Source organism: Dreissena polymorpha, chromosome 2 (genome assembly GCF_020536995.1).
Source record: "Dreissena polymorpha isolate Duluth1 chromosome 2, UMN_Dpol_1.0, whole genome shotgun sequence".
Lineage (NCBI taxonomy): Eukaryota > Metazoa > Mollusca > Bivalvia > Myida > Dreissenidae > Dreissena > Dreissena polymorpha.
In genome coordinates, this window is record NC_068356.1 from 4302915 (window position 1) to 4424810 (window position 121896).

The 121896-nt window shown below is 34.3% G+C and overlaps 3 protein-coding genes across 12 annotated transcripts; 2 read left to right on the top strand and 1 right to left on the bottom strand.

The window, feature by feature from the left end:
• The first annotated feature begins 14692 nt into the window (after nt 1-14692).
• LOC127865668 (uncharacterized) lies at nt 14693-17929 on the top strand. Of its 2 annotated transcripts, XM_052405588.1 has the most exons (7): nt 14693-14859; nt 15051-15178; nt 15362-15419; nt 15648-15722; nt 16289-16324; nt 17167-17302; nt 17668-17888. In XM_052405588.1, exons 2-7 carry the CDS (start codon nt 15053-15055, stop codon nt 17840-17842), a joined length of 606 nt encoding a protein of 201 aa, XP_052261548.1. In that variant the 5' UTR covers nt 14693-14859; nt 15051-15052; the 3' UTR covers nt 17843-17888. The 2 variants fall into 2 exon arrangements, with proteins under 2 accessions (XP_052261548.1, XP_052261549.1); XM_052405589.1 differs by lacking the exon at nt 15648-15722 and having other exon boundaries at nt 17668-17929.
• A 42253-nt stretch (nt 17930-60182) lies between these two features.
• LOC127865659 (uncharacterized) lies at nt 60183-105092 on the bottom strand. Of its 7 annotated transcripts, none has more exons than XM_052405564.1 (20): nt 104962-105079; nt 104591-104675; nt 93239-93906; nt 92645-92866; nt 90999-91209; nt 89887-90107; nt 89355-89506; nt 87685-88129; nt 87125-87364; nt 86518-86722; nt 84580-84745; nt 80802-81005; nt 80049-80124; nt 79712-79842; nt 76477-76666; nt 75843-75993; nt 75280-75429; nt 74599-74705; nt 73900-73992; nt 60183-64484 (listed from the first exon to the last, which is right to left on the bottom strand). In XM_052405564.1, the coding sequence occupies exons 3-20, from the start codon at nt 93804-93806 to the stop codon at nt 62965-62967; spliced, it is 5052 nt and encodes a 1683-aa protein (XP_052261524.1). In that variant the 5' UTR covers nt 93807-93906; nt 104591-104675; nt 104962-105079; the 3' UTR covers nt 60183-62964. The 7 variants fall into 7 exon arrangements, with proteins under 7 accessions (XP_052261524.1, XP_052261525.1, XP_052261531.1 ...); XM_052405565.1 differs by having other exon boundaries at nt 104591-104706; nt 104962-105071; XM_052405571.1 differs by lacking the exon at nt 104962-105079 and adding an exon at nt 84877-84905 and having other exon boundaries at nt 84580-84716; nt 104591-104902.
• Nucleotides 105093-105258: 166 nt separating this feature from the next.
• Nucleotides 105259-121423, top strand: LOC127865661 (UBX domain-containing protein 7-like). 3 transcript variants are annotated; one of them, XM_052405575.1, is made up of 12 exons: nt 105259-105433; nt 109825-109945; nt 111006-111070; nt 112934-113005; nt 113438-113467; nt 114063-114181; nt 114578-114724; nt 116234-116378; nt 117037-117101; nt 117704-118430; nt 119771-119850; nt 120429-121423. In XM_052405575.1, the coding sequence occupies exons 1-12, from the start codon at nt 105370-105372 to the stop codon at nt 120588-120590; spliced, it is 1797 nt and encodes a 598-aa protein (XP_052261535.1). In that variant the 5' UTR covers nt 105259-105369; the 3' UTR covers nt 120591-121423. The 3 variants fall into 3 exon arrangements, with proteins under 3 accessions (XP_052261535.1, XP_052261536.1, XP_052261534.1); XM_052405574.1 differs by having other exon boundaries at nt 105270-105433; nt 117037-117110; XM_052405576.1 differs by lacking the exon at nt 113438-113467 and having other exon boundaries at nt 105260-105433; nt 117037-117110.
• The last annotated feature ends 473 nt before the right edge of the window (nt 121424-121896 follow it).

Consider the following 121896-nt stretch of genomic DNA (forward strand, 5'->3'; position numbering starts at 1 on the left):
AAAGACCAAATTGAATGAGCAACTGCACCAGTAGAATAAAAAAAAATATCGAAAGTAATACATGTAATTTAATATGTATAACTACATAAGTACAATTAAAAACAAAAAACATTCGAAATGTTATCTTACCTTGAAGTATTCTATTACATCAATAACAAATCCATGTAACAAAAATAACTGACCATGGTGCATGCAGGTCTTCAATAATTTTGTTAAATATTTAAATGCAGACGACCCTTATGACATAATATCACTACTGCAAGAAATTTTCATGTGTCTATGTACTTGATAAACTTCAATTTCGTCACACATGTTGCGTCATGTGCTCTACATTACTGTTGTTGAAATGAACAGGGGCAGTTTATTAAATAATATCCGTTGGTAAAATCGATTAAATTTGTAGATTATAGCACTAAAACGTCAGTTTTAACTTGGTTTTATGCATTGCAAAAGCTTTAATTGTAGAAGAAAATAATTGAATATAAATATGTATCAACAAAGAATGGCAAACATGCCATTACACAACAAATAAATGAGCGGACATTATCCGTTTACAAAATGGGACATTCCAATTTCTAGTGCGGTGCAGGTTTAACCTTCTTTTATGTACGCATCTCAAAATTCGTTATAATTCGTTATAATTATAAAAATTAAAGCGGATGGCGACTAACTATTGCAGATATTTTTTTTTCGAAAATTATGGTTTGTACATCCTAACGCATATGCGCGGAATAAATCAATGCATATTGCACAATAGAAGTGAAAATAGGATAAATCAGGGGGGGGGATGATCACGTGATAAACAAGATGGCGACGTCCATGCCGAGGCAGGTATTTTTCGTCGTTTTATACCCTGTATTACTTGTATTATTTTTCTTATTTCGCTCACTTTCCATCCATATTAGGAAGAAAGTTACTGGCTTTTATTTCATAGCAATATTCTCTCTATATCTCGACTTTACTCGGTGCAAAATTTCTTAGCGGGATGACCAAATAAGGGCTCCACTAAGAAAATTTGCGGTGAGTAAAGTTGATATATAAAGCGAATTTATATACGAAATAAACGCTAATCACCTTTTTATTGATATGGCTGGAAAGTACGCGTCATTTAAAACAATAAACAGAAGTAATAAAGGGTATAAAACGGCGAAAAATAACCATCTCGGTATGGACGTCGCCATTTTGACTATCACGTGATTATCCACTCTGTTAATTATAATTCCACTATCTGTGTCAGCATCGGAAATAAGTCGCTTTAATAATAAATCGTCAAAACACTTTTTCATAACTGAAATTTGCAAAATTGGGCTTTTTGACAGAATGATTTTCGGATGTAATTTAATGTTAAAGTTTATCAAATAATATGTTAATGTGTGAAGGTGTTGAAATCTTAATTTGTCGGGCGTTTACACTTCGTGAATCTTTACTGGCATGTTACCTTCACACGATATCACGTGTGTGTGTTGTCAACTGACAATTCGGTGATTAAACCATCACGGATAACATTTTACGACGACCTTGTATTATAATACATCAGTTCCGAAAGCATTTCGGCGATGAATGTACCAAAAGTTAAAAGAAAATTACTATCACAAGCCTATGGTTCAGTTCTAAAACAAGCCTAGATGCATATTTTATCCTTATCTACGAAAACTAAACATTTTTATACAGACAAGAAATGTCCATTTTCAAAATTACAGCAGGTTATTTACGTATTAACTACTATACAGCCAATGCCTACAATACAGTATATGTTTACCAAACTAGAAAACAGAAATACATAAAACAAAAAAGAAGAAGTTGGGCATTAAAACAGCTACCTTCTCACTGCCGTGTGACATCGACAGCGGAAGTGATTTTCATTTTGAGTGGTGAAAGGTCAAGGTCAAGGTCATCCTTCAGGGTCAAAGGTCAAAAAAACTAAATCAAAGCGGCGCACAAGGGGACATAGAGTTTTTAACAAACACATTTCTTGTTTTTATTTTATAATGGAACTCTTAAGTTCAGATGAATAAATTATCTATTTAAAACATTTAATGACAAACTTCAAAACATGCCTAATTCTGTGATAGGTTCCTTTAACCGGTTGCTATTGTTAAATATACAAAATATGTAGAGACAGGCGTTTATAAATTTTCAAGCAATGGAGATTGTTAATTAATTTCTGACGTATTTATGAATTTGCCTCGAAGAGCTTGAAGTTAACGGTCAATTAAAGTCCCGTATTGTCAAGGTACGGAATTAGTCATGTCTTAAAATTATGACATTTAATGTGAGCATTACTATATTGCGGCAATTGATGTATTTTTGCTCTGCATGCGTGCACAATATATCGCCTTGCAAAGCGCAGCTGATGGCCACTGGTCAAACTGGACCTCATGGACTGTGTGCACGCTAACCTGTGGGGGCGGGCAACAGTATCGAGAGAGGCAGTGTACTTACCCCGACCACATCTTGCATGGACAATACTGCCCGGGGCCCAAAAATCAAACGCAGGATTGCAATTCCCAGAACTGTCCAAGTATGTTTTATCAATTGAATAAAATTCATACCGATGCATGGTTAGTTTCTGGATGAAAATACAAAAATCTTGTTAACATGACTTGTATCTATGAATTGTTAAATTTGGCACTGACTGCGTTGGAAACCTAAATTTTACTAAAGCCCCGTGGCAATCAAGCATGTTCAGGTATCTCGCATATCTATCTTTTTTTTAAATATTATTTTGATGCAACAAATGAACAGATTAGGTATAAACAGTATTGGTATTCCAATTTTCGGTCAGCAAATAAACAAAATGGATTCAACATTTTATTTATGCCGCCAAGTGATATATCACTGAGAGACAAAAGCAAGAAACGGATTACTAACACTCAATTTTGCTGCTACACAAATTTGTTTTATTGGAGCTATTGTATGTTTAACTCGCTCTATGTATGTTTACTTATTAATCCATGTATATTATATTCCTAATAATTAACTTAACCCTCTTCAAATAGCAGCATGTATCGTCAAATTTATAATTATGCTCTTATTGACGATGCTGGAACAGCAGCGTCCAAGGTTTGATAACCAGTAAAAAAATTCTTCACAATGGCGACCTATGATAAAGACCGAGACAGTCCGATTGAGATAACTCGATTTTTCAGTTACTTCCCTTGGCATTCGCCACTGCGTAGGAGATTCTCGTTGATTTTCATTGATAACATTCTCCTAGCAGAGTTGTCGTTCGTGTTGATAAAGGTAAATATTAATAGAACAGCATATCCTGGGGAAACAGATTCAATAAGTGTATCAGAACGTTAATTTCAAATTAGTAATTTTACATCCATTTTATTTTTATGGACCAATGAAACAACTATATATTTTCTCTATTTTGTTTGATATTTGTTCTCGATTTAGTAAATAAATTGCGAATAAAAACATGTAAAATTAACTTTTTACGTGATCACAAAACTAAGGAATGCGAACGATTTCGAACCTGCAAATTGTAAACGCTGCACTGCTATGATATATATAGATAAAACAACATTTCTTTGCGTAATTTTCCGTCTCGCTAGCGCAGTGGTAAGGACGTTCGCTTTTTCACCTTTACGACACCGGTTCGATTCCCGCTCCCGGCGCAATGTTATATTTTGTATGTTTTGTGGTCACTATTCCTGACAGTTGTTTTTTTCCATCCCCCCCGCAGCATTTGACCATATAAAAAATTAAAAAGTATTTCAGTACAAAACAAAAAGCTAGAAATTGCAGCTATCATTCAAAATTCGTCCTAACTGTCGTCAATCTAATCTTATTAGGTAGGAGTGCTGGACACATTCCGGGTCCCAACATTATGCAGCCTCAGCGCGGAGGTAACTCATCACCTTGGAAAAACACAAATACACACACTGGGTGCAGCCTAGGCGCGTGTAGACTCAAACAAGGCAACAAACTCAAGTGCGGGCACAATCATTTAAAATTTACATATTGAATACGATATTCTAACAGAAATTACACAACCACCTAAGTGTACATACCATGTTTGATATTTCGTTCGATTGTTAGATTTCAGCATATACATGTATAAGGTCATTTCGCTATTAGTTAACTTATCCATATGTTCGTGGGCGAACTCGGATAGTCAAGTGCTCATACGATTGAGCTCACATGGTCAGGCTATGTGCTCATACCTACTTTCGAGAATCATCATGAATGTATTGCCATACTTAATGAACAAGAATGTGACCCGCCTCCCAGTTTCGCTCAATGGGTCAAGTTACCCACGGGTAATACTTCCCCGTACACCTAAACTTTTTTTCGTACCAAAAATGTTTCGTACGCAATTTTTTTTCGTACCAAATTTTTTTCGTACCCAAAATTTTCGTACCCAAATTTTTTATCGTACCCAAATGTTCGTATCAACATACACAATTGTGGTGATATAGATACACTTAAATTGATGTTTTATATCCATCCTCTTCAAAAGCATCGTCACACCAGTACTGCCAGTACTTTGATTTTTTATACAGTTATCAATGAGTATTTTTAAAGACATATTATTATTTATATTAAAATATACATAACATAATAAAAGAAGTTCAGGTCCTTTAAGAATACACCAAGTATATTACATTTAAGAATATAGTGTCTGAACAAAATAATATGAAACGAAATATACTATGAACACGTGACTTAGAAATATGTATATAATACAAACGATCAGGAAGAAAACAATAGTTAATATTTAACCTCTAACATTATGAAAACATGGTAGAAAAGTTCAAACGTATTACACATTTCAAATGAGCTAACAAAAAATAATACCGAAAATATATTTAGTAAGTGTATATGTTATTTAATCAATTAAAGTACTTTGAAGCTCATAAATAGTTGTCCATTCTACTCTCAAAAATCCTATCGAAAAAATCATGTCACGGTGAATTATCAGAAACTGAATGAAAAAAATGAACTGTAAATTCACAATATAACAGCAATCCCATTTTAGATCACCAATTCACAGCATTCCTGAGATCTTAGACACATTCAACACACATTTTACTAACATCTCCGATTTGATCACCAAAACTAAATTTGAACCATATAATTATACAAAATTCAAAAGATATCTCAATGATAAACTAAAAACACACTTATTTGAAATTGCATTAATAACAGTATTTGAGGTCCGTAAAATAATCGACTGTTTAAAAAACAATAAAGCACCTGGCCTTGACAATATCGGTTCTGATATACTCAAACATTGTGGTGATACCATTGTCGGCTCAATAACATCAATAATAAATAAGAGCATTCAAAGTGGAATTTTTCCGGACAGGCTTATGAATGCATATATTGCCTGTGCATAAAGAATCAGATAAAAATGACCTAAACAACTATAGACCCATTTCCATACTCCCTACTATTTATAAGATATTTGAAAGACACATTTCAAATCAAATGAAGTCATTTCTTGAAAAACATCAATTGTTGCATACTTTTCAGTCTGTTTTTCGTCAAAATCATTCTTGTCAGTCATCATTGATTCGACTTATAGATTCTTGGCTACAAAACATAGATTCTGGAAAAATTGTATGGACAGTATACCTTGACCTTAGAAAAGCCTTTGATTTAGTAGATCATGATATTTTACTTAAAAAACTTTCTATGTATCATTTCTCTGAGAGTGTGCTTACCTTGATGCAGTCGTACCTATCTAACAGACAACAATGCGTCAAAGTCGGAACACGAAAATCAGCTTTTCAAACTATAAAAGCCGGGGTACCTCAAGGATCTATTCTCGGCCCTCTTCTTTTCCTTATATATATTAATGACATGCCGTTTTTCCTTCAAAAGGGAGCGTTAGATCTTTATGCAGATGACTCTACCTTACATGTAGCTGATGTTGACATTAAAAGCATTCAAAGTACTTTGCAAAATGGCTTAGATATAATATCAAATTGGTGCTCTTTTAACAATATGTTAATACATCCAAACAAAACTAAATGCATGATATTATCCAGTGCTAATAAGTCTGCAAACACCTTATTACTTAAAATCAACAACATTGTTATTGATCAAGTTGAACATCATAATTTACTTGGTATAACTGTTGACAAACATCTCACTTGGAAACTGCATATAAATAACGTCTGTCGAAAGCTCAACTCAAAGCTAGCCTTATTAAAACGCATTAAACCCTATCTAAATTATGAAACAATGAAGTTGTTTTATAATTCATACATCTTACCACATATGGACTATTGTTGTACAATATGGTGCTCAGCCACAAGATCAAATTTAAAGAAGGTAATTTCGATACAGAAACGTGCTGAAAAAATAATAATGAATAAGCCGTTTTCCTCTCCTTCAATTCCGATTTTCAATGAACTGGGCTGGTTGTCATTTGAAAATAGGTGTACATTTCTTGTTGGGACTATAGTGTACAAAGTTTTAGATGGCTCAATGCCTCCTTATTTTGATGACGTTATTTGTGTATCAAATAACAATACCTACGTTCTTAGGTCCACCACCCACAACGATTTATCATATGTTGCATTTAAAACGAATTACGGAAAGCGTACTTTTTCCTTTTGTGCGAGAAATATATGGAACCTTATTCCAAATAATATAAGACAAGCACCTACTATTATTTCCTTTAAACGGAACCTTAAAAATCATTTGCTACAAACGCAAAACTTTTTTTGATATTGTGGGTTGTATGGATTAAAATACCGCCTTTGGGTATTTTATTCTTCTTCTTTTTGCTTTGTGATTGTCTGTTGTTATGAAAGAATGAAATAACCATTATTATTATTATTATTATTATTATTATTACTATTATTATTGTTATTATTATTATTATTATTATTATTATTATTATTACTATTATTTATTATTATTATTATTATTATTATTATTATTATTATTATTGTAATTATATTACTATTATTTTATATTATTAATATTATTTGTATTAGTATTATTATTTTCATTATATGATGCTTTTGTAATTATTTTAAGGCTGATTGCAGTATGCTAGACATTGTTGGGTTATATTTACATATACTGTGGGTTTTTTTTAAGACCACATTGTAAAAAAGATATGCTATTTCTTAATGTGTTATCTTCGTGAAATAAAGTTATTATTATAAAGCACAAAGTGCTAACGATGAGTTATTGAGATATTTCTTTGTCGATCGTCCGGCTGGTTGCGTCGTGAAGAGTGCGGCGTGAGTCGTCAACTTTTAGCTCGTTGCAATACACGTGACCATTATGCCAAGTTAAAAAGGAGTACAACTAGGTCACCATGTTTATATAGAACAACCTTGTTACAACTGTAGATGCCACATTTATGACTCAATAGTGATCCAATTTTGTCGGAAAGTTTAGGTCACGTTTGTATATAAACCATAATAAATGAAAGGTCATCAGTACAAACATAATAACAAGTTCCACAACTCTAGTAGTAACATGTATGCCTCAATAATAATGGCAATAGTTCAGAATATGTTTCTTCACAATTTCGAGGCTTAGTTTAAATCTGGGTTTGGGTTGTCTGAAAACATCAAACAATGAAAAAAATCCGTTAAAATGTTTACTCTCGTCAAGCCACAATTGTTATGAAATAACAACCGAACAAAACTTAATACGTGTTCGCTTTATCCACTAAGTACTAAAGATTTGTCCAGGGAAACGCCTATTCATTATCCGTTGCGTCCTTATAACGACAATTTAAGAGTAAATACTTAAACAGTATCTGCGAAATGTCCGTGTATGGTATTTACTTTTCAACTTGCTTCCCAGTACTTTCTGAAATAAATGAATGCATGGTGTTTTATTCAAGCGGGCCTTAATTGCGATTTTTCTATTAATATAACTTTTCGGGCTAGAAGAAGTCACTACTCGTTTGGTTGGAACAACTGTACCTTTCCTAGATAATATGTATTCATTACTGTGTAACAGATAACCTACTTGATTGCAATACGCTTATACGTGTGTTCAAAACTTTTACCACGGTTAATTTTCTTTAATTGAATAGTGCTTGATAAATGTATCGCTTGGATAAATCATAACAAAGTATATACTAGTACTATTTTTACTAGTTTTCATATGTATAGAGAAAGGTATACCAGAAAAGAAAAAAAAACTTTTCTCCAAACTTCAACCATAGTTAACAAGAAACCGTCGGAGACGAATGATGTTCCCCAAAGGTTGTTTTTTTCACAATATTGCTCTATATATTCAGATAAAAGGAAACGTCTTGAGGGGCATAACTTCGGACAAAATAATACGATGGATGGTTTAGGAACTTAAAAATTTCAAAGGGCCATAACTTCCTAAATAAATCATCTAACCAGAACCCACAAATAACATGCCCATCTCCTCAACAAAGTAGTGAAGCTTCCCATAAAGTTTCATTGAATTCCGGTCATTAGTTGCTGAGAAATAGCCCGGACAAGAATTGCACTATATGTACAGTTAATGGAAAATTTCAAAGGGCCGTAACTCTGTGAAAAATCATCCGACGAGAACCGGCTGATAATATGCACATCTCCTCTTGATAGTGAAGCTTCCCATAAAGATTCATTGAATTCCGGTCATTAATTGCTGAGAAATAGCCCGGACAAGAATCGCACTATATGTACAGTTAATTGAAAATTTCAAAGGGCCATAACTCTGTGAAAAATCTTCCGACCAGAACCGGCTGATAATATGCACATCTCCATTTGGTAGTGAACCTTCACATAAAGTTTCATTGTATTCCAGTCATTAGTTGCTGAGAAATAGGCAGGACAAGAATTGCACTATATGTACAGTTAATGGAACATTTCAAAGGGCCATAACTCTATGAAAAATCATTCGACCAGAACCGGCTGATAATATGCGCATCTCCTTTTGGTAATGAAGCTTCCCATAAAGTTTCATTGAATTCCGGTGTTTAGTTGCTGAGAAATAGCCCGGACAAGAATTGCACTATATGTACAGTTAATGGAAAATTTCAAAGGGCCATAACTCTGTGACTGCATTATTTGTATTTATTTACTCGACGTATCTTAAACAAAATACTTTCGGCGTATAAATAAGGGGCAATTGCTTAACAGGACTTAAGGGGTATGGGGGCTTGAGCTTCTTATTACTGTCTTTTTTTTAACTTGTGAAATGGTTCCGCTTCACTGCACGTGATAGCGTGAAGAGAAGTATTGAACTATTTTACAAGATAAGTATTGATGCAAAGCATCAAAGGGCGTCGGGAATTTCAGTGTAAAAGGCACTCAATGAAGTTACATGGAACGATTTTTTTTCTACTATAAATATTAATATATTGGCCGATTATGTTAAACAAAATAGAAAAGATACTGGTATAACCATTATCTATAATTTTGTGTTATAACTCCCAAATAACCATTATTTATGATGTTGTGGTATAACCCCCAAATAACCATTATCTATGATTTTGTGTTGTAACCCCCAAATATTTCATAGTTCATTTTATTTACATTGGTTTCCTTTTTTACTGGCATTCGTGTGCAGTTTTCTTAATGGAACAGAACTGTGTAGGTTTAAAAAAATCAGCTTCATCTTGTAAGCGTAATTTTATATTTTTCTCAACTTCAAGGGGTGATGAGTCTGAACTTATTTTTACGTTGCTTCTTTACGATAGGGATTGAGTACTCATTGAAATGAAAACACTGTAAAAGTTTGAAAAAAAAAAAAAATGAAAACTGTTAATTATATAAAGAAGCTGCATTTCACAATACTTTGAAATTCAGTAAAAGATCATAATAGATTAATTGCTCCGACTTTCATCATCTTTAATAGTGTTCGAGTAATACTGTTATAAAAACACTTAACAAGTTTGGAAAGATTCAGACGAAAGTTGTGATATCTTTTAAACAAGTGGAAATTGTTTATTTTGTCAAATTTAATAGAAAAAAATTGTGGACTTATTGTCCCGATGTTCCTCATTTTAAATGAGGTCAAAATGCTCATTGATATGAAGACACTGTAAGTTTGTAAAGAATCTGATGAAAAATGTTGACATAATCACCTAACCAAGCAGTTTTTCACTTTTATTTTTAAATTCAAAGAGACATAATTCTGGACTTATGGTCCGATATTGCTCATAGAGAGTTTGGATTGGGTCCTCATTGATAAAAAAAACCTTCGCAAGTTTTGGAACAATCGGATGAAAAGTTTGGACTTCGAACAACGATTTCAAAATTTCTCAAATTCTAAGGAAGATAACTATGGACGTAATGGTCGGATAATTCTAAAGGGCCCATACCACCTGGATAGTAATACGTGTCGCGCTTCGCGCTCTATATGTGGTTCTTAAAACAAAAACTCCGAGGAATGCTTGACTCTAGGGAAACGGGTTGCTGGGACACAGCTCCTTCTTGATAAGCGTCTGCTTCCTTTATCGCAACTCATTGTTACAATCAATAATACGTGTCGCGCTTCGCGCTCTATATGTGGTAGGGAAAGTACTTAGGGCCTATGATAGACAACCATAAAAATACACGGATAATAGATGTGTTGTTTGCATTTATTTGTTAATAGAAACACACGTGTTTTTTAATAAGATTTTTAAGTGATGTAAGAAATTTTAATTAACGTTGTCACCACGCGGCATCCATAAATTTTAAGAAAAATGTCCAATTGAAGTAAAATGGATTTTAAAATGTCAACATAAAATAAAGCTTTATTATATTTATTAACCTGACTGAAAAAAAGTGTCAGCCGCCGAACTGTTCCGTTCGTGCCGGAACCCGGGATTGAACCGGGGGCCTGTAGATGATTGTTGCGTAAACAACTTCAGTCTAACGCTCTCCCAACTGAGCTATTCCGACTGATGTCATTTATGTACTGCTATTTGGTGAAGTTGTGTATAGCGATCGTTATTATATGTCTATTAATAAACTAATACATTGTACGTTTTCGTACCACCTCGCCTTCCAGTAAACTTGCTTGCGAGATAGGTCGTGGAATACCGTACTACATTGATTCTCCACTAAATAAGCAAATTAGAAAAACAAAATAAATATATTTTGATAATTTTTTGTTTTTATACAAAACCAGAAAGTTTCGCGTATTTGCCCAGTCCCTGTGATATTTCCCCTGTGATCAGTTGTGGATCAGTTATTAATTAAAACAATTAGCTTCGCATTATTGGCAATAAATGTTGTAATAAATGTAATAGGCACAAATGCAGTACTTATTTACACTAATTTACAAAAAAAAAATCACCACTATGCAAGATATTCTTAAAACAAAAATATAAACATTGATGCGTAAAATAACTTCTCCTCCCATAAGCGAAAAAAAAATGCATTACATACTAATCGCCGCTCTCCGGAGCGACGCCAATAATTTCATTCTTGATTACCATGGCTAGATTTTTGTAAGATGATTCTCTACACAGAAAAATGTCACGTGTGTCGCGGGTCACCACAGATCTGCGAACAGCATTACATGCTGGAGGAATGTCCAGCAGACAAACAGTTCTGCATTAACGAACTGACAAACAAAGAGGATGCCTCCAGAACTGTGAACAGAAGGTGAATCTTTGGGGATATATTTTTTTATATTAATAAATTTGTTCAAGTTGTTGTGTACAAGGCATATGCACCGTCATTATTCTAACTCCTGTTAATTAAAAATAAATAGTTACTGTTTTGTTCCATGTTATTTGCAAAATTAATTTATAAACGAGTTAATAAACGAGTAGTTAATTATAATGTTACTGTCAACGACCGTTGTGCAAACAATAGACACACATTCATAAACTATTTAATTATATACTATTAAAGTCTTTGTATCTTATTATTTTCTTTTAATTATTCGTAAAACTTGGTTATTTATTATGTGAGTTCAATATTATAGATAATCATCGGGATCGTTTGAGTTGTTTTAATTTATTGTGCAGAATATTGGATATATATTTCTAATTGATGTGGAACCCAACATGAATGTGACAACGGATGGTACCAAACATATTCTGATGACGACAAGTGCATGCTTTTCGACGAGAAGCTGTTGTACACAACGGATTTCTACTGTGAATATTGTTGTAACGAGGACGGTTGCAACAAATTGGTGAATCCGCCAAATACGTGGACGCCTTGATCAGTTATTGTATTACATCTAAAAAAATAAACATTTCTCATGTTAAACATATTTGTATTAGTAGGATAGAACATGAATGAAAACAATAATTAAAACAATAGCTTTAATCGACTTGTTAACAGTTTGGCAACAATTACAGTTTAAAAAAATCATATATTTAAAAATATATACTAAATTTTGAAACAAGCGAAATTCCACTCGAGAAAAAGAAGAGCATTTAAAATGTTCAAGCGTTTAAGGAAATCGAGTATTAAAAAGTGGTAAAATAATAAAGCGTTTATATTGGTTTGTATCGATAACTTGGAAGATACGTTGACAAATAGCATGGATCTTATAATTAACTGTTAAATACAAAATTATGCATCGTGTAGCGGTAAAGCATTAGATTTTTCTTCCAGAGGTCTTAAATTTTGAATCACATTGAAGGCAATTTTTGTATTTAGCTTTTTTGTTGCTTATATAATTATGTTAAAGTATCCAAAACATTAATAATTTGTTAGCAATTACAGAAATACGAAAATCGGTAAACATGTCAATTTAACTGAATGTTGAAGTTTATTTTCAAGGTCAGGGGATTCAGAAGAACTTCGTGAAAACCATTTGCTTCCATATATTAAATTGACATGTTTTTAATTTGTTTAACAGTAGGAATCTACGTATCTATAGTTTTGTCAATAAAATCATCTGTTGAAAATACGTAATATGCAAACATCTAACGCACTAATAGGAATCAAACATCGTAAATAATAAACGCAATATAGAAGAAGCACATACTAAAGAATTTTCAGAAGAATACACAAAAATATACCAAATATCACACCAACCAAATATCACATAAACCAAATATCACATAAACCAAATATCACACCAACCAAATATCACACCAACCAAATATCACACCAACCAAATATCACACCAACCAAACATCACACAAACCAAATATCACACCAACCAAATATCACACCAACCAAATATCACATAAACCAAATATCACACCAATAACTAAGCCTGTCTTAGTAAGTAACATATAAAAGAATGTAGATGTATTTCAATACACAGTTTAGTTCGAAAACAAACCGTCTCGCCCTTTGATATCAACCATTTTTTAAGCGGCGGTCATTTGTTAAAGATATCCAGCTTTGTGAAAATTGTTTAATATTTATTGACTGTGCAATAAATAACGTATATGTTAAAGAATATCCAATGATTCGTTTGTCTCTCACAAAAGAAATGACAATGTCTCTGGCAAAACTGTAAATGTGGCTTTGGGTTAAGTTACTTCCTTTTCTAATAGATCTAGATATTTTAACATACCTTTACGTACTATATTTGCCAGTTTAAATATTTTAAATCCTAGTGACATGAACTGTTAGAATGGAAAGGTAGAAATGTCGGCTTTTTTCAATCATTTATTTATGAAATGAACTTTGATATTTCTATATTTCACACATAACACAGTAGACACAGATACCTCAGATGAATGTGCTTGGGAACATAGAGGAGTGATGTGGGGGATGCCTTGTATGAATAAAACAAAAACAAAAAATGTTTAATCACTACTGTTATTAACACGTAATTATTGACCGATTTGGACTATTTATGACATCAATATTGTGTCCTTGTGCTTGTTTTCAATATTGATAGAAACGCTCAACGGCTAATACTAACCTTTAAACGTCCTTCAGCCTGCTCTGTAACATGATGACAGACCAAAATCATCTTATAGGCGCCGCCATTGAATCTCTCAAAATACAGATATTTCTGGAGGTATGGTAGCAAAGATGAGTTATTACTAAATTTTGAAATGACCCCACTTTTACCATTAAAATCTGTTTTATTACACAAGCTAAATGTCAGGGCTTTGGTGGACAAACATATGTTAGTAAGCATTTGTGCATTGTATACTTATTAATACATTAAAGAAAAGAAACAAGATCATGAATACAAGTTATTTTTACCCACAACATGGTTTAAACTGTGAACGTTTGCTACAAGTGACACGTGCTTACTACCGCAAACCTTCTTTGTCGCATAAGGAAATAGTAACGCTAAGAAAAATGAATGAAAAATAATGATATTTTGTTCGACAGATGCAATCTTGCAAATATTACGAGTCATATTATCACGGAACAGTTTTATCAGGACGTGCATGTAAATAACTTAATAATAAGTATTATCCCATAAGGCAATGTACATAGCAGAACATCAATGCGCATAAGGATTCGGATACATCTATTCGATTTCTACTCCGATGCATTTTATGGTTACATAAAAGTTTACTTCAACGTAAACTTGCATGCCCTCATACCGTTGTTCTATTTGTTGTTGTTGTCCAACCATCGTTTGGACCACATGCGTTGGGCCAAGTCACTACGACCTAACCCAACCACTAAAACCCTCCATTGTGAAATAAATATAACAAGGGACTAGCACAATAATAATATATGGTGGTAAATCAGTGAATACAAATGAAATGCATGCCATTCAAATATTAAACAAAACGACACAACATTTTTCACAAATTGTGACCGAGACTGGCGGATGTGTGTCGTATTCTCAAACACTTAAATCAACACATCATATGGCACCTTTTTAAACCGCAAATTAGATTGAGTAAACTAACTGACCTGATTATTTCTCATTCAATGATATATATAACGGAACTATATTTAAACGAGCGGACAACAAGTCTTTGAGGACCCAAGATAACAGCAGATGAATTTCACAACTTGTCGTTGACCTGGACATAAGGTAACATTCGTATTTATTTATTTGGATTTTTAGTTATAATGCTCTTCAACTTTGTTTTCAGTTTTGAAGCATGTAAAGAAAATTGTTATTGTAATTGATTGTATTGTGTGTTGTTTACTAAACTCGCTTCAAAACATATTACAACTAATGCTATCATTATATCATATTCTACAAACGATATTGTATTTCAGCGATGATTGCCTGTAATGTAATAGGACTTCTGATCCTTCTGATGTACGGATACGACACTGCCGAGTGTCGTTCAAGACCTGGAAATGTCCCTACACCTGAGTACAAAACAAAAGACGAAACATCGGAGGTAATACGTTCCACATGGAGCGACATTTGTATTAACAATGATAACGAATTAATCAGCATAAATACGTACGACACAGTTGGTATCAGAACTTATATTTCTTCGAATAAAATTTTGTTTGGTTTATCACTTGTTTGGACGCACGTATGTACCAAATTTTATTTGTATCAATATTTCACGTTTTAGGAATACAACAACAAACTAAAAGGATCGTCTGGTCCTGAGATCGAAGCGACTTATTCAGGTTTTATAGGACTTTTGTCACTATATGTTCATGGAAAACATTTGACATGTATATCTACCATGTTAAAGCAATGCCGTATAACAAAAAAATAGTATTAAAATATTTGTTTTAAAATGTTGATTACAATAAAATTCATCCGTTATTTAAACATGATCGAATTTGCATGAGAGAACATATAAATAATGTCACTCTTTTGATAAATAAGAATATTGCATATATCGCATAAAGGTCACAAAAAGATAAACGCCCACGATGAATCAAAACTTCTACCAACCATAAATAGGACAGACCGGTTTCTCCTTGGTAAGTAAAGTGAGTTTTTACAATATACAAAATCAACCTATACTATCTATTTCTTTCTGCCTTTTATACAATCCATTTACATTTACTGATAAGTACGTACTCTTATTTAAATATTGTGATTTTATTATATAATTGTTTTACTGACGCATTTAAAACTAAAATAATAAACTCTTTAATTCTATAAATCCTGTGTTAAACACAATATACGGGATATGTTCACGGATAATTTTTTTATAATTTCAAAAATGAAAGTGTACACAGATTATATTCAAACGAGTGAAATGCCATTAATAAATAAGATGAATATTACACGTAAAGCGTACGTCTACTGATCTTCAATCACAACGGATAAAATAATTCATAAGGGCAATGTTGCTTGTCTTTTTAACGAAGCGTTAAAATAGACCATAAAGGCTCTTTAACAGAATGGCCCAGTGGTATTACGTTCAATTTATATATCAATGAACCCGCGTAAGATTCACAATTAATGTTTTTTAGTCATGTTATTGTACTTATTGACATCTAATTGTTATCCACTGCTTTACCACCAACTACTACAACTTCAGCAACTACTACAGCACCAACTCCTGCACAAAAATCACGTAAGTCAGAACGTATTTTTACTATAACAATTACATATGCGGTGGTTAAAATTCCTTAAGCTTCATAACAACCTTATAATAAATCAAACATTTGATAGAGTAATAATACTGTTGGCGACTAATACATGTATACCTAATGAATAATGTATAATTGTTAATATTTTATTGAACATACTTGGGAAGTAAGTCTCTGTAATATTTATATGCAATGTCAAAATCGTAATTATACATCACGTTTTTAAAAATTACTTTGTCTAACCGGCTTGATAAGTTTATCGCTTGGATAAATAATCACAACGTATATACTAGTTTTATTGCTTCTAGTTTTCATCCATATATCGATCGGTATACCAGTAAAGAAAAAGAAAGTTTTCTCCAAACTTCAACCATAGTTAATAAACCAATTGTAAACAAATTGAACATCTGGGTCCAAGCTGTTACAGCAGCTCCTCTTAGGATAAAGTTAAGTCAGTCTATTTGAAGGAATCACTAGCCATATTTGCTCCGCGCAGTTCTTTGTTATCCATAATATTTTCCCACAGAAGCCTTTGCAAAAAGTATTTTCTCGGGTTGACATAACATACTTTCTTTATTGAAGATTTTATTATTTGTATTTATTTACTCGACGTATCTGAAACGAAATACTTTCGGCTTATTAATAAGCGGCAATTGCTTAATCGGACTTCAAGCGGGCTTGGGGTTCTTCTTACTGTCTTTTATTTCAACTTTTGAAAATGTTCCACTTGACTGCACGATATAACGTTAAGAGATGCATTGAAATACTTTATAATTTCATTCTTTATTAACATGGCTAGATTTTTGTAAGGTCATTCTCTACACAGGAAAATGTCACGTGTGTCGCGGGTCACCACAGATCTGCGAACAGCTGTACGTGCTGGAGGAATGTCCAGCAGACAAACAGTTCTGCATCAACGAACTGACCAACAAAGAGGATGCCTCCAGAACAGTCAACAGAAGGTGAATCTTTGGTGATTAATTTGTTATATAAATAATCTGTTCATGTTGTTGTGTTCAAGGCACAAAAACTGCCATTATTCAAACACATGTAAATTAAAACAAATAAGTGACGGCCATACTATGCTTATTGTTTAATGTAATTTGCAAATGCAATTTATAAACGAGAAGTTTCATATTATGTTATTGTCAACGACCGTTGTTATTCCTATGTAATATAAGTAAGTTTGTCTTATTATTGTTTGTAAATCTTAGAGTTCTTAAAACATTTTTGTTTACCCTTTGAGTTCAATATCACAGATAGTCATTGGGAATATTTAAGTTGTTTTAATAAATTGTTCACAATATTGGATATATATTTCTAATAGGTGTGGTACCCAAGATGAATGCGACAGCGGATGGTACCAAACATATGCCGATGACGACAAGTGCACCAATTTCGACGAAAAGCTGGTGTACACATCGGATTTCTACTGTGAATATTGTTGTAACGAGGATGGTTGCAACAAATTGGTGAATCCGCCAAATACGTGGACGCCTTGATCAGTTATTGTATTAAATCTGAAAAATAAACAATTCGAATGTTAAACATATTTATATTAGCAGAATTAAACGGGAATGAAACTATCATTTACACAATCGCTTTAAAGCACTTGTACACCGTTTTGCGAAGATGAGGTTTAAAATGGGCATATATCTTAAAAGAATATACTAATATTTTAAACAAGCGAAATTCTACTTTAGAAAGAGAAGAGCATTTAAACGTTTATGGAAATTCATTGTTCAAAAGTGATTAAAAAATAACCATGTATAATGCTTTTTATCGAATACTTGGAACATACGTTTACAAATAACATAGATCTTATGATTAACTGTAAAATACAAAATCTTTCATGGTGCAGCGGTCGTGAATTTGAATCACATTGAATTTTTGTATTAAGTTTTTTGTGCTTACATAGTTATTTAAAATTATTCAAAACATAATATATTTATAAGCAATTAAACTTATCAGAATTACGAAAATTTGTTAATATGTCCCTTTAAATGCAGTTGAAGTGGGTTTTTTTTTCAAGGACACGTGATTAAGAAGAACTTCGTGAAGCACATTTGCTTCCATATTTAAAAGTGACATGTTTTCGGTTTGTTTGAAATTAGGAATATACGTATTTATTGTTCTGTCAATCAAAGGATCTGTTGAACATCTGTAATATGCAAACATCTCATGCACAAATATTAATCAAACATTGCGACAATAAACGCAATCTAGAAGTAACTCAAAAAGATGAATGCTCAGATGAATTTTCAAAAATAGTACTAAATATCACACACTTACTAAGACTGTCCAAGTCAGTTATATCAATAATTACATTTAGGCGTATTTTAATATACAGTTTTATTTTCATTTTTAAAACAAAAGTCTGACCATATGCTTATGCGCATATATCCACCATCTCTAAAGCGGGGTCAGTGGTTAAGGATATCCAGCTTTGCGAAAATTGTTTTACTGTGTACTAAATTAAGTCTATGTTAAAATATGTCAAATGATTCATTTGTCTCTTACAAAAGAAAAGACAATGCATCGGGCCAAACTATAAATGTGGCTTTTGGGTAAAGTAATTTCCTTTCTAAAAGATCTAGGTATTTTAACATACCTTAACGTATTTCATTTTCCATTTGCAATCCATGACATCCTAATGACACGATTGTTAGAATGGGAAGGTAGAATTGTCAGCTTTTTTGCGATCATTTATTTATGACATGAACTCGGAAGTTAAGATTGTCAAGTTCCAATATTCAATATCGACCATTTATAATATAAAAGTATTTGAACAATGATATTTTCATATCTGATATTTAACACAATAGACATGTTCATATGACACATATGCCTCCGCTGAATGTCATTGGGCACATACACGAGTGTTGTGAGACATGCATTGTGTGAACAAAACATATCCCAGTATATACAACAATAGTCAAAATAATGAATAAGGTAGACACATACCATACCTACAACATTATTTATTGTGAACTTGACATTGAAGCGTGCGACGAAGTGATGGATGCGATAAGTAATATTAACGAGTTTTAAATGTTTTATTTGTCAAAGTTTTACATGTGTTCAAAAATAGTAATAACATTGTAAATAATCGCTTTAACTGAGAGTTCCGGTGAAGTTTATCAAGATCGCCATACAATAATGCCTAGTTTTTTTCCATCAGCATCTTTCTGCTGCTAGTTTTCTGGATATTTAGTATCATCTGGTGTTGTATAAATACAGTGTTGTATAAATACAATTGAGGTTTATTTGGCTGAGATCAATCATGGTTAAGATAATTATAGTGGATTTCATCTCATAGGTTTCAAAATTTAGGTCAAATGTCTGCATAAAACCAAATCTACGTGACCTTTTTGAACTTAGGGACCATAACACTTTATAAAAATATTAACTGTCTCTGCAATTGTCACAAAGAGCTGATTTCAGAGAGTTCATTTAACAAACACTCATTAGATGACTCAGTGACAGGTATTAGTACTTCACATTTACCTTGCTTGTGTCAATCAGTTGATCAATACAAAATTCGAATCTTGGTAAAAAAAATTGGTACTATAATCTTGGGGAAGATCACTTTTCTTTGATCATTTTCTATTGGCCTTCTTTGGGCGCGTTAACAAGCTACTACCACCCACCCCAACCACTACCACTCCTTTGCGACACTAATTAAATATGGGACTGGCGAAATTTTGGTCAGTAAATCAGTGAGTGAAAATAAAATGAACGCCAAAAGCATTAAACTAAAAACAACGACACAGCATCTTTTGATAACCTTCACAAATCGTGACCGAGACTGGCAGACTTGTGTCGTATTCTCAAACGCTTAAATCACCTTTTGACGTGCTTTTATGCCCCCGGATCGAAATATCGGGGGCATATTGTATTTGGCCTGTCTGTCTGTCTGTCTGTCTGTCTGTCTGTCTGTCTGTCTGTCTGTCTGTCTGTCTGTCTGTCTGTCTGTCATTCAATAATTCATTCAATCATTGTGTGTGTCCCAAAACTTTAATCTTGGTTAAAGGTTCGCAATAACTTTTGCATTATTGAAGATAGCAACTTGATATTTTGCATACATGTGTATCTCTTGGAGCTGCACATTTGAGTGGTGAAAGGTCAAAGTCAAGGTCATCCTTGAAGGTGAAAGGTCAATAGATGACTTCAAAGCAGCGCAATAGGGGACATTGTGTTTCTGACAAACACATCTCTTGTTATAACATAAATCAGTTTAAGTAAACTAACTGACCTGATTATTTCTCATTCAATGATAACGGAACAGTGTTTAAACAAATTTCGCACAATATCTTAAACAAGCATCTGCAATTATTCTCAGAATATTTTCAGAAATATGATAGTAACATATACAATTTACAATATTGGTATATTGTAGAAACATCAATATTTATTGAGAACATTTCCATAAAATGAAATGTAGGCCATATTTAAAAAGTTGTCATTGGAAACGGTCACTTAATTCTTCCCATAATATAGCATAAATTCTCACTATATGACGCATAATTTAAACAACATGAAAACATAGATTACACAATAAACAAAAAAACAAACATAAAAGAGTTAAGATTAAAACATAAAAGCATTTTAACACCTATATATCTCATTGTTTATACTTCTATTTCTACTACTCTATTAAGCCGCCACCTCATCAAAATTAGCTATCATTTAAAAAAAAAGATTATTATCTTTGTTAATTGTTATCTTTAGCGATGATAACATCAACATTATCTTTAACGATGATAACAAGAACAAAACTTACCACTTTGTTTTTATTGGTCCGGCGATTATTTGAATAGTTTATCCTTTCTGATATACACGACCCCACTCAATCCCCAAATGTAAATAAATACACGGGAGAGAGTATATGTATGAAATTGCGCATTGACAACTTTATGGCTGTCAATTGTGTCTATGATCAAATAAATCCGATGTGCGATTAGCACACGAACGTACTTACATTCAACACGTTGTTGTTGTTTTTTAGCATTTAATTGAAAACATTTAAAATTAACCCGCAAGAGTGTGTTTAATTTATAAATCAATTAATATTCAACGAAATCACAACACCACAATAACGAAATAACACATTGCCAAATTTTGAATTAAAAGAATAATCCAAAGATGTTGAAAACGAAGTGCATTAGAAATCGAAGATCGGGAACCTACGGAATACCGTTAGGCCATCGTGGTTACACACTAAAATACAGAGGGCGAGAATGCCAGAACGCGAGAGTACGATGACGAGAATGCGACAATACGATGGCGACAGTGCGTGAATACGAAGGTGAGAATGCGAGAACGAGATGGCGATTATTATCGTACTCTTAATGGTTTAATTGTCAGGGTGCAGGATCACGTGCCTCTGTGGGGTTCACAATTGAACGTGTAGGGATGTAAACACGCCGGTATGTGGTGCTTTTCTGAAAATAACTTTAAAAAAACATGTTTTCTTAAGAATTTCAACTAGTGCATTCAACGGGAAATACGCCAGAATTTCTTTATTTAATAAGCGTTCTTGGCTAAAACATATATGTGTAACGCATTTAGGTTCAGGGTTATGCTGCACGCAACGTGAAATTTTGGCACCATTTTCAGACGTAGTCAATGATAAAAGATATCGGCACAAAATGCAATAAAAAAAACTGTTCTTTTATGCACTAAGGATTTTTGCAAATGTATTTCAATAACTTGGAGCATTTGCAAAAATAGATTTCAAAACGATGTGTTAACATTCCTCAAACCCGTATGTAAACCCCGTTGATCGTGCAACCTGTTGGTGTATCGCCAAGAAACGCTGCATCGAATTTGAGTGCCATTGGTCATTGTCTTGTGTATTTGCTCATTCTCGAGTATCGCGGCGTGTGTCGAGAGGTGTATTCCAAAGTTGGCTTGTTACGAAATTCAACGCAGACCTAATTTGAAAATACGCATCATAGCTAGTCGAGTCCGGGGCTCGCTCCGCCGTTAAAATTCTACTACTACTACTACTACTACTACTACTACCACTACTACTACTACTACTACTACTACTACTACTACTACTACTACTACTACTACTACTACTACTACTACTTCTACTACTGCTACTACTGCTACTATTGCTACTGCTGCTGCTGCTGCTGCTGCTGCTGCTGCTACTGCTACTGCAACTGCTACTACTACTACTACTACTACTACTACTACTACTACTACTACTACTACTACTACTACTACTACTACTACTACTACTACTTCTACTACTACTACTACTACTACTACTACTACTACTACTACTACTACTACTACTACCACTACTTCCACTACTACCACTACTACCACTAATACCACTACTACCACTACTACTCCTACTTCTACTACTACAACAACTACTACTACTACTACTACTACTACTACTACTACTACTACTACTACTACTACTACGAATACTACGAATACTACTACTACCAATACTACTACTACCAATACCACCACTACTTCTTCTTCTACTTCTTCTAATTTTATTCTGCAATCGAAGGGTTTTGAGGTCCTCCTCCCAGAAATTTTTGAAAATGAAAATTATGCATTCTTTTGACTTTTTATCTGCATTTAGAGACTGCAGTTATGGAACAATTTTATATGAAATTTCACTTTCATTGACCATACTCACTGACTGATCGATATGAATATGACATAAGAAACAGTCATGTACTCCCAGCTACCGTTTTTCAATAACTACCTTTTTCGATCAGTCTCGGGAATACATTATTTTATACGGTGTTTTACCCAACACTAGTTTGCGCGCACACACTTTGTTTACATATGCAACAACACATTTATATAATGCAAAATCATCAATTAGAACGGTATAACATATCATCAGTTACTGGAATCTTGATAAAATTTGTGTAGTTTACAATTCAAGATTTCTACAATTGATAAAACAAGCAAACTAAAAGCAAATATTTGCGCACGATTAAAAGTCGTGGGAACCGAACAAAATGACGCTGTTCTCGGTTGTTATAAGTATGGGCTTAACTACGCTAGGAACCGTAACCCGTGACTGCCTTTGTTGTTAACTGCAGTTAAATTAAGCAGACGACGAATGCTATGCTAGGAGCGTCTGCTTTAACCAGCGCATCTGCCTGTTTATAGTACCCACTGATACATTACATAGTGTGTATGTATTTTAAAGTATTTAACAGTTTGTAAGACAACGTTGGCCAGTCTAGTGTTTATCATTGAAATCTGATACATATTGGCTGCTTTCAGGGACAACGGGGCTTAATCACTCCATGAAACCCGATACCTTGTGATCAGCGTGATAGCAATCGAGCAGCTTTGTCAACTTTAGCGTAAACTGAGATAGGGTAAGTAAATTGGAAAAATTAAATATTTTCAAAGTCCAATTTCAAACAACTGTGTATTAACATTGATTACAAAGGTATTGACCTACATGTAGAAAAAAATCCTGACACATTTTCTTAAAAAATGAGCGAAATGTGGCTCCCTGAAGTCGAAGATCGGGCAAAATTGGCCATTTTCAGGCATTTAGGGGAGAAAAACTGCCTTAATTTGCAAGCCACAACAATAATTAAAGAATTTAAACAACCTTAAACATGTCTTCCATAATTTATCAGCAGGGTTTCTCCAGAAAACAATTTCATTTCTTGTGGAGAAATTTGCGTTTTTTAAAACCATGTTGGGAAACATGCATACCATTTGGAGAAGAATTGGAAACCTTGTGTGAGCAGCAACTTTATAATTCTTTTCCGTGACAAAAAACCTTATTACCAGCCATTGTGTTACAATATCTTTGCTTTGTAGAGGCCTATTATAAGTGTATGTTGGCACATTTGCATGCGAATTTACTTTTAATGCATTATAATACATTATATGATATTCTTTGCATTTCATCCAACATCATTTCAACTTGAATCCTTTGTCTGATATATAATGTCCACTTTTAATAGATATGTGAAGCAGAAAGTTGTATTTTAATTGCTTACTCGATTGCCATATTGTGCTAAAATTACAATATACCCGGTATCACAATGCTAGTGTTGCCCCCCACATTGTTATACACACACAAACTATGGGGGGGCTTAATAGGAATCAGTTAGTCCCGTCCGTCCCTGTTCCAGTACATCACGTCCGTCCAAATTTTTTGTCCGTCTGTCCGTCCCGATTTAATTTCATGAAATAATTTTTGAACAAATGAACATACAACCTTCAAAGTTCATATGTTGATGCACCCGTATGAGCTTTTTATATACACTACATCGTCTTTTAGGTCACTAGGTCAAAGGTCACTGTGATCTCTTATAGAAAACTGTAGCATAGGCTCCAGCATTGTTACGCCTAGAACCTTCAAATTTCATGTGTAGATGAACCTTGATGACTTGCACACGCCACGCCCTGTTTTAGGTCACTAGGTCAAAGGTCGATGTGATCTCTTATAGAAATCTTTATCTTTGACTGTATAATGGAAGTGCTTCCACATACAGCCTTCAAAATTCATATGTTGATGCATCTTTACGAGTTTGACAGGTCAAATCCACTGACCGATCACAAGGTCAAAGGTCAATGTCACTTTAACCTCTTATAGAAAACATTAATGTTGGCTCAAGAACAATAATGCTTCCATCTACAGTCTTCAGACAAACTATGTAGATACACCCGACCTCAATGAGTTATACATTATCAGTAATGACAGTATTTCCTCAGGTTGACAACTGTCACCCTGTCAGACATGTAATATTTATATAATGCCCAATGCATTAATGACATCATAATACAGTTCAGGATGCTCAGTTGTTATCTTGATTTTAGATATCTTTTTTTGTTATGACAACATTTTGTCCACGATGTTCCATACCAAATCAAGGAAAACGCTGTATTCGTTGTAAAAATATGACATAATACGGTTAATACTCCATTATACTATTTGACACATGTTATATCACCTTAAATTTTCTAGTTTAACACTTTAATTGACATAATGTATTTCTCATTTGTAATTACAGGAACCATTTCTTTGATACCAATGATACGTGTCAAAGGGAAACGGAAAAGCGGTCTCATTAGTGCCCCGGAGTGTCCAGCTAAGCGACATAAAGGTGTAAGACAGTATCATTCATCAGACGAATACAAGAATCTTGCGAATGTTCGTAAAGGCTTATCAGACATTTGAAGGGCATAGACAACACAACAATTGAATACTAAAATATGGATATCACATGTACATGTAATGTCATGATATAAAAAGTATGAATAACAGATTGCAAGAACACAGTCTTTTATAGATTTATTTGAAAATTATTGAGACAATGATTACCATGGAAAACATTGATCATAAAGATTTAAACAGTAATTAATGTAACCAATGATAACCATAGTATAAACAAGAAAGGTGTTTTTTCTTTCCAAAACATTATTCATAAAAAATAAAACTGCCATTAATATAAAAATGATAAAATAGTTTAAACAGGAATTGTGTGTTTCCTTACACACCGGCATGTAAGAAAAATGTAAAAATTAAGATGATAAAATTTACTGTACAAAAAAGGGTTCTATATTAATATACATGTTAATAACCAGGGCCTAAATTTCACCCTACCTGAAAACTTTATTGCAAACTAAATAATGATTTTTATTGTCTCAGCACTATTGATAATATATAAGGCATTAAACGTACATTCGTATGCAAATTGCCCACATACACTTACTATAAGCATCTACAAAGAAAAGAAATCGCAACAAAATGGCTTGAAATTAGGTTTTTTGTCTCGAAAACGAATTATAAAGTTGCTGCTCACACAAGGTTTCTTATTCCTCTCCAGATGGTATCCATGTTTTCCCAACTTGGTCATTAAAAACGATAATATTTCCACAAAAAATAGTTTTCTTGAGAAACCCTGCTGAAAGGTTATGGCAGACATGTGTAAGTTTGTACAAATCCTCGAATTATTGTAGTGGATTGCAAATTAAAGCAGTTTTTTTCCTTAAATGCCTGAAAATGGCCCATTTTGCCCGATCTTCTATTTCAGGGAGCCACATTTCGCTCATTTTTTAAGAACATTTGTCAGGATTTGTTCTACATGTAGGCCAATACCTTTGTAAACAATGTTAATACACAGTTGTTCGAAATTGGACTTTGAAATGTTTTATTTTTTCCAATTTACTTACCCTATGTCAGTTCACGCTAAAGTTGACAAAGCTGCTCGATTGGTATCACGCTGATCACAAGGTATCGGGTTTCCTGGGGTGTTAATGCATGTTAAATAAGATTAGCCTGTGCACACTGATTAGCTGTATCAATGATTTGAAAAAAACAACACATCTCGACCTGTGCTTTAAGACACTCTTTATAAATTTGAATTGGTTGTGGTTATTTCAAACTTGCGATATAAAAAGCCTTAACATACAAACAAATTCGGTGCCTCCAGCGCTTTGATTTTCTGTACGAATGGAATTTGTTATATATGTTAACGTTTAAATGAATCAATGTTTATATTGATCTTATTAACGAATTACCACATATACTCAGTCAACATTTTAATCGTTCTTAATAATCTTTTTCGACGATGCTGTTTCAGCATCGTCTAAAGTATGATACCATCAAAAAAAATCTTCACAATGGCGATTTATGTAAAAGAACGAGCCAGTCCGATTGAGATAACTCAGTTTTTCTAATCGAAATACCTCGACCTCGTTGATTTTCATTGATAACATTCCCCTAGCAGAGTTGTCGTTCGTGTTTCAACATTCAACAATGGCCGCCTCCATGAGAGTCTCGTGTCAAAACTTTCTTACAGCATAAATTGGGTTGTTTTGCTATTTAGAAGCTTTCATTTATGATATATGAATTATTTATTCACTAAATCTCCGCTTATGACAACAATGGATGGAATTCGAAGGATATATATTCGATGTGAATGAATCACTTTCTACAACAATGACTTCGCCCATGAGAGACTTGATAACACTCGTGTCAAAACTTTCTTACAGCTTAAATCGGCTTGTTTCGCTATTTAGTAATGCAACAATAAATGGAATTCAAAGGATTTATTCGATGTGAATGAAGCACTTTCTGGATCTCGACAGCTTGACAAGGCACAACTGGCACACTGAAGATACATGTATTTTTAGTTATCAATTTAAGACACATTTTGTTCGAGCATTTTGCGACTTATTGAATGGCTATGATACCCGATATCAACATGTCATATGGGATTTGCATATCACCAAGCTGTCCTGAAATACAACATTGATTACAAACTTTTAACTCAAATTACTGGTTTGTATAAATACTTTCTTCTTTTTATATATTTAAGTAGTTGATATCATTATAGTCCAAATAATTAGACGTTATATACCGTTAGTCCATGTATATCGACTTCATATTTATAGGAGGAGATATCATGTTAACGGGGCCTATTCACAGATTTTGGCATGTTCTGAAGTTAGTCGTTAAATGCTTTATATTGCTAAATGTAAACATTGGATCTAAAAAGCTCCAGTGAAAAATCCAGGATAAAATATAAAAAAGTAGCCCGCAGCAGGGCTCGAACAAGTGACCCCCTTAGTCCTAGAGTAAAAACACATTAGCCTGCTCGACTATTCTGCCAAGTATAAATGGTTAACGTATTTTATACCTAATATAAGCAATCTTCGTAGTTTCCCAAAATTAAACGACAGCAACAGAACTCTCCAAACTATTCAATCGTTTCGCGTTGCAACGCTTTATAATTTTTAAATCGTTAAAAGATGCATATAATGGCTATATTAGACCATGATAAATTATCAGTAATACTGTTTCCTCACAAATAACATAACTAAAACGAAAATTTGCGAATCCGATACAACTTTTTTCAATTTTGTCAATTTACCAAAACGTGAAAAGATCCCTTTAAAGTTAAATTAACTGTATCACAGTAAAAGAGTAAAAGAGACCTTAAGGCGATTGTGGCTAGTTTAGATCCAGAGCAGCCTACAGTTGCTTGAAAGCTGTTTGCTTTAGAGCGGTTTTCTGACAATGACAAATAGTTTAATTGGATACTGATTAGACGGCCCTTTTCCTGTGACCTGGCTAATTAAATCCAGAAGCCTGGTAACAGTTTAACGTTAATGTTACCAATGTGTCAGACCTGGGCCTGGATTTTGAAATCCAGGACATGCATGGTCAGAAGATGTCATTTAAGATTATACATTTTTTCAAACACACACAAATGTAAACATGAATCTGTAACTGATGTAGATGTTATAAATAGTAAAATAGTAAACTGCACTAAGTCGGAAGGCATTTGACTTCGGCTGGTGTCGTGGCACACCAGGTGTTTCGGTTGCAATGGTTTGATGGACTCACTACTTGGATGTGTAGTTACATTATTTACAGTATATATTTTTAAACTGTATTTAGCAAGAACCAATGATTTTTTCAAACATTAATAATTGATGTAAAATGCTTGCAGGAATAATATTAAAGGTTTAAGAAGGCATTTTCTTTTTGTTTTAAAGGATTTCTTTGAAAATTATATTTTTATGAATTTTTTGGCAACAAGGGGTAACGCCTTTGAAAAAAATGTAATTAATTTTCTGACAAAAAACTGGTACCATGAGTAGCATGAAACAATAATTTTTTTAAACATATGTAATTGATGGCAAATGATTGCACAAATAATATCTAGGGTCTTATAAAGCATTTTTTTATTTTATTTTAATAGGTTACTCTGAAAATTCTATTTTTCATGATTTTTTTTTTGCAACAAGGGGTTATGAAATTTAAAAAATGTTATTGGATTTTTAGACCAAAACTGGTACTGTGATAATACTATGATGCACTTCACCAAAACATTTATAGTTATATTGTTTATTCTTGAAAATGTATTTCCCCTATTAACAAAAAAGAACACTTTTGATCAGAAAATTCATATGTTTACTTTTATTTTCAAGAAGAATAATGACTCTTTTTATTTGTATTCAGCCACAAGTTCTTGTCAGCCACTTAAGGGTTATATGTTGCCTTTCTTTTACTAAATGCAAAATAATTCTACACTTTAAGACATTTCATAAAATATTTTATGTCTGTACAACACCCAAAGACTAATAAATTTAGATATCAAGTACTTCCCTACTAACAGGACCATTCTAGGCGGACAACCTAGCAACCTTGATTTGTTCATATCTTCCTATCAATCTGTTATATGTGTTATGAATCATTTGTTCGGAGAACATTTAATGTTTGTTATAACTTTTAAATAATTCAATGTTCAAAGTGATATTGTTTTTGACCGATAAACCAACATACTGATTGAAAGGGAATATTTTATAAATTATTTGCATTTTATCTTACATAAGTAATATTTGCCTAAATATTTTTCAAACTATAGAGAAATCTATATACAATTGACGACGTTTAAAAACATTTATGGAATGGAAGTTTAAAGATAAAAATAAATAATGCAAGTTTTATCAGATATTTGTAATAATTTCCAATATAATTTAGTGACTGAGCAATGTGGATGAATGAATATATCGGATGGAACGAACACTTGACTACACTTGAATTATGATTTATTTTTCAATATTTTATGCACTTAAGTTTAGCCGTAAAGCGTATTTATAAGCATTTATAGACAGTGTCCCTCCCCAAAATCAAGGAATTATTACTTGTTCTTCATTTGTGTTATGGTATACAATAATGTGGTGGTAGAATATTTGAGAAAAACATTAGAAACGAAACTTGTCAGTGATGAAATTGCCCATATGGTTACGGAAATTACCGATCGACGGTTTCCGAAAAACAATACGTCGCGGTTTCCAAAAAAAAAATATAATGGTTGTGCCCAAAGATTTTGGTGTTAATGAATGTTACTGGTTTATATTTTAATAATTTCGATTCTCATTGGATTAATATGTGATTTCAAGGCTGATAAACTTGAAATATGCAAGCTATTTTTTCGTTTTGCATATTCTGTCGATACATCTGTACCATTGGTAATTTCCGTAACCACTCGTTTAATTGTAGCAGACACAAGTTTAAATAAAAATTCTTATGTTTTACACAAATATTATACCTCTTTCTTGCTAAAAACTAATACATGAATGATTTAAAAGTACTATTGCATCGTTTTCAGCCAGGAACATTGTCTATGACCGCGAAAAAAAACATAACAAACTTTTTGATTTACGGTATCTACTTTCTAAATAGCTTGCATGCGGCATGGCATTGCATGTTCCGCAAGATAAATATCTCGACTTTATTCATTGGATGATTTCTGACGGTTTCATACAATCAGAAAATAGCTTTTGAACGTAATTAAGACCCATGTTAAGCGAGATAATTAAGTACCACTTTTTATACACTGCCAAATTGTGACATAACGAGTTGCCTCCCTTCATGCTACTGTATTATTATGCCCTCCTTCGAAGAAGATGGGGTATTTTGTTTTGCACATGTCGGTCCGTATGTCCGTCCACCAGATGGTTTCCGGATGATGACTCAATAATGCTTAGGCCTAGGATCATAAAACTTCATAAGTACATTGATCATGACTCGCAGATGACCCCAATTGATTTGAGGTCACTATGTCAAAGGTCAAGGTCACGGTGGCCCGAAATAGTAAAATGGTTTCCGGATAATAACTCAAGAACGCTTATGCCTAGGATCATGAGACTTCATAGGTTCATTGATCATGACTCGCAGATGACCCCTATTGATTTTCAGGTCACTATGTCAAAGGTCAAGGTCACGGTGACCCGATATAGTAAAATGGTTTCAGGATGATATCTCAAGAACGCTTTGCCTAGGATTATGAAACTTCATAGATACATTGATCATGACTCGCAGATGACCTCTATTGATTTTCAGGTCACTAGGTCAAAGGTCAAGGTCACGATTACCCGAAATAATAAAATGGTTTCCGGATGATAAAACAAGAACGATTGTACCTAGGATCATGAAAATTTATTGGTATATTGATCATGACTCGCAGATGACTCCTTTTGATTTTCAGGTCACTAGGTCAAAGTTTAAGGTCACGATGACCCGAAATAGTAAAATGGTTTCTGGATGATAACTCAAGAACGCTTATGACTAGGATCATGAAACTTCATAGGTACATTGATCATGAGTTGCAGCTGATCAAGTCACTAGGTCAAAGGTCAAGGTCACGGTGACTTGACATAGTAAAATGGTTTCCGGATGATAACACAAGAAAGCTTACGCCTAGGATCATGGAACTTTATAGTTACATTGATCATGACTCGCAGATGACCCCTATAGATTTTAAGGTCACTAGGTCAAAGGTCAAGGTCACAGTGCTAAAAACGTATTCATACAATGGCTGCCACTACAACTGACAGCCCATATGGGGGGCATGCATGTTTTACAAACAGCCCTTGTTTTAAAAATGTTTTCATGCAGTATACTTATTTTGATATTTACAAAATTGATGCATATGCGTAATAGACTTTACTGAAATCATTTAAATGATACTGAAGTCATGACAGTGAATTAATACTGATAATTATTTAATATATTTTGCTTGATACAATCATGTACATCTATATCAAATGAGATCATACTGTTACTTCAGTGATGAAATTCAGTGAATTAAATTATATCCAAAATACAAGTAACTCCTATATCTCTCCCGCAGCGCGCACACATAAACATCCTGCTGTGTACTTATCCAGATCCAGATAACAAAAAAATATGATACATAATTATGTATCATATTGTTAAGAGGGGATGATTTTACCTCTGTTGTATCAAGGTATTGTTTTACTTCTTTAATCAGTGTGTTTAAAGATATATAAACATAGCTCCAGGGTCAGTGCTTCAGGCAATTAATATTTCATATCCTGATCTCTTTTTTCTAACGGATATTTTAACTAGTTCCTACATTCAATACAGTCAAATATATGTTAAGTTGTATCTGTACACATTGGTAGATTAAATATGTACATCAAATATTATTTTTTAGTGTTAAAAGGATATAGTTCAAATGTTCATACTAGATTAATTTAGAATCCTAGTCATGTCACGGAGATCTAGAGTCCGCGTTCATGTGGTAATTAAACATTTTTAAATATAACCACTTGTATATGGAGTCCTGACCAGATCTCAAATGCATATCCCTTTTCGCTGTCACCCTGGTCATCTTCTATCAAAATGGCAAATTATATGCAGAACAGTTCATTATACACAATGGTTGAATGAAGTACTTCAGACTAAATTGACATACTTTTCAAATGGAAATTTCACTTTGACAGTCATAAAAAAGAGCCTTCACAAAACAGATCAAAAATACTTTTTATTTGTGGATCATCCCATATCTTGAAACTCTCTATTTGCCTAAATACCTCAAGTCTTCATGAAATCAGGACAAAAAATGTTTTTTTTTAAGTCTTAATTGTCCTGGCTATAGTAATCAGATTATTATAAGCTCAATTAGTCATATGCTTTGTGTATGGTAAACATACACACAATATTGCAGGTACATGATAGCAATAAATAAAAACAAAGCCATCCATACTACAAAGGTCATTGGCAAAGCCTGTGAAAAAATTTGAACACGTTGAGTGTAATCGCACAACGTGCTGATGGTGAGCTTTTGTGATCGCTTTATGGCCGTCGTGAGCCGTCAACATTTGCCTTGTAAACTCCGTGGATGCCACGTTTATATTCCAATCTTCATAAAATTTGGCCAGAATATAAGTCTCAGGGATATCTTGGATCAGTTCGAAAATGGTTACAATTGGTTGAAAATAGAGCTGTAACGATTCGGTTCGATGAATCGAAAAACCGGTTCAACGCCGCCGATTCGATTTCGATACCAATACGGCCAATTTCGATTCGATTCACTGCAATCCCGATATATCCGCATTTAAACCTTACTTTCCAAAACCGTCGTCTTAACGTTCTTATTATTTGTAATACGTATTGTGATTGGGCAGTAGCCAAAATGGATCCAATTAATGAATGAATGAATAACATGCTGAGCATTACATCAGCCGGTAAAATGGCTTCTTAATCCATGCCGAAAGACGCACCGTCAAAATTACAATTAAAAGTATTTCGAACATTTCGGGTTTTCGAAGTTACTTATGCAAAGGCAACTTGCAAAACGTGTTTTGTTGACGTTAGTTACCCATATGAATTGTTTACTAAACTGTGTGCATTCTGTTAAGAAGTCAACTGGATGTTGTTTATATACTTACATTTTTTGTTTGTTGTTGTTTTCTATTAAACGCATGTGCATTTTATGTTATTTAAGAATAAATCAACAGGATATTGTGTTAGATAAATGTGTTACTCATAAAACAATGTTGCGTTTAAAATTGTATTTCGAAAATTAAACACTTTAAATGTACAACATAATAAGTTAATAACAAATACAAAACATATTAATTCATGCTCTGGACAAACCAAACATGAAATAGTTTGCAAAATAAGCAGCAAATAGTTTAATTTGAATCAAATCGAAAATAATTGAATCGGACCATTTGGTATCGAAATCGAATCGAATCGAATAATGAGTGAATCGTTTCAGCTCTAGTTAAAATCAAGGCTGCCAGGGGGTGGGGCATTTTTTCCTTATATTGCTATAGTAAAACCTTGTCAGCACTCGAGAGGCCACATTTATTTTCCGATGTTCATGAATTTTGGCCACAATATTTGTCCCAATAATATCTTGTTTTGTCTCAGGTGAACGACTTTGGGCCTTTCAGGCCCTCTTGTTTGTTCATCTTACCATTTGAAGAAAAGATATAATTGCACAGATGTCTTTTACTTTTAGAATGTGTTATGCTGCTTTTCTTATGTGGCTTGTTCGGGGTATATTGTTTAGCACATGTCAGTCAGTCCGTCAATCGGTCCGTCCACCAGATGGTTTCCGGATGATTACTCAAGAACGCTTAGGCAGAGGATCATGAAACTTCATAGGTACATTGATCATGACTGGCAGATGAACCCTATTGATTTTCAGGTCACTAGGTAAAAGGGTAAGGTCACAGTGACTTGAATGCTTAGGCCTAGGATCATGAAACTACATTGGACATTGATCATGACTGGCATACGACCCCTATTGATGATCAGGTCATTAGGTCAAAGGTCAAGGTCACAGTGAGTCAAAACAGTTTAATGATTTCCGGATGATAACTCAAGAATGCTTACGTCTAGAATCATGAAACGTCATAGGTACATTGATAATGACTGGCATATTACCCCTTTTGATTTTTAAGTCACTAGGTAAAGGTCGAGGTCAAAGTGACTCAAAACAGTAAAATGGTATCCGAATGATAAGTCAAAAAAGCTTACGCCTAGGACCATGCAACTTCATAGGAACATTGATCATGACTGGTATATAACCCTTATTGATTTTTATGTCACTTGGTCAAAGGTCAAGGTCACAGTGACTCATACCATCAAAAAGGTTTCCTGATGATAACTCAAGAAAAGTGAGGCATATGATCATGAAACTTCATAGGTAAATTGATCATGACTGGCAGATGATCCCTATTGATTTTCAGGTCACTAGGTCAAAGGTCAAGGTAACAGTGACATAAAATGTATTCACACAATGGCTACCACTTCAACTGACAGCCAATATGGGGGGCATGCATGGTTTACAAACAGCCCTTGTTTGTCTTATGTTACTAAATGTTTATCTCGGTCAATTCTAGGTTGAGTTTGAAAGTAGGTCATATGTGGTCCAAACTAGGTCAACAGACCAAATCACAGAGAAGGTGAGTGATTACTCCAGAGGTCACATTTTCTTCCAGATCTTCATGAAAATTGGACAGAATGTTATCTCGATGAAATGAAGTTTCAGTTTGAAAGTTTGTGGTTTGTCAAATACTAGGTCATAAGTTCAAATTATAGAATACTTCCTTTACCTTTCTACAGGTCACATTATCATCCTGATTTTCATGAAAATTGCTTACAATGTCCATCTTAATCAAATCAAAACCTGAATTTGCAAGTTGTTCATGTGCAGGCTAAAGCTAGGTTACTACTTAGTCAAATCATACACAAGTTTTTGACACTATAGAAGGAGTTTTGGGTGAGCGATACAGGGCTACCTTGTTTTAGAACAGCCTGTAGTAAGAAAGGGAAGGTATTGTATTTGTTTCAAAAGTAACATTTTATTGTTATTGAAAGTTACTTAGCAATTATATGATGTCATAGTTTTGGTTATTTCGCCCACTTATTATAAGGTGACAAGGTGAGCTTTTGTTATCACTCTTTGTCTGTTGTATTTTATGCAAAGTTTATTGTGAACACATAAGATATCATTTTACAATGTTTAAATTTGGGTGTCACCTCTTTGCCAGATTCTTATGAAACGTAGTCACCTCTTTGTCATTTTGGGTTTCATATTCTGTCAAAAATTAGGGCACTAGGTCAAATATAACAAAAGGTCTGGTAATACTTTAGTGGTCACATTCTCCCTCTGATCCACTTGTAAATTGGTTAGACCATTATTTTTAATAATTTCAAAGTCAAGCTTGAAAGTAGCATATTCAAAATTTAAGTCAAAAGGTCTAGTCTCAGTGATTAACAGGTCACGTTCCAAAGAGGGTCATGAGCTTCCATGCATTTGATCAATAACTAAAATCATTAAAATCTATGTTAACACTTACATTTTTAACTGATCTTCATGGCAGTTGATCAGAATGCTCAAATAAATAAAAGTAGGAACTCGGTTACAAGGCTCAAATAGATCGGATAGACGCAAATAGTTTGTTCATACTCACAAAGACATATTTTTTCTAGATCTTCATGAAAAATTAGTTAACATCACTAGGAACAAATCAGTTTCAGGTGAGCCACATTATGCTGTTAAAGCTATCTATGTATAGTATAGATTGTTACAAAACCTTGTTTATCAATAAAAATAAATGAAAAAAAGGCCTTCTAAAAGTTGTAGTCTTGGATGATATATTCCTCAACTTATAATATACGACAATCTTTGGAGAAGAAAAACAAAATTTGACTATTATTATACCCCAACATACTGTGATTTGGGGCTAACACATGAATTTTCAATTATGTTCCTCGAAAAATTATGGGTTAGCATACTGTTTTATCAATTGGTTGTCTGGACCATTACTCCCAAAAGAATTGTAATTTAAAATATGAGACTTTTAGGTAAATAAATCTCATTGAAGGGGAGTGCCGTGTCCAAGAACGAAAACTATTGCACCACAACCATTAACTATTGACCTGCGGATAAATGACAAGCAATAAAAATTACACAATTGCGGTGATTTAGATTAACTTAAATGGATGCTTATTTATTTTATGCTTTCCGGTGATTTATACAGAAATATCAGTGAAATAAACTGGTATTTCAATGTTTTAAACAGTGAAAAATAACAGTGAAAATATCGATATTTTGCGCTGTTTTTCTGGGAAAATCGATATTCCATCGAATCCAACAAATATCCTCTATATATCCATCCTTTTCAAAAGCATTCTCACACCAGTACTTTAAGTACTTTGATTCTAAGTATAGCCAATCGCATTAAAGAGAAAACAATCTTTTCACTGCGTGTACGTGGAAAAATGGTGTACAACAGAGTTGTCCAAGCACCACTGTAATAAGGATAGATACTGGATTGATATGATGGTTGTAATAATCTGTACTTACGCTTCCAGTGTCTTTATAAAGCTGCTAGTGTTATATTTCTTTAAAAGAACTCCTTAGTACATATATATTCCATTTTATATCGACACTGGCTTCATTTTAATCCATTCTGTAGTTTTCATACGACGAAATGTAATATCTGACACAAAAATAAAAACACACATTCCTCATGGTTTGAACAATTTAAACGCCGATTGAATTAAACATGTGTCCTCGTAGTACTAAATCCCTTGTTTTAAACAGTGTTTGTTTTTATATATGTTTAGTTGTAGGAAGAACGGTTAAGTTTTGCACAGAGCCTTTGCAAACAAAACAAGATTATAATACTATCGCATTTACACAGTGTTTCGCACTTGGTTTTGGTAGCTATAATTTTCGACAAAGTAATTATCTGTAAAATATCCAACGACGGCCGAATATTGAGTTTCAATTTTTTTATTCCTTTAAACTAAATCGATTGTAATTTTGAAGCGCTATCAATTGTCTCGATGTCAATGACGATGTGGGGTAAAGATGTATACATAAATGTGAAGGTTTTTGGCATAACTCCGTTTTTAGTTAGCCATAAAACTAAAAATTGACATGAAAAGTAAACAATTTGTTGACCTTCAATCATAAAATGATAATGACTTGCTCTAAATTTAGTATGATGATTCAATTTGTTTCTTCTATAGCTCGCCAAACACTTCTCAGTTCACTCACGTTCAAACAACATATTATAAAGATCTACATGTGTATTTAACGATTAAAAGTATTTTAAAATCACGAAGTAAGGATGTAGAAATTAATAAGCAATCTGAACAGTAGTAGGATTTATTAATTCAAAATGTCTTCAATTTACGTAAATAATTCATTTTAGACAGAAAAACTTCGTACAATACATTATACAAAGACAAACAACTTTCGTTAGTATTTTGTTGAAATAAATATAAATATTTTAATGTGACCATACTTTTAATGTGCGTGCTTTTTTCCAACACGTTTTATTACAAGACTGGAAACAAATACATAATATAAATACATATGCAACACAATATAACCATATAATTATAGACAGTAACATACACAGAAATACATATGCAACACGTCTTAAGTCATACGTTATCTATATAATTGTAGAAAGTGACATACAAAGACATACAAAGACAAAGCAACTAACATAGATGGTGGAATAAATCCCTACTTTTACAATAGGAGAAAGAATGACTTACACATAATACACAAAACGTAAAGCTAATGCTTAATGTCTTAGACCATTTTAATTTTTAATATCATTTCCTCTATACATTATACTTTTAAGGATGTAAATATTACTTTTTTATTAACAAAATCACAAACCATATTAAGTGTTTGTTAGCGATTACATAACAAATAATTACAAAGAAAACACTGCTTTATGTCAGCAGACATTTTAAGTTTACAAACTGAAAAGAATGCTGTATATAAAAGACAGTTGCATGTAATTTTGTGTTGGAAAACATTAAAAAGTAGTTATAAAGAACAAAAGTAGAAAACAACATGTTCTTTTATATATACAGTAATAGCACATCGTAAGTATAGTTTAAAAATCACAAAAACAACAACAACAAATAAACAAAAACATTTTTGATTATGTAGGCGCTCACGCTTTCGTGTTTGTTAGAATTTTCTAACGCGTATTAGTGTTTTCTTGCCAAGAGGATTTCACAAACGTATATTTACAAGTGGATGCTGTTAAAAGATACTACCCAGATGTGAATGTGAATATTAGAATATTAGTGTGAACTTGTACAAATTCGTATGTGTACCACAAAGCAAACGATATTTTGATAGATCGTATACGTAAGATACAGTTTTAGAGAAATACAATGCAACATAGTGAGTAAGTGGACATTGCAACTTTAGTTTAAAAATCACAAAAAACCAACAACAACCCAAAACAAACAATACAGATATAAATGTAGTCGAGTCACGATGATTTAGAAGATTTTTTTCGCATATTACACACGAATATAGGTAGACTATAAATTGTATTCTATAATATTAAAGAATCAGACTTTCGAAAACTAATTTAATAATCAAACGTAATACTTATAAACAACTGCATTTTTTTTAACAATCTTTTATAATCATAAAATCACATACACGATTCACACCTACAATTTACCATCGTTATGATTCAACCCTGTTCCTTTCAGAGGAAATCTCCAGTGCTATTATTCGTAAAATCAGACTGCATAACTCCTCTTCCGAACTTCATAACTGTTGTGTACATATGGTGCAAGTCGGGTATACACGTTTTAACTGACGAACTTTTACAATTTTTCACACACAAAAATAAATAATAATTCATGGTAATAGGATTCAATGATTATCATATTTTTCAGGTAAAATTTATTTAACCGGTCATTTATGATCGACCGTGGTATTTCATGCAAAACTCATTAGCCTGCTCATTTAGGTGTGACGATGATACTTTATAAGACGTCAATACCATATAAGAATTGATTTACGGAAACAACATGTAGGTCGTAAACAAAAGGTTTGTTTCAGATCACCAGACTACTCTATAAAATTATCCAAACCTCTAAACTTTTATTTATGATATGAATAGTGGTATTTTGTTTGAAGACTTTCATGCTTTTGTTTTGGTCAAATAGAGGTCTTTTATTTATTCAATAAAATATCGTATTTATAAATAATATTCAAGGTTGAAAGGTTATTTCCAAAATGTAAAATATGTTTTCCGTTTTAGAATCGTTATTTAAACAACTTACTCTACCTACCCTACTGTTAGTAATGCCACCATTTACACACATGCTGTTACGCCTTTTACGAAACATGAAACAGATTCAACATCGGCATTTACAAGTATTTTATTTTTCACACATTGTCAAGCTCAAGAATAATCCTTTTACGTCCTCTCGGAATCTCTGACCGCTCAGAATATACACGTACTAGTTGAGAGTATGATTAAGGTGCATAAGTACGAAGCTGAGTATCGGATGGTGATCGTTTGAAAAACATTTATCGGAAAGTTATTGGTAATGAAATGAAAAATCACATCGACAATCTTGGTGGGAATATTTGTTAAAAAAATAGAGCATTGGCTATTAACAGGTTTGTAGTCACCGAACGGAATCTGGAGGATTTATTTTGACTCTGTTCAAACGATGTGCGAAGTTTGATCCAAATTTCTAAACTGGCTGTACTTATAAAAATAAATGGTATTCCTGTAAAACATACCCAGTCAGATATTATAAAGAATGTCGCCCACATATCACTCCTTGGCATCATATCCAAATAATTTTGTTTTGTCACGGATTTGATTGCGACAAAAAGTCGCAAATATTGTACACGCGCAACAGCGTGAGATGTCGCGATCACCGTTAGTATCACCCTTGGCACAGTAATCACGCTTTTCACATTAAACGGCATCGTAACACACAACAATCGCTTTGTAGTTTTGACAACCAATGTCCACTGGGTCAGTGCCACACTAGTCTGTAATAAGAACTCAAGATTTAGTTCGACAGCCGCATTGTATTCACATTATGGAATGATGTTCAGGAGCGGACCTAAACCTGTCACTGACAAATCTTCTCTAACAAGTATTCCAAACAAAATACCAGGTTTAGTTAATTCGCCCCTCGCAACCACTATTATTATAAGCACATTGCCGAAAATCGACGACGCTACCATCGGAATTTGGAGGTACACAAGCACTGTGTACATTGTATATATCTGGTTTGGTAGTTGATAGCCACCGTGGCGTTTTCTGTGATATTCATTTCTTGAAAATGCTTCAACCAAACGAATGAGCCTACAAAACACCCTGACAAATTATATCACTCGTGATATGTACACGTATAAATAGCTAACTGAGTAATGATTAAATGATATTAAGAAATTGATGATCATTAAATGATAAAAGGACCCATTGTACGCCTCAACTATTGATAATCCCACGGGAACGTGTCTTCATATCTTGAATGTACTTAAAAAGTGCTTCAAAACCATGAACGGTATTAATAATCTGTTAGATCTAATACTAATTAAAAACATCAAATTACTATACAAGTCCGTGAAAATGATAAATGTTGCTTTGACTATAGACTAATGAACTCAGTTGAATTATCCTAAGGGATATTAAATAATTATAACTCTCTGATTATACTCCTTTAATTGACGTTTTTTTATTATAGACTAATGATTAGCATAAAACATTTGATTCTCACATTTATAGCAGGAAGCATTTTGAAAAAACCTAACTTCTCCAGTGTATGCGATTTATGGTCTGGAGATGCGTGAATATAAAGACCATCCGTTTAAGACTGTTCTCTGTTTTCATAGAACATTTTCATTTATTCAAAGATAAAAAGCACACCATACAATACCAACCTAAATTGAACATCATGAATGTAATTATGATATGTCTTCCTTCTTGTATACTTTTCAGTGAAATATAAAATTTTAATGGTTAAAGAAAAATCGGTTTAAGTGTTTCTAATACAAATACAATAAAATTAACACAACTATCTTATAGCTAACAAAATGCACATAATAGGCCTATGACTCCGACTACACTTATAATTATATGACGGTTGTTACCGAGAGTTGTCTTATTCAGCTTCTAGATTTTATTTATTTTAAAACCTCAAAAGGATTGTATACTGGAATGATAATGTTAGATCTACAAAAGGCCTTCGATACAGTTAATCACAATATTCTTGTTGGAAATTATAACTTTTGGCCATACGATCGATTCCCTGGTTTAAATCTTACCTATTAGATAGAAGTCAAATTGTTAGTATTGGTAATTGTTCCTCTAACCCTGTTTCGTGTGGCAAGCTTATTTTATACGCTGATGATAGTACAATTTAATTTAGTCATAAAGATTCAGATTTTATATCCCAGAAGCTTGGTCTTGTTTTAGAATTTTGTTCTGAATGGCTAATGGATAACAAGTTGTTACTACATCTCGGCAAAACTGAGTATATTATGTTTGGGCCAATACGAAAAGTAAGCAAACTGAAAGTGTCTCCAGTAAATTGTAATGGCCATACGAAAAAAATGTTAAAAAGATTAAGTATTTAGGCCTTCAGATTGTTGATACTCTTTCTGGTGACAATTTTGTAAATAACATCGTTTCCAAAGTAAATTCAAAACTTAAATGTTTGTATTTAGATTTTAATTCCTGAAAACTTGTAAGTGCAGCTCTTTTGCAATGTCATTTTGCTTATTGTTGTTCATCTTGGTTCCATAGTTTAAATAAAGCCCAAACGAAAACAAAAGAGCGCGCTTGACTATTCGAGTGCTTGACAGTTTAACGTAAGCCATCATGGGGAAATGTTCATATTCAATAATTAAATAGACGATATTTCAAAAATATAAAAAGGAAAAAAAATTCGTGGGGGGGGGGCTGAGAGGGGGTATAATGTGGGGTGTGGTCGTTTATTAGACGATCTTTCAAAAATAAAAAAGGAAAACAAAATTTGTTCGGGGGGTAGAAGGGGGTGAGAGGGGAGTATAATGTGGGGTGGGGTAATTTATAAGATGATGTTAAAAAAAAATTCGGGGTAGGGGGTGAGAGGGGATATAATGTGGGGTGTGGTAATTTATTAGATGATGTTTAAAAAAAATGGGGGGGGGTAGGCTGGGGGGAAGGGATTCTGGGTAGGAGCGTGGGGTATTGTTTGGGTGGATTCCATTGTGGTATTCAGGTAAATGTTGTTTTGTCAAAGTAATAATAAAATGTGGTCATAAATAAAGAAGTTATGGCAATTTAAGCAAAATGTTCAATTATCTAAGTGTAAAAGGGGCCATAATTATGTCAAAATGCTTGATACAGTGGTCTGCTCTTGTTTATAGGCTGGGGTCATGTTGGTAAACAAGTATGCAAAATATGAAAGCAATATGTCAAAGGATATAGGAAATATTTTGGTAGTACGCAGTTTAACATAGATTTATCAATAATATGCATATTCTAAGTATAACAGGGGCAATAATGCTGTTAAAATGCTTGATACAGTTGTATGCTCTTGTTTATAGGTTGGGGTCATGATGGTTAACAAGTATGCAAAATATTAAAGCAATACGTCAAGGGACATTGAAAATAGTTGGGGTAGTACGCAAACTTTAACATTTGCTGCATATTCTATGTGGAAAAGGGACCATAATTATGACAAAATGCTTGATAGAGTTGTCTGCTCTTGTTTATAGGTTGGGGTCATGTTGGTAAACAAGTATGCAAAATATGAAAGCAATATGTCAAGGGACAATGACAATAATTGGGGTAGTACGAAAACTTTAACATTTGCACGCTAACGCTAATGCTAACGGAAACGGAAACGCCGACGCCGGGGTGAGTAGGATAGCTCCACTATATATATTTCATTTATAATAGTCGAGCTAAAAATACAAATTATGCAAAATAAAATTATCAGGTTTATTAAAGATTACGAACCAAAAACCTACATTACCAATGATGATAGTGAACAATTGATATTTAATGTTAATATCAATATCAATAATATTAAATGTGAAAAACAGAGTAAAAAAACTTAAATTATGTTATATGCATAACATTTATTATGGAAAATGTCCTTCATATTGGATATTAACATCCACATTGACAACAAGTCTGATTGTTACTCTAAACAATTTACTGAATGTCTGAAGTCATACGGACTAGTACAACATGTCCACACCCCGACACATACTAAAGGCCATACACTCGATATCATTGTAACTAAGCAGGAAGACCAGAATGTAAAAGTTTCGGAACCAGTCACTGACTATTTCATTTCAGATCACTGCTTCGTCAGCTGTACAATTGATCAAATTCGTCCTACTTTGACGAGAAAACGGTCATATCATTGATAATTTACAAAAGGATTTTGACAGTTTGAATGATATAATTCATGAGACGTCCGATGTCAACAATCTTGTTTTAAAATTCACAAGCAATATGTCAGATATTGTCCAAAAGCACGCTCATCTAAAAGAACGAACCATAGTCTGCAGACCAACCGTTCCATGGTACTTTTGCTATCTGAAGCAGTTGAAAATGTATCGGCGATCAATATAGAACATATGTTTGCAAAACAAATCTGACTTAACAAAAAAGTCTATAACTACGTACGAAACATTTATATTGGTGTAGTATCAAAGGAGAAGAATGGTTATTACCAGGATAGAATAGTTGATGCCGCTGGAAACATCAATAAGTTGTATGTGGTAACATCTGATTTACTGGGAAGTTCAAAAGTCAATCCACTCCCGTGTCACATCAATGCAATTTCGCTTGCAAATGATTTCTTGCGTTACTTTGCAACCAAGATAATCAAGTTAAGGGATGATCTGGATGCAATATCTACTGACCCATCATCTGCCAATATATCTATAAGTACTTTCCAGGATTCTGGTATGAACATGTTTACTGAATTCAAGCCTCTTTCAAGAAATGATATTGCGAAAATGGTTTATTCATCAAAACCTACAACATGTGAATTGGATGTCTTTCCAACAACTAAACTCAAAGCTCATTTTACACAACTAGCACCTGTTGTGCCTGAAATCGTCAACCGCTCACTGCTTTCAGGTGTGTTTACTGACGAGTGGACGGAAGCTGTCATTAAACCTCTTTTAAAGAAGAAAGTTTTTCAACTTGAACTGCAAAATTATCGTCCTGTGTCAAATCTAACATTTCTCTCAAAAATTCTTTAGAAGACTGCAATACGTCAGATAAACAACCACATTGAGTCAAATAACCTCCCGCCAACATATCAAAGTGCCTATCGAAAACATCATTGAGTAAAGACAGCCATGGTAAAAATGAACAATGAACTTTTGGAAACCATAGACAAAAACCTAATAACCATTGTAATAATGATATACCTAAGTGCTGCGTTTGATACTATTGATATTCCTACACTAATTCAAATTCTCCAAAATGAGTGTGGAATCCAAAATACCCGATTGAAATGGGTTGAGTCATACCTGACTAACAGACCATTGAAAGTTTCGATTGAAAAATCTTCATCTGGCACTGAGCCTTTGAGATTCGGCGTCCCCCAAGGCTCCTGTGCTGGACCAGTGATTTTCACTCTGTATATATCGGCCCTCAACAAGTTCGAATGTATCCAGCTGATCTGTATGGCTATGCAGACGACCACAAGATTGCCTTCAAGATTCAGGCATGAAATCATGAAAATGAAGCATACGTTCTACAACAACTTGATAAGTGTCTCAATGACATTATAAACTGGATGATAACTTTCAAGCTGAAAATGAACCAATCAAAAACAGAAATCATTTTATACGGAATAAGACAATAGTTATCTAAAATGTCCATATCAAGTGTGAGTGTTGGAGGATGCATGGTAAAGTTAGTTGACCGTGTGAGAGATCTTGGTGTTACAATGACCAACACTCTTAACCTTGACCTTCACATCACGAAGAAGTGCCAAATTGCCCAAATGCAATTGCGTAATTCAAAAGCATTTGGCACAGAAGTCAGCGGGGGTGTTAGTGCATGGCCTTGTACGATCCCATATTGACTTTTGCAATGGTTTATTCACCGATCTACCGGCTAACAAAATTCAAAAGCTTCAGCGGACTCAAAATCATGCCGCAATAGTGATCCTGAATGCGTCATTTGATCAACCAAGTGCTGAACTCTTGAAACAACTCCACTGGCTACCAATAAAAGCTAGAATCATGCACAAAGTCCTGGTTATGGTCTTTCGTGTTGTCCATGGCTATGCTCCTGGTTACTTGCAAGTAATGTTTGTCACAGCAAGCAGTCGGTATCGACTTTGATCACAAAGTTACTGTAATCTTGTTATTCCCAGGAGGCGAACTAAGATGGCAGATAGATCTTTAGCTGTTGTTGGCCCGAAGTGTTGAAACAATCTACCAAGCCACTTAAAATCATTGACAATGAGGGCTGTTTTAGATCAAAACTTAAAACTCATTTGTTCAATCATTTTCACGGATAACCAATGTGTAGTGTTTGTGAAGCGCAATAGAATATTTTTATAATAATTTTTGCGCTATATAAGTGAAATGTATTTGTATTTATCTGTATTCATATCTCAGCGAGAACTTTGAAAAATTATCAAGATCTTGAAAAAGTAATTTCATAATGCCAACTGTGCCAAATACTTATTTATTTAAAAAACAACATTCAAATACCCTAAGTCTAGTCTACAGACTGGTATTCCCTTCCAGAGGACATCAAAAAGTGGAAAAGTTTGACAAATTTAACAGAATAGTTAAACAACATCTACAAAACAAACAAACTGAGAGAAGTGAGGACATATATATTTATTATTAATATATGAGTATGACTGTGATATAAAAACAATTGGAATCTGTGATATATACTATTTGAATTGAAATGTTTCCATATTTGCAATAATATGTATTTAGTTAAGCCTCATGTTTGGTAACGTTTTTCATTATTTGTTAACATTGGTTTAGTTGTCAGAATGAGACAAAACGCTAGGTTATTCACATGTTTTCTCTCAATCAAACACCAAAGTATATGTGTGTAAGTTAGATCATATACCAACTTGATCTTTTTTCTAGTACTTTTAATGGACCCCATTGGAAATAAGCTTTTAGCTTAATGGGTTATCCATAGGTCAAATATTGCATTTCAATTGATGACTAATTTTTATAACTGTTAGGATATATATAGATTTGAATTTATTTAAATATTTATATATTATTTGATAATAACAGCTGTCATAATAACAGAAGTGTAAAAATGTTTTTATGCTTTTATGTATTGTGATATTGTTATATGCGTTTGACCTAGAATGTAAATAAATAAATAAACGGTGTTTGGCACATATTTTGATGACGTCATCAAACAAAAACGTATGGCGTTGTCAAAGCTCTTGCTTAGTTTTCTCATTTATTATAACAAAGCAACGCATAAAACGGAAGTGCCATCACTCAGAACGCTTGCTTAGAAAATGAATAAACATACGAACTAAACATGTTTTACCCCGTAATGTAGTAAATTTGGTGTTTTCTTTATATGTATACATTGAACACTTGTTAAATCTTACTTAATAGGGTGGACTTGATTATATTTTGTATTCCTGAATCATGTAGTGTGCATACCCGTAGCCAATGGGGGGGTGCGTTGGGTGCGTTCGCACCCAATCTTTTTGACAAAGTAAAAAAAAATTGTACTGTAAGTTGCACCCAACTTTATTTGACGCAAAAACAGTTATTTATTTTTTCCAGGAACCCAGTGAATCTTCGTATTTAAGCGTAAAATAATGCATTCAATATGCAACCGACAGGTCACCATATAATTCGTATCTCGATTAAGTCATTTCCAAGACAGCGCATGATTTTTATTGACAATTTTTAACCGTAGAAGAATTTTTGAAATCAACAGAAGTTTTGACAGCAAAATTTGAGAAAATCTAAGAAGCCGGTCCGCGCAAAATGGAATTTGAATCTTTGTTATAAATGAATATTTGTTTTCTGTATAAGGAAAAATTATTTACCTGGCACCCTAATCCGTACAAAATCGATACATATTTATGGATATTTGATCCTGAATGATTGTTTTGTAACTTTTGTCTTCGTTATTAATGTCTGTCAAAGCTATAACTTTCATAGATATCATAACAAAATGATGAAGCCTACTTATTGTGGGTTGAAATCCCAGTCCAATAACCTTTTTCGACAATTATCTAAATGGCTTGAACAAAATTTTGATTTACTTGAATGAATCTTATGAAAATGAAAATACATTTAAGATGATTATAAACGGAATGTTATGTCAGCTTCCGAAAAAGACTGAAATCAAAGGACACCCTTCGACTGGTTGCCGAAGACTAATGAGTCACTGGTTAATAACTTTGCATCATACCACGATTTATAACAATTACACATTGTGCACAGCATTTCCGACAGACTGCGTTGTCTTTTTGTTATATCCCCGTACATCCATTTTCGGATACCCTAACGGGTTTTCCGGACACAAAAATATCAGCTATGGTCAAGACAGTATAATCTGTTTGTTGAATGACAACAAAACAAATCATTTCTAAAAAGCAATGTAGCTTTTTTTAAGTTAACAAACACTTAATGGCGTTTTTTGAAGTTAACCAACACTTAACATGTTCTGCTAAACATACATAACTGTCCACAATATTTTAATTATGTCAAACTTGACACTAGGCATGTCCTACTCTTATTTAATTAAACAGTTGTTATAATGATTTTTAAACGTTATAACATATGATCAGGTGGACGTCAACGTTAAATGCTCATCAACTGTTACGGATCTTGAGCATATAATGGCAAATAAGTACATATTTTTTCTTCAACGTCTTGGTATACATTGTGCAGGACTTTGAGACCATAGGACCAGTAGTTTGTGGTTATATGTTTCTGAAATTCGTTTAGAAAAAAAGATAACTAATTTGTTAAAAATAATTTAAAAAAAATTATTAAAGTAACCAGTTGTACAATTTTGATTTCTTTTAAGTATTGATGCAGATTAGAGAAGACCCAGTTTTGTTAATCAGTCTTTGTTGTACAATACAATATAAGCACGTTTAGAGTAATGCTATACCTCTGGTACTATCCATAGTAGTAAACAAACAATTGTTTTGACAAAAAAGTCAAATTTTTCCATTTAATTTGCTCGATTTATGAATGGTAGAATGTTGGAGTGGTAAAACACACCAATTTTATCTTAGGTCCCATGATTCCAATAAATAATTATATTTTATACCATTCTTATTGTTGATTTAACATTCTATAATTTTGTTGTTGCATATGTAATCAAAGTGTGTGCGCGCATACTAGTGTCGGGTTAAACACCATATAAAATGATTTATATCCGTGACTAATAAAAAAAGGTGGTTATTGAAAAACCTGGTGGGGAAAACATGTATGTTATATCATATTCATGTCAATCAGTCACTGAGTATGGTCAATGAAAGTGAAATTTCATATAAAAATACTCTATAACTTCAGTCTCTAAATACAGTAAAAAGTTACCATAATGCAGGAGTTTACGTTTCATGATCAAAATTTTCTAGGGGGAGGACCTCAAAAGCCCCCGATTGCAGGAGGGGGACATCCCCTCCAGCATCCCCCCCCCTTCGCCGGCAAAAATTCGCACCCCCCTTTTCAAAACCCTGGCTACGGGCCTGGTGTGGTCCTGTAAACAATGTATAAACATTATGTTCTTTACTTAAAAACGGGCCACGTCCTAGGGGTAATATTGTTTTACATATTATGTAAAAAAATTTTCCCTGATACAATGTATACATGTTTGGTAATGATACAATTAAAACTATTTGATGTAAAAGACGAGTAAGACGTAAAATTAAATAGTTGTTGTTTCCACTAATCCGCCCTTTCCAAATTTTTGTCGACAACTCTGAGCTCTTTTTGTATTCCTTGTTTAGATAACCTCCCGCCAACATATCAAAGTGCCTATCGAAAACATCATTGAGTAAAGACAGCCATGGTAAAAATGAACAATGAACTTTTGGAAACCATAGACAAAAACCTAATAACCATTGTAATAATGATAGACCTAAGTGCTGCGTTTGATACTATTGATATTCCTACACTAATTCAAATTCTCCAAAATGAGTGTGGAATCCAAAATACCCGATTGAAATGGGTTGAGTCATACCTGACTAACAGACCATTGAAAGTTTCGATTGAAAAATCTTCATCTGGCACTGAGCCTTTGAGATTCGGCGTCCCCCAAGGCTCCTGTGCTGGACCAGTGATTTTCACTCTGTATATATCGGCCCTCAACAAGTTCAAATGTATCCAGCTGATCTGTATGGCTATGCAGACGACCACAAGATTGCCTTCAAGATTCAGGCAGGAAATCATGAAAATGAAGCATACGTTCTACAACAACTTGATAAGTGTCTCAATGACATTATAAACTGGATGATAACTTTCAAGCTGAAAATGAACCAATCAAAAACAGAAATCATTTTATACGGAATAAGACAATAGTTATCTAAAATGTCCATATCAAGTGTGAGTGTTGGAGGATGCATGGTAAAGTTCGTTGACCGTGTGAGAGATCTTGGTGTTACAATGACCAACACTCTTAACCTTGACCTTCACATCACGAAGAAGTGCCAAATTGCCCAAATGCAATTGCGTTATTCAAAAGCATTTGGCACAGAAGTCAGCGGGGGTGTTAGTGCATGGCCTTGTACACTCCCATATTGACTTTTGCAATGGTTTATTCACCGATCTACCAGCTAACAAAATTCAAAAGCTTCAGCGGACTCAAAATCATGCCGCAATAGTGATCCTGAATGCGTCATTTGATCAACCAAGTGCTGAACTCTTGAAACAACTCCACTGGCTACCAATAAAAGCTAGAATCATGCACAAAGTCCTGGTTATGGTCTTTCGTGATTTCCATGGCTATGCTCCTGGTTACTTGCAAGTAATGTTTGTCACAGCAAGCAGTCGGTATTGACTTTGATCACAAAGTTACTGTAATCTTGTTATTCCCAGGAGGCGAACTAAGATGGCAGATAGATCTTTAGCTGTTGTTGGCCCGAAGTGTTGGAACAATCTACCAAGCCACTTAAAAATCATTGACAATGAGGGCTGTTTTAGATCAAAACTTAAAACTCATTTGTTCAATCATTTTCACGGATAACCAATGTGTAGTGTTTGTGAAGCGCAATAGAATATTTTTATAATAATTTTTGCGCTATATAAGTGAAATGTATTTGTATTTATCTGTATTCATATCTCAGCGAGAACTTTGAAAAATTATCAAGATCTTGAAAAAGTAATTTCATAATGCCAACTGTGCCAAATACTTATTTATTTAAAAAACAACATTCAAATACCCTAAGTCTAGTCTACAGACTGGTATTCCCTTCCAGAGGACATCAAAAAGTGGAAAAGTTTGACAAATTTAACAGAATAGTTAAACAACATCTACAAAACAAACAAACTGAGAGAAGTGAGGACATATATATTTATTATTAATATATGAGTATGACTGTGATATAAAAACAATTGGAATCTGTGATATATACTATTTGAATTGAAATGTTTCCATATTTGCAATAATATGTATTTAGTTAAGCCTCATGTTTGGTAATGTTTTTCATTATTTGTTAACATTGGTTTAGTTGTCAGAATGAGACAAAACGCTAGGTTATTCACATGTTTTCTCTCAATCAAACACCAAAGTATATGTGTGTAAGTTAGATCATATACCAACTTGATCTTTTTTCTAGTACTTTTAATGGACCCCATTGGAAATAAGCTTTTAGCTTAATGGGTTATCCATAGGTCAAATATTGCATTTCAATTGATGACTAATTTTTATAACTGTTAGGATATATATAGATTTGAATTTATTTAAATATTTATATATTATTTGATAATTACAGCTGTCATAATAACAGAAGTGTTACTATGTTTTTATGTATTGTGATATTGTTATATGCGTTTGACCTAGAATGTAAATAAATAAATAAACGGTGTTTGGCACATATTTTGATGACGTCATCAAACAAAAACGTATGGCGTTGTCAAAGCTCTTGCTTAGTTTTCTCATTTATTATAACAAAGCAACGCATAAAACGGAAGTGCCATCACTCAGAACGCTTGCTTAGAAAATGAATAAACATACGAACTAAACATGTTTTACCCCGTAATGTAGTAAATTTGGTGTTTTCTTTATATATATACATTGAACACTTGTTAAATCTTACTTAATAGGGTGGACTTGATTATATTTTGTATTCCTGAATCATGTAGTGTGCATACCCGTAGCCAATGGGGGGGTGCGTTGGGTGCGTTCGCACCCAATCTTTTTGACAAAGTAAAAAAAATTGTACTGTAAGTTGCACCCAACTTTATTTGACGCAAAAACAGTTATTTATTTTTTCCAGGAACCCAGTGAATCTTCGTATTTAAGCGTTAAAATAATGCATTCAATATGCAACCGACAGGTCACCATATAATTCGTATCTCGATTAAGTCATTTCCAAGACAGCGCATGATTTTTATTTACAATTTTTAACCGTAGAAGAATTTTTGAAATCAACAGAAGTTTTGACAGCAAAATTTAAGAAAATCTAAGAAGCCGGTCCGCGCAAAATGGAATTTGAATCTTTGTTATAAATGAATATTTGTTTTCTGTATAAGGAAAAATTATTTACCTGGCACCCTAATCCGTACAAAATCGATACATATTTATGGATATTTGATCCTGAATGATTGTTTTGTAACTTTTGTCTTCGTTATTAATGTCTGTCAAAGCTATAACTTTCATAGATATCATAACAAAATGATGAAGCCTTCTTATTGTGGGTTGAAATCCCAGTCCAATAACCTTTTTCGACAATTATCTAAATGGCTTGAACAAAATTTTGATTTACTTGAATGAATCTTATGAAATTGAAAATACATTTAAGATGATTATAAACGGAATGTTATGTCAGCTTCCGAAAAAGACTGAAATCAAAGGACACCCTTCGACTGGTTGCCGAAGACTAATGAGTCACTGGTTAATAACTTTGCATCATACCACGATTTATAACAATTACACATTGTGCACAGCATTTCCGACAGACTGCGTTGTCTTTTTGTTATATCCCCGTACATCCATTTTCGGATACCCTAACGGGTTTTCCGGACACAAAAATATCAGCTATGGTCAAGACAGTATAATTTGTTTGTTGAATGACAACAAAACAAATCATTTCTAAAAAGCAATGTAGCTTTTTTTAAGTTAACAAACACTTAATGGCGTTTTTTGAAGTTAACCAACACTTAATATGTTCTGCTCAACATACATAACTGTCCACAATATTTTAATTATGTCAAACTTGACACTAGGCATGTCCTACTCTTATTTAATTAAACAGTTGTTATAATGATTTTTAAACGTTATAACATATGATCAGGTGGACGTCAACGTTAAATGCTCATCAACTGTTACGGATCTTGAGCATATAATGGCAAATAAGTACATATTTTTTCTTCAACGTCTTGGTATACATTGTGCAGGACTTTGAGACCATAGGATCAGTAGTTTGTGGTTATATGTTTCTGAAATTCGTTTAGAAAAAAAGATAACTAATTTGTTAAAAATAATTAAAAAAAAATTATTAAAGTAACCAGTTGTACAATTTTGATTTCTTTTAAGTATTGATGCAGATTAGAGAAGACCCAGTTTTGTTAATCAGTCTTTGTTGTACAATACAATATAAGCACGTTTAGAGTAATGCTATACCTCTGGTACTATCCATAGTAGTAAACAAACAATTGTTTTGACAAAAAAGTCAAATATTTCCATTTAATTTGCTCGATTTATGAATGGTAGAATGTTGGAATGGTAAAACACACCAATTTTATCTTAGGTCCCATGATTCCAATAAATAATTATATTTTATACCATTCTTATTGTTGATTTAACATTCTATAATTTTGTTGTTGCATATGTAATCAAAGTGTGTGCGCGCATACTAGTGTCGGGTTAAACACCATATAAAATGATTTATATCCGTGACTAATAAAAAAAGGTGGTTATTGAAAAACCTGGTGGGGAAAACATGTATGTTATATCATATTTCATGTCAATCAGTCACTGAGTATGGTCAATGAAAGTGGAATTTCATATAAAAATACTCTATAACTTCAGTCTCTTAATACAGTAAAAAGTTACCATAATGCAGGAGTTTACGTTTCATGATCAAAATTTTCTAGGGGGAGGACCTCAAAAGCCCCCGATTGCAGGAGGGGGACATCCCCTCCAGCATTCCCCCCCCCCCCCTTCGCCGGCAAAAATTCGCACCCCCCTTTTCAAAACCCTGGCTACGGGCCTGGTGTGGTCCTGTAAACAATGTATAAACATTATGTTCTTTACTTAAAAACGGGCCACATCCTAGGGGTAATATTGTTTTACATATTATGTAATACATTTTTCCCTGATACAATGTATACATGTTTGGTAATGATACAATTAAAACTATTTGATGTAAAAGACGAGTAAGACGTAAAATTAAATAGTTGTTGTTTCCACTAATCCGCCCTTTCCAAATTTTTGTCGACAACTCTGAGCTCTTTTTGTATTCCTTGTTTAGATTTGTATTATTGTGTGCCTAAGTCGCTCATTGTCAGTAAGTATCGCGATTCACTTTTGTATTGTTAACAAGATATGTTGAAAATAGATTTTGAAGATTTATGTCATTGTGTCATAACGGCTCATTGGGTCAAGTCACTCGGGGGTGACAAGAAGCTGATTCATGCCACCCTGGGTTGACTTCAAGTCGATTCTAGTCACCCGGTCGGCTTGAAGTCACCGAAGAGTTACATGAATCGACTTGAAGTCACCCTAGAGTGATTAGAATCGGCTTCTATTCACCCCGGGTGAATTCAAGCCATTTCAGGTCGACACACGCAAAATAATTCAGATACATTTCCTTAAAAAAAACCGTTGTTATCGTAAGGTAGAAATAGTCCATGCATGGAGAAAAGAACAAAATTGGTTTAACTTAGTGAATACATGAATGTATTAAAAAAAAAATGTTAATCACTAAATAAAGAAATTATTATTTTTATGTATTTGTTTACACGCATCAAAACATGGGACTTCTTAAATAATAGTAAAGATGTACTTATACATGATTATATTTTCTTTCAGAAACATCAGAAGAAATCCGTTGCGAAATAGGTAAAAACATGTGTATCTCATTGCAGACTATTGTTTAATGAATGGTCAATATAAAGAAGTGAAACTCCAGCTGCTGGAGTAGTATTGAATTATTATTATAAACAATTAGTACGTCCTTTATTTAAGGCAAGTGACCGATTGCCCAAACAGTACAAAACAGCACAATATAGCACAATACAAAACAACATAAACACAAATAAGAATAAATCTGGGGTCACCGCCTTGGAACGGTCAATGCAAAGCATTGGCCCGGAGGTTTAAACCGGTTTCGGAGCGCTCAGCCTCACACTTGGCCCAGCAATATTCATAATACATTTAAGTGTAAATAAAATTTAACCTCATAGTATTGTAACTCAAATTAAACAATAAATAAAGGGAATTAAAACGCATTCAATGTAATTACCATTTAATAACTCAATGGTATTGAAGATACCAGAGCAACAGAGTTACAACTTTTTAAGGAACGATGGAATGAAACTATGAACAAGTGTCAACTACATTTCTTCTTTATAGAAAAAGATTTAAAAATATAGCATCATAAAGTTTATATTTCAGATCATCATCGCACAAATACAGGAAGAAACAGCAATAATGGGTGTAAAAGTTCCATATTACATTGCTTGGTTGTTTATGTATTGCTTAAAAATAAATCAAACAAGAAACGCCTGTCACAGAGAAAATAAAAATAAAATTATAAACCCAATGACCTATGCATGTAGATTTCAACTGGGAAAGTTGGTCGTATGACGTCACAAAAATCAATGTACCCAGGAACAGAGAAAGAGTTATGACGTAATTGACAAGCGAAGACACAATGACGTGAACAAAATCCAGGGGTAGTACTGTTAAGTAAAAATAAAAATATAAATGGGGCGGTACTGCAAAATTGAACCACAAATAAAAAAAGTTTAGGTGATTAAATATTATGAATCAAATGTATAAAAATGGTAATTTCATTGAAGCGACATTATTGGAATCAACAGTATATAGGTGTTTTGACAACTGACGACAGAAATGATTTGATGTAAGATGTGAGTCTAAATGTAGTTTTCATGCAGAATTGTGCAAACGACACAAAGACACAATTATGCTCAAATGTAAAAAATGCCCATAATATCAATAATTATTCCAAATTTTAAGAGAAGAAAGATATAGTGAATAAAAAACCATCAAGTACGTGTTTTTAAGTACATCAGCATCATATCCTTTTGATAAAAACGAGTTAATTCAATTGAAAAGTTTAATATGAACATGTTCTTTAACATATTTTAATTTGCGGACACGCTTCAAAACATCCCCATAAAATGATGGATGGGAAATTCCATTATTTAAATGCCATTTTAAAGAAACATTATATTTTGAAATTAAATCACCATTCTTTGAGTGAAATCTAGCGAATCTACTTCTTAGGTTATGATACAAAAAGCCTTGTTTTAGCAATTTCTTTGTTAATATAAGACTACGATCACCTTTAGGGATGTTGCCATCTAGGAACGGAAAATTCACAATTTCAAAGTTAAAGTCGTCCCGTTTGTCGTGTAAACTAGTTTTAATCATATTATTATTAATAGTTAGATGTAAGTCTAAATACGCAGCGTCTGTATTGGATTGAGACGATCTATTTAAGACTAGTTCGTTAGGGTAGATTTTGTGAATAAATTGTTCAAACAATGGATTATCTAAATTAAGTATGTCATCAATGTACCTAATGGTAAGGTTAAAACATTGAATCAACTCTACTTGTTTAGTTTTAGATAATTCTAACATAAATTCGCTTTCATAACAATATAAAAAAAGATCAGCTATAAGTGGCGCACAATTAGTACCCATAGGAACGCCAATAATTTGTTTCAATATTTTACCATTAAATTCAACAAACAAGTTATCCAGAAGAAAAGTAAATGCTGCACAAAAGTCAAGACCAGTCCAAATGATGTAATTATCTAATATCTGATTAGTAAAAAAAGCTGTTTTAGTGTTTAAAGCAGGATATGAACACTTCTCTCTAGCAAATGTTTTTTAAATCAAAGAAACAAGCTTGGATTTTATTAAAGCGCGAGGAAGCGTTCTATATACTGTAGAAAAATCATAAGTGCTTACTTGTGACACGTTATATTTGTTCTTTTCAATTTTATCAATAACTTCTAAGGAGTTTTTTATTGAGGAATACCAGCAATCCATTTGTTGAAGCTGAAGTGTTTGTTTTTGGTTATGATTGTCATGCAGTAAATGAAACCCACCCTTTACGCCTATTATTATATGTAAATATAACAAAATACATTACGGGATCTTATTTTGACAATTGTAAATAACCTGCATAGTTGGTAAGCTTTGAACATACTCTATGACGTTGACTCTCCCACGGCTTGCTTCATTTCCCTTCCATTCCATGTTATGGCGTTCCGAAGTAACCTGATGTTTTTCTAGACGTTATGGGATGGGGTTATCCAGACATCAAAAGATTTTCGTGATCCTTAAACATTAATAATGGTGTGAGATGGAAAACACATCTTCATTCATGTTTTGGTCATGACCACTAGAGCATAAACAATGAAGGGCAAGAATTTCCAGTTTTATAATCGTACATAGATACACCGACATTAGCGACCGAAATTATCATGTGAAGACTGAGTTCAAAAATCAATCAAAAGGACAAGAAAAAAAATAACTTCAAGAACTTGTCAAAATCCTGGTAAAGGAAGAGTTATAAACAAAATAAATAGACAAACGTTTCAGCAGATAAAAATGTAGTACTTTAACAACGTATTTCGCCAGATGCATGTTTTACGTACTTAAACACAGAAATAGAGTTGAATACTAATTTGGGAAAAGACACATATAATAACTATCAACAGTACAAACTGTCAATGTTAAATGATGCGAATATCTGTAATATCTTTTTAAAACGTTTAAGACAAATATGAATAATCTTACTTGGAGACGTTCCCTATTTGATCGAAAACACAACAAACCCAATGGCAAGTTCTCGCTCATTGGGTCATTGTCGACCTGAAATGGATTCTTGTCACCCTAGGGGACTTCAAGCCGATTATGTCAGCCTGGGGTGACTTCAAGCCGACCGGGTGACTAGAATCGGCTAGAAGTCACCCCAGGGTGACATAAATCGGCTTCAAGTCACACCCGGGTGACTTCAAGCCATTTCAGGTCGACAATGATCCGATGAGCCGAGTTCCCCGTTCAAGTTGCATTATACCAAAAACAAGGTTCATGTAGGGCTGTAGTCGCTATATACATAAATAACTAAAATTGGAGACATGTTGTTATGGTTTAAACAATTTGTGTTGACTTCTTTACAATAATGTATTGTTAATTTATTAGGTAAGGAATTGGTATGCATAAATATATCAAGTGTAACATTTGTAAAATATCTCCTATTATTTAACAATCATGGCGATACATTATGATTGAAATGGAGTTTATGCTACTTCATGGTGACACTGATGTGTATAAAGACTCTTAAAATGTTTCTATGAAGTGTTGTAAATATAATTGTTATGGACATAACATAGCTTCAACTTAGTTTAAGAAACGAACATAAGAGAGGAACTTTCTTTACCCAGTGAAATAATGAAATATAATGCTTTTTAAATAATTAATGGATTCATTATTGTGTGTATAAGCACGTAAAATGGCCACAAACACAACACTTACCGAGATTTAGTAATCGGTAAAATGTATTCTCTACCAGGTACCGCAATCCCCTATATGAAAGCATTGCAGAGATAGTGTTTATCATCCTAATGAAACTGATGAAAGAGTTATTATTACATAGTGCAACTTGTTACGTTTTCCTTATACAGCAGCGAAAAAGGCACTGGGTTATCAAAAGAGAACTAACAGGAAATGCATTGCTATATATATATTGCTTTATATATTTATTTATTCCCAACCTATAGACTAATCTGGGACAACACTTTCCGCACATTTGTTAAGCCCCATTTTCCCAGAGCGTGCCTTAAATATTAATGCCCAGGGAGGTTGATCAAAACTGTATCAGGCTTTTAAGTACATGAACATTCTTTATAAACTTTTAACTTAATCATTTTGCACTGTCAACAAATTTGCATCTATGATGTGCAGTACTAAAACAAGACAAATAAATGTCATAATTTTGCTAGCTAGTTAGTATAACGCGAGTGTTGCTTATTTTAAACTTAAGCCTTCCATTACAAACATCATACCTCTGTGTTTATATATTGTTGGTGTATGATTATAATGGAGTACCCATTGGTTGTTATCCACCCCACAACACTTCAGGAGTGGAGTGTTTGGTCAAGTTATATAGGCATTTTTTGTCATAGGTTCAGAGAATAAATTTGATTAGTCATGCAAATAATGTTTCCAAACACAAACAATTATTTATGAATCAATTGTTTGTCATGCACTTATACATTTTGCAGCTTTAAAGGAATCTTTTCACGCTTTGGTAAATTGACAAAATTGAAAAAAGTTGTTTCAGATTCGCAAATTTTCGTTTTAGTTATGATATTTGTGAGGAAACAGTAATACTGAACATTTACCATGCTCTAATATAGTCATTATATGCATCTTTTGACGATTTTAAAACCTAAAAATTATAAAGCGTTGCAACGCGAAACGATTGAATAATTTGGAGAGTTCTGTTTTTGTCGTTAAATTTTGTGAAACTACGAAGATTGCTGATATAAGGTATAAACTACGTGAACAACGTGTACTCGGCGGAATAGCTCAGTAGGCTAAAGCGTTTTTACTTCAGGACTCTGGCAGGACTCCAGGGGTCACTGATTCGAAACCTGCTCCAGGCAATGTTCTTTTCCTTTTTTTAATTTTATTCTTGATTTTTTACTGGAGCTTTTACGATCCAATGTTTACATTTAACAATATAAAGCATTTAATAAATAAGTTTAAAAAATGCCAAAATCTGTGAAAAGGCCCCTTTAAACTTATTGAGTGAAAGTCAAAACTGACAGTAAGAGCTATGTTTATATACATATTTAAATTTTACCGGAAAATAAATGATGTTTGGACAGTCTTTCATAAAATTTTAAAATAAATACATGTATGCATGAATTTTGTAAATGTCAATTGGATTGTCTGACTGTCATCACAATAAAATAACAAGAGCACCGCATAACGGGTGCAAACACTCAGCTGAGGTTGCATTTTTGAATAAAATGAATGAAAGCTTGTCAGAATGTTATTTTTTAATTTTTTTTTAGAGGTAACAGTGACCTTGACCATTGACCTAGTGACCCAAAAATGGGTGTGGCATGTAGAATTCATCAAGGTGCAGTTACATATGAAGTTGTAAAGTTGTAGGTGGAAGCACTTTGATTTTATAGCCAATGTTCAAAACCTTAACAAAATGTTAAGGTTTTAGCACGAAGTGGACGACGACAGACGCGACGACGGACACGACAAGCTGGCTATGACAATACCTCCAAAAACAGCCAAGCTAATAAAAATGACGTCAAGACAATAAAGCTTTGCCTCTATTTATTATATTGTAAATATACATTTCAACAAAACATAATAATAGCGCCTAAATACATCAACTAATATCACAGTGGAAGTCATGAATGTAAATCAATAAAATGTTGCCATCATGTGCTAACTTATTATTTCAAAAACATAATATATACTGAATAAAAGATACAGGAGTGCATGTTAAGTGACAAACTCTACAATAAATGTAACAACATACAACACTATGAACACACACGTATAGACACTTGCAACTACCACATGCATGTTAATAAAAAAGGTTTTACTTAAAAACAATACAAAGCAGTAATTACATGTTTTATCTTAAGTACTACTTTACCATGTTTTCTTGAACATACAAACAAAACATAGTTATTATATCAATTGAGCCAGTTATTTTAGTACATATGCAACTGTACACAGAAGATCCACATTCAAAACAAAATAATTTGTAGCCAAATAGATACACACATATTTCCTAAAGTTCTACATGCAACACTTTTAGTTTTATTACATTATTCAAAATATATTTTTTTTTAATTAAAACTAAAAAATTACAAATAATGTACAGAACATTAATATTTGTAAAGAAAAGTATTAACATTTTATGTTCAGGGTCTCGTGTATACGTGATTACAATTTTTTTTACATACATGTTTCAAAGCTATATAATGCATTGTGAACACATAATATTCATGCAAGAGCACTATTCTTTAACTAAAAAAATAAATTGTAAATTCACTTGATAAATGTTTTCTCATATAATGTTGGTAATACACAATATATTTAAAAACAAGACTATTGCCAAGCAATAAAAGTCCCCTACTGGTAGCTATTTTAGAGAGATTGTCTTTGTTAAATTTAATTGAAAGAATGTAGTGGTTTTTTGTTGTTTTCATTTTTTTTTACTTTTTATTAATTAATTAATTAAACATTTAGTATTTGTTGCCATAGCAACCAGAATTCTTGATGTAGGAACAAAATGAAATGACGTGCATAATCTACTTATTGCCTTCTATCCATGTTTCAAGTTTTATGAAAAAATATAAAGAACTTTAAAAGTTATTGCAGAGTCTATTTGTTGCCATAGCAACCAAAATTCTTGATGTAGGAACAAAATGAAATGACGTGCATAATCTCCATATTGCCATCTGTCAATGTTCCAAGTTTCATGAAAAAATATGAAGAACTTTTAAAGTTATTGCAGGCAGGATCCAGAAAAGTGTGACAAACTGACAGACACACAGAGCGCAAACCATAGGTTCCTCTCCGATTTCACCAGTAGGGGACTAAAAATCTTATTTAATAATATTTCTTTTCATACAAAACCACATTTATATGCAACTACCAAACCTTTAACTTGACACAATTAAAAAATGTTTCAATTATTGTGCAATTTTAGCAATACATAAATATACAATATTCATTAAGTGTGAATGCATCAAACAATCAAATATTTCATTTATCATTATTAAAAACTAACTATACTGCATAATACAACCTAGCAATGTACAGCACGGTGCAACAAGAGTACTTATTAATGTATATACTTGAAGAAATGATCTTGCTTTCAAAAAAACACAATACAAAAACATTGATTGAATTGCAAAATCATATTTACCTTATCAAAACAAAGTGTTTTGGATGCTTTGTGCATGAGAACATGTTCTGAGTGCAGTACCTCATAGTTCTTTTCTTGTTTAAGGCTTTCACATTATTTAAAAATAATTCAATTTCATAGAAATGCACAATTAAGAAATTAAGAAAATGTTAGATGTTTTGAAAATACTACTACAGATCCTATGATACCAAAAATAAAGCTTGCTTGTCATAATTTTTGCTAATAAAGACTTTATGCTATTAAGTCCATTATAAAGAAAAATAAAAGAAAATCTCAACTAAGAGATAAATAACATTTAGAAAAACAAAAGTCTTGTGACAGTGTTCCTTAATCACAATTATGCTTCTTTCAATTTCAAAGAAATTTGGACCTGCACGTCTTTAACTCATTCATGCCAAGCGTCTAGAAAAAAGGCCTTGGCAAAGTTGGACCCAGATGAGACGCTGCATGATGCAGCGTCTCATCAGGGTTTGCGCTGTTTGCTTAAAGGAATTTCTGTAAAAAATATTTTAAATATAGAAATAAATTTACTAGACATCCCTAATTTTGGAAATAAATTTATCCAATTTTGAAGGATGGGAAAGTCAACTAGGAATAAATGGGTTAAGGCAGTTGCATCCACCATCCCAGGTTGATGGATGAAACTAGTGTATGGATCTGACTCAACAGTTTCTGTTTCACACTTGCCCCTTAAAAGAAACTTTAGCACAATAACTATTAGATCTGACTATCAAGAAAAAAGCCACAACAAAATCCACAATACTTTTAACAGGGCTGAGAATTTGCACCCACACCCTAACTTATGGCCCATAAAATTTGAGGTGAAACCCAGGACTAATGTTTGCACACACACCCTAACTTATGGCCCATAAAATCTGAGGTGAAACCCAGGACAAATGTGTCCTTTGTATATGAAATATTGTAAGTTACCGCGTAAAGTTCGCCCCATGTATAACGCGTATGCAATTTTTTAAAGCCATAATGGAGCACACAAAAAAAGAAATCAATACAAAAAAAACTGAAAAACAGATCGAAAATGGACGCCATTTTTATATTGCAGCCAGGAGGGCGTTGTATCAACAATGTATAACGCGTACAAGCTTTTAATTTGAACTTTGGAGGTAACTTACGTTTTTTTTTATGTAAAAAACCAAAGTCCTAATTAATCAAAACTTCTTCTTTGAATGTCACTGTTGGTGCATGGCCATAGTCGTCTGGTATAATAGGTTCCTCTAGAACATAACCCACTTGTCTAGGCCTATCAGGTGCCGTGAGTCCACTTATCTTTGGTGCAAGAGGCCCCTCTGCATCCATCTCAGAGTTTACTAACTGCAGCAGCTCTTCTTCCTTTGCCGTGATAATGTCTACAGCTTCCTGGCGACACTTGTCGCATAATGTGTATTGTTTTGTATCCTGCCGTGGGTAGGGGCCGAACGTTTGTCTACCACATGTGTGGACACTTTTGCTGGGATAACCTTTGTACAGCATGTTTGGATTATTTTTCCTGTAGTCACTTTTCATAAATGTTGCATGGGGATGTTCTGCAACTGGGGGTATTGATTTCTCTAATTCCTGGGCCTCTTTTCTTATTTGGGACCTTTTGGGTGGGTGTTTCTTATCTGACGTACTGTATCGACCAGGAACATGATACCAGGCTGACTTGTGATGTATACCCTTGGAAATGTCTTTGGGGCCTGTGTCTCCTAGCAGACTTCTCACAGAGCTGTGGGGTCCCTGCGTTATGGTTCGAGAGTTACTGATATGTATACTGAATGGTCCCTTGGGAATGTCACAGTTGGACCTGTGACTTGCGATTGAGGCCCCAGAACAGCTAGTGTACAGAGAACTTCCAACGCTCCTGGCACTTCGAGCACTTCCTGCAGGTCTTCTTGTCCTAATGGACGATTCTTTACGGGGAACAAAACTGCTATCAAGCGTTCTAAGAGGTGTGTCCCCGACTCTGACCACCATTGCATCACCCGCCTGGTTCTGAGGGCTGCCATATCTCTTGAACAACCTCTGTGGAGGGGTCTCTGCACCAATCCTTTCATCGCTGTGCGAATGAGCTGACACTTGTGATGACCTGAATTTCACGCCTGATTTTTCATTTTCCACACCAAAACTGTCCAGCAACTGTCCTGACCCAGGCACTTGAGGCTCGTCAATGTTTGCCACGTCCATGTTTACATGAATTTGCTTCCTAGCATCAGAGTTTGCCACTGGTTCTTCAGGTGTATTTTCAGTCTGCCGTGTTTCAAAATTCTGTTTCAATTTCCTGTCCACTGTTTCCCTGTGCAATAACCGAGGCTTGTTTGTCTCCATCATGATCCTCTCGGAGGCTGAAAGAAACGACGTCATGCTGATCCTCTGGCTATGAATCCCGTCGCCGTGATCCACCTGCCCACTCACAGGACGAGAAAGATTCTGACTCAAACCCCTTGAGAAATGGCTTCCAGTTCTTGACAACTGACTTCCAGGTCGTGAAAAAAGACCATAGCTGCTCGATTTACCAGACTGAAGGCGTGACTTTCTCTCAATGTTTGCAAGGTCATGACTACGCCAAGTTAGGGAGCTAAAGGGTCTTTCGGCAGAACGAATATCATGCTTGGCAGACTTCAGTGAGACCTCAAGGCTGTTCAGGTAGGATCTCACAGCCCTTGTCTCAATGTGGTCCCCGCCTGAAACATAGAGCACGATGGTCTTAGAAGATAATGCATACAAAATCCTGAAACTTTTTTGTAGGATATTTGTAAGAACATGTAGTAAGATGATCTCATTAAGTAGCAAATACATTAACCTGAAACATGGAGTAAGATGGTCTCAGTAAGTAACAAATACATTAACCTGATACATTTAGTAAGATGGTCTCAGTAAGTAACATATACATTAACCTGAAACACTGAGTAAGATGGTCTCAGTAAGTAACAGATACATTAACCTGAAACACGGAGTAAGATGGTCTATGTAAGTAACAAATACATTAACCTGAAACATGTTGTAAAATGGTCTCTGAGTAAGTAACATATACATTAACCTAAAACATGGAGTTAGATGGTCTCAGTAGGTAACAAATACATTAACCTGAAACATGGAGTAAGATGGTCTCAGTAGGTAACAAATATATTAACCTGAAACACGGAGTAAGATGGTCTATGTAAGTAACAAATACATTAACCTGAAACATGTTGTAAGATGGTCTCTGAGTACCAGTAAGTAACATATACATTAACCTAAAACATGGAGTTAGATGGTCTCAGTAGGTAACAAATATATTAACCTGAAACATGGAGTAAGATGGTCTCAGTAGGTAACAAATACATTAACCTGAAACACAGAGTAAGATGGTCTCAGTAACTAACAGATACATTAACCTGTAACACGGAATAAGATGGTCTCAGTAAGTAACTTATACATTAACCTGAAACACGGAGTAAGATGGTCTCAGTAAGTAACAAATACATTAACCTAAAAAATGGAGTAAGAAGGTTAAGTAGATGATCAACATCTATGAACGAGAAACGTGAAGTAGGGTCTAGCATATATTCAAAATGTGACTCCTGGGAAGTGATAAGCTTCGACCGAGGCGGCATGCTTTGAAAAAAAAATTGAAGAGGACCTCTAGAAGATGCTACATACCAAGGATCATAGCCTTAGGCTTTGTGATTTAAACTAGAATAATTTTTAAAGCTTTTTATGTATATACGTCAATTTTAAACTGGGGACTCCCTTGAAGAGGCCAATATTTACCCAAGGTGCATCATTTAAGCCAACTCTGTAGATGACCTCTGGAAGATTATACATAGCCAATATTAAAGCCATTGGCTTTGTGGTTTCCGACACGATTTTTGTACTATAAGTCAATTTAAATATTTCATCAAACCTTGTTAAGGACAACTAGATGATGCTTCATACCAAATATGAAAGCAATGGCATGGCAGTTTAATACAAGAAGATTTTAAACAGTTTTCCAAATTATAAGTTTATGTACAACATTAGACGTCTGAGGTTACTTTTATGGTCACTTTTTATCCCATGGCTATAATTTGAACAAACTTTGTAAATAAATCTAGATGAAGCTACATACCAAATATGAAAGCCTTGGCTTTACAAATTTGAGACAAGATGATTTTTAAGGTTTTCAGACAAGAAACGTTTTTAATTTGTAGCTGTGCTAAATTAATTTATTTTTAACATAAATTACTTAAACAATATCGTAACAGGTTTTTTATGGTCACCTTTTGTCTTTTAAAAGGGGGTAAAAAATAAAGCCCATATGTATATAAAATGTAATATTTTCCACATGGAAAGCGCAGACATTTTCTATTTAATAAAAAAAAGCTTTGTGCAGCAGAGAACAGTGAGAAGTGTTGGTAGTTTGACTTAACATGTCAGCATATTGAGTTAAGAACTTGCCCGTCTAATATGGAGAGTAACTTTACCGCCATATTCATTAATAAAAAAGGTGTCCTTTTAACAGGAAGAAATAACATGTACTAATTATCTGTTTCAATGTAATATTTTGCTAGTAATAATAGAAATGGACCCTAAAAAATTAAAAGGCTAATCCCAAACTGACTTGTGCACTGCCTATATATATTGCAAAAAAATGTCATAATGGGGTGTTTACCTGACATTTTTTTAGAATCACATTTTCATAGAAAAATCGATTTATTTTCATTTTTTATAATACAAATTAACTAGGTAATTTTTAAATCCAAACATGAGTCATGGTTTAGGGAAAATTAAAGCTTAATAAGTTGATATGTAATCTACCTTGAGTGCTCCCATAAGCTGCTTAATCTATGCATAAAAAAGGCAGAGACCTAACTGTATAAAGTCAGTAGGCCAAAATGCAGTTTTTATTAGTTATATTGAAACACGTTTAATCCTCTTACAAAACTATGGACACATTGTAATGGCGAGAATTATGACAGTGACATGATGCAATACAAGTCCTCAAACATTTACTGCAGGATAAAAGAATAGAAAGCACAACTTGTGTGAAAGATTTCTGGCAATTCTTAAAAATAATTATTTTCAAAGTCATTTAATTATAAACAGGATAAATACAGTTATGCTTTTTGTACTTGGCGTTTAATGTCAATATATCTGGATTTCAAATAATGTCTATTTAAAATTATTGAGCCATCTCAATTGTGCTTAGTTTGTGTATGAAATTACACTTGAAACCTGCATTCAGTCTTAATGGTATAAGGCTCCAAATAAGATTCCAAAATATTGGCCACCTTTATTAAAGAATATGAAACACATAATATGAATACATTAAAATACTCAGTTAAGTTGTTTTTTCCATATTGTGTTCCCTCTACACACCTGATGTCAGTAAGAACACAAAGTGAATCAATTTACCAGCAAGTCGGATATTGTGTGCACTGACAAAGATCAGAAATATGCCTATAGTGACAATGAGTCTATAGCACATAATAAACAATTTATAGCTGCAGGTAGGCAAGTCATCAATGATTGCTCTCCACAACAGATACCTGGGAGTGAAGTATCATCATGTTGTAAAACATCGAGAACTTAAATGACTCAAAAGCCCAATCAAATTTATGACTTTGTAGTCACATGCTTACCAAACATCTAGAGTTAAAATATGAGCCGTGCTCTGTGAAAAGGGGGTTAAATGCATGTGCGTAAAGTGTCGTCCCAGAATAGCCTGTGCAGTCTGCACAGGCTAATCAGGGACAACACTTTACGGGTAAACTGGATTTTTGCTAGGAAGAGACTCTCTGTGAACAAAAATATCCTAAAAACAGAAATTGTCGTTCCTGATTAGCCAGTGCAGACTGCATAGGCTAATCTGGGACAACACTTTACGCACATGCATTAAAACTCCTTTTCACAGAGAATGACTCATCTTTAAGATTTCCCTACTTCAGCCTCAAGCAGCTACTGGCTATTTTTTACGTAAAACCCCAATTCCACTGATTTTTTTGCTTAAAAAATTGCATTGAAGAAAAGAAATTGAATCGAAATGTATTATTTTATGATAATTGGATATAAACTTCGTATTACAAATATTTTGTTAACACATTAAAATGTGTAACGAAAACCTATTGACTTGTAGTAAAAATGGATTTAAAACTACATGGCTTTGTTAAGTGTAAAAATTACTTGATGGAAACAAGTTATTCAGAAAGTTGCTATTTTATATTTTTCAGCTTTTTATGTGAAAATACAATTGAATGCACAAAACTAACAACATTTTAATTTGCTATATATTATTGAAATTATTGTATTTTGTATTTTAAATTCTTTGAGCATTAAGAACCTGTAAATAGCAAAATGATGATAAACACAAATTTATATTTGACATAAGCAAAATATCTTCATAATGCCATCATTTTTCTGACAGTACCTGATGAAATCTTCAATCGTTCCTGTGGAATGCCTGACAAGACTGTGTAAATTGTAGTGTATAACATTATCACAATATCAAACTGTCACAAGTATAAAATCAAGCACCAACACAATATATTGCACTTTTATGCATATCTGTTATTTCATAGCCATTTTATTAATCCTTGAAATTTATGTAAAAATAAATGACTGAGAAATAAAGCACCACCAAATTTTTGCATGCAGCATCAGTTATTAACGCTATCCGTAGCTGATTATCACACAATATCTTGCTTCAACAACAAAAACATTAAGTAAACGTGCCTCTATCACTAGGCAGCACATAAGTCAGATAGAGTTCATTACATTGAAACATATGGAACAAAGCATCATTTAACATTTTTGCTTTCCATGTATTGGACATTCTTATTGAAAAGTCAAGTGAATAAACTCTGACAATAAGAGCGATGTTTATCAGCTCTGTTATACTGAATCTTTGAAATGAAAAGCAAAGCATTTGATTGGATCTTTCAAACCTTTTATCCCCAACAAGCTCTCACAATACGAAAAGCAACTGTTTCATAAAACCTTTTAGCATAAAAGTACATTTGTTTTGTCATTGTAAATTGAAGTTGTCCTAAACATAACAAACCCATTCCCTGAAAAGAGGAAAATGTTAAACAAATCTTTCTTCTTTCACAAGACCTGGCCTATGAGCCAACAAAATCCTTTAGATTACAGAATGAGCACTAACACTTTAATTGTATAATCCTTTGTGGTCCAAACACGATCTAAATTTTTATAAATCAATCTAATAAGCAGCACATGTATTCAAAATCTTATCGCTGTTTATTGTTATTAAATTTATAACAAAACCCGGCTTCCATTCATAAATTAATAATGACATTATTTCAGATATTCCGCCAGATAAACTGGTAGCTATTCAATCTTTGACACATTAAAGATAGGTTAGTCAAAACTCGAATGTCAACTTATTCATGAGACAATAGACAACTTTGCATTGTGTTTGCATTACTATCTGTCTGTGAAAATTACTGCTTAAGGTGCCTATGTAACTCATTCTACGTGTATACAGTTTATTAAGTTATCTGCAAATTACATTTCAATCTATCTGTAACAGATTAAAGTTTGATTTCATTGTTTTCTTCGCCAATAAATACTTTTGATTAAATCAATATTAGCCCGCATATCAAAGATCATGGAACGGTACCATAGCTAACAAAATTGGATTAACTTCTTAAATCCACATGAACTAATCCTGTAATCTTATTTGTCTCCATGATGATGTTAGTCCTTCCATGTAAAACAGATCATTTACATGTCCCCACTAAAAAGTATGTGCTGCCTTTGCAAGAAAAAACTTGTTTCAGTATAAAACTTATTTTCTTGAATACTGACCTTTAACCTTTTCATACTAATTACATTTACTACAGATGTGTTACTTTTGCATATTTATTACATATTACACACATCTTTTAACATTATCATGGTAATTATATTTAATACAGATTTGTTACATTTATATCAGTTATCAAACCTTAGAATAATTAAAACAATAAAACAACCTTGAAACTTAAGCATTTAACTGACATTTAACCATACCATGGTTATTAAAATAAATACAGATATGAAATCTTATCACAGTTTTTAAACTAAATGCATCTTTGTTACATTAGTACCGTTATTACAACTAATTCAGACTTGTTTCCCTAGCATAATTACTACAATTAATACAAACTTGCAACCCAAGCAATAATTATCACAATTAATACAGACTTTTAACCCTAGCATAGTTATCACAATTAATACAGACTTTTAACCATAGCATAGTTGTCACAATTAATACCGACTTGTTACCCTAGCATAGTAATCACAATTAATACAGACTTGTTCCCCTAGCATAGTTGTCACAATTAATACTGACTTGTTACCCTAGCAATTAGTTGTCACAAATAATACAGACTTGTTACCCTAGCATAGTAATCACAATTAATACAGACTTGTAACCCTAGCATAGTTATCACAATTAATACAGACTTGTAACCATAGCATAGTTATCACCATACAGACTTGTTACCCTAGAATAGTTATCACAATTAGTCCAGACTTGTTACCCTAGCATAGTTATCACAAGTATTACAGACTTGTTACCCTAGCATAGTTATCACAATACAGACTTGTTACCTTAGCATAGTTATCACAATTTATACAGACTTGTTACCCTAGCCTAGTTATCACAGTTTATACAGACTTGTAACCCAGTAGCAGTTATTTCAATTAATACATAATTGTAAACCTAGCGTTGTTATTACAAATAAAACAGACTTGTAACCTTGAAATTAAGTTACTACAATTGATATAAATATGTACCTAACCAAAGTTATTGCAATAACTTCAGATTTGTATCCTTAGCATATTGGTTATTACAATTAGTTCACATTTGTAACTTAAGCATTATGGTTATTACAATTTGTTCTGATTTGTAACCTTTGAATAATTAAAACAATTTACAACCACTTGCACAGTTAATTTATTGAGTACAGGCTTTGACAGGCCTAAGAACAACGGGTGAACTATTTTGAGGTTTATTTGCACATATTTTCTACAAATAATTGAACAACTACCATAATTAGTATCAAAAAGCTCAAGTTGATAAATCTGAATCAATCACCATCATTTAAAAATAATAGCTAAATATTAAAAAGGCAAAAATACAACAGAAAAGAACAGGATCAATATTGGAATAAATGTGAAATGTTTTTCTTACCTTGCGTGCAAATGCATAATGTTCATTATGCAAATACCAGCCAACTGATTGATATTGTAATTTTGGAAAATCAATTCTGCCTACAATATTCCCAGACACATCAAAGGTATTCAGCATGAAGGTTTTGTTGAGATAATGGCATAATGTATTTGTGCAGTCATTTGAAACTTGTTAATTTATTCTAGAAATTGTTTAATCAATGATACAGGCTGAACATGGTTACTGCATATTGGTTAATATAATTCAAATTATCTGCTCTCTGTGAAAACATGGCTTAATTCATGTGCACAGGCTAATCAGGGACAAATATTTCTCCGTTTAAAGTATTTTTTATGTTAAGGGTGGTGTCGTTTTAGCAAAAATCCAGTTTCAGTTGAAACTTTCATCCATGATAAGCCTGTGCAGACTACACAGGCTTATCTGCCACAACAATGTGCACACATTCATTAAGTCCAATTTCCCAATGTGAGACTCAAAAACATTTTGTTATGCAGATATGAGTGTTTACTGAATAATTAGTACGTACATACATATTGTATTATTAAAGAACTCAATCTATGACATTGAAAATTTATATCAAGATTATCTTTTAGCTTTAACAAAACTGCATTTCTCTGTTAAAATCTGATCAGACTTGATTTTGCTTGATAGGAATTACCAAATGTATGAACATTAAATGCATTCACAATATTTATAATATTTATCAAACCTATAAATCAATCAAATTATTTATCAAATCTGAACGACAGTATGGGTGATTACTACTTCATAAAGTACTGTTTGACAGACATGATTCAATATTGAATATATAAATCCTACTGGCTTACTTTAATCTCCACATATTTTAGTTACGGTAAAACTTGAAGACATGTATTATCTCCATGATGAATGAACTTTTCATTCAGAGAAACTGCATGTCATTAACTGTTTATGTTTCTTTTGTGGAAGTAAGGACATAACAACCATAGCATGAGATTTTACACAGACCTCAGTCCACTACTGTCCTAGATGTTAATGAACACGTCATAGAACAGATGGACTCCTATTTTATGATGTAAAGAACAAACACAATTTGGTTGATTGCAAAATGGTATATATTAGAAAATAACTTAGAGTAAATACAAATATAACAGATTTATTCCTGAATGGCACACTTGGCAGTAAAAACAACACGAAAAGAGGTCGATATACATTATACATATAGTACATGCATCAATCATATGGAGAGCAGGTGGAGGTGGGTGTAAGTTTTAATCCCAATAAATAGTGAGGGAGCTGCCTAATTAACAAGCGATGTGTTTGTGAAATACTATGTCCCCATATATGTGACCTTTGACCTTAAAGGATGACCTTGACCTTTCACCATTAAAAATGTGCAGCTTCATGAGATACACATGCATGCCCAATATCAAGTTGCTATCTTCAATGTTGCAAACGTAAAACCCTAGCCATCCCACAAGTGGCACAGGTCATGTGTAAAAAGCAACCTTCTCCATATGGTGAACATTTGTGGTTAATTATTTTAAAATAGCAATGAAGAAATTTCTGAAAAAGCTGCATTATGCCAAACTTTGACACATGACCTATAAGTGTGACATTTGAGCTAGCATGATAAATGAGGAAGTTACACTACAGACAAGCTCAAACAAACACTAACAAGAGATGTGTATTTCAGAAACACAAGGCCCCCTATTGCCATGCTTTGAAAAAAAAATTAAACAAAATTTGACCTTTGACCTTGAAGGATAACCTTGACCTTGAACTTCCACCACTCAAAATGTGCAGCTTCATGAGAACGCTGCTTTGAATTATTTTTTTTTACCTTTGACCTTGAAGGATGACCTTGACCTTCAACTTCCACCACTCAAAATGTGCAGCTTCATGAGAACGCCGCTTTGATTTTTTTAAAATATTTTTTTTACCTTTGATCTTGAAGGATGACCTTGACCTTGAACTTCCACCACTCAAAATGTGCAGCTTCATTAGATACACATGCATGCCAAATATCAAGTTGCTATCTTCAATAGTGAAAAAGTTATGGCCAATGTTAAAGTTTTTGGACGGACAAATGCCATATATTTGACATTTGACCTTGAAGGATGACCTTGACCTTCACCCTTAACCACTCAAAATGTTCAGCTCCGTGAGAATCACATGCATGCCAAATATCAAGTTTCTATCTTCAATAATGAAAAAGTTATGGCCAATGTTAAAGTTTTTTTCGGACGGACAGACTGACATACACACATACTGACATACTGACAAACACACATACTGACATACTGACTGACGGACAGTTCAACTGCTATATGCCACCCTACCGGGGGCATAAAAATTATGACAGCTATATCCAGCTTTCTATAGCAGCTACAAGAGATGTGTTCGTCAGAAACACAATGCCCCCTATTGCGACTCTTTGAAAAAAAAAATATACTGTGAAACCATTATTAATCGTCAGGCATTAATTTTCATAAATTTCGTCAGTCGACCGATCGGCGAATATATAAAATTTACATTTGACATTGAAGGATGACCTTGTCCTTGAACTTCCACCACTCAAAATGTGCAGCTTCATGAAAACGCTGCTTTGATATTTATTTTTTTTACCTTTGACCTTGAAAGATGACCTTGACCTTGAACTTCCACCACTTAAAATGTGCAGCTTCACAAGATACACATGCATGCCAAATATCAAGTTGCTATCTTCAATAGTGAAAAAGTTATGGCCAATGTTATTGTTTTTTTCGGACGGACGGACAGATTAAAAAAATAATAAATTACCTTTGACCTTGAAGGATGACCTTGACCTTGAACTTCCACTACTCAAACGGACAGACTAACTGACGGACAGTTCAACTGCTATATGCCACCCCTACCGGGGGCATAAAAATCAAGTATAACCACACTAGATCATGTTCTACAGATTCACCAAGGCAACTCACCTAGCTGGGTAATGCGGATGTCCAAGGCCCTACGTAGCACACTCTGGCATTCTGCTCTCCCCGAATAGTGAGTATCAAATTTGAGTAGTTTTCCTGAAAGGAAGATTCATTTAAAATTTTAACATTAGGGAATGATCTGAATTAGGCATTAGTACAGTTCAATTGAAATGATTTAGCATAGTTAAAGTTGCGTGATGCATTAAAGTTCAATTCGAATGATGCCGTACATTTCAATTAAGAGCCAAATATTTTGTTTTCTTGCTGCATCTCGATCTGAATTTTTTATATGTGATATTTTCCGTAACAAACAGCTGTTACTCCAACCCTTTTCCACTTAGATACATATTTTGACGCTTTTGTAGTCCCTTAGAAAATTAAATTTAATGTAAGACCTTTCCTGCTAGATTCAAGTTTTAAAGGCTTCATTTCCAAGCCTGAGGTACTGATGAGCAGCAAACAGCATAACACCTGAACAGACTGCGAATTACTCGCAGGCTGTTCTGGTTTTATGCTGTTTGCACATAGCCATTTTCAAGTTGCTTCTGAGTGGGGAAGGGTTCAACAAAATTCAGCAGATTATTGATGCCAATTAACAACTTCTAACAATTTTCCAAAGCTAAAGGACAAACAAGCCCAAACTCCAAAAAGGTTCATAAAAGGCAATCTTTAAACATACTATTAGTTAAACTATGAACTTACCAAGTTCAAACAGAACTTCAGCTATCAGTACATGGTCTTTCTCCAAGTGTTGTTCTCTTATCTGCAGGCAGCGCCGAAATGCATTTCCTGCAGTTGACCTATCAAACCTGCCCAACAAGAGGTGTCATTTTCATTGGTAAATCTGCTGTTGTGTACAACCACCAGGTCAAACAAGAAATGTGTTTGTCAGAAACACTATGTCCCCTACTGCGCCGAATTGATTTATTTTATTTTTTTATCATTTGGCAGGTTCAGATGATTATCTTCCTTTAAAGCTTATTATTTCCCTTGGATTTGTTTTTTTGACCTTTGGCCTTGAAGGATGACCTTGACCTTTCACCACTCAAAATGTGCAGCTCCATGAGATACACATGCATGCCAAATATGAAGTTGCTATCTTCAATATTGCAAAAGTTATTGCAAAATGTTAAAGTTTGACGCAAACAAACAAACACACAAACAAACAAACAAACCAACAGACAGGGCAAAAACAATATGTCCCCCACTATAGTGATTGGGGACATAAAAAGAAATCTTTTAAGACTGCACCAGTCAGATTCACATATATGTCACATGACTAACTCTGTAGATGCACCAAAATTTGACCAGAGAAACCACTGCATTTAAAAGTTCATAGTATATATTTAGCAGCATACTATTACAAGTAAGCATACTCCCTACCCCTTGTCATTATTCTCGTCCGCAGTGAGTTTCCCCAGTGAGAACAGAGTGTCCGCCACCAGAGGGTGTGAACGTCCAAACCACCGCTGTCTCAGCAACAAACTCTTACGAAGGTTTGTCTCTGCCATCAAGTAGTCATTCTGCTTGTTCCTTACAAGAGCATTGAAAATTGTTCAATACTTTTTTTTAATGTGCTAATGAGTTTATCTGCTAGATTATGGAAAACATACAAAATATACATATTTTTAAGTAAAATGGTGACCAGTCCTTGTACAAATTTTATTTGCAAGTGCTGTTTCACAAAAACAGGACAATTATTAATTATTCTGACATGGCCATTTTATTTGGAAAGATAAATAACACCATTACCACTATGAGGAGCTGATTGATTATTTTTTAAATGATTATTCACAAACAAATGGAATCTCTCTATATATTTTAATGGTATGTTGAAGCATTTCGCATTTCAAATAATTTCCATCTGTTAGTAAGTAAATATGATTTTCATTACTATTAAAATGTAATATGTACATAGAAATAAACATCTTTGATGCAATTGATACCTCAGGTTTCCAACATGGAAATTTACTGTGGCTTGCAATGGGATATTTCGAATGACCTCTGAAAGGTCAAGGGCTTCCTGCAAGAGGTCATCTGCATCATCCAGCATCCCCTCTTGTAAACGAAGAAAGCCTATCTGCTTAATAATTTTGCCTGAAGAAAATTATTTACATATGAAACACTTTTAACAAGTACAAATTTTCTTTAGCTTATAGCATTATAAATTATATTTGGAAAAACAGGATTCATTAAATGTTTGTAAATGGTCATCACAGATTAGCCTGTGCAATCCACACAGTCTTATCAGGGACAACACTTTCCAAATAAACTGGATTTTTGCTAAGAACATACTCTCTGTAAGCAAACAATACCATAAAAGCCAATACTTTATTTTTGAAGAATAAACATGACAATAATTAACCCTTTGCATGCTGGGATATTTGTCGTCTGCTAAATTGGTGTCTGCTGAATTTCTTAAATCATCATTTTCTTCACTTTTTTTCAAAGACCACTATCAGAATAGCAAACAGTTTGGATCCTGATGAGACGCCACGTTTTGTGGCATCTAATCTGATTCCAAACTGTTTGCAAAGGTCTTCAAAATCGGGTTCCAGCACTGAAAGAGTTAAATCTCACATTTTAGTGTCTGGATATCGCGCCTCAACTCTTCTGTTTCCTCTGCCTCAAACATGTCCATGGTGCTCCTCAATGCCTTGCGGTACCACTTCTCTGCGAGGTCAAGGTCACCCCGTTCTACATATAGCTGACCTAGATGCTCCTGGACCTGGGCATGCACTAGCTGGTCCCTATCAGTAAGGGGGTAGGCCTGTGATCAGGGAAAGATGTTTTGTTAACCCATTTATGCCTAGTGGACTCTCCCATCATTCTTAATTGGATCAACTTAATTCCAAAATTAGGGATGTTTAATAAATTTATTTATATATTTAGAATATTTCTTACAGAAATTCTTTTAAGCAAACAGCTCAGACCCTGATGAGATGAAGCTGTTTGCCAAGGCCTTTTTTCTAGAAGCTAGGCATAAATGGGTTAAGAAAATCAAGAGGTGATGAAGGTAAAACTTGTGTCAGTTATTTTCATCACATGCTTGTTAACAATTTAGTTTTAAAATTCCACAGAACAAAACATGTAAAATACAGCAATTAAATAGTTGGAAATTATGGCCACAATTGATATTGGTGCTAGAACAACTAAGGAATTGATGAAGAGAGAACATCAGGTCACTATCAGTAGATAATACAGTAACGAGGCTTCAGTTAAAACAAAGACTATTGCAAAGCAATAAAAGTCCCCTACCGGCTCCACCATTGTCAGAAATTCCACCATTGTCAGAATATTTTTTTGTTGTTGCCATAGCAACCAGAATTTTTGACGTAGGAACAAAATTAAATGACGTGCATAATGTCCATATTGCTATCTATCCATGTTGGAAGTTTCATTAAAAAAATATGAAGAACTTTTAAAGTTATCACAGGGTCCAGAAAACCACCATTTTTAGCAGTATTTCTAGTCTATTTGTTGCCATAGCAACCAGAATTTTTTACGTAGAAACAAAATGAAATTGCGTGCATAATGTCCATATTGCCATTTATCCATGTTTCAAATTTAATGAAAAAATATGAAGAACTTTTAAAGTTATCGCAGGATCCAGAAAACCACCATTTTCAGCAGTATTTCTAGTCTATTTGTTGCCATAGCAACCAGAATATTTGACGTAGGAACAAAATGAAATGATGTGCATAATAACCATATTGCCATCTATCCATGTTTCAAGTTTCATGAAAAAATATGAAGAACTTTTAAAGTTATTGCAGGATAACTGTTCCTACGTCAAAAATTATGGTTGCTATGACAACAAATAGACTAGAAATACTGCTGAAAATGGTGGTTTTCTGGATCCTGCGATAACTTTGAAAGGTCTTAAAAAAAATTCATGAAACTTGCAACATGGATAGATGGCAATATGGACATTATGCACATCATTTCATTTTGTTCCTACGTCAAAAATTGTGGTTGCTATGGCAACCAAAAAAACAAAAACAAAAAATTCTGAAAATGGTGGAATTTCTGACAATGGTGGAGCCAGGAGGGTACCATATTGCTTGACAATAGCTTGTTTTTATTGCCCTTTGAATGAAGAAGTTACAGTCTGTCCAGATGAATCATGCCCATATTTGGTGCATTGACTTTTAAGTATGTTATTGACCTTTGAGCTAAGAATATGGGCCTTGCACACTGCATTAAGTCTTTACATGGTGAACATCTGTGGCAATAATTTTAAAATTGAAATTCAGTTCGCGGGGTCCAAAGGTCACAATATATCCGGTGCACGATATAACTTGTCAGGTAATTCATGCATGTAAACATATGGATTAGCATTGTTTGGAAACTTGAAAACACGCTATTTACCTACCTTATTACATTAAGTGTTATATCCATGTGTTATACAAAAAATGTATAACATAAAAACATTATTCCATATTAGTATTTTAAAATGCATAAAATTTGTTATCTGAAAAGTATGTCCAATTGTTATTGTTCACAAAGGATGAAAAAATCTAGCCACAAATAAACATTCCACGTGTATTTGCTGAAAATTATTTCTACTGATTAAAAGCATGCAAAAATTAGACCTCATCTACAATATCACATCATTCTTCCTCATGGAAAGCATTGCCTTTAATATTTGATTTAGGAATAAAATCTTTTTAGTGTACGGGAGACAACTCACTCTAAGATCTTTAGTTTTGGATAAAAAATTGGTAATGCAAAAAACTGTGCAAACTTTCCCTCTGAATAAAAACATGTTGTTTACAATGTATCTAATGTGCTGTAATGAACAAATGCAAGAAAAGATTTGCAAAGTTATAAACCAAAAGGCACCACTCACCCATTCACTCAATCATTGTTACCGCAATATAGAGCTTACCACAAGCAGCCTCGAAAAAGGATCTTACAAATTAAAATACTACTGCAACAAGTGATGCTGAGAGATGTTTGTAATGCCTTAAGGTAAAGCAAGCCAAACACTAAACATATAATGTGAATCCAAGCCAAAAAAGTGGACGCAAGAAAGTGAAAGGAAAAATCCATGTCACATTAAAATAACTAATGTTGGACACATGTGTGAAGAACTTGCATGCATTCACTAAAAAATCTGTTTGTGAAGAGTTCTTTAACCCAAAGCTCCAAATGATAAAAGAAGATTCTAAAATACGTATTTAAAGATTTAAAGACCATTCCTTTAAAAAATTGCAAAAATATTAATCTGGTCATCAATCTCAGTCATCTAAAATTATCATAAAATTCATAAATAAAAACATATGACATTTATTTTGAAAAAGAGTGATTTGAATGTATCAATAATCTTTTGGGGAAAATTTCAAAACGAGAAATGCAAATTGACATAATTGTACCTGCTATTATTTAGATGGGTAAACACAAACACAAACTAAAAATCAGTAACACTAAATGTCCCTTAACTATTATTCACATTGCACGGGCGTTATACACAGTTCAAACTGAAAATAAATAAATAACCTAAAATAAACTGAATTCTTACAGAAAACTTAATTAAAGTGTAAACTTGACACTTATGGGAATGTCATCATAAATTAGGTGCTGTAAGTTGTTTAGTATTAAACATGAATTTGGGTATGAAAACACAATCATGATACTGTATCTTTAACTAAACAAGAGTCCATACCCCAAAAAAGTACATAAAAATTTATTATTTTTTCTTTTTATTATACATTCATGCATTAAGGACATGTTTTCAAGGGGATTAAATAAAGGTTAAGTATCTAAACAAAATGTTTAATCAAAATTTTCCAGACAAACCAAGGGCTCATACCTTCATCAATCTTGTGTTTAGTTCCAACAGAATTGTCTCCCCTGCTAATTTGTGTCCCAGTTCCAACAAAAATTGAGCTATATGCCAGGTCAGCATGGTAGTTTGTGCTGGGCTTAAGTCAAACATTTCCTCTGAAATATAAAGGTAATAATTTTACAAAACTATCGCATAGTCTATTGATAAATCTGGATGCTGATTCAATGATTTAAACAAACACTACCAACGATACCAAAAGAAAATATTTATTGCCGACAAAATTATGACAAATACACTATTAAAGTAGTTACATTCTTTTGCAAAACTTCAATTTCTTGATATAAGATGCTGCACAACTGACCTTGGTCTTGAGTCTCCTGTGTCATAAACACTTGATCATTCACACTGCCATTGTCATCAAGGATACTTCTGTCATCCTGCACATGCCATGGAAGATCAATCATTACCAAAGAGGTAACCCCAATAACAAATATAGGGCTTAATTATTGTAAAACATATTTAACAAGCAAATTTGATGAATTGATGTCCCCCGCCAATATGCTTTTTGACACAAACATGTTATATTTGACACTGAAAACCACCAAAGGACTTGCAAGATATTGCTCCCGACACACACAAACATGCATGTTTTTAAGATACAAAGGGCCATAACTCCATTATTAACAGATGGTGTACAATGCCTTTTAGCTTGCATCATCCTCTTATCTATATATATACTCATACCAAGTTTCAATGAAATCCGCCAAAGCACTGCCAAGATATGGCTCCGGACGGCCGGAAAGAAGGAAGGACGGAAAGACGGACGGACAACAACAAAACAATTTCCCTCGGCCTATGGCGGGGGATAAAAAGCAATGCTGTATATGAATTTACAATGCATTACATAGTACCAAATAAAAATATATCTCAAGGGTTAAGCGTGAAAGCATTGTTTATGCTAAACAATTATGTATCATTTTGATTAGTTTCACATACACCCTCGATATTTGTTTATTGATATATCTTTTCATCATGACGTTCATGCGAAGGAAATATCAATTGATGAAAAATTGTAATCAAATTTTGTAGAATACATCAGTCAAAGCCCAATTACCTTTGATATATCACTGGCCTCGTCAATCACAGACAGCTTGTGGGCATCAGACGCTGGCGTGGTAAAAATAGTGGGCACGCTTGGGGAGTTACTTGTGTACAACATGATCGTGGGTGGAGTAATGCTACCCTTGCCATCGGGCGATGATAATGACATCATTTCCTCCGAGGAGACTGACAATATTTCATCCTCCATGGACTGGTTCTGAAGATGACCATTTAAAATTTTGTGAAATGACAACCAAACCATCAACTAAATAAAAAGGATTTTATGCTGAACATAACTTTTTTATACAAACAAGGGCTGTTTGTAAAACATGCATGCCCCCCCCCCCCCATATGGGCTGTCAGTTGTAGTGGCAGCCATTGTGTGAGTAGGTTTTTTGTCCTTGACCTTTGACCTAGTGACCTGAAAATCAATAGGGGTCATCTGCGAGTCATGATCAATGTACCTATGAAGTTTCATGATCCTAGGCGTAAGCTTTCTTGAGTTATCATCCAGAAACCATTTTACTATGTCAAGTCACTTTGACCTAGTGACCTGAAAATCAATAGGGGTCTTCTGCGAGTCATGATCAATGTACCTATGAAGTTTCATGATCCTAGGCATAAGCTTTCTTGAGTTATCATCCGGAAACCATTTTACTGTGTTGAGTTACCATGACCTTGACCTTTGACCTAGTGACCTGAAAATCAATAGGGGTCATCTGCGAGTCATGATCAATGTACCTATGAAGTTTCATGATGATCCTAGGTGTAAACGTTCTTGAGTTATCATCCGGAAACCATTTTACTAGTTCTAGTCACCATGACCTTGACCTTTGACCTAGTGACCTGAAAATCAATAGGGGTCATCTGCGAGTCATGATCAATGTACCTATGAAGTTTCATGATTCTAGGCGTAAGCGTTAAGAGTTATCATCCGGAAACCATTTGGTGGACGGACCAACCGACCGACATGAGCAAAACAATATACCCCCTCTTCTTTGAAGGGGGGCATAAAAAGTGTTATTAATGTGATTTACTGGTAGTTACCAAAACATCAAGGCAAAATAACATATATATATATATATAGGATATTTCCTTAGCAAAAAGCCCATTATAGGAAGCCATCCTAGCAACCCTGATTTGTTAATATCTTTCCTATCAATCTGTTCAGTCATCATTTCGGTAGGAAAACACTTAACTTGTATAACAAGAGGGCCTGAAAGGCCCAAAGTCGCTCACCTGAGATAAAAAGAAATGATCTGTTCTTTGCAGCCCAAGATATCAATGGAACAAATGTTCTAACCAAGTATCATGAAGAATGAACAACAAATGGCCCCTTGGCGGCCATGTTTATTTAACAGACCTGAACCATTTTCTAACTCTTCCAAGATATGTCCAAATTTCATGAAGATTGGGAAAAAAATGTGTCTTCTAGACTGTTCACATGTTGTCACTATATACATATAAAGAAAACTGCCCCACTCCCTGGCGGCCATGTTTTTTCACTGATCATGACCATTTTCAAACTCGTCCAAGACATCCACATAACTAATATTTTGACAAAATTTCATGATGATTAGGCAAAACATGTGACTTCTAGAGTGTTCACAAGCTTTTTTACTATATAAATATAAGGAAAGAGACCCCCCCCCTGGCGGCCATATTTTTTGTACCGATCCAAACCATTATCGAACTCAACTGTCCTATCCAGGTGTGGTAGTGCGGTCTCCTTCGCTTACGCAAATGAACCGGCGGTCACAGGACGGTTACAAGTTATGTAACTTTGTGAGCACTTATGTAATGCGGAAATATTTATTTGACGAACTCTTATTTCCGGTACGGATAACTATACTGACTGGTTGTAATTCAATTAACTAAAGGCGTTCAGTCAGGGACGCCTAAATACACTCAAAGAATTTATTTATAAGTGCAAATCAAGGCAGCTTTAACAAAAATAACTAATTTTTATTCCAAGAACTTGGAAAATAAAGAACAATGACAGAAAATTAAGAACAGGTACAAGCCAAGTCTAAAGAATCTAAATATCGTTACAAAAATGAACAACATACAGCAAATACCTTAATGAATGTAAAAAGAAGTTCAAAATCTGTCAAAAAACTGATATAAATATAAGTTACTGTTAGTCTAGAAAGTGTTTCAAAAATCTAGTTTACAAAATAGGTCTAATTTAATCTAAAGAACAATATTCATGGAGATTAGGAAACTTCAGTGAATCAAATGTAAAAATAAGAAAAATTTGCTTAAGTTATTGAAATAGAATAGTCTTTCTAATTTAGAAAATGCCAAATAGAAATAATCTAAATAATAAGAATAATTTAGAAAATAATGCCAAAATGTCTTGATGCTGGCGTTGAAAATAATTTAGAGTTTAATGATTTCAAAATTCTAACCTTTTTCAAGAGCTGTTTACTTTTCAAGAAAGCATCAAGAGGTGTTTAAATCAGCCAAAACAGCTTATTTTATACAGTTCAGAAGAGATCAATGGCAGAGTAGTCAATTTTCTCTCAGAACAGTGCATTTATCAATGATCAATATCTTCCCAAATTTCAGAGCAGAACTAAAAATAGATTACTGAACCAGGTTAAAAAAGGAAAATAAATACTGCAGAAATACTGCAAAATCATGTACATGTTGTCTTTCTTTCAGTTATCTCATAGTTGAAAGGCTTATCATAAGTGTTAATGACTAAAACAGTTATGTTAACTATGAAAATTCTGTGTTAATGTCACATAATATTGACATAATAAAACCAAACTTTACTACACAGGAAACCAATGTTCTGACCAAATTTGATGAAGATTGAGCAAACTAGAAAGTTAACAAGATTTTACTATAGCCATATATAGCCATTTAAGGAAAAATGCCCCGCCCCTTGGCAGCCATGTTTTTCAAGCCAAGGTTACCATTTTTTAACTCATCCAAGATATCATTGGGACAAATCACCTGAGCAAGTTTCATGAAGATCAGAAAATAAATGTGGCCTCTAGAGTGTTAACAAGGTTTTACTATAGCCATATAAGGAAAAATACCCCGCCCCCTGGCGGCAATGTTTTTCAACCAACCAACATCATTTTCGAACTCGTCCAAGATATCTTTGGGATGAATCTTCTGACCAAGTTTCATGAGGATCGGAAAATAAATGTGGCCTCTAGAGTGTTAACAAGATTTTACTATAGCCATATCAGGAAAAATGCCCCGCCCCTTGGCAGCCATGTTTTTCAATCAAACGTAACCATTTTCAAACTCATTTAAGATATCATTGAGACCAATCTTCTGACCAAATTTCATGAAGATTGGACAATAAATGTGGCCTCTAGAGAGTTAACAAGTCAAATGTTGACGCCGCACAACGGACAAAAGGCGATCATAAAAGCTCACCATGAGCACCTATGCTCAGGTGAGCTAATAATGTTGGCATAAAAAATAGAATAAAATCTTCTTTGAGACTTAAAAACACCAACCTATTGTTTAAAATTGAATATTTCAAAACAAATGGCATTTAAAAAACATATGTGGCAAATTTTGATAATTTTTTCACAAAAACTACGTTTATATAAACAAAATCTAAACTTCAATCATATAAACAAAAACAAAATATCTTTGTGATAGACTTTTCTAAATGAAGATAAAGAACTTAAGTTTAAACAGAAATGTGTCATAACTTCCAAAATACGTGCTTGCCAAACATTTATGAACTGACAAAACTATAAGAAAGGACAATATATAATTAATGAAGAAAATATACATTGATGAAAACCTAATTAAAATACCTCAGGCTCATCACAAGGCTTCTCCAGCACCCCCATCTGTACCAGCAGGTGAGTGTACGCGTCGGCAGCGCTCATGCCCTCCCTCTCCAGGTAGTACCAGCTCCTGGTCAGGTCAGAGTGGCTGGACGGGTTGTGACCTCCAGCATCGTACAGCCTCTCAAACGTGCTGTAACAAACAAAACTCTACCACTAGTACATAGGTTGGATGGGTTGTGACCACTAGCATCATACAGTTTCTCAAACGTGCTGTAACAGACATAACTCTACCACTAGTACATAGGTTGGATGGGTTGTAACCTCCAGCATCATACAGCCTCTCAAACGTGCTGTAACAGACATAACTCTACCACTAGTACATAGGTTGGATGGGTTGTAACCTCCAGCATCATACAGCCTCTCAAACGTGCTGGAACAGACATAACTCTTCCACTAGTTCATAGGTTGGATGGGTTTGTGACATCCGGCATCATACAGCCTCTCAAAGATGCTGTAACAAACAAACCTCTACCACTAGTACATAGGTTGGATGGGTTGTGACCTCCAGCATCATACAGCCTCTCAAATGTACTGTAACAAAGAAAGCTCTACCACAAGTACATAAGCTGGATGGGTTGTGACCTCCAGCATCATACAGCCTCTCAAACATGCTGTAACAGACATAACTCTACCACTAGTACATAGGCTGGACGGGTTGTGACCTCCAGCATCATACAGCCTCTCAAACGTGCTGTGTAACGTAACAAACAAAATTCTACCACTAGTACATAGGTTGGATGGGTTGTGACCTCCAGCATCATACAGCCTCTCAAACGTGCTGTTACAAACAAAACTCTACCACTAGTACATAGGTTGGACGGGTTGTGACCTCCAGCATCATACAGCCTCTCAAATGTGTTGTAACAAACAAAACTCTACCACTAGTACATAGGTTGGATGGGTTGTGACCTTCAGCATCAAACAGCCTCTCAAACCTGCTGCAACAAACAAAACTCTAACACTAGTACATAGGTTGGATGGGTTGTGACCTCCAGCATCATACAGCCTCTCAAACTTGCTGTAACAAACAAAACTCTACCACTAGTACATAGGTTGGATGGGTTGTGACCTCCAGCATCATAAAACCTCTCAAACATGCTGTAACAAACAAAACTCTACCACTAGTACATAGGTTGGATGGGTTGTGACCTCCAGCATCAAACAGCCTCTCAAACCTGCTGTAACAAGCAAAACTCTACCACTAGTACAAAACTCTACCACTAGTACATAGGTTGGATGGGTTGTGACCTCCAGCATCATACAGCCTCTCAAACCTGCTGTAACAAACAAAACTCTACCACTAGTACATAGGTTGGATGGGATGTGATCTCCAGCATCATACAGCCTCTCAAACGTGCTGAAACAAATAAATTTCTACCACTAGTACATAGAAGCCTTGTTCCGGGAAAACTTGGCTTAATGCATGTGCCGAGAGTTTGATTTCAGATTAGCCTGTGCATTTTGCCCCAATAAGGGACGACACTTTCTGCGATAGCTAGATTTTAGTTTAGAAGAGACTTTCTTAAAATTCCATAGAGGTGGACGGCTTTGTCCCTGATTAGCCTGTATTGACTGCACAGGCTAATCAGGGACAACACTTTAAGCACATGCATTGAGCCCAGTTTTCCCAGGTATAGAATCACACATTCAAAAAGACTTTGATACAAGATTGTTTGTTTGAATTTCATGCATGGCTTTCCATTAAAGTATGGGTATATATCCTTTATATCTCTTAAAAATGAAACAGACACACACACCTGTCACAAAATAATAATTAAAACATAATTAATACCTTAAGAGTTTGTACTATGGAGTACACCACTGTCACTATTTAAGGCAAGAAAGATTTAACAAACAATACAAGAAAAATTCAAAGGAAAACAAAACAAAAACATCACTAACTCAGGGTCAGTGAGTTCCTCCTTCAGCCCCTGCATATCACAGGCCATGAGCAGTTGCCATGGTAACTCCTCTGCTCGCCTCTGACCCGGGGGCAGGGCCCGGAAGTACTTGACCAGGTGCTGGTGGAACAGGATCTTCTGTTTCTTCCAATCCTTCCCTACGTCTGACACAGAGATCAGCTCGGCAGTAGAGGGTTTCACTGTACCTGTACAAACAAACCTTTATAGTGGAACAACTGGCTGTATGCATGTGTGCAAAGAGTCGTTCCTGGCAGTCTGCATAGGCTAAACTGGGACACTTCTTTCTGCGTCAATTGGATTTTTGCTAAAACAGACTACTCTCTTTAAACAAAAAATACTACAAAACAGGCAAGTTTTGTCCCTAATTTGCTGTGTGGAGTGCACCGGCTAATCTAGGATAACACTTTATGCCAATGCATTTAGCCCTGTTTTCCCACAACGGGGCTCACAAGGCACATGCTTCTGGATGTTTGCTTATAAAGGTAATGTTGTAACTATGCATGTCCTCATACAGACTTTTCTTACAAATATTTTTTTATTTTGTGACCAAAGTTTTAACAATTATTTTCAGTTATTAATCTACTTACGGAGCAGGACATATTCCACCACCTCCCTCATATGCTGGTGGGAAATGGTGAACATTCCAAAGGGGCTCTCAGTGAGGTTGTCCCCAACACTCTTCAAAAACATGTACCAGTCAAATGGGGTCACCATGACATTCTCCTGGTATCCCATGGCAACTAAAATGTCTAGGATCTCGTGGGCTTTGAGACCTGACCTTGACACCGCCAGCAGACGTAACACATCTGGCACCCAGCCAATAAAGTCTGCAACAGAATATATATACAGTATATATATTTTATCTTTTATCTTTTATGCTAACTAACCTTTATCATGAAACTTTTCAGGGTCTTCAAAAATCAAACAAAGTTAGAAATTTATTACTCTCATGGGCAGCTCTGAAGTCTATTTTAAGCGTCCATAATATGTGATGAACTATTCAAAAGCAAATAACAAAACATTGATAATCTCAACAACAGTTGGTGCAAATATTAATATACTAATGGAAATGATTATACATAATATTTCACATAAGGATAACTTACATTGCAAAACTTTTAATATTTATAAAGACTTGATATTTTACCTGCTTCTTCGCTCTCAGTTTGCTCTGCAGAGAGCACCTCATAAGTCCAGCTGTAGTCATGTGACCAGCGCTTGAAACACCGCACAAATAGGTCACGTATCGATGTGCACATCTCTCGGATCGTTTCTGTGTACTTGTCCAGTTCTGTGTAGACACTAAGTGAACACATCTCGTTTGCTATTAGTCTTAGAAACAATGGCTTCCCTGAAAGTTTCGATTCAAATATCGTCTGTAGATGACAACGCTTGAGATGATCATAATGAACATGCATGTGATCTTCCAGAAACTCTGCTTTAATCTTAGTGTTGCTGAAATTTGTGAGAGCGATGAATTTCACGTCTGGTCGTTTTCCCAGGTTTACACAACTGATGTCTGACGTAAGTGTGGTTATGACTATACGACACTGTGGAGGTAATGGCAGTGGTATCCATGAGAACGATTTGATCTGCAATAAAATGTACGCCAGGAATTAACTGCTAGCATATATTTAAATGTTAGGTTGACTTTTTCACATAACTCAAGTATTTCAAAATAGTACGCTGCTTAAAAGCTTTGTTTTGTTCATTTGCTCTTTTTTTTACAGAATATCATTCATTTAAAATAGTGGAAAGATAACCTTCTTACCCTTTTTCTGTTCAAGCATAGCAGAACTAATAAACAATTGAGCAATAATAAGGGCACAAAGAAATTGCTGAGAGCTGACACTGAACGTCTTCCTTAAACCATAAAAAGATGGGAAAATGCAGGTCACACAGGCTAATCAGGGACAACACTTTCTTCCAAACTTGGATTTTTTCTAAGAAGAAACTTCATTTAAACGAAAAAAATGTCATAAAAGCGGAAAGTGTCGCCTGTGCAGACTGCACAGGCTTATCTGGGATGACACTTAACGCACATGCATTATGCCCAGTTTTCTCAGAACATGACTCAAATATTTCAAGTTTCAATTTAATTGCTTGAGAAAAGTTGAATTAGTTTGCTCCAGTGTGACAAAGTGACTCCAATGTATCCCATCTCAAACTTCATTTCAAGATGGTATAAAATGGTATAAAATATATTTCATGTCCAATTACCTTACACACAATGGGTGGCCAGGTAGGGGAATGGACTGAATAATACCAGACTGACAGTCAGGCATTCTAACAACTGAGCTGACTGGGCCTAGATTCACCTAACCATTTTTAGATTTAAAAATAAAGATTAAACATAGATACAAAAAATACATACAGGCTACCACAGATGATGATGCGCTTTACAGCATGTTCTACATGAAAAATGATGTATTTTGTGCCAAATTTGACTACAAACAAGATGCCTTTGTGAAACACTATGTCCTCCCCCCCCCCATATATTTGACCTTTGACTTTGAAGGGTGACCTTGACCTTTCACTTCTCAAAATGTGCAGCTCCATGAAATACACATGCTTGCCAAATATCAAGTTGCTATCTTCAATATTGCAAAAGTTATGGCCAATGTTAAAGTTTGACACAAACAAACCAATAAACCAACAAACAGACAGACAGGGCAACAAAAAATGTCTCCCAGTATAGACTGCAATAAAAGCAATTTTAGAATATTTCAGTTTAAAGGATATTCTTTATTTTTATTTTTAAGTCTAACAATTGCTTGGTTTATTATTATGGACCCTGCCCTGGTCCAACATGAGTACCTCTTGGGGTGAGAGCTCCCTAGAGCCTCCTAATTCATCCACTCCATCCAGCACCAGCACACAGGGGCCAAGGGAAAGGGATGCCTGGAAACTGCCGCTCAGCTCCTTAAAGTTCTGTTTCACCGTGTCCACATCCACAATACCGTCACACTCTAAAATAAGGCGCCAGAAAATATATAAATAAAAGTTTCATTCAAGCCATAAAAGATATTCCAGGATTTAAGGGGCAAGTTAAATTGTGTTGTGATCACAGATTCACAGAAAAACGTATCAATTAATTGTATGTAAGTTATTATAATTCATTTCAACTGTTCACTGCGCTGTTTTCAAAGTTAATATGTTAGTAATTAAATCATTCAAGGAGCGCGTAAAACAACTGAACTTTGTTGAAGGTAGGAAGAAAATTAACTGCTATAAAACATGAAATATATTTAATTGTATACTTAAAGTAGATTTCAATTATTTACAATATTACTGCTACTAGTCCTTTTTATTCCAAGTAAAATCTCATGATGCTCTCTTGTTTGCTCACCATCAGGCAGATATTCCTCTCTCAGCGCTTTCACGCATTTCTGCATGAACATGGTAGCATCTCGACTGTGTCCACTGCTGCCTATAAAATGGCTGATGACCTTGACATCTGGATTCTCAGCAGAGAAATGTCGTACCCAGTTCACCACTAGGGTAGACTTCCCCATGCCGCGATCAGAATGCATCACAAGCACAGAAGGGAACTTGACTGTGACGTCATGTCTGGATACACAGAACATCATTTGCAATGTCTTTTATGATAAAATGTATTTATATATAGTATATATCGAAAAAGGTATTTCAATAACTCAAATACCTGCTTCAGGCTTTAAAAAAAACAGTAGTTCATACTTAATGACACATTGCATATTGCCATGCTTCTTACCAAGAAGCAACGTCATGCAAAAATGGGTCTTATGCCATATGCCCACCATAACTCTAGACTGCAGTGTGGTCAAGAGTTATCCTGTCTGCTAATGAGACCACCACAGCTTATGTTACTTTATGCTCGACCAGGTAGCTCCTTAACTCTTCCAGTGCTGGAACCGAATTTGAAGGCCTTTGCAAACAGTTTGGATCCAAACTGTTTGAAATCCTGATAGTACTCTTTGAAAAAAATGAAAGAAAATGCTAATTTTAGAAATTCAGCAGACGACATTTTAGCAGACGACAAATTTCCCAGCATGCAAAGGGTTAACAGACTGCATGATTGCAGACTATGCAGGTCTGGAGCTACGATGGCCGCATACGGCTAAGATCCATTTCACATGACGCGAGTCAAATGACTATGAAAACATTTTATACTCCATATGTTATAAACCATATTAACAATAATAAACACACTGATTAACTGAAAAGATTTATCAGTTTTCACTTTTCCATTTATGCCTAGCATCTAGAAAAAGGCCTTGGCAAACAGCATAGACCCAGATGAGACGCCGCATGATGTGGCATCTCATCAGGGTCGGCGCTGTTTGCTTAAAGGGAATTCTGTACAAAATATTCTAAATATAGAAATAAACATACAAGACATCCCTTATTTTGGAAATAAATTGATCCAATTTAGAAGGATGGGAGAGTCCACTAGGCATAAATGGGTTAACCCTAACTCACTGTTTCCTCATGGCACTGGACGCAGACTGACTCATGAACCTGTGGCTGTTGAACTCATCCTCCATGTCGAGACAGCTGTAGTCATTCACATCGTCACAGAATGACGTCATCTCCTGCTGGACGCTACGTAACTCAGGGTAACTCACAAACACCTTGCGACGGCTCTCCGAGAACACCTCATTACTCAACCAGTCTCTGTATTCTTCCTTATCTAACAAAAAATACAGTGGCTTAAAAATTTATCTTCAGATATTTCATGGACAATAATAGATGTTGAATATTAAAACATAATAATCTGGTATTTAACAGTCCCCATTTTCAAGCCACAAAATACATTTGTAAATATTAGCTTATATTAAGATTCAATATACCAAGAGGGCACTTACAAATAATCTAATTACAGCTTAAAAATCTCCTAATCTATTTTTGACGAATCAATCATATCTTTGTTAGATTTTTTCCAATGACTGTCTTACACAACTAAGCAAAATGGAATGAATTACATTTTATAGTAAATGTGTTGTTTGTGTGATTTGCTTGTGTGATTTTTTTGCATTCAAAAGTATTTAATCAAAATACAACCCACACTTTGCTAGGTTACCTGGTGTACCAATACAAAGCCCACATGCCTATACTTATGCCATTAACTGACCACTGCCCTACTTGAAGCAAAGATAGGGGGGCAATGGCCATAGATAATGTCATGGCCAATCCTCACACAAGTTATGTGTCCGAGCTGGGACTAGAGCCCATGATCATTTGATTTGTTGTCTAGCGCTTTAACAAATTAGCTTATTGCCCAAAAATGTGTGACAAAAATAATGCTTTTTATATTTTTATATAACTCATCCCAAGCTGCCAAACTGCTTTTCAGAATTCAACCTACCTCATTCCAAGCAAATTATAATTAAACAAGGGACAAAATTGTCACAAAACCAGGTTTTCAATGTGAAAAAAAAGTGTGATAAAGGGAGACAACTCAAACTGAACTGATTGTTTATAATTGACCCCCTTTGTTTCAAAATAAATTTATTTTTAGTTGTGGCGACCTTGACCTTGGAGATATTGACGTAACTCTTTCACACGACACACCGTCCCATGATGGTAAACAAATGTGCCAAATGATTTTAAAATCTCACAATGAATGACATAGTTATGGCCCAGACAAGCTCATTTATGGCCATTTTTGACCTTTGAACTCAAAGTGTGACCTTGACCTTGGAGATATTGACGTAATTCTTTTGCGCAACACACTGTCCCATTATGGTGAACAAATGTGCCAAATAAATTTAAAATCTCACAATGAATGACATAGTAATGGCCCGGACAAGCTCATTTATGGCAATTTTTGACCTTTGAACTCAAAGTGTGACCTTGACCTTGGAGATATTGACGTAATTCTTTCACGGGACATACTGTCTAATGATGATGAACAAATGTGCCTAATGATTTTAAAATCTCACAATGAAAGACAAAGTTATGGCCCGGACAAGCTTGTTCCGCACGACCGCCCGCCCACCCACCCGCCCGCCGATATTCGCCAATCTAATAACCAGTTTTTCCTTCGGAAAACCTGGTTAAAAATATTTCCACCGATAAATAAACTATAAATTCATAAAGAAAGTTTAAACCCTTTCAACACTGACCATACAGACTGGGTCCACCCAGCAATGGTGGGTACAATTCATCAATAATCGCCACCCAGTCCGCCATTATTTGCTCTCCAAGCTGCTCACATGTCCTGAAGTATTTCACATGCAGGCCCTTGTTCACAATACGCTGCTTGAGGTCGCGAATATTGAGGTCTGCATACTCATCCTTAGGTTTGTGAAGATCAACAAGACGACATTTTTCCTCTTCGGAGACCCCTGCAAATTAATAAATATAAAGACAATACCATACCATAATATTACAAAAAGATAACTGAATTTTTCAACACATGTTAGATAAGCCCTTGGAGTACTAAGATTGTAAACTCAAAGATATATAACAGACAGAGGAACAATCAAACAGACTGGCCCATGCTATATGCCTAAAGGCATCAGTAGGTGCCCCGGTCATAAAGAAAAAATTACATTGTAATACAATTAAGCATGAAGTTTTTTATATTGACTGACAATTGAAAACTGATATTTCTGTAATACAGATATACAGTATATTATATAAAGAATAATAAGGAATATTTCCTTTGAAAGTTAAAATTCACTCATTAATCATTAGAAGCGCACACACCAACCTACCAGCAAGCTTATCATCGAGGTGTTCAGGCTGCCTGTAGTAGAAGTGGCAGCGGTGACTCTCCCCCAGGAACACCGCCTGTAATATCTCGAGCTCCGTGATGCTGCAGTTCACATGCACCTCCTTCTTGATCCACTTGTAGCCCGCACTGGCCGCTATCATGTAATTCTTGTCAATCCAGCTGATGTCATCAGGCATGCTGTGCAAACTTTCCGGCAATTTCGGGGAGTCCAATGCTCTGTAAGGCCCGTAAGTCTCGCCCAGTAAGCACAGAAAGAATGGTGCACATTTTCCTATGTATTCTAAATTCATACGTAACAGATGACCTTCCTCCGTCTGAAGAGAGTTTGACTGCCAGGGCATGTCAAAGGGACTGAACTCTGTACACCTTAGGTGGCACAATTCGGCCAGTTTGGGGAATATTTCCTTTGAAATGTACCTTCTCTCTTCGTCTAGGTCACATGGTGTGGAGCAGACATAAGGCGTGACAGCTTTTCTAAAAGTGTATTTTTGCTGGACTTGCTCTAAACCATTTGTCTCTTCATCACTGTCATAGCCTAATTGAACCATTTTGTTTGCAGCAGTTAGGTCCTATCTCCTGAGTTTAAGGATAACAGTCATTAGTCCATCAAGTTCTGTATCCTTTTCAATTGCATTCTTCTTTCATTGTCTTAAAAAAGGACACACACAATATAACAATGCAAGCAATAAATAGAACCAATTTAACAATTATAAAACTGTCAGAGTCACAAAATTCAGCATTGATATTCAAATTTTAATGATGACAGAGAGCAGTTCAACTGCACCATAAAAAAGACATAATTTCAAATATCACATTAATTACACTTTTTTGTCAAAATGCACGCAAAATTCTACAGGCCTAATGATTATAATCACAACTAACTTTTTAAGAAACAGACATGGATTACTTGGCTTTCAAAATGGAATTCTTTCTCGAATAGGAAGAAAAATGTCATTATACAAATGTAGTATCAAATTTAAACATATAACATCTAAGACATTTATTGCTTGCTGTGGTCCAAACCAAGGCACAATAACACTTTACATGCATCATATTGGTATAAACTTCTCTTTGAACAAGCTCCTACATTTTGAAAATACGTTAAATTGTGCCTCAAGAATTCTGAACTGCCAACAATGCTATAAAATAATCGCTTACAGAAGCTCCCCTAGCTGTGCACTCAAGTGTGATTGATTGCTTTCAGATCACTATCAAGTGCAGAACAATATCAATCAATGATGAATAGATATGCACATTTAAGTGTCAACAAAACCACACAATGCAACACTAAGTATACTTGCATTTGTTCATAATAGCCAAAATCCCGAACAAAATTGTATCACATGGCTGAAGATGAAGCCTTGTTAGATTGATAAAATTCAATGTTCTTTTAACCCTTTGCATGCTGGGAAATTTGTTGTCTGCTAAAATGTCGTCTGCTGAATTTCTAAAATTAGCATTTTCTTTGATTTTTTTCCAAAAATACTATCAGAATAGCAAACAGTTTGGATCCTGATGAGATCTGGATTCAAACTGTTTGCAAAGGCCTTCAAAATTCGGTTCCAGCACTGAAAGAGTTAAGAAGACCTAATCTGACAAAGATCCACCAAGCAGGCTTTGCTGTTCAGTCATCAATCATGACATACTTCAAACATAGACATAAGCCTTGCTCTGCTAAAATGGGGTCTTTCTGCTTGTAATGCACTTATCATTTAGAGAAAGTCTCTTCTTAGCAAAAATCCAGTTTATGTGAAAAGTTCTGTCCGTCACTTTAGCCTGTGTGGACGAAACAAACTAATCTGGTATGAAACTTTAAGCACATGCATTAAACTCCAATTTCCCAAACAGCCACTAAACTCTTTCAGTGCTGGAACCGAATTTTGAAGGCCTTTGCAAACAGTTTGGATCCAGATCCAAACTGTTTGCTATTCTGATAGTATTCTTTGAAAAAAAAATCAAAGAAAATGCTTATTTTAGAAATTCAGCAGACAACATTTTATCAGACAACAAATTTCCCAGCATGTAAATGGTTAATGCTGAACTATTCTTCCAGAGGACAGATTGTAAAGAGATCTCATCACAGACTGAGGAAAGAACAATGTTTACATATTAAAACCCAACACACAATTTTGTTTATATATATGATTAAAAAATGCCCCCCAAAAAAAGATTTAAACAAGAGCTGTCACCATAGGATGACATATGCCCCCTATAAACGCTTGATAAAAGTTATGAGCTTTTTTCGAAACCCAAACGCAGATTTCGAAACCTAAATGCGGACCCTAAGTTCAAGGTCAAGGTCACAGGGGTCAAAATTTGAGTGCGTATGGAAAAGCCTTGTCCATATACACATGCATGCCAAATATGATATTGCTATCTGAAGCGACATAGAAGTTATGACCATTTTCTGAACCTAAACGCAAAGTGTGACTGACAGACGGATTGAGTATAGTGTAACAAGTATGTTTTATTTTGATTTCTTGGTGGGTAATTCTGCACCATTATCACACTATAACATTGGTGTAAACAGTATTATATTTAAACAAATCAAGATTACAATAATTACCTCTAATTAAAATATGCTTAGGCTATTTATGTAATCTGATATACTAATTATAGGCAACCACTACCATAAGACGCTATAATTGATGTTTGTTGTTTAACATAATAAACGTAGTTATAATTAACTGTATTACATGTTTTTGAAATGAATATGTCATTGAGAAACACACATTACAACTTCTGTATTGAACAGTTTAAGAGCATTTATTACTGCTAACCATAAAATAATTACTTAAGTGTGACATTTACAAAAAAAAATTATTGCACACAATATTTAATACATTTCTGTTACATTCAATGCATTAAAGCCCCATACACACTCAAAGTCACTGAATGTTTGCATTTGTAAAATATTTTGTAAATAGAGTTAACCCATAAAAATTAAGTGTCCCTTAATTATAGCAATATTCAAATTTCTCTTGCATGTTTGGTTTCAGACGGAAGTTCTTAGTGATAACTGTTCAATATATTTTGTCATATTTTCTCCTTTCACCAAATTATTTAAGCCATTCCAGCAATATTAAAGTAAATAATTGTAAGGTTTAAAAAATACTATTTTCAACTATGCATTTATACATACATGAATGCTGGCTCTTTCAACCTCGTTAAAACCATTAACGGATCATTCTGTTTTGGTAGTGTCATAGTTAATGAATCACATAGTTAGAGTTTAACAGCAATATATTTTTCATTGCTATAAATAGTATTCTCCATAATATATTTAAAAGAAAGTATAAATTTAAACAAGCTGAATGAGATTCAGAACAAAGTATTGCCGGTGTAACAGGCCATTTTTCCCCCCTGGCCAATTTTTCCCCGGGGAAAAAGTTGCCTAGGCCAATTCTTCCCCCCTACCCCTAGTCAAATTCTTCACCCCCCTGAATTTTTATTTAATATATCTTTCTGTCTACAAATTTTCGGCCAGTTTTTCCCCCCTGGCCAGTTTTCCCCCCCTACCTTGTAAAAGTAGTTTTAACAATAGAATTTGATTGAGAGTTGCAAAAACTGCCTACATACTCCTATCTTTTATTTTACAAATATGTACTTATCTTTTACATTTATTCTTCACTTTTCGGCCAGTATTTCCCCCCATTAGGAGGAGGTTGGGGGGGAAGGGATTCTGGGTAGGGGCGTGGGGTATTGTTTGGGTGGAATCCATTGTGGTATTCAGGTGTTGTTTTGTCAAAGTAATAATAAAATGTGATCATAAATAAAGAAGTTATTGCAATTTAAGCAAAATGTTCAATTATCCAAGTGTAAAAGGGGCCATAATTATGTCAAAGTGCTTGATACAGTGGTCTGCTCTTGTTTATAGGTTGGGGTCATGATGGTTAACAAGTATGCAAAATATGAAAGCAATACGTCAAGGGACATTGAAAATAGTTGGGGTAGTACGCAAACTTTAACATTTGCTGCATATTGTAAGTGGAAAAGGGGCCATAATTGTATCAAAATGCTTGATAGAGTTGTCTGCTCTTGTTTAAAGATTGGGGTCACATTGGTAAACAAGTATGCAAAATATGAAAGCAATATGTCAAGGGACAAAGAAAATATTTGGGGTAGTACGAAAACTTAAACATTTGCATGCTAATGCAGACGCTAACGCTGAAGCGGGGGTGAGTAGGATAGCTCCACTATATATATTTTATATATAATAGTCGAGCTAAAAATGAAACCAGACCTGTTACGTCATATTTTCATGTGCATTTTAAGTTAAAGACAGTTTTTCAAAAAGGTTTCTAAAATTAGAGTTTCCTCGAATAGACTTTCTAAGCATGACATTTTAGCAGTTGTTTCCACAAATGTCAGGCGAACTTCAATTTGTACCATTAGATACAAGCAAGAGTGGCCAAGGGGAGAAAAATGACTGAGAATGCATATTGCATTAAGATATCTTAATTAGTGAAGGGGAGAAAAAATGGCCAAGTTTGTTTTGTACCGTCTGCTACAAAGTAGCTGCAACACATGGGGATCAATTCTCTGTCTTCCTGTCTGTCTGTCTGTCTGTCTGTCTGTCTGTCTGTCTGTCTGTCTGTCTGTCTGTCTGTCTGTCTGTCTGTCTGTCTGTCTGTCTGTCTGTCTGTCTGTCTGTCTGTCTGTCTGTCTGTCTGTCTGTCTGTCTGTCTGTCTGTCTGTCTGTCTGTCTGTCTGTCTGTCTGTCTGTCTGTCTGTCTGTCTGTCTGTCTGTCTGTCTGTCTGTCTGTCTGTCTGTCTGTCTGTCTGTCAGTCATGACCGCCACACCTATGTCCGCAGCATATTTTTAAAAGTACTAAAGATATTCTAACCCGATTTGACATTCGACCTTGATTGCTATTTTATTAAGTTGATACTTGTATTATTCTATCAAGCACATTTGTATGGAGGGGGCGAATTGCTCAAGGGGAGAAAAATGGCTGACAGTCGAGATCATGTTAAAATCAATAATGAAGGTGAAGGTAAAATTGGGTGAGGGGGAAAAAGCGGCAGAGAGTCATGTTGCAATTAATAATAGAGTGGGGGGGGGGGGGGGGGGGGGGAAATTAGCCAAAGGGAGATAAAATGGAAAAGAGTCATTTTGCAATAAATTCTTAATAAGAGAGGGGGGGAAGATTGCCCGAGGGGAGAAAAAAATGGCCAAGAGTCATGTTGCAATTAATTCTTTAAGAAGGGGAGGGAACTTTGGCCAAGGGGGTGAAAGATTGGCCTAGGCCAATTTTTCCCCAGGGAAAAACTGGCCGGGGAAAAAATGGACCGCTACACCGGTTATTATTGACCATATCAGCAGAGCTTCATTCCCACTTTTTAATCACTTTTGTCAAAATATCACACTATACAAGCAGTTTAAGTGTTTTTTCACAACGCCCGACACTAATTACATTTTTTCCCAATTGACTGTTTAATCAATACACAGTACAAAAACTGTTTCAATCATTTCTTATCTTAATTTAGATTAATTCAATAAATGTAAAATCAAAATTATTTGCAATATAACTTTGTTAAAATAAGCCACACAAAACTTATAAACAAAATTAAAAGATCTCATAATATTCCCTGAACAACAAAGTTTTTATGCAAAAATCAAAACGTTCACCCATTCCATGCCGATGACATGGGGTTGTACATGTGCAGCACAATTTTAATGTGTTTTTTATCAAGACAAAATATCAACACAAAATGCAAGAGTCTATTGATATGAAGCTAGAATTTTTTAATGTCGCATTAACATTAAAATTTGAAAGTGTGTTTTCGACGTTTAGGATTACACATTTAATAATGCTCATTTGAGAATTCAATAAAACAAGAGCACCGCATAACGGATGCCACGCTCGGCTGCGAAAGCTTGTCAGATTTTTTTTTTTAAGAGGTCACAGTGACCATGACCTTTGACCTATTCACTCAAAATGGCAGTGGCGTGTAGAACAAGGTGCATCTACATATGAAGTTTCAAAGTTGTAGGTGGAAGCACTTTGATTATAAAGGCAATAATAAGGTTTCTGTTAAAGTTTTATATAAGAGGTCACAGTGACCTTGACCTTTGACCTAGTGACCCAAAAATGGGTGTGGCATGTAAAACTCATCAAGGTGCAACTACATATGAAGTTTCAAAGTTGTAGGTGGAAGCACTTCGATTTTAGAGCCTATGTTAAATTTTGATATTAGAGATCACAGTGACCTTGACCTTTGACCTAGTGACCCAAAAATAGGTGTGGCGTGTAGAACTCATCAAGGTGCATCTACATATGAAGTTTCAAAGTTGTTGGTGGAAGCACTTTGATTTTAGAGCCAATGTTAAGGTTTTAGCACGACGCCTACGGCGGAAGAGCTGGCTATGACAATAACTCGGGTTTTCTCCGAAAACAGCCTCGCTAAAAACTACAGTGTGAGTAATAATTTCAATGAAAATTTGTTAAATAGCTTTACAACTCGAAAAATTGTTTTGACAATATTTTGACTAGGATTACACCTGGTTTCCATCATCATTCTCTTTAGTAACTGGCCACGATTTTATTGTGTAGGAGAACATCTTTGGGATAATGGGTATTTTGATCATTTCTATAGTGATTAGAGACTGTTGGGTAAAAGCTAGTTAACTATAGCAAAATTATCAAAGAAAAAAAACACACCATGATCGGAATAGTTTTTCCTATTACTTCAGGCACGAACTGCAACAGGGAACCGAAATACATAATTTCAGATTGTAATGCTTTTGTCAATATATATGTGCCAGCAGAATGATTAGTGGCAAATTTTTTGAATGTGCAAATTTGGGACATCCTGATCTTACGAAATGAATAAGTAAATAAATGGATTTTTTATCATTGAAAGATGATTTTGAAGGAGATTTCTTTGACACAAAACAAGATGTCTGAGTCTCATTTTCAGGAGTACCCGACTTCCATACTCTGGTTAGTGTTGAACACTGATACTAAAAGTGTTGTTAAACTATCAACGTTTACATTTAAGTGAGATCCCGGCATTAATTTACGGTTTCAATGGTAATTCCTACAAGTTTGCAGGCATTATGGTGAACATTTACACTCAGCACCATTTATAGACATGTCATTGACATTATGCATTTTGTAATAACCTAAATACACTTTATATTATTGATACCGTGAACCCTATTATGGTAACGCTTTAGAAGACCACTCGGCCATCCATGCTCATACAATGTGGCCAGTTTTGAACCCAGGAGCATCATTTTTTCCTATTTTCGTTGTACACGTCCAAAATCTCATGTCAACAACCAAATATTAAAGCTGTTTGCTTTGTGGTATCAGATTTTTAAAAAGTTATTATTCATATAATTGATAATTCATCAATTTACCCCAACACCCCATGCAGTGCAAATTTTGACCCTTTGATTTGAACAAAATAGGAACTGTAGACTAAAATATGAGGTTACCTGCCATATCCACATATATAACAGATAGACAAGGCAGTGAAATAATATTTTAATTATATATTATTATTACATCTGTTTAGTTATTTCCATAATTCAGGCTCCATTGTACAGAGCAAGGTCAACTCTTCTAAACAGCACAAGTGTTCACATTATTTAAGAATGCTGTGTTGAGTTAGTTTAATGTTATTTCAGTATATAGTTCTAAATATAATATAAATCCCTAAGAAATTTACACTTTTGAACCCATGGAAATGATTTGAATAATCTTTGTAGTAGACCATCTGATGTCACATAAAACTATAAAATCTGGTTCCATTGTAGATTCAAAGAAGATTTGTAAACTTTTCATTCTACATAAGACATTATAAACCATATGACCCTTGGGGCCTGGCAAGTTTTAACCTCCAAGATACATGATTTGAACAAACTAAGTGGAGGAACACCATACAATGTCCCACACCTAAACTCCTGACTATTACAATTTTGAAAAAGATTTCTCAATTCTTTAACATAAGTCTTTTTGAATCATTTATAATCATGTTAGAAACTGCTGTCGTAATTTCAAAAATAACTGTATAAAATTTTTTGGACGAGGACTTTGGGTTTAAGTTTTGAATTCAATTATTGAATAATTACAAGTAAAGTAAACATTTACATACCAAACATTACAATTAAAACAGTCTCAGTAAACATAATAAAAACTAAACATCAAACATTGGTTTTGTTATCAGAAAAGCAACAATTTATTCAAGGGGTTAACTCTATACCAATGACTTTATACTGGTCATTCAATGGTCTTTCAATCAGAATTAAAGGTTATCAAATTGCACCTTAAGATAAACCTTTGCAAAATATCAGAAAACCAATAACAACTTTTTATTCAAACAGGATTGCATATTTATTCTATCCTTTATTTAAACAAAATCAGGACATATGATATTGAAGGCTAATATGGTAGTATATTTCCCATAAAAAAGATCGATGTAATTATAATATTGGTTGCATAAACCATGCACATGTCTTTCTTTTTTTTTCAGTAAATGTATGAACATTTAACATTTATAAAAAATTGCAGTGTAAATGGGAAAATCCTTATTAAAGTACAGGAACCGTACTTACTATTAGGACTGCAGTGTTATAACATTCTTATTGAAGGAGCAATATTGTTTTTGTCATGTCTGATTTCAACTCCAAAAAGAGCTGTATATCAAACAAGCATTTTTGGCAGTACATATATATTGTTTTTACACTTCCATCAATACATCATTGTTAGCAAATAAATATTGCATAATACATGCAACTTTGGTTTTTTTTAAGATGTGCTTCACATTGGCTAGTATCACAAATAAATTATATAAAACATAGAAGGACTCTAGTCCAGGACCCAAACCATAATTCCTACAGCCACTCATGGTCATGGCTAGTAGAAATACAAATATGTGTGTTGTGGGCCAGTAGATGGTCTAAAACAATTAAGCGCACCACAAAGAGGGTGCCAACGCTCGACTGCGGGTGCAGTTTTGAATAAATGAAAGTTTGTCAGAATATTAGAGGTCACAATTTTTTAATTTAATTCATAGATGTTAACGGATTTGCACATGACACATAAATAAAACATTAATTAATTTGTAATCCAGTTAATTTGAAACATTTGGAAGGATAACGGTATAACATATGTCTTGTTTATTTCATAAAAAATACCGTAAAAAGTTGTGTATAAGGCGCACTTTTTTACCCCAAAATTTCATTTTAAAAACTTGATGCGCTTTATGCACAACTACAGCCAAGCAAGGACATTTTTTCCCTGTCAGTTACCCAGTAGCGGTAATTCGCATCATTCTGTTTTCTGGTGTTTTAACTGTAACTATGTTAATAATAGTGTTATATTGACGATCTGAATAAGATGGACAAACATTATAAATTTAACATAACATTTTCTATCTTTTTCAGGTACGTACAGAGCATTGAAATCAAATAAATTTGAAGAAGAAAATGAAAAATAAGGAAGCCATTTTTATTTAAATGTTATTGTTTTCCCACAATATTATACCCTACTGTACTAGGGTTACACAATTTATTTGGGGGCACTTGTCGATTTACAATAGTATGTCGGCAAGGAATTTCCCCGATATATTTATGATTATTTTTCTTGCTTTTCAAATGTGTTAATAAAATTGATGCTGTGTTTGTTTGCACGTTTTCATACGTCTTGTCAAGATTGAGGATGTGATTATCGAGCAATTTGCGTCACCTGTCAAGTTTTGTGTAGCTGGGCTATTATCGAAACATGCAAACCGGCAAACGGCTTCACACCTCCATTGTTTGTTTATCGCCGGTAATGTCGTAATGGTGTTGAGAAGTTTGAGTCGTTAAAGTCTCCTGTCAATTATAGACACTCGAAAAGAACGCATGATATCGGCATTGGAAATAAAACGCGCGGTTGTGAATTAGTCATGCACGAATAAGCACGTGTCAATACCAATCAATAATGTCAGTTTCTTAGTTATAACTAATCCATCCGTTATGTGTACTCCACGATAAAATCGTGGACAGTGACTTCGGAGACATATGATGAAAACCTTGATGGTATCCTCGTGGAAAGTGTGCATTTCATGCATAATTCATTTAAATCCAAACATTTATTATTACGCACAATATGAAAAAACACAAACTAGTTGTATTGTTATCGTCTTTAAAAAAATTAATAATTGAAGCAATAAAAGAACACGTAAGATCGGCAATGTAAATAAAACGATTTTCAGTTAGGCTGCGGTACGGAATTTTCCCCCCAATTTTTTTGCTTCAAAAACTTTTTTCCCCGATGTTTTAGCTTAAAAAAGTAGATGCGCGTTATACATAAATGCGCGTTATACACAACGTTTTACGGTAATTGTCTTTTAGTTATTGATCTTAAATTCCACAAATATGGCGTAATTTCAGGCTTCCTGAAAAGTCCCAAACAGTGCCTGTCAACCGGACAGGCTGATGGAAAAGTAAGCCTGTCCGGACAAAAATTCACCTGACCGATAGCGTGAGTTTATAACTGAAGAATTTAGTAAAGTTTTACTCATATTTATTGCAATGTGCAGCCTGTGTATAAATATTGGACAACTATAAGTAATTGATTTTGGAACATATAATATCAAATCGTTATGTGTTCTTATGCAAATGTAACACACTGTAATTTTAAAATATGGGATTCATTCAATATAATATGTAATTATGTAGTCAACTTGTACAAAATATACTCTTATATATTCTCCGTACAATATCAATCTTTTACAAAACTATCTGTTTTATATTATCAAAAATAAAATGATAATGACATTATGCTATATTACACTGATATAAGCACATTTCCGTGTTATTTCATGTGTTCCGACGATACATAAAGCAAAACAATGCTTATATATTATGATGACAACTTCAAATTTGACAATTTCGATCATTTGTATAAGCATTTTTTTCATGTGTAGTTTTTTGTTACAACCTTTGTAATTGGATAGATGGTTATATGTCGGAACAATTAAAATTGACATTTTCGAAAAAAACAACAACAAAGGGAGAGTACTCTTAAGAACTGGTATCGCGTTAGTGTTCTTAATGACAAAAAGGCTTAAAATTCACGAAAAGAGTGATTCCAATTGGGTGTAATCGTTCTTTTGGCTAGTATTAGACTTTTCGGTATTTAGTCATATTTTGTTTGGCCTGTCACAAGGACCAGCAATATTAGAAACTTCGCCGGACCGTAAAGAATTTTGCCGGACAAGACCGGCGGTCCGGCCTTTTCACGAATCCTGTAATTTAGAGGCATTATGTCTCCTAACTAAATACTCAACTAAACATACAAGAAGCTAATGAAATAGAATGAAAAAAATACTAACCAGGTTTCAGAAGAAGTTCCACTTGATTAAATAGCATTGTAACAATATCTGATAGATATTTCCTTTGGCTATTGCCGTATTGGTCCTTAATGCCCAGTAGTGGATTAAAGCAAGTACTTGATGAGTATTTCCAGATAGCAGCATTATTTAAATGTTTTAAAATTGGAATGACTTCTTGGTAGATGTTTTAATGACTTAATCACTTATTCATTTATTGATAATGCAAAAGAATTATTCCATATTTAAGAAATTAAGTTTTAACTATAAACTTACTAACTTGTTAAATAATTAGCATTTAATGATAAATTGTCAAACAAATATTGGTATGCTTTAAATGTAAAATAAAACTCAAGAAAGAAATCATTTAATACCATTAATAAGCTTCTTTGCTTAATTAAAATGTACATTCTGTCTGCCACTTTTTCCTTAAATCAACGAAAATCCATCTCCATGAAAACTTGTAAACTTCCGTGTTTGTAAAAAATAATATGGTTGTACGTTACGCATAACATCTTTGAAGGTAACAATACACCATGCAACAACAAAAATTTAACTCTCGAACCTAAGTTTTAAACCATGGAAAATGTCTTATTGTATAAATTTGTTCAAATGTTATTGTTTAATTTGGAAACATATGTGAAGTCAAATCAACGTGACTTTATATAATTTCTTTTTTGGTGTATATTGTCATTTTATATAGTGTATTGAAACCTTGATTGCAAATTGTTATTCTTCTGCCTCGATTTCGCGACACCGCGAAATGTCAAAATAACGTCAAGATGGAAAAACCTAAATCTAAGAAAAAAGTTCCTTCGCTCATTGACCAGTTTTGCTCAGTTACAGGTTCATTATTTTTCATAAAAGTGCATTTTGATCTTTTATTCCCTTGTCATTATCTGTACACGTTTTATTTTCGGACAGAGATTTTATTTCGGATACACAACACAGCACATTTCAACGACTGTAATACAGCATTTAGATTAGAAATTTAAGGTCACATGTCTAAAAAATCATCGTTTTATTTCAAATCATGTTGTTTTACAATTATATTAATTTTACCATGTCATATTATAACTTGTGTAATGGGATGCTATGAATTGTTTCCTCCATATCTGTCACAAATTTCTTCTACTTATCTAGTGACTAGAGTAATGGTTTAAGGGACCTATCCCAAATAAGCGATATTTTTAGGATTTGAGTAGCTTGCAGATGAGGATGCAAATGTTTGTTCACATTTTTAAATAAAACAATTGGTTTGGGTCCCAAGTATTTAAAGAAACATTTGATTTTGAAAATAATTAAACAAGCAGTATATACTATAGTGTAGGTTCTTGTTGAGGTGTGGGTAATTTTTTAGTCTTAGTGTTATAGAGATCGTGTGAAATCACATGATAGAACATTCCTACATGATGCAGTCCAGGCCTTGAAGAATCCACTCGACTGCTCGCATATGCGAGTGAAGTTGACGGTCAGGCGAGTAAAGTTTGTTAAATACTCGACCGACCGGGCGAGTGCTGTTTTTCAAGTTGAGAAATATAAATTCAATTCCAGTACTCCTGCCACATCAATACAAATTGCAAACAATTTTTCGAACAAATAAAAAATAGATATAGTACACAAAGAAACTGCACTTTCGTTTTGACAATGAAAAATGATGTCACGGGCACAGTAAAAATAATTCTCGTAATCGGCTGCGCTCTTTTCGTAGGTGTCAGTGCTCTTAGCTAATCGATTCAAAGTGAAAATAACAGTTAAATGTATTGGTCATTGTGTGAAGAATAAAATTTCATTTTAATGTAAATCAGGGTCTTCCCCAGGCCATTTAAGCGCCCCTTGCCGGGGCGCTTGAATTTCGAAATCAGAGTCCCCGGGGCGCTTGAAATTTTCCGATCAGTGTATTCTTCAGTAAAAGAAAGTGGAGATTGTCCAAAAAAATCCAGGTTTCCCTATCAGTGTATCAATATTCCCAGTTTTAAAAGAGCACTCGGTACCTTCTTTCACAAGTAATCGCCATAAACACCACATGGGGTAATGGATAATCCACTGATAAGAGAATAGCATGACGCGCGTATCGATTATTCTAGCCACATTACACGGTCATTTAAATGCTGAAAAGGATGTATCTGGTAACTTTCCAGTCGTCAAACTGTGAAGTTCATCGTCCAATCGGTTACGCGAATGCTTATGAGGGCGGGGTTAACTATCGACCATTATTTTTGATTGACGTCGGGCATGAAGTACCGGTAAAGTTTATCGCAGCTTAATTAGCAAGAAGTTGTACCATTTGAGTAATATAAAACCGGTAATTAGTACAGTATAGAACATTAAAGACGGTTTCGGGCATCATCATCACACCTTTTTACTGTAAACAAGTGTTACCTATGACTCATAATTAATACGAGAAATTAATTGCAAGTGGTAAACAATTAATTATTATAGCGAGTAAGTTGTGCAAATGACTCCCGGTTACAATTATGTGATAACAATTTATTTAATTCCAGTACATGTATATTTCAACATGTCCATTTATAGAACTGATTCACCCCGTTTTTCTGACATTTATTCGACACGTTATGCGCTTTAACAAATTTGCGTTGAATTAAATACGCACACTTGTAAATGTTTCGTCCGATAATCGATAGTTAGAAGACTGATGATGGCAACCGGCCGTGATCCTCGTGGACAACGTGAATTTCATGCATAATTCCGTCAAAACATTTATTCGACTCGTGTAAAGTGTTTAAACAAATTATCGTTGAATTTATATCGCAACGGTTAATATTTGTTGATATCTCAAATGGGAATAATTAAATTTGTAATCCGAAACCCATTCCCGTAAGTCGATGTTAACGCGTTTTTAATCCGAAACACACTTCCGAATGTAAATGTTACCGCAACGTTAAATATTTTTGCTCCAAATTTATTTTGTGTCGAATCTTTTTCTCAATTAAAAAGAGCGCAAAAATTATGCAGCATGTACAACGTCGCGTCTATTGCATACAAATGGCGTGTATTGAGCGTTTTAACAAGCGCACAACAGGTCAGGGGATTGACGCATATTCAGAGGCAATATTTCATCAAATCTATAAATAGTCACTTAAAAAATGGCAAGGTTTGTGTTAAAGAAATAACTGAAAGCTTTTATCGTAAATATTTAACAGAAAGAGATTGATAAAAACGGAGTAAACTGGATTATCGGGTAATAAATAGAAACTTGAAAAAAGTAAGTATACAGTAATAGAGGCGGGTTGAAACGGATGTATTGGGGAATCGTTCGAGTCGGGATTTTACTATCTGTGCGAAAAAGTTTTAAAACAATTAAACAATATAAAAAAAAATTTTTTTAAATGACTGGGGCATTTTTTTAAAGAGTCATAGCGCACCAAATGACGTCTTTTGACGCTGTTTTTCTTTTGAGTTATAACGCACCACAGAACGTGAATTGACACGTTAAAGTAAAAAAAAAATCAACGTCGAACCCACCCCCGCTCGGCCCCGGGGCGCCTGAAAAACTTCCTGGGGAAGGCACTGATGTAAATATCAATAAAAAAATAATACATAACTGGTTAATTATAATACTTATTATATTTAATTAAAAATAAACAGAAAAATAATTATTAATAAACAGAATATTTCGTGATCAGAAGCCTTAGCCAAAATTTACCATATTGTAACCATTTGTCAATCAAGCGTGTCTTTCAGTAAAAGTTTGTCTGAAATATAAAAACTCAACATGGAAAAGGGTTCTATTTAAAAATATCTGCAAGGCGGAGACAGGGAACAGAAAGAAAGGTCATCAAAACAAGAAGCGGAAAGTATTGAGAAAAGGAAACAGGTGCAGAAAACATAAGGAAAGCAAATAAAATCCATCAGATAATGTAGTTAATTTGTGTGCAGTTTAGTGTCACTATGTTACGTAGGTTAAAAGGTTCTGGTTGATCATAACTATAAATATAGAAAAAAAAATTAAATGCAGGAGGAGTTAAGATTAAAGTGAAGGGCGAGTGAATTGTCAGACCTACTCGCCCTGCAGGGCGAGTGGCTCTGGAAAAATTCTTTGAGGCCTGCAGTCATTACCAAAATCAATTTTTGACGCAGTCACCATTGTTCAAAAACAAAAATGCGACAAAAACCAGGTCAATATTGTAATTCATCAGAACGCAATACGACACTTTCTTATCAAATATTTACTCTTTTATATACTGTTCAAGTATTGTTCCAAAATAATACAAAATCTCTTATTTAAGAGTATTGTCCATACTACATTGCCTGTTGACATTTTTCTCAAGAAATAAACCTCCCCTGCAATGTCAGTTTTAAGGCTATTGATAATTATAGTAAACAAATCTTGACATTGGAATTGCCAATCAGAATCCACGTCTCAACAAGAACCTATGTTCTAGATGGCAGTTTGACACTATCAACACAATCCATTATTTATTGTTATTATTAACGCTTAGCATTTGGAAAAAGCAACTAATAAAAAGACCAAAGGTTATTAATTATGTTCATAATGATTCATAGTAATATATATATAAAATATTTGTGATGTAACAACTTTATGACAATTTACCATGACTCAACAAATATATAGCATACCTGAAACCATATTTCTTTTACTCAAAACCCAGGGTTTTTCCTCTATATGAAGTTGGTAAGTACTGCAAAACAGCACCATTACCCATACGACATTTTTTCTTAATTTAAAAAAATAAATCCCAATTACCCACAATACAAATTATTTCCAAGAAAAAACAAAAGAAAATAGCCCTATACATCGCCCCAATGCATTTTATAATATATTTTCATTACATATCAATTAATATTAAAATGTAAACTAATTATTTCATTATTTAAGAATCAATACATAATGGCAGCAAATGCAGATAATTCAATAAATCATGTATTTATGAAAACAAACCAACTTGCCTGTCAGATACAATTTCTCAGTAAATATGAATATGAATTCCTGTAAAAATACTAAAACTTTTCAACTGACTGCAAAATATTGAAGAACTGTAACAAACCAAAATCTGTGTAATATCTATTAATAATCTAAATTACACTTGGGACAGTAGATCGGATTTGATGAAATTAACCTAAGAAATATATATGTTTTCACTTAATTATATAACCAGTTATTCAATGTTAAGGATTCAAACAGTCAAAAGTGCTAAACATGTAACTATTAAATAAGTCGTACATAGAGTGTACAGCATCAATTGTTCCCATAGGTGCTAGCCGAGATGTGGGTAAGCAGTTGTTGGAGGCGTGCAACAACAACTTGGAGCTGGCCATCAACATGCAAATGGAGGGGGCAGGAGCACCCACAGGCCCTGGACCTAGCTCTGACATGTAAGCTCATCATCTGCTTATGAGTAGTGGCCGGTGCTTAATGCATGTGCGTAGTGTCCTCCCAGATTAGTCAGTGCAGTCTTCACAGGCTAATCAGGGATGACACTTTCCGCCTTTATAAACTTTTTTCCTATACACAAAGTATCTTGAAAGCAAACTGCGAACTGCACTGGCTGCTCTGGAATCATGCATTAAGCCCAGTTTTCCCAGAATAATAATGTTTATATTTATTTTTAATTTTTGAGGTTGATATGGTTTAGTGGACAGGGTGTCCTTCCTTGAGCAACACAGACCTGGTTTCATTCCTTGCTTGATTGATTTTATATTGTATGACACTGTAAGCAGGCTTTGTCTACCTTTACTTATATGCAATAGTTTTGCCCATCATACCAGTTTAGTGACTCTTATTAATACTGATCAAAACACAGTTGAAGAAACTGCAGTGAACCATTAATAAGTACAGTAATCTGACAGAAAAGTGTTCAATGATTAAAATCTGTATGTGTCTTCTTGAAGTTATTTCCTGACGATTCTTATCTTTGAGAAAAGATCACAGATTGAAATAATATAGTTTATAGTTGATCAATACATTGCAATAAGAAGCAAAGTGAAAATGGCTATAAGGAACCAGCTTAAAACCAGCCTGCAAGTAACTGGCAGAATGTGCATGTTTTATGCTGTTTATTGCTTATTAGTATCTAAGAGTTGGAAATGAAGCCTTTAAAATTTGAATCTATTAAAGTAAAGTCTTTAAAGTTATATGATTTTCTAACTGATTACAAATGGGTTAAGGTGTGTAAATGAGTGGTAAAGGGTTATGCAAGACTTAAATTGTTCAGGTTTCTCGCCTAGGCAACATGTGTTTAGCACAAGAGTGGTTTCCTCGGGGTACTCTGGTTTCCCCCCACAGCAGGACACCATGCCAAATATTAAACATATTTCATTAAGAAAAAAGCAGTATATTGCAGCTATAATTCTGGGACACAATCTGTGTCCTCACATAATGCAGCCTCAAACGCAGCAAGACCTCATAAAATAAGAAATGCATATCATTTTGCAGAGATGCTGTAAGGGCACCAATTCCCCAGACTCAGGAAGTTCTAGTAGACGACGCACCAGCATTTGGTCTGTATATATTTTTTTTAATTATTGTCATTTTACCTGATGTAGTTAAAGAGTCCTATTCAATATGGTAATTATGAAAAAATTGTTATTTACTCCGAAAAAAAGAAATTACATATTTGGACTCCTGCTTGCCTATTCTGGGTAGAAATTTAGAGGTGTGTAAGGTTTTCAAGAAAAGGTAGCCTGTTGGGCATGTCAATTATTATTAGAGGGACATTTCTCTGGTATCCTCATTTTGCAATTATTATAGTCCTTTTAGTTTATATCAATGTTTATTACATATATGAGTCGCGTTATGAGAAAACTGGGCATAATGCATGTGCGTAAAGTATTGTCCCAGATTAGCCTGTGCAGTCCGCACAGGCTTATCAGGGACGACACTTTCCGCTTTTATGACATTTTTGGTTTAAATGAAATCTCTTCTTAGCAAAAATCCAATTTAGGCGGAAAGTGTCGTACCTGATTAGCCTGTGCAGACTGCACAGGCTAAACTGGGACAACACTTTACGCACATGCATTATGCCCAGTTTTCTCAGAACACTTCTCATATGTAAAGCTTCCTGCTAAGTTAAGCTATGTGCATGCAAGTAGGAAATCAAATTGCGTTCTGTTTTGCAGTGGATCCAACATTGCAGACAAATTAGATTGATTCAAATTTCAAAATCAAATAGTATAATACTATGACACAACACCTATGAAATAAATAGTCACACAGAAGTTGTAAACGCCATGAAAACATATTTTGTTGAAGTATAGCAAGGTCATTCTAAAGATTGCAATTATATAAAGCTGCATTTTGGAAAATGCAGATTGAGTTTGCCTTAAACTTGCAAAAACAGTTTTATGTAGTTTTTCACTGAAGCTTTAAACTGGTTCTTATTAGATAATAATTTCACATGAGTTATATTCATTGAAACAATTTATTGTACAACATGTAATTGTTTGCTTAAAGCTCTATGAACACTCAAAATCAAAGAATATTTCGTAAAAAAAGTACTCGAAAATGATTGGATATTGTGGGGGGAAATTCACATGGAATATGTTGTCACACAAAAAATAAAAACAAGCATTTTGTATCTCTTTGCATCTTTATTACCAAAACCACATCCAGTGTTGAAATATTGCTATAAAGAACACTGATTTTGTATGGATTAACTTTATTTTACGAAATATTAGTTGATTTTGAGTGTTTTGGGGGCTTAAATTAAATCTTGTATTGCAAGTCTTTCTTTATACAAAATACAAACAAACATAGACTTGAACATTTGAAACTGTTTTCACTATTTGAAAAGTAGATGTTCAAAGTATCTTACACTCTCGGCTATTGAGCACTCAAATCCTTAGGTAAACCCCTGCAAAAAGAATGTAAACATTATATTTATACAAGCAAAATAATTGCAAATATGTATATTGAATATATTTCTTTATTGCTTAAGCAATCATCTTCAGGCCTGAGTAAATTAGTGTTAGTGCATTTGATGTTACACAACTCTTTTTATTTGGTATTCTTATCAAAGATTATTCCAAATAGCATTGTTATTCAGAAAATTAATAAACTTAATATTTATATAAAAAAAACCAGTGTAAACAAGTCCTTTGACATACATTCATTTAATGCTCAAATGGCTTGTTATAAGGGTTACATTTTCAAGAAGTTGTTTTTTATTGACAAATTGTTTTCTACATTTCTGGAGACAGGAGTTGTCGTGTTGCAATCTTATTTTGTAATCTTGTAACTTAATCATAACCAGATTCTTGAATTTTCTTTTTTTGCATTATTACATTAGTAAAACCTGCTGAGAGAAAATAAGCAAAACTCTCAAATCTAATAGAAAATAAAAAACATGATTGCTACTTTTGCAGCTGCGTATAACAGAAGAAAAAGAAAAGCTGTGTCAGTTTTTGACGGTTTTAGAGACTTCCAGGAAGAAGCAAGTATGATAATATGATAACATTTTTATTAATAATTCTTGATGTACATGTTGACTTTTACAAACTAACAATACACACTATCCATGATGGTTCATTTAAATGTGGGCGTATATCCTTGACAATGACATTTGTTCAATAATTTGCATGGTCACATTGGTGCATACATGTGTTTTGTTTATAACCAGTTTAGTCCAACAAAATTATATACACACAAAATAATTCATTTATTAGGGTCCTACATGGAAAAAGTAGTTTCAAACAAATACTAACAATATTCTAAAAACATATAATTAGAAGCAGTAAATTAGCAAAACAAAAAGATCTGTGTATATTTACTGATGCAAGCATAAAACAATATTTGCATTTTATAAATTATTCATACAGAGCGCCAATTATATTTGCCAGTATAGACCTATCTGAATGTATTGATTATAGAGCAAAAGACGAGAGGAAGAACAAAGAAAGGTTTCAAGTTCATTGGATAATACTTATGTTTTGTTCTTGTATTAAATTTGTTAATTTAAATTAAGCTTTGTTATTATTATGTGTTTTGTGCATGATCATTCAATAATTGTAAACATGTGTGTGTGTATTTGTAACTTCAATCGCAATATACTGTTTACTGAAATGTAAACCATTTTTCCTTAAAAAAATAGTTAGATTGTGAATGAAAATGAAAAAAAATGTGTGCTCCGCCGGAAGGATTATTATCCATGACAACGAAGTGTAATGCTGATGAGCCCTTCTGACCAAGGATTATTTTTTATCACATGTAGTTGCTATGGAAAACTTTTGTCAGCAGTATAGTAAAACATTCAATTGTGAATATATTGCCACTTTAGCCTTCCTTCTTTTAACACGTTGACCCTTTTGGTAATAAGATGATAACTACATACAAATGTATGTTAAAGCTGGTTACAATTAATTATAGGCAGATTGATTGTGTGTTTTACTTTTATTTTTACGCTATTCACAACATATCTTCCCAGAGAGCAATTAAGACTTTTTAGCCTACTTCCAAGTGTTTTTGTATATATATATTTGTGTTTCTCCATATAAGGGCTTCAGGAAGAGGAGCTGCTATCAGGGCCCTCGGGGTCTCGCACCAGAAAAACTAGGACCCTTCAGGACTTGTTCCGACCCCCACTTGATCTCACATACAAGGGAACCTTTGTAAACGTGAGTGAAGGTCAAGGGATTTGATAATGAGATTCTTTGGAAGGGTCGGTATGTTCACATGCATGGATGGTGTTTGGTCATAGAAAACCTGTTTTCTTCATATTTATTGTGCACAACCAATGTGAGTTTTATTCTTTATGGTGTTTGGTGGAATTTGTGTCTTGACAATTATCTCCGTCAGTTTTGCTCTGGCAAGTCTGCAATAAGATAATGAAAGGCAACGTGACAATTTGGCTTTAGAAAAATATGGTAACAAATATCTGTTGATAGTATGAACTAGCTGGTTAATTAGAAAGATTTGAGCAATTTGTAAAAATTCTAAAATATTATTACAAATAATTATCCTTGTTTTGGATTTATAACTGAAATACTTGCTTGCTTGATGGTTCTCTGCAGGCTCGGGAAGCAGGAAAGTCTCAGGGTCGCTGGCTGCTGGTGAATATTCAGAATGTGCAGGAGTTTGCCTGCCAAGCTCTCAACAGGGACATCTGGAGCAACACTGCTGTGAAAGCACTCATCAAGGGTAGCTTCATTTTTTGGCAGGTAATTTCTGACAGGGATCATAATTATTTTGGTTTTGCCTGTCCTAGACTTATTGGGTTTTAAAAAGCAGTCATTGTCAAAGATTTATAGCTTTAGCCTGGCCTGTATGCATGATTATGCCCCCTTTTGTACTTAAAAAAGTCAGGGTTTAAATTTGTTAGCAAGTGGAAATTCCATTTAAAGTTTGCTTTGCAACAAGTACATGTCTCTGTAACTACAACAGATCTTCAGTTGAAACTTCACACATCATCTGGATCATCTTGTGAGTTTGCGTACTATGGCCCTTAACTATAGGAAATTCATGTTAGTGTGCAACATATCCAATCTCTAGAGTACAAGAACACTTAACATTGGATAGCATTTGGGGCTAGTAAGGTCAAGGTCACTGTTGCTAAAAATATATTTAAAATTGCACTCAATAAACTCAGTTAGGATGAGATAACTGTTATTGTCCCCTACCGGTGAAACCAGAGGGGACTTACGGTTTGCACTCCGTCTGTCTGTCTGTAAGTCTGTCAGTCAGTCAGTCTGTCAGTCTGTCTGTCACACTTTTCTGGATCCTGCGATAACTTTAAAAGTTCTTCATATTTTTTCATGAAACTTGAAACATGGATAGATGGCAATATGGAGATTATGCACGTCATGTCATTTTGATCCTACGTCAAGAATTCTGGTTGCTATGGCAACCAAAAAAAACAAAACACTACATTTCTGACAATGGTTGAGTTTCACCGGTAGGGGTCAATATTGCTTGGCAATCTCTTGTTTAAAATAAAAAGTGTTTCCACTTTGGGGTAGGTAGCATACAAGCAGACAAGAAGGGGATTGCAATTGAGATCAGTTGGGTCAAGGTCATTTTATTTTAAAAAAGAAAAATGTTTTTTGCACAATAATTTTAGTTTGGATGGAGGTATTGTGTCGTTAATGTGTGTGTGTTGGTAGCTTACATGCAGACCTTGATTTCAAAGTTAATTAAATTCAGCTAAATTGCTGGTAAATAGTCGAAAATACAGTTTCTTGACATGGTCACTTTTCTTGATTTATATATTTTCAATGTTAAGTTTACATATACTTAATTACTTCTATTGAATTTCAACTTCAATTGTGTCTTTGTGGTCACTGTTTTAGGTGTCTGACAGAAAAAATACAATCTACTATCAAAGCAGCTATTTTTCACTTGGAAATATCTTAATATAGTTCACTTACATAAATAAGCCTTGCTTTGTAAAAATGGGGTTTAATGCATGTACTTAAAGTGTCATCCCAGATTAGGGATTAGCAGTCTTCACAGGCTAATCAGGAACGTTACCTTCCGCCTTAACTGGATTAAAAAGTATCCTTCTTAAATCCAAAAATACAATAAGCGGCAAGTATCATCATAATAAGCCTGTACAGATTGCACAGGCCAATCTTGGAGGACACTTATCGCACAAGCATTAAAAACTCTTTCACAGAGCAAGGCTTAAATTTAATAAACAATAATTTACTGTGTGGTTATGTCAATGTAAGGTATACCACGACAGTGAGGAGGGACAGAGGTATTGTCAGTTCTACAAGGTGGAGGGCTGGCCTTATGTCGCCATACTGGATCCACAGACGGGAGAAAACCTCGTTACCTGGAACAAACTGGAGCCTTTAACATTCTGTGATTTAGGTAGGAATATAAACAAGAGTGTGTTTGCGTTTTAGGGTTGTGTTTAACATTTTTATTTAAGTTTTAGTTTTAAGTATTAAAAGACTTAGAAAGACTTATTGGCTTAGTAAGACACTTTTAAGTCTTTTGGTGTCTTTGGAGATTATAAGATTGGTCCAAGAGGAGAGGTTGAATCTAGAACCTCTGGTTCTGTAATAAGACACCTTATCCATAACTCCACCAAGGCCTGTTAAGTTTTGCTGACATGTGTTCATAAGAGAGTAAAGGTCCATAAAGAATATAATATACTTGTACGTTGAAATATTAAGTTTTTTTACATAACTTATTCACATATTAGCCAATGCACATGTCCTAAAATTGTTATAAGAAAGTCGCTATTTCCATGAAACTTGATTTTTTTATAAGTTTATCATACGGTTTTGTTAACAACCTGCATCATGCAAAAATAGGTCATATGCCATTTGCTCCCAGGGCAGGTGGAAGCAGTATGGTCAGGAGCTACCCTTTCTGATTATGAGACCATAAAAAATTTCAAGACTGTAAAGGGTACACGGGAGCTCCTGACCAGACTGCACAGTGTGGGCTGGAGCTACACTGGCCACATATGACATTTGACCCATTTTGACATGACGCCGTTCAATTATTGATCTGTTCATAGTGGGTGACTTTCTTAAGAAGCATCCAGCAATTGACTGCTTGTCGCCATCACAGCCCAAGAAACGGGTAAGGAGGGTAGGTAATCTTCCCCTTTTGAAACAAAAGATGAATACAAGCAACTTTACTGTTTTATGCTATGCAAGTCCATAGTTATTGTTGTTAACATTATAAAACAGTTTTGATATAAGCAGTTTGAATTGAATTTGGAAATGTCATTGAATTGTAATACCTTTTTGTTTGTCTGGATGTATGCATATATTTACCACCATACTATATGTGTAAGGTTGGGAAAAAACAGTTTTCTCACCAACTACGAAAGCTTACCACCAAAATCGCCATTACTTGTTTATCAGTGTACTTACATAGAATCTGCAAAAAAAAATCTTGTTTAGGACAAATGTTAATGTCAAATCAATATTGACCTTGATTTGTGATCAGATTAAACTTTATTTTAGATATTTAACAGCCAGTAAACAAACAAAAGAGTACTAATGACACCATTGTTTTAATTCTAACATGGTTTTTTACAATCAAGTTGACCTGTGCATCATTTTTGCATTGTTGATGTGCAAGTAAATAAGTAATTTAGTTCTTTGTAAATAGAAAAATAATCAAATGTCATGTTTGAATTTGCAACTAATGCCTGGCCCTTTTGAATGTTGTTACAGGAGGACAGTCTACTGGAGGCGTCAGAAGACGACCAGCTACAGGCAGCAATCACTGCCTCCCTCACGGAGCTCTCCAAGCCCAGTAGCACTGTCAGTAAGGCTCCACCTGGCAGCGACTCAGAGTTCAGTGACGATCTGGAGACTTTCTCAGACTCAGGGGAAGAGTCTGGTTCCCCTTCCATCTCTCCAGTAAAAACTGGGAGCCGACAGCAATATAGGTCCGGGTCGCCTTCTTCAAAGTCGCACTCACCAACCGCGCGAAGATCTCCAAGAAATAGCTCAGGTAGTGATGAGGACAAGAATGATGGTGCTGCTGCTACTGTGCGTAGAAGTAGGAGGCAGTCACCGTTGGCTACATGCACTGCAAATGAAATTGGAGGAAAGCCAAAAAAGAACAGTTCACCACATCAGGTAAAGAATGCTTCCCCATTGGCCAAAAGTGCTAAAAATGGCATGTCACCCAAGACAGGGTCCCCTCATTTGAAAGGCGTGTCACCAGTAAAAGTTGCCTCAAAGGTACCCCAGGAATCCACTAGTATCCACAATGATGTTCACCCGACAGTGATTGACAATATTCGTAGGCACTCACTGTCTGAGAATGATGATAGCAAGGACCTTTCCTCTGTGACTGAGGAAAGTGACCCTCTAGAGAGTGACCAGTCCAGCTTGGATCTACATGAGCAAACGGATACCCGGGATTACAAAACTTTCCTGGGTCCAGAGTCAGGTAGCTACTTATGTTTGCATTCCGTACTTTCTGGAAGGTTTCAGAAAAACTTGATAATGAAATTTAACTGTATTAAAATATACATTGACTTGTTTTTTTATGCATTGGAAAGGAAACTCTATAAACTGGAGTCTTTTTGCATGGAATCATCTCCAAACAAGTCAAATGTTCTGATCTGTATGAACTCACTATATATTCATATGGGTTCCAACAATGAACATGCAATTGCAGACTCAACTGAACTCGAAGAAATTATTAGTAGCTTTGAACATATGCTATTTTCCTATTATTTTAACATTTTTAAGTCCCCCACCACTATAGTGGGGGACATATTGTTTTTGCCCTGTCTGTCTGTTGGTCTGTTGGTTTGTTTGCGCCAACTTTATCATTTTGCAATAACTTTTGCTATATTGAAGATAGCAACTTCATATTTGGCATGCATGTGTATCTCATGGAGCTGCACATTTTGAGTGGTAAAAGGTCAAGGTCATCCTTCAAGGTCAAAGGTCAAATATATGTGTCAAAATCACTCATTTTATTGTACACTTTTGCAATATTGAAGATAGCAACTTGATATTTGGCATGCATTTGTATCTTATAGAGCTGCACATGTTGAGTGGTGAAAGGTCAAGGTCATCCTTCAAGGTCAAAGGTCAAATATATGGGGACATAGTGTTTCACAAAACATTGCTTGTTTTTAAGTTATAACATCCCAACCATAGGACAGAAAGCAGGTTGCAAACAATCCAATGAATCAAGCATGATTTAATTTAAGTATAAAATTGGTTAACTTTTAAAAGGAATTATTGTATCAACAGATCAGAACATTTGCCTGGTTTGGAGCTGGTTTCATGTTAAAGAGAGTCCAGTTTATAGAGTTTCCACTGCATGCAGTTTTATTCAACAAATTGGTGAAATAAAATGTTTACTATTATTCTTACTGGTACACATTGTTTTGTTTACTATATATGTAGAAAACTAAAATGTTTTATAAGAAAAGCATACCAATAGTAACTGTTCATCTTATGTATGTAAATATGCATTGACTCGGCAAACTCTCCAATAAGTTACTTACCCTTCAAATTTGAATCTGCTCTAAAACTGTAATCATCCTGGTCAAGTTTACAGGGTTTAATTGATCTTTGTATTTTTGTCTCATCTTCAAACTGTAAAAGGAGCTGTTTAAATTTTTCAAATATTTTTTTGTGTCAAAATGTGGCAGTTTCATTTCCACTAGAATTGTCTTTCTTTAACATTTTAACAATGCTTAATGTGTCATTAAGATTCACTCACCTTTTTACATCACTCAGTTTATTGGTATCTTTCATTCTTCATTTTAGATGAAAAAGTGACCTTAATGTTGCGGCTTCCTGATGGACAGAAGGAAAAACTGTGTATTGCTTTAAGCTCAAAGTTACTGGTAAGAAAAGATATTGAAATTCTAACATCAGTAAAAGTTTAAGTTATGCTTGAGTTGTTTGACAGGTCCTACATGTATATTCATATGTGTGCCATTTATTTATAACTTTTTCCTTACTATTAGTAGTTTGTCAAGTTAAGTCTGTTTTCCTGTCTGCTTGAAGGTTGTGAGCTCTCTAAATAAACCATGCATGAAAGATTTCAATGTAACTCGTAGTCAATATTTATCTACATGAGACAGCTAGTCAGGTACATGAATTATGTTGCTATTATTAATGTATCAAGATAATACACTGAGTTGAAAGCTCAAAATATGGCACTTTATGGATAAATAGGGCTTGTGCTGTCAGTAACTTGATCATGCTTTGAGGGGAATCCAAAAATCTTTGCCCAAAATGTTTACCCATCTGAGGTGCTTTGTAATGCCTAACAATAACCTAGCTATCTTCAAGATCAATAGAGAATATACATTTAGGTAAAAATAAGGTCTTGATTATCATTAAGTGAAAAGTAATTTTAGTAGTTTGTCTTACATAAAAACAAATAAGTTATATTATTATTAAAACAACTTCCTTTCAGGCAGTTGTGCTGTTTCTTGGTACGAAGGGTTATTCCAATGAACGCTACGAGATGGTCACCCAGTTTCCACGACGTAATCTGTCACAGCTCGACTTTGATAAGACGCTCAAGCAGATTGGTCTGCCCACTCAGGAAACGATCTTTATCCAGGCTCGAAGTTGATGTTATTTACACATGCTTTACACGTGTTGTCTGTTATGTTTGAACAGTTACCATTTACATGCAACTTTGATAAATTATAATTTATGGTTAAAGGATTTTGCATAATGAATTATTTTTTTTAAATGTGATAAGTTGCAAATATTGGAATGTTTACGGATGGTATTGTCAAAATGTTACTAATTGTAATGGTAAATATTTTTATGGAAACTTTGAAAATGTATCGAAAATAGTTGTCAAGGCTTATTATTCTTTATTTTAAATTTTAACAAGTTGCTCACATGTACGTATTTGAAAAAGTTGCATATACGATTATTCTAAAACAAACATTTTGATTGCTTAAGCTCATGTAAATGGATGCATATGATAATGAGTTGATCGACAAAAGACTGCATACACATGGTACTGGATACATGTAATTATGGTAATGTTTTTCCAGACTGTTTCATCCTTTCCACACCAGACTTTAACCTTACAGTATGAGCTGCGTCATGCAAATGGCTCTAATACCATATGCAGAAAGCTTAGATCCAGACTAGCCTGCGCTGTTTGGGCATCAGCTACCCTTTCCTCTTATAAAAAAAAAGACAAGAAAACCTTGCATGACTTTAAAGCGGACAGGATAGCTTCGACCAGACTGAGAAAAGAGGCTGGCTGGTACGGAGAAACTCTGGCCACTTATATCATTAGACTCATTTTCACATGGCTTGGCTCTTATCCTTCTGTCAGAGACTATGTCTAGAGGGATTGATTAACATTTAATTCGATTGATTTATCAACGTCAACTTGTTATATAATGTATTGCATGATTAATTGAAATAAATTGTGATATGTTATTTCATGGTTTTCTTTGGTTACTTGCAACTTTATTTGATTTGTGTCATCAACTCATGGGAAAATGGGCCTCGTGTTATCCAGTTGTGCATTAACCCAGCCTGTACAGGAGCTACACTGTCTGCTTATGAGAGCTGGAAACATGGCGTGACTCTGGCAAAACTATGTGGATGAGTTTGTAGTGGACAGGGTAAATCCTGACAAGACTAGGTGGATGACTTTGTAGTGGACAAGGTAAATCCTGACAAGACTACGCGGATGACTTTGTAGTGGACAAGGTTAAGCCTGACAAGGATGCACGGATGACTTTGTAGTGGACAGGACAAATCCTGACAAGACTACGCGGATGACTTTGTAGTGGACAGGGTTAATCCTGACAAGACTGTGCGGATGACTTTGTAGTGGACAAGGTAAATCCTGACAAGACTACACGGATGACTTTGTAGTGGACAAGGTTAATCCTGACGAGACTATG

Excerpts from the sequence above, each read along its gene's own strand:
- LOC127865668 (XM_052405588.1), top strand. The coding sequence starts at position 15,053 with ATGATTGCCTGTAATGTAATAGGACTTCTGATCCTTCTGATGTACGGA. Across the intron at positions 15,723-16,288 it reads GACAGACCGGTTTCTCCTTG|CAACTACTACAGCACCAACT; the intron begins GTAAGTAAAGTG and ends CTACAACTTCAG. Across the intron at positions 17,303-17,667 it reads TCCAGAACAGTCAACAGAAG|GTGTGGTACCCAAGATGAAT; the intron begins GTGAATCTTTGG and ends TATTTCTAATAG.
- LOC127865659 (XM_052405567.1), bottom strand. The coding sequence starts at position 93,806 with ATGGTTCAATTAGGCTATGACAGTGATGAAGAGACAAATGGTTTAGAG. Across the intron at positions 84,746-86,517 it reads GAGGAACTCACTGACCCTGA|CACGTTTGAGAGGCTGTACG; the intron begins GTTAGTGATGTT and ends TGTTTGTTACAG. Across the intron at positions 75,994-76,476 it reads CGATATCCAGACACTAAAAT|GCAAAATTATTAAGCAGATA; the intron begins GTGAGATTTAAC and ends AATTTTCTTCAG.
- LOC127865661 (XM_052405574.1), top strand. The coding sequence starts at position 105,370 with ATGGAAAAACCTAAATCTAAGAAAAAAGTTCCTTCGCTCATTGACCAG. Across the intron at positions 109,946-111,005 it reads CCTGGACCTAGCTCTGACAT|AGATGCTGTAAGGGCACCAA; the intron begins GTAAGCTCATCA and ends ATCATTTTGCAG. Across the intron at positions 116,379-117,036 it reads TTTAACATTCTGTGATTTAG|TGGGTGACTTTCTTAAGAAG; the intron begins GTAGGAATATAA and ends ATCTGTTCATAG.